The following is a 102548-nucleotide window of genomic DNA, read 5'->3' on the forward strand; positions in this document are numbered from 1 at the left end:
CCCCATCTTCCTCACTCTTGACCAAGAAGCCTCCCTTTTCCATCATCCAAGCTCAATATCTTGCAGTAGCCTTTGACCTCCTCCGTCTTTCCTGTCCCGAGTTTCTTGCCTGGGTTCCCCTCTTTCCAGTCAGCCCCTCCAGCACCCCCCCACAACACTGTAGTCCAGAACCTCAGAGCAGGTGATCATCAGCTGCAGTAACTCTCTCTACCAACCCCACACCTCCCATCACCTGGGGAGGTTGTTGGCACAGGATCTTTTGTGAGGTTTTTTGGCTGTTTTTGAAGGCAGATTGTGGTATCTCATTCCTGATTAAGTTGCTTGAATTCCCACCCAAACCTCCCTTGCCAAGGCCAGGATAGCTCTACAGGAAGGGAACAGGCATGGCCCTTCTCCCCAGGCCCCAGCCACGCTCTAAGCCACTCCTCAGCCAGGCAAGACTTTAGACTCATTTCCTCCCCCGTGAGCACTTAGAATAAACTTCCTCCTTCCTGTGAGATTAACAGGGCAGAGAGAGTTGATGGCAAACTTCCTCAAAGGAGGGGCAGAGCCTGCGCAGGGCAGGAGCAGCTGGCCCACTGGCGGCCCACAACACTCCATCTCACCCTCTGGGCCCGCTGCATCTAGAGAAGGGCCGCCTGTGAGGCCACTACCCCTCCAGCAACTGGGAGGCGAGACTGTCAGAAGCTGGCCCAGGGTGGCAGTCAGCTTGGTCAGGGACCCACGACACCTGCTGGACCACCTCGCCTTCTCCATCGAAGCAGGGAAGTGGGAGCCTCGAGCCCTCGGGTACGTCCCCCCAAGAATGGAAAGGGCTATGGTTCCAGGTACACATGATTGACAGAGGGGAAAATGGAGGTGGGGAGGGTGGGAAATAGGAGTGAAAGAGCTTGAGATGGAATGATGAAAGGAAAGAAAGAAGGGAACCACATAATCGAAGAGATTCCTGAGATCAGACTCAGGAAGGCAAATAGATTTCATCTGAGGCACCAAGCCTGATCAATGAAATTAGACTGTAATAAGAAGGATTCTGGGGCTGGGTTTGGGCTCAGGCTAAAGCATGCTATGATTGATTAGCTATGTCTGCCATGGGCACAAGAAGGAGCTGTAGGGCATGCCAGCTAGGGATTTGATAACCCACACTGCAGGGTTTTTTCCTTAACCACAGGGGCCCCTCAACATTTATTCTTTCATTCACTCATCTATTGATTCAAAAAACACATTCTGGTGATCAACAATGAGCCACACAAATATTTGAAAAATGAATAAAAAAGAAAGGAATGTTGTTCTTTGGCCCCAAATCTCATTTTTCTCATAAGGTAATGATCTGAAAAGTTATGACAAAGGTGCATGAACTTGAGAGATTTTCTAGCTATGTAATATTGAGCTAGTCCCTTTCACTAAGCCTCAGTTTCCTCATCTGTAAAATGGGAGAGTCTGAATATCCCTTATCAATCGCTGAACTTCTCATTGTCTATGCAACTATGATAATCATCACTGAAGTACATAAAATAACATGTATGATGTGCTAAGTGCTCTCCATATAATAATACATTTAATCTTCCTATCACCTCTACAAGGAAAGCACCATGATTATTCCCACTCTGCAGATGGGGAGCCAAGGCACTGAGAGAGATTTAATAACTTGCCCAGGCAATCTGACTGCAAAGCTTTTGCTCCTGCCCACTATGCCACACTGACTCTATGCTGCAGTGGATTCTAAGTCCATGGCTGGAAGTGGGCTGCATGGGTACAAGAGTGTCCTTCTAGATGATTCATCCAGTGAGCATTAATTGGGCAGTTCCTGCGTGTCAGGTAAACAACACACAATGATTAACAAGATGAGGTATCATACATGGTTCTAACCAGAAAGGGAAAACTTGCACAGATAGTCATTTTCAAAACAGTTTGACATACACCATGGGGATAGCCTGGGAGTCAGGGCAGACTTCTCCCAAGAGAATGCCGGGCCCTTCAGGAGTGAAGGGCAGGGGAGGAAAAGATTGAGTCAGTGGAGAATCTCTGAGAAGGGGGAACAGGAGGAAAGAAAGAGGAGGGCAGAGCAGCTCAGGCAGGAGAGGGGTAGTAGCTGGTGGTGGAAGGTGAAGTCAGTGAGGTGGTCATGCCCAGGTCTGCACAGGCTAGGGAGGAGTTTGCCATTGCTCAGCATCTGCCCAAATCTGCGCATCTGCCTGTCTGCCCTTGGGCACCTGGAGGTTTAGGGGCTTCTGTCTTATGGCCATCGTGTGCACACCTCTTCCTGAGCTCAACTCCATCTTTACACACAGACCCTGCTGCTTCCCATAGGAATGTTGAAGCCTCCAGAACCCAGGGGCCTAACTTCCTCATTGGCACTTCCTTGGGGTGGGGGATGCTCGAAGTCACCATTTGCCAACATTTCTGGTGCTGGGGCAGCTGCTCCCCCTTGGAGGAGACCTACCTGTCTACTACTGGCAGGCCTGGTGAGACTTCAAGTGGGCAGCCGACAAGACTGCCTGGGGGACTGGCAGCCCCCCCCCAGCCTGCAGTCCCAGAGGGCAGGTGCCCTGGAGCAGGGCAGACATTTCCTACAGTTGATGCCAATCCCTTGCTTCTGGAGGCTCAAAGGTTTGCTTCGCCAAGGGTGTGGTCTGCGGAGACAAAGACATAGAGGTTGTGGGGAGAGCAACCCTGCCTTTGGCATTTGAATCCCAGTTCTGCCCTTTTTCCAACCATGTGACCTTAGGCAAGTTGCCTATCTTACTGGCTTGTCTGACCCTCCCTTATCTCAAAAGAATGAGGATGGTAATAAATTCCTTGGGATTTGACAGTGTGCATTTTGAAAAAGACAATGTGTGCAAAGCACCTACCATGATGCTTGCCACGTAGTAGGTGCACAATATAGGACAGTGCTGTTGTCCAAGCTGTGCACCTCCTATGCTCCAGGCAGTCTGCATGGAACTGGGCATTCAGAAATGATTAGACACTGTCTCAGGAAGTTCACAGCCTATCAGATAAATTGAGAGTAGAAGGAGTCAGGGACCGCACTGTACAAGAGATATGAACAAGTTCTACGTGATCAGTACAAACAGCAGTCCCAAAATTGGGCAATGCATATGGAGGGTTGACTGTATAGAATGGTGCCAAGTACTGTACATGGATTAGCTGGCTTAAATACAATAACTTTGCGTGGGAGGTCTTATCATCCCCATTTTGCAGTGAACTACTGAGGCCTAAGGAGGTGAGGTAACCTGCCCAAGGTGGCAAGGCTATGAACAGTAGAGAGAAGCTTTATGGCCAGGCAGTCCAGCTCCAGGATCCATGCTGTTGGCCATCACACTCCTCTCCCTCGGACATGCACACACATCGCAGAGGGAGTGATCTAGGCCTGCACAGCCCACAGAAGGGGGACCTCACAAAGGAGGCCACATTCCACAAAGTATGGGATTCCTCTGGCGAGGAGAGATGAGGGCAGCCCTGGTGGAGAAAGCCCCGTGAGCAGAGGCATGGAGCTGGGAGCTGGGAGTCACCCAGCAGGGCCAGGGAGATGCTGGGAGCCAGGCACAAAACCAAGGCCTTGGACCTTTCTGCAGGTACAACTGGTTCTGTGCTGGAGGAATGTTCTGGTGAAAATGTCAGGAGCAGCGTGGCTTCTGGTATGGAAGCCATCAGGAAGGAGGTTGTTGCTGAAGACACAGAGAAAAAGCCAAGAGTCGGCCTGATTCTTTAGGTCCCATGAGGACTGAAGTGTTCAAACCTCGGGAGGGAAGGTGTAGGGTGGGAGTGTAATCCGAGTCTTTCTTGCAGATGTAACTGTAGTTTGAAATGGGAAAATCATGTATTAGGTAGGACTTTTCTGGGTGCAAGTGACAGAAACCAACTCAAACCAGCCCAACAAGTAAAGGATGGGTATTGACATACACAACAGAAAAGTCCGGAGATAATTCTGACTTCAAGAAGGCAGATCTGGGGACTCAAATGACACCCCCAGCACTCTGTGTCCATCTCTGGGAGCCTTTTCTCCATGTTGTTCTATGCTCAGACAGCCTGTGCTCATGTGGTGGCAAAGATATACATAACATCTCCAGTTCAGAGTCATCTCAACTTAGCCACTCCAACAGAAAGGCAGCTCCTCTCTCCTGGAAAGTCCTTTGAAAGTGGTAGGAGGAGACCAGGCATGGTGGCCCATGCCTGTAATCCCAACACTTCAGGAGGCCGAGGCAGGTGGATCACTTGAGGTCAGGAGTTTGAGACCAGCCTGGCCAACATTAGCTGGGCATGGGGGCAGATGCCTGTAGTCCCAGCTACTGGGGAGGCTGAGGCAGGAGAATCGCTTGAAATCGGGAGGCGGAGGTTGCAGTGAGCTGAGATCGCCACTGCACTCCAGCCTGGGCAACAGAGCAAGATTCCATTTCAAAAACAAACAAAAAGTGCTAGGAAGGCTCTGGTCTTCTTGGCTTGGGCCACCTGCCCGTGTCTGACCCCATCTCTGCAACCCAGAGATAGATCATACTCATCTGCTAAGCCAGGACCACAGAGTCACCCCTGGAGCCAGAGAAAGGAGTAACCCCCACCAACTGCCTCGGAGGGAGGGGTTGATTCCCAAAGGAAAATTAGGGTGGTCAGCAGAAGAAGGGGGAACAGATATCCACCACCCCAACTCCAGCTGCCCCTACTTTATTAAACTACTGTTAGCAAAGTCACAGATGGCAGTACTACATAAGTCATTCTACTTATGTGACTCTGGACCAGCCACTTATTCTCTCTAAAGCTCTTTCCTCAATGGTAAATGCAGTTAAGAAAAAGAATCTGCCAATAAGATTGTTGGGAAAATTAAATGAAAAGACACAGGGCTTAATGTTGGCAGAATACTAATAATACTTATTAGAATTATTATTGTGATTGTTATTAAGATTATTACTTCTTCAGTGAGATCTCCTGATCCAGTGCCTTCCTAGGCAAGACTTATCTCCTAATGGCTTCCCAAGTCACCGTCAACTTCGTTGTGGAGGCTGCCACATTGGTTAATTAAAGAGGTCAAGACCCAGCCGTCTCAGACGGAAAAGAATAAATTACCCACTGGGCGGGAGGTGAATCTCTTCATGCTTCTTGCTTGGCCTGCTGAAGTGATTCGGATAGGCCAGCAGCAGGCCTGCAGGGCCAGAGGGTTAACCCAGATACTCCACGCAGCCCCACCCTCATCCAGTTAGTCCTCTCTGGGGATACACGCCCAGCTCTCAGCAAAGAGAAATTCTGGGGCACAAACTGGCCTCTGGGGCTAATGGACCTGAAGATGTCCAGTATCCTGATATTTCTCCCATCCCCTCAGACACTGGAGGGAAGGGAAAGGGCTGTATGTCTGTCCAGATGGCTTCCTCTCTCTCAAGCTGTCCTGCTGGGACCTGGAGGAACCCATTTTCCATGTGGAGCACACCCTCTTCTTCAGCCTATTTCTGCCTCCTTGAGAAAGGGGATGGAGGGTGCGAGGAGCATCTCCAAGGGAGAGGGCAAGAAGGCCTGCTTGATTCACAACTGTTACTTGCAGAGCACTTCTTCTGTACCAGGTGCTGGGTTTTGGGTGCATTCTTGCCTTTAATCTTCACTAAATTAGAGATCGTGATGGCCATGTGAAAGGAAGCTAAGGCCGAGAGAGGACTGTGTCCACACTCCCATGGCAGGACATAGATGGGCACCAAAGCCCCCACTCTTAGCCACCATATTACACAGACTCCCAATTCCCAGGCCACACGAGGCCTCTGCAAAGTCGAAAGGTGCAAATATGACTGGAGCTGCCACTTACTGAGGATGACCTGGGTGCCAGGTACTGAGCGTGGCACCTTCAGAGGATGATCTGTCAGGTGAATGGGAGGAAAGTCGCCCTAAAACCTATCTGAGGAGAGGGGAGAGGTGGCTGACCCCTGCCAAGTAAGCAAAGCTCGTGGAGCCACCCCCCGAGGAGGGTACTGGCTGGTGAGGGACATGGGGGTGGAAGAACAGAATCTTAGAAACTCACTCTTATCCCATGGGAGCCTCCTTTCTCCCTCACCTTGGCTGAGCCAAAGCCAGGCAGGCTGAAGCTCAGCAAAAGGAACACCTGAGGCTCAGGTCCACCTGGAGCTAAAAGAGGCCACACCTAGGGCAGAGGTGGGCAAACAACAGCCTGCAGGTCAAATGCAGCGGCTACATGCTTTTATAAATAAAGTTTTATTGGAACACAGTCACATGTATTCATTTATACATTGCCTGTGGCTGCTTTCCTCCTACAAAGGCAGAGTTGAGTAGTTGTAACAGAACATATGGCCTGCCAAGCCCAAAATATTTGCTATGTGATCCTTTACAACTTGTGCTTGAGTTGGGCAAAGTGGTTAAGAATGTGTGGTCTCCTGACACACATCGCCTGGGTTTACTTCTGGGATCTTTTCTATCTTTGACTCTCACCAGCTATGTGACTTGACCCCCATGCCTGAGTTTCCCTTACTTCTTCATTGAGCTGTTGTAAGATTAAATTAGTTACAATAAGTCAGAGTCTCAGGGTAGTATCTGGCATGTGGCGTTTGTTGTCTTATTCTGGGAAGCACCCCAGGAACTTGAGGAGTAAAAACCCTCAGAATCCTGCACCTTTTCATGTCTTCTTGCATTTCCTGCCATGCAGCTCTGACTGGCCCAATAATTCTACCATTGGCCAGAGCTGGAGAAAACCATTAACACCAATAAATAAAATTAAAACAGGGCATAATGGGAATAATGGGCTTATTTCCTTCCAAAATAAATGTCACTGGAACAAATTGTTCAAACCACCAGTCTTAGTGTTTATGGATTTATTCGCTGTTTATCTCCCCCTCTGTATTGGTGACATGATCAATAATTGCCCATAAATATTGGGCGTTTATAAAAAGGACCATTCAGAGGATGAAAGGGGGCCTCTGGTTATTTTGATTCCTTCACACAGGCCTGGGCCACAATTGCGGGTGTTCAGGACTGCTTTTGGGGGTGATGGGAGACTCATAGCAAGGGGCAACTGGGTCTAGGCAGGGTTGCTCACCCCCTGGTTCAGGGCAGGACCCATGGCAGTGCCCTGACTCACGTGCATATATGCCTATAGGTGTGCCTGTGTGTCTGTTAATATGCCAGCCACTTCCAGTCTCTGAGTGTCTCTGTTTCTTTTTCATTCTGTTTGTCTCTCTACCTCAGTCTTGTCTCTTTCTTTTGGAGTCTGTCTCCCTCAGCCCTGTCACTATCTCTGTAGAGTTTCCATCTCCCACACTCATGCACACAGAATTCACCCCCTGCAATGAATCCTTGCCCAAGCAGCATTGCTGGTAGAGACAAGTGGAGCAGAAAGAAGCCTGAAGAGGAAGAACTGATAGAACCCCTCTGCCCCTGGTGACCACACTCTGTCTGCAGAATTTCCCAGGATAATGAGGAAAATAGCTGGACGTGGATTTCCAGAAGAGACTAGTTAGGTTCTAGAGTCTAAGCATGTCTTCTGGGCAGACTTCCTTCGGAGAAAAATGTTAGGAATGAGATGAAAAAAAAAAAAAGGAAGTTATTTAGATGGAGGGAGCAGCTCCTAGCTTTTTACCTCCCAGTTTCTTTTCCCAAACGGAAACCCACTTCCTTCCTTCCAACAACATTTACCGCACACCTACTGTGTGCCTCGGTGCTAGCATCAGGCCGAGGATGAAGAAGGCCTTAGAGAGCCACTCCCTGGAGGGGAAGCTGGCCTGAAAATCAGGGCTGACTGTGAAGGCTGACAAGGTGCCTTCACGGAGAGATTCACAGAATGCCGGGGAAGGGTCAGAAGCCAGGATTTAAGGAGGGAAAATAGCCACTTATTTCTCCACCGGGGTGCACTGCTCCACCTTCTCAGCCTGCAGAGACAGCATCTCTTTCTCTGTCCATCTTGGCTCTGGGACAGGTCATGGTTGAGATTAAAGGCCCTGTGTACAGAAGGCCGCAGGCAACAGGAAGTGCTGACATCCTGGCTCCTGTAGGGCCTTTAAGAAATGTCACAGACCGGCAGGCAGAAAGAAGCTGTGATGGCATTTTGGGTCTGCAGAAAGAACAAACATCCGTATAGGAATCGTGACCTGGAGGTGCACTAGAGAGAGGCAGCAGAGTGAAGGGGGCCTGTCAACAGGGAAGAGACGAGTGGACCCTGCCAGGCCGGCGGACCCCTTCCAGACAGGTGGCCTCACTGCCCAACATCCCTTCCAGAACAGGTAGATAGCATCACCTTCTTTTCACAAAGGAAGAAATCAAAGCCTGGAGAGATGTGCGGAAAAATACACAACTAGTAAGTGGCAAACCCAGGTCTGTCTGATCCAAAAATTCGTCCTCTTTTCCCAGTATCACAGGCTTTCACTGCCTGATTCTTTTAAGACCAAGATCACATGCACTGCCCCAGCTGCTCTGCCCCTGTATTTGCATCTGCTGGCAGGACACGTCTACCACAGGAGGGATGCACCGTAGTGATTGAGGATGGGACCTCAGTAGTCCCAGACTTATCACATCTAGCTTAGCATCTCCAGGGAGAAGAGAGCCTCTCTCTCCCCAGTTTCCCATACATCAATCGCAGGGCAAAGTCTGGTTGGCCTTGCTTGGGTCACATGCTCACTCCTGAACCAATCACAGGGAAATCGTAAAGCTCTGATTGGCCAGACCCTTATGACAGGGCAGGCTGCCATGATGGATGTGCTGACATCTAGGACCACACGTAGGTGTTGAACCTTGACTCAGAGAGTCAGGGAAGGCTCCTCAGAAGTGATTTCTCCACTGAGACCTGAAGGATGAGTAGGAGTATTCCAGACAAAGAAACAGGCGAACTGTATTCAGACAGAGGGACTCACAAGTGCAAGGGCCTGAGGATGCTCCAGAACTTGTCTTGCTCACAGCCCTATCTCCGCCAGTCTTCCCAGGGATGCTCAGAGAATGCTTTGGAAATGAGCTCCACAACTGACTGTGTGACCTTAGACAAGTGACTTGCCCTTTCTGAACTTCAACTTCCTTCTCTATCTGGTGGTTTAATCATTCTAACCTTCCAGGACGATGCAAGAATTCAATTAATTCAGTTTCCAAATATTCATCCAGCACTTCCTCAATGCCCCGCATCCTAGGCCCGCCATTGAAAAGAGAGGCTTGGGGCTTACACACACGGCTGACCTGCAGCCAGAAATGAGAAGGGAGCTATGGGGAAGGGCAGGACAGAGGAAGAGGTCCAAGGACAGTGAGGACAGATAATGGGAGGAATGGGATGGCTTGTGGTGATTCATGCCTTCACCAACCCCACCTTGTCCCCAGCCCTGCCCGCTCCCCTTCCACTGCCACTTGCACACACACCACCTCGAAACTAACTTAGCCATGCTAGGCTGGTTAGGTAAGCATCCAGGGCAATAGAACTTTTCTCCTCGTTCCCTTGCCGGGCAACTTTGTAACCTGAATAACAGGTTGGGACAATCTCCAACAGGAAGAAGGAGAAAACACACTCTTGGGTTTGGGTGGCTACAGAGGGATTCTTGCTCCACCCTGTGTACCTGCTCCGAGTGTCTTTCCCCCTCCCCACCCCAGCAGGCCAGTCCTGGGCCCCAGCTCCAGAGCACTCACTGGCTGCCAGGGTGAGCAGGCTAGAAACTCACGACACCAGGTAGCCCTGCAGGTGTTGGGAGGGCAATTCAGCCCAGAGGAAAAGCAGGCTGGGGAGCCCTCACCACCCAATGGGGACTGGCCCCTGGCCCCTGCCCCTCTCCACCCCACTGCCCTGAAGCCAGATTTCCTGCTCAGCATGGACAGGACAGCAAGAGGCTAGCCCTCTGCCCAGGTGTGTGTCCCCTACCTCTGTCTCTGTCCCTATCTCTCTTGTCTGTCTCTGAGTGTTTCTCTTTGAATCTGTGTGTGTGCATATTAAAAGTACTTGTTGTGTCTCCCTCTTCTCATTCTCTCTCTCTCTCTCTCCCTCTCTTTCCCACCCTCCCCTTCTCTCCCTCTCCCCCTTCAACTCTGTCCCAGACTGGAATGTCTGTACACACCCTCTGTGAATATTCATGTCTGTCTGTCTGTCCATCCAACCCCATCTCTCTGACCCTGTCCCTGTCCTTCCATCCTGTCTAGCCACCAACTCTCCTGGCTCCTCTAACGTGGGGTTCCTCCAAATGTCTTTTGAGTCTCATCCAGGAACCTAGGTTCCTGGACTGTAGGTCGCATCCAAAGTGTAGTCGTGATCATAATATATTTTTTATCTGGAAAAAAAAAAGCTGGTAATCTGAATTTCAGGAAGTTAAAGTTCCACAATTTTTCTGTGGGTAGAGCCAGGTGACAGCTTGGTTTTCTAACCTGGAAGGCCCTAGAGGAGTAGGATCAGGGTGGTCGGAGGACTGTTACAATTCACAAGAGGAAGCGTGGTTTTGCAGTTGCTGTTGCTGTTATTGTTGCTTAAATATTAAGAACTGGTTCAGCCCGAGCACCTCTCAGTGCACATATGGAAGGCCAAGGAGGCGAATAGACTTGCTCAAGGTTGAAGAGGGTGGTGGGGGCTGTGCCAGGCATGAGCCCAGTCTCCTGTCTCAGGTCTGAGCCTTTGGCAGTTGAACTTTGGAGACCATGTCTGTTGAGATGGATTTTTAGGATAAAGACTCTGGGGTGGGGGGGGGGCAGGAAGAGTTGTGGGAGAGGTCATCACAATCAGAGAAGGTTACCTGCTGCCTTGGAGCTGGTGTGGGAAGTCTGGGACCAAAGACCTCCTGTCCTCTAAGTCTCCGCAGACCTCCTGGGGGTTTCAAAGCTGCAAATCACTGGTAACTGCCCAGCACCTGGGGGGTGACACAGGGAGAGGTGGAAAGAAAGATGACCCTTCCCTGCTCAGAACTGAATAAGGGAGAAAACTTTGGTTTCAACCCTCCTCTGAGATAAAAATTCTTGGCAGTGAGACCCCAGTAGGGTGAAGGAAGAGGGGTGTCAGGGACTGTTCAGCAGCCAGAAACCTGCATCCGAATTCTGGCTCTCACCCTTGCAAGCTGAATAATCCTGGGCTTAGCCATGGTGGGTCTTGCTTACTCATCCCTAACATGGGGGTTGTGAGGATTAAAGAGATAATGCGTAGATGGCACCTGGCACAAAGTCACCTGTAATATGTGAGTTGTGATTACTGTTTATCTTGGTACAATAAACAAAGATTGCTTGGGCTTCTGCTCCCTGATGGTTTCACTGCAGCTAGCTAGCTCAACTTCCCTGGCTGGCTGGTAGGAAGGAAGGAAGGGAAGGAGGGCCAAATAGAAAGCTGAAAGGATGGATGGACAGATAGAGGATAGAGAGATGGATGAAAACATGAATGGATAGAGGATGGATGGATGGATGGATGGATGGATGAATCAACTGATGGGTTGATGGATGGATGGGTGAACAGATGGATGAACAAGTGGATAGATGGATAAGTGAATAAATCAAATCTCCCAAAAGACAGTGGCTTACCAGACTACATCTTCCTCTACTTTCTAATCTCTGCACTTCAAAAAAACATGGAGAATTGAATATAAAACTCCAGGGGCAAGAGTGAAGGAGAGGTGGAAGCAGACAGGAAAGGAGGAAAATTGCCCTCTTGTTCATATGGCAGGTGGTGAGGAACCCAACTGAAAGAATTATGATCTCCGCAGTTAGAGGTCCCTGTCCCTCATCTTCAGGCTTGGTCACTTGCAGACCTGATGCCAGTTTCCAACTGGATTTTCTTCTCTCCATAGGTGGAAGCTGACCCCAAGCCACCCTTCACCTGGACAGGATGAGAGTGTCAGGTAGGCTCTGAAATTGGTTTTGGAGTCATTTTTCTGTCAGCTCTGTCCACCCATCCTGGGCTCACAGTGATTTGGCTGTATCTGTTCTCAAATGGTCAGGCCCGAATTCCAGGAGAAAAGCAATCCAGGAGAGGCTGGAAGAGTGGAAGAGGCAACTTCCTGTCTCTAGGCTGAAAGGCAGAAGGAACTTTTGCACAGAAGCCCCACCTGGCTGGGATCATTGAGAGTGCCCATCTTGGAAACACTTGGCCTGGTTGGAAATTAGAGGCAAAAATATTTACCTCGAGGCGGGCTATTCTAGAATTTTTATACCATAAGTCTGGGCGCGAGGGAGGCAAAGGCCTTCTAGTCCACACCCTCATACTGTACCCCCTTTGTACAGATAGGGAAACTGAGGCAGCAAACAGGAAATGCACCTGCCTTATTTACATTCCAGAACAGCTGTAAGGAGTCAGGGGCACAGGGTTTTGAAGTCAGCTTACTTCTCTGGGTTTAAACCCCACTTTTGACACTTACTAGCTAAGTGACAGTGGGGAAGTGACCGCCTCTCAGTTTCCTCATATGTAAAATGGGAATAATCAATAGTATCCAGCACATAGCGTTACTCAGAGAATGAACTGAGATAATGTATTCAAAAGCTGCTCACACAAAATTGAGTGCTGTGTGAACATGAGCTGATACCCAAGAGGAATTCTGGGTGCCTAGATCCATGCTGTGCTGTTGAAGACCAGGGATCCCCACAGACCTGCATCCCACCCCACAGGACCCGGTGGGCCTTCTCCCCAACCGGAGTAGTCAGAGACTAGTTCAAGGCTCTAGAGCTGAATTCGGGGCTGAGGAGCAGGGGAGATGCCAACAGGGAGGTCAGAGGGAGGGGTGCCACAGCTGGGCCTGCGCCTCGAGACTCAGAGCAGAATGGGTGGGTCTGATTCAGAAGGTAGCAGGGATGTGAAATGGAGCCTGCTTTCTGATCCCTGTAAAGCAAGGGAACTCCAGGTGGCTCATCCCCATGTGTGGGGTTGTTCCCCAATCAGATGGGGAATCAGAAAGCAATCTGGCCATGAGACGGGCCAGGGAGCTGTGGCTTTTCTGGAAGCTGCATAGCAAGTCCACTGTGCGGTTATTTGTGGAGGCCTTGAGGGAGAATTGATGGAAACTGTGGCTTGGGCAGCCCCAAGCCACCTGGAGGCTGCCTACTTTCGACAACTGCAATATCCCTGCCAACAAGCTCAGGGGCAAGGGTGTTACCATGTCTGCTCTGTGCCTGAAGGACTCCAGCTCAGAGAGGCTGAGCTCCTGCTCAGAGTCACACAGCACTGCTGGCTGCCCTGAGCACTGGCCACAGCCTTCCTGACCCCTGTTCCAGGGCTCCCCTTCCAGAGTCCTGCCCTCCCACTGCAGTTCTCAGGCCTCCCCTTAAGTTGCTACAGAAAGGTCCAGAATGCTGGCCTCATTGCTAGAGATTCTCTCTCTCTGGAGGGCTAAGTGGAGCCCAGGCAGGTACATTTTTAACTTTCTCTCCCAGGGGACCCACTTGGGGGAATGTTGCCACATGACCTGGCAGCACAATCTCACCATCTGGCCACTGGAAAAATTCACACATGTCTTACCACATGGTCCCGTGGTCTGGTCCCCAGCGTGGATGTGGTCTGAACCTATAGCATGGGGTCTGTGGGATTTGGGAAGAACTCACACGTGGTCTTGCGATGTGGTCTCGGCTCTGTGGTCTCCTGGCAGCATCCCCTTGCTCAGCAGGTGTGCTTCGCCTCCTGGCCCTCATCTTTGCCATAGTCACGACATGGATGTTTATTCGAAGCTACATGAGCTTCAGCATGAAAACCATCCGTCTGCCACGCTGGCTGGGTGAGTGGGGCTCACTACTGGGGGCAGGAACTGCAGACCAGGCCTGGGGGCCGAAGACATATTCTTCCCTCCATCCCTAGGTGACCCAGGAGACATGACAAGCTGTGCTGCCTTTGGGACCCCAGCCATTGCAGGGAGAGGGGGCACCCCCAGACTACCAGGAAGGGTGGAGTCCATGGGGAACAGAGGTGCATTGCAAGGGCCTGGGCAACACGTGTGCCCACATCAAGGACCACTTTGAAAAGGTGACCCGAAGAAGGAAGGAAAGAAAGGGGGAAGGACAGAGGGAGGAAGAACAGAAGGAAGGGAGGTGGGAGGAAAGGAAGAAGGAAAATCATGTATTGAGTGTCTTCACCTGCACCTGCTGCTCCCCCTTCCTGTATCTCTTCATGCAGATCCCCTCCACCTGCCCTCCCATCTGGCTCATTCTCAGCCTTCGAGTTTCAGCTAAGGTTGCCCTGCTAAGGTTGCACCCCTTCCTCCTAGTTTAGCTTCTCTCATGTCAGGCTTTTTCCTTCAGAACACCATCATTTTCTGTCATTATGGTTTTTATGTTTCATTGTTTGTTGCCTGTCTCCACACCCTAGAATGTAAGCTTCCTGAAGACAAGGATTTTATTTTGTGTGCATCCACCTCTCTAGTGCCTGGCACAGAGCAGATGCCTAGTAAACATTTGATGAGTGAAAGAAAAAAACAGATGGATGGATGGATGGATGGATGGATAAATGGGTGGGTGGATGGATGGGTAGTTGGAAGGATGCTGGATGCTAGCTGCTTTACATGCATAGTCTCATTTAACCTGCACAAATGTCCCACAGAGTGATCTATGGTGTGGTTGTGGAATGGACTCAAGCACAGTCCTTGATGTGGTTTCACATGTGTTCTGAGAAAACAGAAGCTCAAGGAGATTTAAAAACTCACCCAAGTTCCTCTCGGAGATATTAGAACAAGAATGGGAACCCAGGTCTCCCAGATTCAAATCCTTTCTGAACAAAGGAAGAAGTGAAGGGAAGGGATTTGTATGTCTGGATTCATCCCGCTGAAGACCAAGAACCACGTACATTGACATCATCACAAACATCAGTGACCTGAGCCTCTCCCAGCTTCCTAAGGCAGCAAGTAAACCAGTCACTCCTTCTTGACCATGACCCCACAGTGGAGTGTCTGCGATCCCTTACCTTGTTTGCTTCTTGTCAAGCATGTTCCACAGCCCATGTTGAGATGATTTATAAGTTTATATAGATGCTTAGTGGCCATCGTGTCCCCACCTCCGTGCCCCCCCGCCCAGGATCGCTGCTTTTACAAACTAGACAGTGATGTGGCTGCACTAATGGTCTCAAAGGTGAGAGGCCCAGGTCAGTGTAGGAGGCTCAGGGGTGTCCTCTAGAGGAGAGTGCCCCAGTCCGAGGTGGGAGAGCAGCAGTAATTGAAAAGTGACCCAGTAATTATTTCTCTCTCAGTACTCAACTGCCTGGGCTTTGACAAGTCAACACCTCCAACCAACCATCATCAAGTGACTGCTGGGTTTTGAACTCTGTGTTTGGCCCCAGGGATCCTCAATGAGGAACACGTGGCCCTGCTCATGGTCTGAGTCAGAGAAAGAAACAGACTTGATTACAGCGTGTGGAAAAATGAAAGTGCATTAACATGACGCAGAGTCTCAAGAAATGTTTACAGCGGCAGGAAATGTAACCAGTGGGAAAGACCACCAGTAAAAACCATTTGTGTTTCAGCACTGAAGGGGGTAATTTTCATTTACTTCAGAGGTTCCTAACCTCATTTTATTATTTAATGCACTGATATAGAAGCACATATATGACTAGAGCACAAATTTGGTTTTTGTTTTTACTATTATATTGATATATAATTGGTTTCCAATCTATTTTACTTTATGCATTTAATAACACAGTCTGTTGGAGTATAAAGTGATAAGTATCTCAAGGGAAGTAAGAATAATTTTATTCTGAGGGGAGTTCATGGGCTTTTCCAAACCACCAAAGGGAATCATGGCACAGAAACCAGATTAAGAACCCCTGTGCCTAGAAAGTTAGGCAGAGTTCTTTCAGATGAGAGTGACCAACTCAACTTTAACTGGTTTCAACAAAACATGATGTCTTGATCGTCCACTATGGGCATCTTGTGGCTTCAGGTGTGGCTGAATCCAGGAGTCTCCCATGCAGGCCCCAGAGCTGGTCTCTCTTCTTTCTACATCCCTGGGCTCTGCTTGTTGCTACTTGACCTCAACAGATTAGGGCCTCATTCCATGGGCAGGTTTCTCTCTAAGGCAGGCATGATGGCTCCTGTCCTGATGCTTATCTTCTCACTTAGCTGAAAAAGCACTTTCTCTCTCTCTCTCTCTCTCTCTCCCCCTCTCCCCCCACCCCCACCCCCACCCACTATATATCAACATAGGGAAGTAGGAAAGGGCTCTGTCTCCAGAGGAATGTAATAATATGATTGACCCAGCTTGGGTCTCATGCCACTTCTGGGACCTTGGAGGCAAGGGGTAGGGACATTTCCAGATGGACAGCCCCTGAGAACCAAATGGAAAGTGTGTAAGTGTTGGGGGGGTTCCCCCAAAAAAGGAGAGTTTCTTCCCCTAGCATTTCTGCTTCCTCTGGAGGCCCTGTCCTCCAGGCGTCACTGCTGGCATGGTGGGAGATACGATGTAGAACCACAGAAACAACTAGGACATGGTATAAGATGTCAGGAAGTGGCCAAGGGCCCTAGAGCCAGTGCAGACAATATGCACTGCGGGCAGTCAGGAAAGAGACACCCCAATATGGGCCAAACACCCACAGCAGCACAACTCTACCCTTCACTGGGGCCCAGGGGCCAGGCACTGGGCTTGGCCCTCACAGAGTGATCTCACTGGGTCCCCTCCACGGCCCTGTGAGGGTGGCTGTCATCACATGTGCCATCTCCATGTGCTGTCAAGGAAACTGAGGCCCAGGGAGGTTAAACGTCTCATGCGGTCATATACCAGGAACTAGGGCACAAACTCCAATGGGTCTCAAACAGCCCAGCTTCTTTTGAACCAAGGGAGAGTCGTGTGTGTGTCTTGTACAAGTGTATGTGTGTATATGCACACACGTGTATGTATGTCTGCGTGTGTGTACACATGTCTGTGTGTGCACACATGTGTGTCTGTATATGTGACCATACTTGTGTGTCTGTATGCATACATGAGTGTCACATATATCTGCATGCATGTGTGTGTGCATGTGTATATGTGTGTGCGTGTGTGTACACACGTGTATCTGTGTATATGTGTGCTGTGTGTGTATGTATGTGTGTGAAGAGGTGACAGTGGCAAGGGATTTTTAGTTCATTTCAATGGCGCCAATTTAAAGCCCCTTCTTCCCACTCCCCAGCCCCCAGCCCCCAACCTCCATTCTGCAGGAGGGTCCGAAGTGCTTTTCCTCTAACCAGATTCTGTCTTCTCTCCAGCAGCCTCGCGCACCAAGGAGATCCGTGAGTATCTGTGCAGCTCCACACCTCCCCCCACCTCTTTCACTCACCCCCTGCTCCCATTTGCCCTAGGGCAACAAGGCCCAGGGCCCCTGCTCTGAGCCCTGCAGGTCCCAGAGAAACCTGGGCTTCCTGATTCTTCCCAGTCCTCTCCTCCCATGGCCCAATGGTGCCTTCTGAAGCCCCTAAGCCCTGTGGCAGGGGTGACCCCCTCTCAGTCATTCAGACTGTAGAGACACAGTTCAACTCTGCCCCTTCTCCAGTACCCCTACTGCAGTCTGAGCCGAACCCTGCCCCTGCCCCCTGTCTCTGACAACCCCACACAGCTGGGAGCCCGAGGACCAGGGCTGTGCTCCTTAACCCCATTGCAGTGACCCCAGGCTTGGCTCAGGGTTCCTGCTGCAAAGTGCCAGAAACCATGTCAGGCACTACAGGGGCCCCAGAGACAAACAGAAGTGGGTGCTGATTGTCTGTTGGGGTGGAAATGCCAGACCTGCCTAAGAGAAGTGGAGAAAGTGCTCTGGGTTCCAGGAGGGGCACCCCCTGGAAGGCCTCAGGGAGGAGGTATCCTCTCTGCAAAGGCCTAGAGGCAAGAATGCTCCAGTGGAGGCCTTGGCTAGAGAGTCAGGACAAGGAAGGGGAGGGAGAGCTGTGATGATGGCACTGGTAACGATGATTGAGTGTCTATTATGTGCCAGACACTGGATTCAGAACTTCACAGGCATCTCATGCAATCCTACATACAAACCTATGTTGGTGCTATAAGTAGCCCCTTTTATAGGTAAGGGAACTAAGGCACCGAGAAGTGAAATCTTTTGGCCAGAGTCACACAGCTGTAAGTGGTGAGGCAGAAGTCAAACCCCCTCCACCACCTAGTGTAGAGCCCACCCCCTCAACCCCTCTTTGCAAGAGGCAGCACTTCCAGGCCGTCTCCATTTCCTTCTCAACATGGTGGTGACTGTGAAGAGGGCTGTGGCTCCCAAACTAGGATTTTACCTGGCTAAGAAGGACATGGGTGCCCCAGTACAGTGTGAGATTACAGAAGGCAAAGACAATATGAAACAACACAAATCATTCACCCCACACCCTTAACCCTAGCTCCCTGAAGTCTCCTCAGTCATATTCTGAAGTGGACACAGAGTGTCACAGCATCTTGTTGCTATCAAACACGTAGACATCACCTGCTGGGGGGATAGCAAATTCAAGCACACATGCTGCTTTCCACCCTGCCTGTTCCCATGGCAGGCATCACCAATCAATCCCAGCATTCTTTCCCTCCAAACCCATAGGCAGCCTTGAGAGATTTATCATTAAGCCTTTAACAGGAGGTCCACACTGACATTTAAGAGGAAACCTGTTTGACAACCCTGATCTAAACCAACTCCCTGATTTCACAGTTGGCAAAGATAAAGGGAGCAATTTCTGGCAAGCCACAGAGCAGATTAATGAAAGAGCAGCCTATTTCCTGAATGAACCCGTGCCCCAGTGCTCTTGGTGGCACACCAGTTCCATGCCCTGAGCAACAGCACAAGGGTTCCCAGGGGGGTTGGGCCTCAGGGATTGAGGCAGCTGATGGGAGCAGCCTTCTATGCCAGAACAGAGGGAGCAAATCTCCTGCCTCCCAGAGGCTGAGGCCCCCTTGGCCTCATCTCCCTTCATCCAGCAGCATGACTGTGAAGGCTGGATGGTCAGAAAATCAATGCTGGAAAAGTCTGCTTAAGCCAGCCTGTTGACATCAGGTTTATCAGACTTAGCTGCAATTGATTAGGCTCTGGGCAAACCCCAGAAGTGGTCCCCAGGGCTGGGAATGATCTCCCTGCATAGGTGAGATCTCTGGATGAGGGGTGCACGTGGCTGGAGGTGGAGCCTCAAGGCTGTAGGAGACCAGGAGCCATGCCCTGGCTTCCCTCCCCAGCATCACTCCTCAGCCAATCCCATAGGTGGGGGCTGGGCCCCTTCATAGGGATCCTGCCCAGAAGGAGGAGAAGGGGAGTTGGTCCACCCCCAGCCCGGCCCTCTCTCCCCTAAGCCACAGGCTTGGATACCCACTCTCTCCTGAACAGCCCTTCACAGATGCCTCTGCCCCCTGCCCACTCTCTGGGTGACAATGTCATGGTTTGAGTTCAGTCCCACCCATCACGTGTGTGTGCTGAAACCAGGAGAGGGGGAGCCCCGGACAGGCATTTCCTCTCAGATTCCCAGGGTTGCCTGCTCAGTGGAGGGAAACCAAGCCAGCAGGGTTCCCTGGTGTGGGCTGCATTTGCTCCTAGAAGGGGCACCTTTACCTACTCAAAGGTGCTCGCCAAGCCTGGCACCAGTGGGTTGTGCCCCTCCAGAGGGGTGCATTTTCCTGATTCACCTAAAAGGTCCCTATAGACCAGGGAAGGCCCTGGAAACCACATGGTCACTTCCAGCCTCAGGTGTAGCCTGGCCCAAATGTTGTACATGTTCTGCAACGAAGACTATCCAGTGCCTACTATGTGCCAGGCACAGGAGTTTTCAGGGTGAGTCAATAAGATAATAAACATAAAGTCCTGGCCCCAGTGCCTTGCATGCAGCAAGATCTTGGCATGTGCAAGCTTCCTTAAGGAGCCTGCAGCTTTGCTCCAAAGCACACACTGGCAGACCTTGGCCAGACGCCTGGCACAGGGGCTGGGGAGGGAAAGGCTGCCCAACCCCCGTTTTCCCTTTGCAGATGAGCATTCTCCAAATCCATGTTTACCCAATCCTCCTTAATGCTGCCTTCCAAACTGTCAGCTGGTGCTAAAAAGCACACATTAGGATGAATTAGAACATGCTAGGCTGCAAGGGCGGATGTCATCCCAGAACTCAAAGAGCACGTTGAGGGCTCAGCTGCTCAGCCACATCTTTAGGTCCCACCAGCATCTCTCCCCAGGCATGGTCCTCCCCAATTTACCCTGTGAAGGCTGCATGGAGAAGATGCAGGTCTTAGGAACAGCCAACATCAGCAGAGGTGCCACTTAGTGAGTACCCAGTGGGCTCCCAACTCCGTGCTGAGCTCCCAGTGGGAGAACCGGAACCGTCTGCCTGTTCTCTGTTGTATTCCAGCGTCAGGCACTTAGTAGATGCTCAGTAAATGAGTGATAAATGAATGAATGATGAGAAGAATAGCCAGTGTGTACTGAGCATTAAACCACACTCATGTATTCCTCACAAGAACCCAGTGGGGGAGGCACCACAGATACCCCATTTTGCAGATAAGATGAGGTGCAAAGAGGTTGAGGATTTGCCCAAGGGAACCTGGCTAGAGAGAAGTGCTCCCACTCATCCCGCCAGGGTCCCTGGGAGTTCTCAACAGGGGCCTCTGGGGACTCAGAAGGCTGCCATGGCCCGAATGAGAGGTTCTCAGGACAGTCCCTTCGACATGGTGACTCAGGTTTACTCTGGCTACATTTACCAAGGGTGCCCTGCTGTGGCTGGAGCTGTGATGGGAAGCCCCAAAATTAATTCTGGGCTGGTCCTGTGTGCTCTGGTGGAGGCTGTTGGAGGCACCGTGGAGCCCAGAAGGGCACATCTCCCAGACTTTGTGGTCAGCGAAGTCTCCCCCAGAAAGAGGCTCTGAGCTTCGTCCCAAGCTGCACCCTGGCTCTAGCCCTGGCCCTCCCCTCCTTCTCTCCCAAGTACCTCCTGAGCTGCTGCCCACCAAGGCTGGTCTCTTTCCTCCCCAGAGATTAAAAAGTACAAGTGTGGCCTCATCAAGCCCTGCCCAGCCAACCACTTTGCGTTTAAAATCTGCAGTGGGGCCGCCAACGTCCTGGGCCCCACTATGTGCTTTGAAGACCACATGTAAGTACCTAAGATGCAACTATGTTTATTTTATTTTATTTCATTCATTCATTAAAAAATTCAGAGGCTGCAGGGGCTGGCCTGTGAGACCAGCCCACAGCTTCCCTTTCACTCTGGGTGTGTGAGGCACAAATAACAATAATTGAAACAGCTCCCACATCCACCAGCACCTTGCCTGGTGCTTCACAGCATCTCTCATTCATTCCCCCGACATCCTGGGAGGTGGGGCTATTACCCCTATTGTAAAGATGAGGATAGTGGGGTGCAGACAGGGTCACCTGCCCAGTGGCAGGGCCAGGATTTGACCTCAAGTCTAACAGCCAAGTTGCTGGGCTTCCCATGAAAGGAAATGCCTGCAGAGAAGTTTCAACATCCTGACCCAGGCATCAAAGCCCAGATATAGCAGGCACCAGGGCTTCCACCCCAGTACAGGAGAAAGGCTGTGTACCCATCATCCAACCTAGACAGTAAAGGCCACGAGACAGCAAGTGCAACCTATGAAAGAACTCAGGGACAGGTGTTTAAACCAGGATTCTGAACCTAACCACAGTTTGTTTAAGCAAAACAAGGAACTGATGGGTTCAAATAACTAAAAGACCAGGGGTGGTAGGCAGGCTTCAGGACCACCTGGATCCGGGGATTCAAACAATGTCATCAGGGCTGTCTCTCACCCCATCTTCAGCTCTACCCTCCTCTGTCTAATAGCTTTGCTTTTATTTTTTCTACTTGCAAGGAATTTCTCCATATGGTTAAAGAGAGAGACCGCCAGCTGGTTTGACATATTAGCCCAGCCTAGCACCCTAATGGGAAAAGAGCCTTCCTGTCTAAATTATCCCTGCAAAAGTCCCAAGCCTGTGTTTCATTGACTGGCCTGGGTCACATGACCAAGCCTAGCCCAGAGTATTAGTCCGTTTTCACGCTGCTGATAAAGACATACTCAAGACTGGGTAATTTATCCAGGAAAAAGAGTTTAATGGACTCACAGTTCCATGTGGCAGGAGAAGCCTCATAATCATGGCGGAAGGCAAAGGAGGAGCAAGTCACATCTTAAATGGATGGCAGCAGGCAGAGAAAGAGCTTGTGCAGCCTCTTTATAAAACCATCAGATCTTGTGAGATTTACTCACTATCATGAGAACAGCATGGGAAAGACCTGCCCCCATGATTCAATTACCTCCCACTGGGTCCCTCCCACAACACGTGGGAATTCAAGATGAGATTTGGGTGGGGACACAGCCAAACCATATCAGCCAGTCACTGTAGCTGGGGACGTAGGATGCTCTGCTTGTCCACGCCTGGGAGAGAGAGGTCAATCCCAGGAACCACCTGGCCTGTTCGTGGAGAAAGACAATTCTCCCATCGCACATCCGGAGACAAGGGTGTGGATGCCAGGCCAGCAGGAACACAGCTGGGCCATGTGGGGACTCAGACACCCCAGGATGGCAGCAACCTTCTGGGTTCTGCCTCCCCCCAGCAGGCAGGCCTCACGGCCTGGGGGTGGGCTGGCCCCGCCTCCAACACCTCAGAGGCCCAGGCAGGGACCTCGCCTCTTCTCTGAGCCGGTTGTTCTGGTCCAACATGCCTTGAGAAACTCTTCAGAGAATCCAGCCCACCACTAGTTTTCAGGAGAAAACAGATGGCCCCAGTTATTCCATGTTTTTCCCAACACGTCCACATTGCTTATGTGGGCCCTCGCAGAGTTCCCCAGGTGGGAGAGCAGAGTGTTCATTACACGCTCGGGACCGACTGTCATATTTCTTCTTCATTGTCTTCAGGATCATGAGTCCTGTGAAAAACAACGTGGGCAGAGGCCTAAACATCGCCCTGGTGAATGGTGAGTTGCAGATTCCTCCCCCAGACAGTTCCCACCCTGCACCAGGGAGGGTAGGGGGTAGCGGCATATTCATTCAACCAACATTGGCTCAGCTCCTACCTCATGGCAGGAATGCCCATAGAGCTCAGGAGGGGAAGCGTGGCTGGCCTGGGGGAACAGAAGGTCTCAAAGACCCGCAGAGCTGTAGAACCGCAGAGCTAGCCAGGCCCCTGCCACATGCTCCTATCTCAGGAGGACACACTTCTCCTATGGAACATGAGTGAAACATGACCCCAACCTCAAAGCCACTCTGCTTAAACCAACACGAATGAGGATGTGGGGACAACCAACGACAGTGCAGGATCACGTGCTGAGTATACACCTTCATTCATTCATTCAACAAATACAGGCAGCAGCTACTGTGGGCCAGGCTCTGTACAGGACACTGGGGGTCAGCCAAGAACTAGAAAGGCCCTGGCTTCACAGCCTCCGTAGGTATCTGTGAAGCTCACAAACAATCTCCATGTGGTGAGCCTCTCTGGAGGGGCAGGAAGCACAGCTATGGGAGCTGAGATGCAGAGCTGGGATGTAGAACAGGGGACAGACCCAGGGTGGTTCAGGGGAGGCTTCCAGGAGGAGGTGATGGCCAGCTGAGGCCTGAAGGACTGTGGGCGCTGGCCAGGAGAAAATTGGGGAAGGCTCTTTCCAGGCAGAGGCAACACAGTGCAGGGAGGAGAAGGGAAAGGGAGGGAGAGAGGCTTGCAGGGCAACATGAAGAGGCAAGGCTGGAGAGAGCAGCAAGACCAGAAGGTGAGGAGCTAGCAAGCCTGCTAAGAAGTGTGATTGGAAGCCGAGAGCAGTAGGGAGCCATGAAAAGGATTTGAGCAGGGTGTGAGGGGCCAGGCCTGCATTCCAGAAACCTCCCTCCAGCTTGGAATAGGGGGACTGGAGGCAGGGAGACCACAAGGGAATCCATGGCCTTGATAACCCATCTCCTGCAGGACACACACTTAAACAGGAGGCCAGAGGGCCACCAAGCCTGAAGTAGGGACATGTTTCAGGAGGGAGTGGACTTACAGGGTCAGGTAAGGACCAGGTGGTCTAGCCCCAGCCCAGACCTCCTCTCTGCCTCTGTTCTTAGAAAACAAGGGCCATTCCCTGGCTGTAAGGGCCACTTCTGGGACAAAGGTCAGGGCAGGCATGGAGAAAGCTGTAAGGGATGCTCAGGAAGGAACCTGTCGAGCTTGTGTATGGCAGGAACACATGAGCACACTTAGGAAGGAACAGGGTAGGATGCGAGCCCCGGCCTTGCCGCTTCAAGCCCACTCCACTCCAGAGAAAGCCTTTTCTCGCTCTGCCAAGAAACCCTGCTGGGTCAGGGGAGAAGGTGAGGCCTGGAGCAGTGATGGGGCTGTTCCTGGACAGACGGGAGTCAGAGGACAGCCCTGGCCAACTTCCTAGGAGCCCAGGAAGGGCCAGGGCAGGGAGAGACAGGAGACTGAGTGGAGCCATTCCTCTGCAGGTTTGAGGGGGGCCCAGGCCTGTTCCACTCCAGCCTCAGTGAAGTGGCTGCAGAGATGGTGGCTCCCTCCTGCAGGGAGGGAGTGCCCAGGCTGATCTCAGAGCGCTCTTTTGTGCACGCCAGACTCCAGAAGACTGTAGGAGCCTCAGCTTACATCAACACTCCCATCCATCTGCCCTCACCCCACAGTGAGGGCAGACAGGAAATGGCGCAGGGGGCAGCTGACCTGGCTGAAACCTGCTGACTTTCTCCCCTGAATGGGTCCCACCTGAGAAAAACTTTTTGAATATTCTCCAATGAGATGGCCCTAGACTAGGCCTCTTTCCTTGCCTCTCACAAAGCCAAAAGGATGAAAACAACCATCAATGGCAATAAGAACTAGCATTTATTGGGCACTTACTGTGCCTTTTCATTTAACCCCATCACTGCTAGGATGGAGCTATGCTCAATATCCCCATTTCCCAGGTAAGCAACTGAGGCTCAAAGAGGTTAAGCAGGCTGGGTGCAGTGGCTCATGCCTGTAATCCCAGCACTTTGAGAGGCTGAGGTGGGCGGATCGCTTGAGCTCAGGAGTTCAAGAACAGCCTGAGTAACAGTGAACCACCCCCCGAATCCGCCCCATCTCTACAAAAAGTAAAAAAATTAGCTGGGTGTGGTGGTGCACACCTGTAGTCCCAGCTAAGGCTGAGGTGGGAGGATTGCTTGAGCCTGGGAGGTCGAGGTTGCAGTCAGCCAAGCTCACACCACTGCACTCCAGCCTGGGCAGCAGAGAGAGACCCTGTCAAAAAAAAAAAAAAAAAAAAAAAAAAAGAGGTTAAACAACTTGCCCAAGGTCACACAGCCTGTAAAACCACCTACATTTGAACCTGGATCAAGTTAACTCCAGGTCTTAATCATTCACCTGAACTACCTCCCTAGACTAGAAATGTCTCAACCATGTATACGGCACCTACTGTATACATGTGTGCTTTGTGTGCCAGATGTGGGGAAGCCCAACAAATCATGTAAGGGGCTCAGCGTCCTCATCTGTATGACCAAGAACAACACAAGGATTGCTAAGGATCTGGTAGTCTTTAACCTTTAGTGGGGCAGAGAGTCCTCAGGATCTTCCAGCTATGCTGGCCGCCACCCCCACCCCACCACTCTCCAATTGCAGAAACATTCACGAGCGCACGCAATCACAAAAGCAGCTCCATGGGTTCATAGACTCCTTCCAAGTGCCCCAGGTGAAGCATTCCGTTCACGCTACGTGGCTCCCGAGAATCCTGGAGGGGCTGCTAAGCGAGCCTGCTCGCGCCACCTGGACAGCCTAGGCCTCGTCCCCACGCTCCTCCGTAAGCCTCGGAGCTGCCATCTCCTCTGCAACACCGCCATCTAGCGGCGGAGAGCGCGAACTGTAACGTTCCTCCGTAAGACCCGGTTCCCTGGAGGGCTGGGCCTTCGGCCACCTCCTCCCACAAAAGCTACAAACACAATCCAGGTTACTGGACCCTGGGAAACTGAGTACCACTTAGCCCAACACAAATCCCTTTGCCTTCAAGAGGTGGAGGACTCCAGTTGTAGGTTTTCTATTTAGGTGGGAATGATGATGACAACTGTCATTTTGATTTTGATTTTGCAGCTAAAATTCATCTTGTATGACTACTATTAGTATTTTAAATGTATATCCTTTAGTTCCCACAACCCATTGTATAGATGCAAAATTGAGGTCAAAATGCTAAGTCCTGCGTTAGAAACTGGTAGGACAGAACACAGACTCAGACTGAGTAGACTCAGTTCAATTCCAGAGATCTCCTCAGCCATTACGTTCTTGAACCTCTCAGACGAGCCCAGCCATTCCTGGACACCTGCTTTAGTCCTGCGTGCTCTTTATAGGACCTGATTTCATTAGATTCTTATTCTGTTTTTAGACCTTAGACTACAGGTTAGCCATTTTCAGCAGAAACGACAGGCAGAACAACACGTGTTACAGGGGATAATCCTTCTCCTTTTAACCCCTAGGAACCACGGGAGCTGTGCTGGGACAGAGGGCATTTGACATGTACTCTGGAGGTAGGTGCCTCTGCTGACACTGAAGTCACAGTGGGGGGTGTGGTGTAGAGGGCTGAGCCTCTTCATGTGGCAAGGGACCTGGTGGCTCGAGGTGCCTGGTGCTTCTTTTCACAGGAGGCACCCAGGAAGAGGTGCGGTGGGGGGTTGAGGGTGTCCTGCTGCTTTCAAAACTCCTTCTGGCCATCTCAGTTGGAATCTCCCAAACTCAGATCCTGAGACAGGGATTCCAGTGCAATGCTTTATTTAAGAAGTGAGCTCAGGAAACGTCGGATGGGCAGCTGGAACCCTGTCCTGGGCCCAGGGCTTCATAAGACCCCACCCGGCCCTCCTCCATCTCCATCCCAACTCATGGGTGAGGAGTCCGCAGAGCTAGGGGTGTGCTGACCTGGAGTCTGCATCAGGGCCCACACAGGTCTCTTACCAGGTGTGCCCCACCCCCAGGCTTCAGACACTCCCCCAGGATGGAGGGTGACCAGAGGCTGGCTGTTGCTTGACGGGAGGGTAGTGTGGATGGAGTTTGGATAGGCACACTGAAGTGCCCACATGCAGTGTGCAAGGTCCCTCCTGGTACAGGATAGAGCTGAGGACAGGGGCAACAGGAGATGGGGACAGGCCAGGGGCTGAGGACCAGACATCCTGCCTGGAGTCCTACTGATGTTCAGCGTGGCCTGGGGCCAGGTTTATGGAAAAGGTCCAGTCTCCGGAGTCGGAGACTACTGGCAGCATGACCTGAAGCAAGTGGCGCCTCTCGAGCCTCGGTTTCTTCATCTATAACATAGAGGCAGCTATAGTTTCCACTCCATAAAATTGATGTGAGGATTAGATGATAACCTGAAATAATTGGTGGAAGGGTGTCCAGCCTGACTGGTGGAGGGGTCCAGGCAAGCTATGTTAGTCTTCTCCCTTCCTCCTCTTCCCCTTCCCTCCCCTCTTCCCTCATTCCATCCAGATGACCCAGAAGCAAGGAAATCATCTGTCACAATGAAAAGGAAAAAAAGTGTAAAGATGAAACTAAGCTTTAAAATGCCTTATTATAAACTTGAATGTAGCCGTGGCTGATGGGGACCCAGAAACAGAAGCATTGTGAGCAAGTAGCCCTTCCCTTCAGGAAACAAAAGGGGATGATGGCTTCTTAAAGTGAGGTGATCATTAGCAGAAGGCATGCTTTATTTTTTCCAAATACCCACCGTCCATCCAGACAAGCACCAGACCATAATATCTGCTAACAACACAAATTAATGGTGCTTTAAGAGCTTCCTGCTTTTGTCATAAAAGTTCAAGGGCCATTTCTTTAGAAGAGCGACTGTGGTGGTTGACCGGAAACCTCTGTCACTGAGCTGGCTGGCAGCTGGCCTTAGTTGGGAGAATGGCTTCTTCCCCAAGGTCCTAGTGGTCCGCACTGGAATACTAATAATCAAGGCCAGCTTTGTGGGCCTATGACCGGGGGACAGGGCAGTCACATGGGGCCCATGCTTGGAAGAATCTCACACTTGGCTTGATGCTCTGCCATTGTGGTCTTGAAATACTTAATAATTTTTTATTAAAAGGCCCTGCATTTTCATTCTGCACTGGGTCCTGCAAATTATGCAGCCAATCCTGCTAATAATTTTTGGTTCCATTAGAGTACACTTACTGTATGCTCAAAGTTATTGTCACATTTGCACTTTATAAAGATGCTATGAGCAGGGCTATTACTCATCCTCATTTGACAGATATAGTCTCTGCTTCAACCACTAGTCTGCTTGTTCACAAACTTGAGCCCACTCGAGTTGCACCATTTCTAGAATAACATCTGCATTATTAGTATTTTCCTTTAAATTGGATCACTTTTTTTCTTACCTAAGTAAATATATCTTAAAAGGAAACTATATTACTGCCTTAAGTGGAAAGCTATTATCATTTGTAATGCAGGGAAGGTGAGCATAGAAGTAATCACAATGGAGGGCCCTGGGACAGTGGCTTACGCCTGTAATCCCAGCGCTCTGGGAGGCCGAGATGGGCGGATCACCTGAGGTTGGGAGTTTGAGACCAGCCCGACCAACCTAGAGAAACTCCAATCCTACTAAAAACACAAAATTAGCCGGGCGTGGTGGTGCACGCCTGTAATTCCAGCTACTCAGGAGGCTGAGGCAGGAGAATCGCTTGAACCTAGGAGGTGGAGGTTGCGGTGAGCGGAGATCACGCCATTGCACTCCAGCCTGGGCAACAAAAGCGAAACTCTGTGTCAAAATGATGATAATAATAATAATAATAATAATAATCACAATGGAAACAAATCAGCCTCTTCACAGTGAGCTGGATGCTGATGCTTCTCCCAGGAGCTAAGCCTAGAGCTGTTCTCTGTTAAATAGAGAGCTTGGCAAGTTAGGGAGGCGTTAAAGACACATGCAGAGCCTTGCTCCTTGACACAGCAAGAGAGTTGTATTCATAGGAGACTCGAGTTCTCTCCCAGGGATCTCAGTTGTCTGAGGCCACGTGCTATACCATCTAAAGTCAGCACAGATAATCTGGCCATTCTCCAGTGCAGAATGGGGTCTGGGGTATGCAAAGGGCCCAGAGCACCTGAGAGATGATGGCACTTGGTCCCCAGAGGGGTAGGCACCCAAGGGCCCTTCTGCCAGTGGTGCTCACCCTCAGGTGCAAATCAGAGTCACGTGGGGAATTTCTAAATTCCAGTGTCCAGCAGCCACCCCACATCACCTGGATGAGTCCCCCTCACTCTGCTCACTCTGCCCTCCCCTAGGACAAGGGCTACAGGGAGCTCCACCCGGGATGCTCCTCCTCCTGGCTTCTGAGCTCAGCCCAGTGTCCACCGGGCCTAGCTGACTCCTGCATCATGGGGCAGTAGACAAGCATGAGAATGACCAGGGCTCATTTCCCCTAAATCACCAGCACCTTTTCCTTCCTCCCCCAGATATTACGCACCTAGTGAAATTCCTTAAAGAAATTCCGGGGGGTGCACTGGTGCTGGTGGCCTCCTACGACGACCCAGGGACCAAGTAAGTACAAAATTCTACCTGTCGGGCCACACAATGATGCAAACTGAATACCTTCAAACCCTGCACACCCTTTCCTGCTCTTTTGCCAGCTCCATTTTCTGGCAACTTACCTCGAGGAAATTATCAGACAAGTATGCAAAGAAATGTTCTAGGAGATTCATCACAGCCTTCATTACCACAGTGAAAAACTGGAAACCCTCTCCCTGTCCAATAATAACAGCTGACTGGCTACAGAAACTATGACATACAGTGACATAGGATATGATATATACACAAATGAAGATAGACTGCATCAAAAATGATGTTGCAGAAAGTATTTAAGGGCGTGAAAAATCGCTCACCCTCTAGTGCTGAGGGGAAAAAACACACTATATGGAAATATGTACACTGATCATGCCAAGGGGAGGAGGGGTGAAACTGTATTTCTTAGTTACTTCTTTGTGATCTTCCATATTTTCCAAATGAATGTGTATTATATTTGTAAACAGAGCAGTACTGTTTTAACACATCTCCAGCCCCATCTGAGGCCCTTTTGGAGAGGAAGTCTCGAAGCCCTTTACCCTGTCCTTCCTGAGTGCAGTCACGTTCTCTGGGCACCCCCAGGGCAGATGCTGAATGGGGAGAAGGGTGGGAACCTCACCCCATGGGAATCCCACCACCTGATGCCCCTGCGACCCACCCCCGCATCCTGACCATCCTCTCTGGTCCTCTGCAGAATGAATGATGAAAGCAGGAAACTCTTCTCTGACTTGGGGAGTTCCTACGCAAAACAACTGGGCTTCCGGGACAGCTGGGTCTTCATAGGCACCAAAGATCTCAGGAGTAAAAGCCCCTTTGAGCAGGTGGGTTCTGGGCCACAACCCGGCCCTATGAAGGATGGACGAGGAGCTGGGTGGTGGTAGGAAGGACAGTCACCCAGTCACCTCCCAAGGGTTTTAAAATTGAGAAGATTGTCTGCGGAGAGGCCCCTGGTTTTCATTCACTCCAAAGGCCAGGGTGGTCTGATTGGCCAGGAAGCTGCCTTGGCCATTTCGCAAAAGCTGGGTCATATATAAATACGCAGGTATACAGATAATTATCAGAAAAGGAAGAGGGAAAAGGAGAAAAGAAGGATGATGGGCAAGTGAGGCATGAAGGAACGAGAAAGAAATTGAGACATGGAGCTGTGTGACGGGGAAGGGGAGCCCGGGGAAAGGAGCAGGATGCCTGTCCCCATCCCTTCAGCCTCCCTGGCTAGGCATGGAGAATACGGGGAGGGAAGTCAGAAGGCAGGGAGGAGGCCAATGCCATCATCAGACAAGAGGTGCTGGAGCAGGCAGGTGCAGGGAACCGTGTGCTGAGCTCTAGGAAGGGCACCATGATTGGGATGGGAGGATTTTTTTCCTAAGCTAGAAAATGTGGTCTTGGTCTGTATGTGTGTGTTTCTAAGAGGATGTATTCGGGTAACTAGAAATGACCTGAATGCAGTGAAGAACGCAGGAGGCCGGTGGGCAGGGGCGGTCGGGTGTGGTTCCCGAATGTCCTGTGGGGGTGCTGCAGCAGGGCCCTAGCAAGAGGCCTGAGGCTGCATGGGCAGGTGGCGCTGTTCTGCCCCGAAGCGTGGGCTCCAGACCCAGGGGAACTGGCAAGACAGAGGAAGTGCAGGAGTACAGGAAGCCCAGCACCACCTTCACCCATCTGCAACCAGCTGGCCGGGATCCAACACACAAAAATGAACCCGGCACCCTGATGGGACTAAGCTGGTCTGTTCTTAGTCCCCACACTTGGGAAACCGGGTTTTAGACAGGTAGCATCTAGAATCTCTTTTTTAATTCCTGGGAGTCAGCCACAATGTTTCCAACGGCAGATTTTGCCATTTACGTTTTTTTCTTTTATAAACTAAACCTGAGCATTTTAGAAACAATCCTAAGTGATTTTATTCTTCTTACATACTTATTACTAGTATATATATTTTTTGAGATAGGGTCTCGCTCTGTCACCCAGGCTGGAGTGCAGTGGCACAATCTCGGCTCACTGCAGCCTCGACCTCCTGGGCTCAAGCGATCCTCCCGCCTCCACCTCCTGAGTAGCTGGGACCACAGGCATGCGCCACCACACCCAGCTAATTTTTTTATGTTTTCTAGAGACAGGGTCTCCCATGTTGCCCAGGCTGGTCTTGAACTCCTGGCCTCAAGTGACCCTCCTTCCTTACCCTCCCAAAGTGCTGGGATGATAGGTGTGAGCCACTGAGCCCCATCCCTTATTATTAGTACTAATTAATATTAATTATGTGGTGGTTCTGCCACTTACCAGCCAGTGACTATGGGCAGTGACCCTCTGTGCCTCAGCTTCCCCATCTGTAGAATGGGATGTAAACAGTGCACACTCCCTAGGGCCACTGTGCAGATTAAATACAGAAGGCACTGCAGAACAGCACCTGGCATACAAGCGCTCAAGATGTGGTCGGAGTCTTCTTTCTATTTTTGCTATCATTATTGTTATTTGAGGTATCCTAGAGGGACACAGAGAATTTGTGGGGAGGGGCTAGATCTCTCCAACAACTGGTTACCCTTCAGGGCGTGAAAGCAGTAACTGGACTCTGATCCTATCTCTGAGACCTTGAGCAAGTTGCATCCCCTCTCTGAGCCGCAGTTTCCCCATCTGTGAAGTGGGTTAATAACATCCCTCACCCCCATTTAGGTTAGAGCACAGTGCCCATGTGGGCGTGAGTTCTAAACAGCCTCACCCACTGCCTGTATTTCTCTGTCTTCTCTCTCTCTAGTTCTTAAAGAACAGCCCAGACACAAACAAATACGAGGGATGGCCAGAGCTGCTGGAGATGGAGGGCTGCGTGCCCCCGAAGCCATTTTAGGGTGGCTGTGGCTCTTCCTGATCGAGGGGCCTGAAGAAGCTCCTGCCTGACTTAGGAGTCAGAGCCTGGCAGGGGCTGAGGAGGAGGAGCGGGGGGTGCCGCCTGGAAGGTGCTTCAGGTCCTGGCACGCTGTGTCACGCCTCTCCTCCTCGGAAACAGAACCCTCCCACAGTGCATCCTACCTGGAAGAGCAGCCTCAGAGGGTCCTTCTGGAACCAGCTGTCTGTGGAGAGAACGGGGTGCTTTCGTCGGGGACTGCTGATGGCCGGTCCTGAGGAAGGACCAACTGCCCAGACTTGAGCCCAATTAAATTTTATTTTTGCTGGTTTTGAATGAACTTTCTGACCACTCCAGTGGCCATGTTTCTCCCTGGGATTGAACTGCTCCAGACTCAGCATGGGCCATGGGTTCAGACAGGTCGGTGACAGCTTCAGGCTCCCCCTTAGGCAGCTGGGAGGGAGCTGTGTTTCTGGGATTTCCCGTGGGCCTGAGAGAATCCTCGGTTCCTGCATAACGTGTGGGATGGATGGGAACAGAGGGAGCTGGGGACAGGATGCAAGAACTACTGTCATCACCCTCTGTCTCAAGGACAGCTGGAGCAAGTCCAGAGCAGGAGAGGGAGAGGAGGGGCAGATCTGAACCTGGCTGGAAGGAGCCGCCAGGCTGTGCTGCAGGCTTCAGGGAAGACAGCCGGGCTGTCTCCGCCCCAGGAGTGGACCCTGAGACAAGGACTCAAGGGCAGCCAGTATATTTGGGAGGTGATTGTGGGAAACACCAATAGAGAAGTAGGGAAGTGAGATGGCGAAGGGAAGGAGTGGAAGGCAGCCAGTGAAGGGTGTGGTTTCAACCCAGCTACCCCTGTGGGGACTGGAGCTGACTCCTACCCGAAGCTCTAGGAATCGGGGTAGAACATGCACCTTGGAGATACTCCACCCGGGAGTGAGGGAGCTGGGGTATTTACACACTGACTCCCACCAGTGGTTTGTTGAGGGCTTCTGGTGTTGGGGATGATATTAATTCCTAGGTGCTTCTTGTCTGCCCTGCCTAGGGAAGAGTGGCCCTCTGTGGCTTCACAGCAAGCCCCCAGCCAAGAGATGGCAATGCCAGCTGCTGGCAGGCCGCAGGAGCACACTGAAATGGGAAGGCCCAAGGAATACGGTGTCAAGACCTGCCTGAGGTTTCTGAGAAGGGCCCAGTTCCCAGGCTCTAGACTAAGTCTTGAAAGGAGGTCGTGGGGGCAGAAAGCATTGCTACTCAGCCTCCCGGAGCATGTGCTGGGGACACTACACCTCACGGAGAAGAAACCCTCTGCCCAAGCACAGATGCCCACCAGTGGGCTGAGACTCACAGCTCCCAAGTCCTGGGGCCAGGGAGCACTTCAAATGTGCCAAGATAGCCTGGGGTAGAGACAATAGTGTGTGTGAACCTTCCACCAGGGGCCACAGCAGGTGGGACATGGGCTACAATTGCAGTGATATCAAAATCAGGTCCAGGCCAGGTGCGGTGGCTCACGCCTATAATCCCAGCACTTTGGGAGGCCGAGGTGGGCGGATCACCTGAGGCCGGGAGTTTAAGACCAGCCTGGCCAACATATAAAAGCTAGCCAGGTATAGTGGCACTGACCTGTAATCCCAGCTACTTGGGAGGCTGAGGCAGGAGAATCACTTGAACCTGGGAGGCGGTGATTGCAGTGAGCCGAGATTGCACCACTGCACTCCAGCCTGGGTGACAGAGCGAGACTCCATCTAAAAAAAAAAATTCAAAGAGCCTGGGGGGAGCCGTGCTCAGGGTTGGCTGAGGACATCGGAAGGTACCCATCCAGACATCCTGTCAATTCCGTCACTCCCTGCCCAACCCACCCCAGCTCACCCTCAGGGATGAAATCAGGAACATGCTGGCAGGCCTGAATAACCACTTCCAACCACATCAGTAAACTACCTGGAAAAATATCTGCCCAGAAACCTGCTCTGGGAATGAAGGTGGCAGGAAATTTTCATGATGACCATAAACGCCTTTGAGAGCTTGGAAATTTCACTTTACAACAAGCAGGAGTACCTTGTAACATTTTTAAAGAACATATAAAGACCTCTAAAGTGAGCTCATGAGCAGGGACAGGGCTAGACAGAGGGCTCTTGGCAGTGGCCACTATTTTAAGACATGGGGTAGCTGCCTTGTTGAAGAAAAGACACATGGACTTTTCCAGAAACTGCACTGCACAACGCTTCAAAGAAGACTGATAACATGTCAACTGGCTCAATCAGAGAATGCAGGGAAGAGTCCCAGGTGCCCGTTCCCAGATTTTGTTGCTAATGGTCAGTCTGAACTCTTCTTTGGGGAATTGCCCTTGGGCTACTCATACATTCTTTGAGCAAAAGTGCAAAGAAGACAGACCAGGAAGCTTGGGGAGTATACACCACCCCAGGATAGTCCTTAGCTAATGACTGGCGGGTGTGAGAACGTGAAAGGCCAGCTCCTTATCTTGGGGCATGACGACCACGAGGTGCAATTTACACTCCAGGATTCCCAGAGGGATCAGGCAGGATCTGGGACTTTGCCTGAAAGTGTCCCTTCGCTTACCTCCTTCCCCTTTCCCATCCTGCTCCTCCACTCACTTACCAGTGTCCCCAGGGGCCAGTCCTTAACAAATCACCTACATGACAATCCCTATCCCAAAGTGGGATCCTGGGGGACCCATCCTAAGAGAGGCGGTGGGCATGGCCAACTGGATGGGACTGAGCCCGAGCCTGGGCTGGGAGATAAGACCTCCAGGTCTGCAGGAATTGTTGTTATAAAAGGGATCAGTTCTCAGGAGAAAGAGCTCAGAGTTGGGGAGCTGCACTTGCCACTGCCACGTGGAGCCCATGGAAGAGGCAACGTGCTGTTCCACACCAGGGAACACAAGGCAGAGATTAGGGATCATGCCCCCCTCCAGCCTCCCACTCCTTGACAAGGTGTAGGCCTCAGGGGACACATCCTCAGATGCCCAGAATAAGTCAGAAGATAAGCCCAAGTAGCCATCGCTGTACCCCCATAACCCACCAAGGAGACTGCATTCTCGAGCCAGCCACACTAGGCCCCCCTTGGGTGGGTGTCACAAAAGTGGCAAACACCTGTCAGACTCTCAACGTCATTTTCAGGACATTGTGGCCACTATAGGGACCCCCAGGGCAGCTCGAGCTGTAGAGAGTTGGGTCTTTATCGCCAAGATTTTCATCACTTAGCAAACCTGATATGCATCAAGAGTCTGGTAGGCTTGGGGATGCTGCAGTGAAGAAAACCCAGCACCGTTCCCACTCAGTCTAGCAGGGGATACAAATCCAGAGGCGACATGGCTTGGTAAGGGGAAAGACTGCAGGACCCCTGCCCCAGCCTTGGGGGATCCAGGAAGGCATCCTGGAGGAAGCAGCCCCCATGCTGAGCCCTCAGGAGTGTGTAGGTGCGCACCAGGCAAAGAAGGGAGGGAAGAACATGTCAGGCCAGGGAACAGCACCAACAAGGCCTGGAAGGGGCAGAGGATGGGTGACAGGGCTGAGTGGGAGGTGAGAGCCCGAGAGGTCTTGTGAGCTGGGCAGAGGGTTTGGACTTTGTCCCAGGGCAGGGGACAAACTGGGAGATTTAAGCTGGGGGCAAGGTGACCAGATCTGTATATTTTAAAAATTCCTTGCTGCTGTGGGAAGGAGTGGAGGAAGGGAGGCCAGTGAGGAGGCTGCCGTATCATCCAGGAATAGAGGGTGTTGGCCCAGACCAGGGGCCTGTCCCAGGGATCATCAGAAAGTGAAATGGATAAGACTTGGGACACATTTTCTCACTGGGGTCGACAAGCCTTCAGGAATCTCTGCAAGCTAACCGTGGCCTCAGAACTGGGGGCTTGGATTTGCCTCCCCACTCCCTGCCAATGTGCCTCCCACCCATCCCAGGAGTGAGGATGGAGCTGTGAGGGGTGGGGTCATGGGGAGAGCTTTCCAGAAGCTGTAATTCTGGTCCTCACCAGTAGGTGGCAGCACAAGCTAGAAAGGGAAGGGTAGCAAGGTCTCCCCACACACCCAACTCTTGGGAAAGGCTGTTGCGCCTAATGAACTCGTTATCTGGGACTTCCCAATGGGCACTGGACTTATCTTCAGCCTTGCTGATAGTGTAACAATTGCAGCACCTCACTTCTACAAAGAACTGCAGTTTTCCAGACGTTCTGCTCAGAGCTTTACATGAATTACCTCATTTCATCCTCATAGCCCCCTCGTCCACGGGGTGGGAACCATTGTTATCCTGTTTTACACAGGAGGAAGATGAGGCTCAGAGAGGTCAAGTGACTTGTCCGAAGTCACATAGATAAGGAGTCTCAGAATAAGGGCTGGAATTCCAGGCTGTCTCCAACATTACATGAAACAGATATGTTTGCCCTAAACCTACTCTCAGGTAAACAGTGTTTCTCCCATCCTCCTTCTCCTCCTCTCTTCCTCCCTTCCACTTTTTCTCCTCCCCCTCCTGCCTTGCTCCTGAATGCCTCTGAAGACTTTTGAAGATTGCACAGAACCTCAGAGTTAGCATTCTCAACACCTGCCTTCATTGCTTTGGAAGAGATGGAGAGGAAGTGGGTTCAAGGGATTTAGAACTCCTCTTTTTAAAACCCAAAGCCCCCCTCACACTTTGTAAGCCTTACTTCCTTCTATAAGGTTGTGGGTCAAGAAGGAACAGATGTTTACTCTCATGTTTTAGATGGAGAAAGAGAGTCTAAGGGATGTGCCCAGCCCACAGAGTGAGATAGGGCAAAGATGGATCTGGAACACCTGCTCCTTGGTCCTGCACCACCAGCTGTCACTTCATAAATCATCTATTCACATATTCCAAGTACATCCTCTGTGCTAGGCATGGTGCTGGGCTCTGGGGCCTCCACCTCCATTCCTCCTGCCCGTGCCATGTGACCTGAATGTTGCATTTTGGGCCGTTATCCTGCCAGGGGCTGGACTTCAGAGCCCAATCACAGGTTCTGTCAACCAGGCTTTCACTGCAGCACTAAGCCACATTTCAGCAGGGCTCCAAACAGATGGAAAAAATTAATAAATGCGTAAAATTCATTTTCTTTCCTCCCACCCCACCAAGAGTCAAGCTGGTGGATAATTATGTGATGGCTGCCAAAGGAGTTTGATCGTCAGCGTTGACTTTCAGCAATTTTACTGCTCCATCTGATGGCCAATTTAGTCATTTCCCTTTACAATTTTGTGGACTCTCCTTTCTGCAGGAAATCCGAAATTGTAATCAGGCCACTACTGGAACAGGGAGAAAAGGAGTGGGGAGCAGCCGAGGAAGGCAGGGGCTGAACCCAAGGGAAGGGGCAGAAGGAAGAAGCCACATGTTTGCTTGGCTGGAGGGGTCATGGGTATTGGAGGAAATACAGTAACAACAATAACAACAGTATTAAGCAGTGCCATGCAGCGAGCACTTTCGATGAGTCAGGACTGTGTTAAGCACTCGACCTACTTAGACTATTTCGTTTAATCCTCCATCATGGATTCTTCCACTAACATTGCTCCAGACTCAGGGTAAACTGAGGAGCAGGACAGACCAGGCCCTGGCCTTTGTGGAACTGCCATTCCAGGCAGAGGAGACAGACAATAAACACAGAAGTCATATCATTTCAGTTGCTGATGAGTGCTACGACAAAGTAATAAACAGAGAGCCTGGGAACTGCTTTGCAGAAGGCATCAGAGAAAGCTTCTCTGAGGAGCCTGAAGGACAAAAAGGATAGACTCATGCAAAGATCAAAATATGGGGAGTGGAGGGGAAGTGGAGGAGGGAACATTCCATGCAGACAGAATAGCAAGTGCAAAGGCCCTGCGAAGGGGGGAAACGTGCTGTGACCCAGAAACTACCAGAGAGAGGGAGGAGAGGGAAATGAGGTCCTAAAAAGACTGTCCATCAGACTTGCAGACTATGGGGGATTTCATTCTGTTGGCAAAGGCTGGATCTAGAATGCCTAATTCTTGACCCTCCACCAGCTGCCATTCCGTAAGTCATCTGTGTATGTGTTGCAGGCACCTACTGTGTGCCAGGCACCATGCTAGAGGAAAGGAAAGGGTGGCAAGGTCTCCCCGACCCCCCCACCTCTTGGGAAAGGGTGTTGTGCTTAGTGAACTGGTTATTCGGGACTTTCCAGTGGGCAGTGGATATCATTTGTGTTCTTAGCAGCATGATAGCAGCAGCACCTAACTTCTCTGAGGAACTGTTGTTCACCAGATGCTCTGCGCATCCCCACAGCCCCATGCAGTGGGGGCAACTGTTACCCCACCTTTGGTGAAGTGACAGATAAAATGGAGTGACACGCTCTGATTTATGCTTTCACAAAACAATGGCTTCAGCTGTACACACACACCTTACCCCATTTAGCTCTGCAGTATGAGTGCTTCACAAACACACACACACACACACACACACACACACACACACACACGACATCGTGCCCCCAAGGCCACACAACTATCAGAGACAGAGCTACAGTTCAAGCCCAAGGTCTCTTTAGCCTTAACCTCTGCCACAAGCTGGCATCACGGAGAAGGAAGGGGCTGGCAAATGAGGAGGAGAGTAACTGCCGGGGGCACTTTGAGAACTTGGCCCCAGGCCTGGAATCCGGCCTTCAGATATTTTCTTGGCCTGAGCCCAGACCAGCCGCCCTCCAGCCCTCCCAGGCAGCCTGCTGCCCAGTTGAATGAAGGAGTCTGCTCTCAGAGTTTCTGCTGTGGGAGAGCCCCGGACCCCAAGCATCTTCAAAGGTCTATTATTAATGGGGCTGTCCAGCTGAAGCTGACATCCCCACACAGCCCTCCCAGAGCTCTGCACCTCAGCCAGCCCACGGCCTCCACTGTCTGGCCCTGTCTGCTGAGCGGTGCCCAGCAAGGCGAGAAGGCCAAGTCCTGCCCGCTGGGCCAGCCAGAGGTCACCCGCCGTGCCTGAGCTACCGGTGTGTGATGAGAGGACTGACCCACGTCTTCCCTCAGTTCCCAGCTGCCTCAGTTTCCCTTCCTGAAAGAGGCAGGGTTCTGGGAGGTGAGGAGCTGCGGGGACCCAAGAAGGGCATGGAAGCCGCCTGGGGACACTGGCCCCTCTGTCAGGATCAATCGCCCTAAGCCTGTCTGAGGCGCTCCGGGCTTAGGAGCAGCTGTGAAAGCCGCCTTTGTGCCCGGGAGAATGAGCCGCAAGAGGACAGGGGGCCCTGGCCCCGGGAGCCCCTTGGGTCCTGGCTCCTGAGATCAACGCCAGCAGGGAGGACCCCAGCCTGGCCCCTGCAGCCCACCCAGGCCTGGTGCCCACTTCGTGCCATGGGAGCAGCCCAGGGGAAGAAGGTAGGAACCCCTAAGTGTCTTGTTGGGGCCCTGGACATGGGAAGGGAGACTGGACTTAGCAAGTGGGAGCCCCGACTCACCTACCCTGGAGCTTCAGCTGGCACTGCCCACCAGCCCTCCTCCTGGAACTCACAGCCAAGACTTGCATCTAGAAAGCAGGCAAGGGCTCAGGGAAGAACCAGTGTCCTATCCCTCCATCTCCAGGACAGACTTGGGGGCAGCCAAATCTCTCTGGCTCCCTGGTCTTAGCCACACACATCTATACTTCCCTGAGTAAAAGCTCCCTGGGGACCCCTTCCCCATACCCCAGGAGAGTGCCTGACACAGGTGGATACAGGGGAAAGATCTTAAAATTATTATTATTATAAAGTTGGCTAACCAGCTGTTACCAGTTGTAGGGCAATGTGCAAGTTATTTAAGCTTTCTGTACCTTATTTCCTCACCTGTAAAACAGGGCCAATAATAATCACTACCTTGGAAAATCATTGTGAAAATTAAATGAGTGAAAGTGTTTAGAATACTGCCTGGCACTGTGTAGAGGCTTTGCTCCATTATTATGAGAATTCTATTCATGTTATTATCCCTCACCTTCTAAGCCTGAGCTCTCAGCTGGGGGTTTGTAGACAGCACTGCCTGAGCAGCGTTTCTGGAAATGTGCTCTGTGGACCCCTGCATCGGTATCGTGGGGTGGGGAGTAGGAGGAAGCTTGTGAAACAGTCACTTTCTCATGGCCCATCAGACCTCCTGGATCAGCCTCTTAGGGGCAAAGAGGGGCCTGCATTTACTCACCAGCTCTCGGGATTGTCCTACGTGCTCACTGCTCTCCGCCCACAACGACCCGGCACTGCCATCCCAGTGGCATAGACAGGCTGCCGTGTCCCAGCTCCACCACCCACCTACTGTGGCGATGACTTGAACCCCTCTGGACCTCAGCTTCTTGTTTATAAAAGGGGCCTGGTACCTGCTTCGTGATAGGTTCAACAAGATGATGCCTGTGAAGTGCTTAGTGCGCTACCCCAAGCCCAGAGGCTCCCCGATAAACAGGGGACTCTAATCCTCAGACAACCAGTGATGACCTGTTCCATCAAGGTTGAGAAACTCAAGGAAGAAGTAATTTCTTAGCCAGGGTCATGCAGCTAGTGGGGGAAAGAGCAGGGTACTGTTGTTGTTGTTAATTTGGAAAGAGGAGCTTTGTTTCTCATAAAGGGTTGCAGCCTGCAGGGTGGCCATTCCGAGAGGCTGGGAAGCATGGCCTCTGGCCAGAATCCAGAAACTGACACTTTGAGGAAGAGGCAAAGGGAATAGAAATGTATGCTGAGCAGCATGGCCAAATATACATATTCAATAAGCTGTGGGAGGAGTCATGAATATTTATGAAAGGAGAAACATCTGCATGCACAGTTGAGCTTCATGCCTCTTATGGGCCCCAGGTACAAAAAAATGTTGGCTTTAGTGTGATCTGAGGGTGGAGTTTTCAGCCCTCTGATGTCAAAGGTGAAGCGGGGGCACGAAAACCCTCACTGTGCATCCTCTGCAGACTGGCTAGAACCGCTCCATGATCAGTGGTCTCTTATCAAGAAAGAATGCTGGTTGGTTTTTGTGTTAAAACCACAAAAGGGAGGGGCAGTTGGTTGAAATCAGCATGGAGTCTTTTGAAAAGGCCTGTTTCTGTTTAGCTCTTAGGGAATTAGGATAACGGAGGTTATCAAGGGATGGAGCACTACGGGGCACGTGCGACCTCCCATCCCGTCATGGCCAGAAACCCGGTTTTCAAGATTTCTCTGGGGTCTCCTTGGCCAAGAGGGGGTCCGTTCAGTCACTTGCCAGAGTGGGGGGGGGGGGGTTGTTTAAAGTTTTATTTTTATTTCTCATTTTTATTGGGTAGGATTTTGACCCCATTCTGCTTGACTCCAAACAACCCAGCCCATCCCACCCTTCCTGGTCCATAGCTCTGTCCACAGCATCTTCCTCAGCCCCACCCCAACCTCCCACAGAAGGCTGTTGATCAGGCAGACACCTGCTGCCCTATGCCAGGGCCTATGTGGAGCTGGAGCCAAGGGTAAGGAGACACAGCCCCTGCCTTTGAGGCTGTCCCTGTCAGTTGCAGAGACTAATAGGCAGGCAAAACATAGTTGGGAGTGTTTGTGACAGTTGAAGCAGAGGTGACTGGGCACATGACCCCTGGGCCAGGAGTCAAAACACAATGTTGTTGCTTCTATTCCTCTTAGGCAAGGTCTGGACTTTGCTTTTAGGTGAAGTCACCTTTGTCCCCTGGGGAATGTCAGGGGCATAGGCTTTGCCTAGAATCCTAAACCCACACTGGCAGGGGATGGAAGGGATCACGTGGTTGGTTAAGGCCAACCAGAGCCCACCCTTGGAGCTGCAGATCTGTCTCCCAATAGCATGGCTGTTACTCAGTGGAAGGGAGGGTGGGTGCTGGATATTTCATTGTAATGGCCCCCCAGGAGGAGAGACAGTGTTCTCTCCAGCTGTGGGGTGGGCAGAGAGAATGGAAGAACACTGAAAGGGTCAAGGTTGTGACAGATAGACCACTGGGCCAGGAGTCAAAACACAGACATTGTTTCTGTTCTTCTTAGGCAGGGCCTGAACTTCCCTTGGACTTGGCATTTTTTTAAATCTGCCCCTATCAAGGGCACCAAGGTGGGTACCCTGGCCTCTATCAGGGTTTTTGCAAGAAGGTATTTTAACACACAGAAGCAATCCCTCTAACACTGTTTGGAACATTCCAGAAACTTCAACATTTGGCTCATTGGGCGTGCATTGATACTAGAGAGGTGAGTTCAACCCAGATGTCTGGATGGGAGCCATGTTTTAAGCCCTTGCATTACACAGCAAGGCCACAGGCCCTGGGGCAGCAATGGGTTCAAGAAAAGCACCCTCCATGGGCCTCACACACCAGCCAGTTCATAGACACCAACAGAGTGTGGGCACCCCGTCCTCCACCCCAATCAGCAGTGGCCATTGCCCTCGCCCAGGATACAGGACACAACCACAAGCTTCCAGAGGCTGCCCCTGCACAAGTCCAGCTCCCCAGGCTGCGATCGTAATGCCACCCTTAAAGGGGCTGCTAAATGGAAAATGTTCCTGAGCACAGCTCCCATGCACTGCCGCTTCTGCACCAATTCGCTCATTCAGTCTTCAAATAGCTCTTGGATGTGGAGAGTTTTATCACCCAGAAACCCAGAGACATGGAGAGGTTAAGCCAGAGGCTCAGGGTCACCCAGCTAGTAAGGGTGGAGGTAACATTTGACACAGGCTGCCCTAAGAGCCTGGCCTCTCAAACAGCAAACCCCACTGCCAGTGCTTCTGAAGGTGGAAACACAACAGTGCTCACATCCCACCGGGAGCCCCTGTCGGGGCATCTCATTTAACCCCTCTGAGCCTCAGTTTCCTCAGCTGTCAAGCAGCATGATGATTTACCTTCCACAGCAGGCTGGGGCGAGGTGCCCGGCACTCAGTGGGTGCTCAGGGAATGGCACGTGGTCCTGTTGCTGCTGCTCTAGAGACTGCAGGTGGAGCTTCTGCAGGGCAGGAGGCGGCAGCATAGCCCCCTGGAGGTTTGGACACTTGGCTTTCGTTCTCTAAAACATTTCTCCAAACCCAACACCACCCAGGTTTTTTGTGGACCTGAAGGAGTCCTGTCCTCTGACCCTGTTGTTTACCAAGACACTCATTGCTTTGCATTCATCTCCATTAAGAGAACGTTGCCTTGACTGAAACAAAAGGGGAAAAAAATAGAAGCACTATGGCTAAATTTGATGAATGGCCTGAAAGGGTGTGTTCATTCTATCAGAGCCCAGAAGGTACACATCTGGCTGGGTACCTTCTGGCTCCCTGAACAATTTTCCCCGCCGATGATGGATGGGCCTGCCTGGTGCTCAGGGCCGCCCAGCCCAGCAGAGGATTCCAGCTCATTGCACCCAGCTCAGTGACGTGTGAGGACCTCATCAGAAGGCCCTCACAGCATGCCATCCCATCACCCTGACTCTGCCCACAGCCTCAGACAGCTTCTCTAAGGAGAAAGGGGCCTCGCACCTCACTCCTAGGTGCTATCGGGACTCCACAGCTGGGTTCCCAAAGGACTCCTGGGCCCGCAGTGGGAGGCTCGAGGACAAGAGGAGAAATGTGTCAGGAGCTCATGGGGGTGAGGAAAAAATATCCCCCCAACAAAGGCAGAGCCCCCCTCCTGCCCAGCAGCCTCCCAACTGGGCCCTGGTCTCCGGGATCATTCCAGCCTCTCCACCTTTGCTCACTCCATTTGCCTGCCTGTATTGCCCTCCTGATTTCTATCCACCGCCAACGCTTCTCTGCATTCCAGCCCCAGGGCTTGCCCCACCTGCTCTTGTAAGTCTCTGACAGCATGTGAATTGAATTCCAATTGCACTGACAGATATTCCATCCCGAGGTGTGAGGGAAGATGACGGAAAGGAAGAAGAGGAATGTCAATTGTCGAGCTCCAACCCCACCAGCAGCCACTATGCTAAATGCTTTCTTTTGGGGGGGGTGGGGGGGGTACAGGGTCTCGCCCTGTCACCCAGGTTGGAGTGCAGTGGCACAATCTCAGCTCACTACAACCCCCACCTCCCAGATTAAAGTGATTCTCCTGCCTCAGTCTCCCGAGTAACTGAGATTACAGGTGTGCATCCCCACGCCCAGCTAACTTTTTCGTATTTTTAGTAGAGATGGGGTTTTGTCATGTTGGCCAGGCTGGTCTCGAACTCCTGACCTCAAGTGATCCACCCACCTCGGCCTCCCAAAGCGCTGGGATTACTGGCGTGAGCCCAGCCCTAAATGCTTTTGCATGCTGTCCCTCCAGCACATCCACAGTCCAGCAAAGTAAAGGCTGCTGTACCCACTTCATGGATGGGCATCACTCAAAGCTGCTCTGCCCTTCATGCCAATTCCAGTCATTACTTGCCTGGGCCTCAGTGCAATTCCCAAGACCTCTCCCCCACCTGACACTGAGCTAGGCATATAATTCTCACAAATGCCCCATGAAAGGGCTAACATTCTCACGCCCATTTCACAGGTCAAGACACTCAGAGGCTCAGAGGTCACCAGTAAGGAAGTGACAGGGCTAGTGTTGCACTGAGCTGTGCCTAGCCAGGCAGCACTCTCTTGGGCAGGCCAGGCACATTGCATCCTGAGCTCAAGTTCTCCCCACCACCCTGCAACCCCCGTTATGCAGATGTTTGGAAAGCATCCAGACTCAAGGAGAAGAGGCCTGGGGCCAAGTGAAGCCTCTAGCACTCACTCTCTGGGTGATGTTTAAGTTTTGCTTTCCTCATCCCTAAAATGGGGATAAAAATAGTACCCACTTTAGTATTATCAGTGTGAGAACTAAATGAGAAAGTTCTTGAAGTGCCTGGATGCATTCTTGCCCTTGGGTCTCAGTGTCCCCATCTGGGAATGGAGAGGTTTGCATTAAATGATTCCCAGTGCCCTCCTCAACCATGGTAAAAATGAGCTTGTCACTTTGTCCATAGCAAGTCTCAGTGCAAAATGAAAATGTGGGGTCCTTTGTTCAAAAATCATTAAGAATCTCAAGAGAGCAAGAGCAGAGCATTAAACCAAGCACAGGGCCCTTCTGAGCTCAGAGCCCTGTGCAGCTGCACAGGTCACAACCCCAGAAAGCTGGCCCCAGTCCTTAGTGCCAGCCAAGGGGACATCTGTGCATGGAAGGCCACATTCCTGAGGGCTCTGGTCAGGTGCAAACACGCTTGCTGGGATTGTGAGCATGGTTTCCCAAGCGCTAAAATTTGTCATTTAGTTCCGGGTTCCCCTTTTACTCTATCTATTTACCCGCTAGATTTGAAAGTCCCTGAATGGTTTCCTCCCCAGCCTGAGCAAACTGGTAAATGCACTGTCCTCCCCTTCCCTGGGAACCATGCCGCCACCTCCTTCACTCCCACCTTCAGGATGGCCTGGGCTGAAACTCCTGAAAAAGTTAGAGTTGACATTTCTCCCCTGGGGAAGCCCAGGGGCAGAAGGTGGGTGTAGAGGAGGGGTGGGGACTGGACTGGCTGCAGCCAAAAAGGGCATTTGAAAACAGACAGAATGACCTTTGGAGGCAGGAAAGGGCACAGTTTTCCTGCTCTCCAAGGCCTCCTAATGGGGCTTTTATTTCCATCTGTCCTTGGCCTTCCCCAAGCTGGGTTCAAGGTTTGAATGCCCAGGGCTGCTTCAAACAGGTGTACAGGTTGGGCACTGCACAAAGGCAACCAGAGAACGGGTTAGTGGGACATCCGGCCCACCCTCTGCCAGTGGAGCCACATGCCCAGGTGCTGGCTGGGTCTGCCCAGGAGGAGTGCGGCTCTGTCATTCCACAGCGTCATCCCTCAGAGCTCTGGAACCGCCTCTTCCAAGACTAAAACCTTCCCCATCCAGTCTTATGGCTGGAAGCCCAGCTTAGGAGGGAGAAGGAATCAAAGGAGAAAGAAAGGAAAAAAGATATCGGCTCAGCCGAGCTTCTTCCAGGAAGCCCTCCCTGAGTGGATCTCAAATATCTATATGGGGTGAGGGGCTTAGATAAGCGGACAAGAACAGGGCAAGCTTGTCTCAGGACCACACGTGCATTACCAGGCCTACAGGTTTTGCCAAGCCCGTAGGATTACCAGGGTTGGCTGGGAAGGTCAGAGAGATGAGAAGGCAGTCAAGCTCCTCAGGGACCCCGTGACACCATCACTCTCCCCACTTCCCCGGACTAGGGCAAACCCCATCACACTCACAGAGCTCTGGTCTCTCCTCCACGCTGACCACTCTGTGATTTCATGTTTAGTTTTGTGATTTATCCATGAGGGAAGGGAGGCCATTTGATTTTTGGCTTACCATTGTGACATAGAACGTGCTCCATTAATTAATTAAGGAAGGGAGGGCAGGAGAGAGGGAGGCTGATTTCCCAAAAGTTTCCCTGAGTTGAAGGCCAATCTCATGGAAGGATCTATGCAGAATCTCAGGCTGGGGGGAGGGACATAGACTGAATCCCTCAGTTTCCCCCGCATGTCCCTCCTTCCCCTCCAATGTCTCTAAGGCTCTGATCCAACTTCTCACATTCCCCACTCTGCCTCCAGCTCCCCACCACACACACATACACACATTTACACACACTTTCCACCCGCACAATTTCCTGGCCAAATGCAAAAGCCCTCATGGCTTGTTCATCATTTATTCAACAAATGTTGACTGGGCACAGGGACCCAGGCACTGGAGATAGATGAGTGAATGGGACTTAGGCTCACCCTTGGGGTGCATGGCCCCATGGGAGAGAAATAAGCCATCCCCAGTGACAGAGCAGGTGCTGGGTACTATGATGAAGGAAGCAGATAGGACCTGGGGCACTGAAGGGGGACCCAAGAGGCCGAGAGGTAAAAGACGAAGAAGGGTTAATCAGGTCAGAAGGCGGGGAGAGGTTTCCAACAGGGAACAGCATCTGCCAAGGCCTGGAGGTATGAGAGGCTGCGGCATGTCCCAGGAACTGAAAGAACTTCTTGGTTTTCCAGCTCCTCTTCAACCTCGTAGGGGCCCCCAGATTCCTGGTTCTGGGGTTAGGGACTGCCACAGATTTAGTTTGGTGGCACCTTAACTTCTCCCACCTATCCTGCACTTACCCTGCCATGCCATCCTCTCCTCTCAAAAAACAACTATGTAAAGTTCTGGTACAGTGGCTCACGGCCTGTAATCCCAACAATTTGGGAGGCCAAGGTGGGAGGATCACTTGAGCCCAGGAATTCAGGACCAGCCTGGGCAACGTAGTAAGACCCATCACTACAAAAAAAGAAAAATTAATTAGCTGGGCATGGTGGTGCACCTGTAGTCCCAGCTACTCAGGAGGCTGAAGCAGGAGGATTCCCTGAGCCCAGGAGGTCAAGGCTGCAGTGAGCCATGAGAGCACCACTGCACTCCATCCTGGGTGACAGAATAAGATCTTGTCTCAAGGAAAAAAAAATCACAACTATGTTTCTGCCTCAGGCTCTTTGATCAAAAAGAACATTCTTTTTTTCTCTCTTCTTTCTTTTGCTCATTATTCAAAATAGAGATAACAGAGAAAGACAGAGACACAGAGACAAAGACACAAGAGGCAAAACACAAAGAGAAAATCCCCCAGAAACAGAATTGAAGAAACCCCAAACCTGTCCCCCTGACTTCGCCCCCTGCCCCAACACCACCCTCCAGGTGCCCACCAGGGCCCTTCTTCACTCCCAGATGTTCTAAGACCTCAGGAAGAGGTCACAGGGGGCCCAAGATGGCCACCTTCCCCCCATCCTCGGGCCTTGGGGCCAAATCTCATTTCCCAGACAGTAGAGAGAAGGAAATTATTTTAATTCTTTTTAAATCCACTTTAATCTTAGTCCACCTCCTCCTAATCCAATATTCCTCATTCATGAATAAGAATAAAATATTCACCTCAGAGGCCCTGAATGAGGGGCCCTGGGCAAGATGGGCTCCCTCTCTGGGCTCCCACTCCAGGCTCCATGTCGAAGCAGAGAAGGTATCTGTGCTGCCCACTGGTTTAGGGGTAAAGTGAGGCGGGGGAGAAAAAGAGAGGGCAGCAACAGTCATTCTTCGGAGGGCCAATTCTACCCCAGGTGCAGAGCCAGGGCCTCATGTGAGCAGCGTCACTGGCTTCTCTGAGCAGCCTGGCATGGGTAGTTTTCCCCATTTCACAGCCACAAAGGGCTCAGACAAGATTACACTGTGCAAAAGCAGGCTAGTGTTCAGATTCCTCCACATGCACCAAAAGCCAAGGCCTTGCAGAAACCTTGCAGAACACAGCCAACCTGGGCCTACACCCTTGAGCCTCACTCAGTCCTTCTCATCTGCAAAATGGGCACTTCCTGAAGATAAATAAGAATGCCTTCTAATAATTGAGCTTCCATGGAATCCTCACCACAAACCCAGCCACGAAGGTATCGATGTCCCCATTTCATCAAAGCAGACACTCGACTCAAAGAGGTTGAGTTCACATCTCAAGGTCACAGAGCCAACAAGTGCCAGAGCTGGGACTTGAACTTGGATACTTCTGGCTCCACAGCCCACATTCTCATCGACTTGTTTTTCAAGCATCAGGATTGAAGCTGTTCATCTCAAGCCAGAATAAATCTTCACCCTGTGCTAGGCAGAGTTAATAGTAGGTACTGGCTCCACTCCCCTGGGAGTAGCACTGAAGAGGGGCCTAAAGTTCAGGAGAATTTAATTTCTATCTTGAAAGGCTTTGGAGGTGGGGCAAGAGGGGCCAAATCAAAAGCTGGCTTTCTCGCAGGCAGAAACCCAAAAACGCAGCTCCCTCCCTGGGCCCCAGGGATCAGCTTTCAGAACACTGTGTCTCCCAAACTAACATAAACAAGGGGCTTTGTGTAAGTGAGAGATCAGATCTCAGGGCCTGGGGCGGAGAGAAAGGCAAGGAGCTGGAACTTTCTTTTTCATCTAAAATCTAAGATGACAGAGGCTGCCACAGGGAAGCTGGAAGAGCCTGGCTTGGTCTAGGTGACATCCCGCTCCTCAGGAAGCTCAGGACGGGGCCTGCGGTGTCCCATAGGGATGATGTCACACCCAGAACCTGCAGGAGCTCAGCCAGAAATGGGGCAGTGTCTGTCCTTTTGAGGGACCATCCGGGGATTTTTCTCTACCCACCTGAGCTCTGGGAACAGGTAGAGGTCATTCTGAGGTGTATGATGTGGTGCATGTTCAGGAAGAGGCCTGCCATTGAGACCTGCAGGCCCTGAACTGGCCAGCGTCTCTGAAGGTCCCATGCTGACTCTGCCATCACAAGCAGGCACTGTGAAGTGACACAGGAGTTTCCTGGGGTGGCCATAACAAACGATCAGAAACTGGGTAGCCGAGGCCAGGCGTGGTGGCTCGCACCTATAATCCCAGCACTTTGGGAGGCCGAGGCAGGTGGATCACGAGGTCAAAAGATTGAGACCATCCTGGCTAACACAGTGAAACCCTGTCTCTACAAAAATACAGAAAGTTAGCTAGGCTTGGTGGTGTGTGCCTGTAGTCACAGCTATGCGGAAGGCTGAGGCAGGAGAATCACTTGAACCCAGGAGGCGGAGCTTGCAGTGAGCCGAGATCGTGCCACTGCACTCCAGCCTGAGTAACAGCCAGACTGTCGAAAGAAAAAAAGAAAGAAGAAAGAAAGAAAGAGAAAAAGAAAGAAAGAAAGAAAGAAAGAAAGAAAGAAAGAAAGAAAGAAAGAAGAAGGAAGGAAGGAAGGAAGGAAGGAAGGAAGGAAGGAAGGAAGGGAAGGGGAAGGGGAAGGGGAAGGGGAAGGGGAAGGGGAAGGAAGGAAAGGAAAGGAAAGGAAAGGAAAGGAAAGAAACTGGGGAGCCGAAAACAACAGTTTATTCTCGCACAGTTCTGGAGGCTGAAAGCTGAAATCAGGGTGTTGGCAGGGCGTGCCCCTCAGAAGGCTCTCGGAGGATCTGTTCCATGCCCTTCTCTTAGCTTTTAGTGTTGCCTGCAATCTGTAGTGTTCTGCCCTTGTCATCACGAGGTGGTGGGGTGTGTGTGTGTGTGTGCGTGTGTGTGTGTGTGTGTGTGTGTTCTCCTCTTGTAAGGACACCAGTCAGATTCGATTAGGGCCTACCCTAATGACCTCATCTTAACTTGACTACATCCGCTTTCCAAATTACATTTGGAAATAAAGTCACATTCACAGGTAGGAGCTAGGACTTCAACATTCCTTTTGGGGGATACAGTTCAACCCATAACAGTAACACCTGGCCCCCTGGACCTCTGTACTTGGTTGGACTTCTTCTCGGGCACCTGAAGTTCTACATTCCTCTGGCTGAGACCCATCCATCCTCTGCCAGCTGCTCTCCTGGGACCTCAAGTCCAATGTCGCTCCTGTCCAGCTGCGGTGCGTTCCCATATGGCAGAGCCAGAATGGGCTACTTTAATTCTGAATATGATCCTCTCTTCTCTCCGGTAAAGTCCTTCAAGAGCAGTTGCAAGGCACTCCACAGGCCCTGGCTGATCGTGCTCTGGGCTCCCTACTCCATACACACTGGGCTCCGCAGGTATCTCTGACAGGCCAATCTCTTCCCCACCTCAGAGCTTTTGTCTCCACTGTTCCCTCCACCTGTGCACCTTTCCCTAGGTCTCCTCATGAGTGACTCCTTCTGGTTTCAGCTCAGAGACAAGTCTTTTTTTTTTTTTTTGAGACAGGGTCTGGCTCTGTCACCCAGGCTGGAGTGCAGTGGCAAAATCTTGGCTCATTGCAACCTCTGCCTTTAGGGCTCAAGTGATCCTCCTACCTCAGCCTACTGAGTGGCTGGGATTAGAGGCACACACTACCATGCCCAGCTAATTTTTGTAATTTTTGTAGAGACAGCGTCTCACCATGTTGCCCCGGTTGGTCTCCAACTTCTGGGCTCAAGGAATCCACACACCTCAGCCTCCCAAAGTGCTGGGATTACAGGCATGAGCCACTGCGCCTGGCCTTCTCTATCTTCCCTCCAGCTAAAATCCCCCCATCTTGGTCCCAAGTCCTGCAGTTCCTTCACAGAGCTTACCACCATCTGAAATTACCTTCTTTGGTTATTTCTTTAACTGTCTCAAATCTAGCTTTCCCCATCAGCATGTTGTCTCTGTAAGGGCACAAGAAAATCTTTAGAGTCAAATGACAATGAAAATACTATATATTGAAACTTGGAGGAAGCAGCTAAAATGGTCCTTAAGAAGAAGGTTATAGTTTTAAATGCACATTGAAAAGACTGAGACTTACTGAGCTAAATGTCAAAGTTACGAAGTTGGTGAAAGAACAACAGAAACAATCTAAAGAATGTAAAAGTCATGAAAAAATTAAAATAAGAACCAAAATTAAAGAATAAAAATACATGATATTGAAGATGGCCAAAAGTTGGTTCCTTTAAAAAGGCAATAGAGAATGATGTAGTTGGCTTTAAGAAACATCTAGAAAATATTGTTGAACAAAATTGGCTTGGGCCAGATGTGGTGGCTCACGCCTGTAATCTCAGCACTTTGGGAGGGCGAGGTGGGCAGATCACTTGAGGTCAGGAGCTCAAAACCAGCCTGGCCAACATAGTGAAACCCCATCTCTATTAAAAATACAAAAATTAGCCAGATGTGGTAGTGTGCACCTGTGATCCCAGCTACTCAGGAGGCTGAGGTGGTAGAATCGCTTGAACCCGGGAGGCGGAGGTTGCAGTGAGCTGAGCTCGTGCCATTGCACTCCACCAGCCTGGGCAACAGAGTGAGTTAATAACAGTTAAAGAAATTGAATCGTCCCGGTGCGGTGGCTCACGCCTGTAATCCCAGCACTTTGGGAGGCCAAGGTCGGTGGATCACTTGACATCAGGAGTTCAAGACCAGCCTGGCCAACATGGCAAAACCCCATCTCTACTAAAAATACAAAAATTAGCCAGGCATGGTGGCAGGTGCCTGTAATCCCAGATACTTGGGAGGCTGAGGCAAGAGAATCACTTGAACCCAGGAGGTGGAGTTTGCAGTGAGCCGAGATCACGCCACCACACTCCAGCCTGAGCAACAAGAGCAAAACTGCATCTCAAAAAAAAAAGAAAAGTAAAGAAAAGAAATTGAATCATGAGTTACTATCAGAACAGCAGTTTTATAGGTGAGTTCTTTTAAACTTTAGAGGAATTCATCAGTTTGGTTTCAGGTAGAGTCTTCTAGATAATAGAAAATGAGGGAAAACTTCCCACGTCATTTTATAATAATAAAATAACTGATATCAAAATTAAACAAGGACAATGAAAGAAAAGTAAATTACAGGCCAATTCACTCATGACATAGATGCAAAAAATAAAAAAAACCCTAAGCAGGGCTCCAAAATCCCACAGCCAGGACCTGGCGGCACAGAAATTCTTTTTAGCCACATCCCACTGACACCTCCTCTCTGTGAGTCTGGCCTGGGACAGCATGGCGAATGGGCTCAGCCCTGAAATGGCTACGGGCTCTCTTTCCTCTGGAGCCAGAGCCAGGCCAGAGTCAGTGGAAAGTTTCAGTGGCAGTTTTTCCAGGGATCTCTCATCCAGGCTCAGCAAAGTGAACACTAGAGAGAGACTGACCTCCCCTAGTGACTGATGCTGATCCAGTCCAGCCCACTGGCACTTCCCAGGTACAGCAGGCTGCAGGGAGTTCTGGCACCTGCAGGAGCCAGAGCCAGAAGGCTGTCTGAGGCAGATGTAACGTATAGACCTTGGACAGGCCATAAGGGCTGGACTTCCGCCTTCTGCCTCCTACCCATCAGTCTCCACCATCCCAGGGCAAGGACTTGGCAGCTGTGGGAAGCTGAGCACTTGGGAGGGTTGAGCTTCCCCAAGACTCACCTCTCCCTGGGAGATATGGCCGTAGGGTACCCAATCCTAGGGAGGGGAATATCAGGGAAGGCTTCCTGGAGGAGGTGCCATCTAAGCAGAGTCCTGAAGGAAGGAGCCGGGCAAAGAGGAGGGCAACAGTGTTCTAGGTAGAAAGATCTGCTTGCACAAAGGCCAGAGGAAAGAGGCCTTGCTGGCACTCAGGGCACTGAGAGCAACTTGGTCAGGCCAGAGCAGCAGGCAGGGGCTGGGCAGAGCAGGACAAGGGGTGAGTGTTGTAAGAGAGAGGACAAAGGGGCCAGAGGTTGATGAAGTCAGGGGAACCAGGCCAAGGATCTTGGCATGGGAGGGCTGAGGTCAGCTCACTGGAGTCAGCTCTAGCACAGCATGAGAAGCCTGGGCAGTGAAGTCAGACAACCCGCGGTTTGACTGCTGCTCCCCATCTTGCTAGCTCTGTAAACTTGGCCACCTCCTTGATCTCTCAGCCTCAGTTTCCTCATCTGTAAAACAGATCAGTAATAGAATCTACTGAGCACAGTCCTTGACACATAGTGTGAGCTCAACAAATGGCTGCTATTTTTGTCGGTGTTATCTGACAAAACAGGCAGTTGGCTCCCTTGGGCTAGATTTCAGGGCAGAGTCACGGCTGGCGATACGGAGCTGCCGACCATCAGCAGTACAGGTCCTTCCAGAGAGGTGGTAACTGAAGCCCCAGTGGAGGAGGTAATGGGGAGGACAGCAGTAGAAACTGTTCCCTGCGCGCCTCAATTCCCGCAGCGTGGGAGTGGAGAGTCAACCAGAGTTGCCTCCTAGAAGGGAAGAGACCCACATGGCTGCTGGTACAATAAAAATAAACGTGACTCCAAACTGTGCGTAAAGATGACTGATAACAGGCAAGGTGGGAGGATGATAGGTGATTGGATTTTTTCCTCTTATTTTCCAATACTTTCCACAATAACTTTATTTTTATTATTTTAAAAAGTGAACTTAGCTCTGTCATTTTTCAGACTTTTCTCATTTCTTTATTTCTCAAATAATACATTATTATTGTAGAAAAATCAGCAAGTATAACCACTGTGACAGTGTGGCGTGAGTCTGTGCAGATTTTCACCGCTCCATCTGGTTTCCTAGGTCCTTTTTTTTTTTTTTCAGGGTCTCTCTCTGTCACCCAGGCTGGAGTGCAGTGGTGTGATCATGGCTCACTTCAGCCTCGACCTCCCTGGCTCAAGTGATCCTCCCACCTCAGCCTCCCAAGTAGCTAGTACTATAGGTATGTGCCACCAGGCCTGGCTAATTTTTGTATTTTTTGTAGAGACGAGTTATCGCGATGTTGCCTAGGCTTGTCTCTAACTCCTGAGCTCAAGTGACCTGCCCCCTTCAGCCTCCCAAAGTGCTGGGATTAGAAGTGTGAGCCACTGCACCCAGCCTAAGACATTTTTCATGGATGCATAGCATTTCACTGATACCAACATGTCACAGTTTTTTTGACCAATGCCTGATTTTGGGATATTTAGGTTGTTTTCATTCCATCACATCTTAGTAGATATATTTTGGTGCACATCCTTTATTCTTTCTCTGGGATAGATTTTACTTTTAGGATCATGGGTGGGTTTCTATGAAGTTGGATGCAAAATGCTATGTGTATGTGAGGACATGTAGACTTTCCAAAGAGAGAGAGAATGTGGCCTTGTCAGATCCTTAAGGAAGCTGGTTTCCCAGAGTTAAGAACCTACTGCTACGAAAAAAAAAAACCACACACACAATCTGCAGTGTGTGACTCATCTCTTCCCTGTCTTCATTCTCACCTAAAGCAGTTTGGCAACAAACAATTTCATTTCAAAAAATAACTTACCATTTAGTTAGTAATTACTATGTGCAGAGCTCTATCCAAATACTTCACATGCACCATCCTACAACAACCCCATGAAGTCAGCACTATTGTTATCCCCATTTTATGGAAGAGAAACAGCTCAGAGAAGTCAAGTGCCTTGTGAAGGCCACACAGCAGGTCAATGGGGAACCCAGGAATCAGACCCAGGCAGCCGTCCCAGAGCTTTTTCTCTCTCTGAGCCACCCACTTGCCCAGGTGTCACTGCCCAGTGCAGTGGGTGGGGTTCCCAGAATCCAGGAAGCAATCCCTGAAGCAGCATTTCCCCAGCTGCTCTCAACCAAGTTGTCAAGGCTCCCTGGTCTGAGTTTCCATCAGGGACCTGCCCATAAACAGATGCTGCAGAACATCAACAGTACCTGCCTGATTGGAGGAGCCATCCAGGTTGGGCAAACATCACACTGGCTGGGCTGAGCCTGCTGAAGCCACACCAGTGACACCCCCACCTGCTCATAATGACACCCTCTCTGGGAATACAGGGCCAGTTGTCAAGATTCTGCTGATCTTAGACTGGGAGTGGGGAGTGAAGGGGATGGAGCTGATGTTGGGGGCCCCTGGGCAGGGCCTCCTTGCACATTGAATCTTGTATTAGTTCATTCTCATGCTGCTTTGAAGAAATACCCAAGACTGGGAAATTTATAAAGAAAAGAGGTTTAATTGACTCACAGTTCCATACGGCTGGGGAGGCCTCAGGAAACTTGCAGTCATGGCAGAAGGCAAAGGGAAAGAAAGGCACTTTCTTCACAAGGCGACGTGGAGGAGAAGTGCCGAGCAAAGGGAGAAAAGTCCCTAATAAAACCCTCAGATCTCGTGAGAACTCACTCACTATCATGAGAACAGCATAGGGGTAACCACCCCCATGATCCAATCACCTCCCGCAGGGTCCCTTCCCACGTGGATTATGGGAACTACAATTCAAGATGAGATTTGGGTGGGGACACAGCCAAATCACATCAGGGCTTATGTCTGCAGCAGCCCAGACCAGAGGCAGCATTATCTGGCGTGAAGCAGCCAAGTCCAAATGCCAGAAGAGCGGCCAGACTTTCCTTGAGGTTAACCAGCCACTGCTCTGCCCATCCACTCAGGTGGGTGAGGGTGGCCCTTGGAAATTTGAAAGTTCTTCTAGGAATATCAGTGATAAAGCTTTTAACAGATGGATTTATTGAGCACTTACTATACACCACCTATGCAAGCAGCTTCAGCTATCTCATTTCATCTTCTCAGCAACACTTTTGTTATCCCCATTTCTCAGATGAGAAACTTAGGCATGGAGAAGTTAAGGGGGTGACAGAGCTAGGAAGTGTCAGGGTACAGATCTACACCAAGGCAGAGCCCACAGCCTTCTCTCTCTATCCCTCAGCAAATCCGGGATACTCAGGGTCAAGTTCCAAATTTGGACTCTACCACTGACAGCGAGCTTCTCAGGGGCAGGGCCTTCGTCATCCCTGCAGGCTCAGCCTCATGGATGGGGGTAAGGGGTCTGGCATGAGACAAACCTAGGATGCCACTTGCCAGCCGTGTGGCCTTGGGAGAGTTACTTACCATCTCTGAGCCTCAGTTTCCTCATCTATGAAAGGCAACTAGTAACCCCCATTTAGTCTGGTGGTTGTATGTGGGTAATGAGACGACTTAGCACGATGCCTGGCCTGTGGTGCTGTATCTGGTAGATGGAAGTGGTTGTCATTGGTGCTGTTGTCATTTCTATCCTGCACGTGATTCAGCTGCTGTCTCCTCAGGTCCATTACAAATCAGTCTCCAGAAGAGAATGGCCTCACGCGGCCTATCTGCAACTGTAATGATCATGATGTGCTGGCCATCTTGTCAGTAATGTGCACTTCCTGCACACTGTATGCCAAGGGCCATTCTAAGCACTTTACATATTAACCAGCCAAGAAATAACCCCAGGAGAGAACAGCTGCCTCCTGCCCCGGCCCTCTAGGTTGGAGACAGGGGTCAAGAAGCCATACCTAGGCCAACCCATGGGTACAAGACCTGCTGTAGGAAGAGGTCACAGATGGCCTCATGGGGGGATTCTGGGCCCCAACTTTGGTCCCATATCCATGTCAGGAACCCAAAAAATGACTTTCCCTCCTCCACAACCCCCTAGGTGGCTCTGAGGACTCGGTGAAGTCGTTGCCAGAGGGCTTGAGAAACAGAAAGAGGCTGTGGGATATGTTGGGGGAAACCTTCCTCCATGCCACCCTAGGGCCTAGGGCAGTGCTCACAGTGTTTGTTGACTGACTAATATTTGTTCACTGTAAGTGATGGTTCCATTTTTAGAGCACAGCAGCTCAGGCACTAAGCTGTACCAGCTATTTTTTCGTATGTGTATAAGAAGAAGACTAGAAAAATAAATACCAAATATTAATGCTAATTATCTTAATTGAGGAAGGGGCAATGGGGTGAGGAGGGGAGATATCATGGTCACTTTTGTATTTTTTTCCACTTTCTACATTGTCTACAATGAGCATTGTCTACATCGTCCACAATTAATTTTATGGTCAGGAAAAAACAAACATTTCTATAAGTTTATGATTTACCTCGTTTTACAGAAAAAGAAACGAAGGCCCAAACGCGTTATGCCATTTACTCAAGACCACACAGCCAGAAGAGAGTGGCTGGGATGGACCTATACCTGCCATCTCTTCACCTGCATCTGCTGGGAACCCCATCTCTCAGCACTGGGGCCATTTCCAGCTCCTGCATCATGGGGCCTCGTTGTCCCCTTTCCCATGACGAGGCCCTGAAAATGCTCCCACCCCAATCCTGCCAGCTCCCCCAACTACTGAGAGAGTCCCCTCTGAGAGCCAAGGGTCCCTGCAGATCTCAGGAAGGTAGCCAGGGGAAAGAGATGCATGCAAAGCCCCATTCCAGCTCTGCTGACTCACTGCTTATTCATTAATAAAAGAATACCCAGGCTATTTTGGGCACCTGTAATTTTCTACTTGAATAACCAGGAAAGTGGCTGCCTGCCCGCTCCTCTGCCCTGCTGATGGCGCCAGAACAGGGGAAACGCGATCTCGCCTGGCGTAATGGGATCTGGGCCAGGTCTCACTGCTGATTTCCTTGCCTTTGCCTCATTCCAGAAAGCCCAGGTGTCCCCCATGCCACCTCCAAGGGGGTCTGGGGAAGGAGAATCCAGGCCAGATTTGGATGTTGTGGACTAGGTGGTTCCTTCCAGTTCCAGAAGGCAAATCCCAGCTCTGCTAACTTGCCAGCTGTGGGACTTTGGCCCCAGCTTCTCCATCTGTAAAATGGGGATAACAACACCACCTTGCAGGTTTGGTCCAGGGGAGCTGCCTGGCTCTTAGGGTAATTGTTGCTGTTGCTGTTATTGTTATTCCGTAGATAAGGAAGGAGTTGTTCTGGGAAAAGATCTGGCCTAGGAGGCTTCGGCTCTCGCATTTGGCTCTACTGCTGATTAGCTATGTGACCTTAGACAAGTCCATTGTCTTCTTGTTTTAAGCAAAATTGTTCTTTCTGTTTATCAAGGTAATTCATGATCATTATTGAAAATTTAGAAAAACGAATGAAGAAAATTAAAAATCAGGGTAACTCTTAACTACTACTTATTGAGCACCTACTCTGTGCCAGGCCCCATGTTAGGTGCTCTCTATTTATTATCTCTAATTCTCCCAAGTCTGCACCCATTTGTAGACGAAAAAACTGGAGCTCAGAGTGGTGATGTGACTCACGCAGGGTCACACAACTGGTAAGTGGAGCAGAAATCGAACCCAAGTCTTTCATTCTTCAAAGTCTGTTGGTTTGGTTTTCTATTGCTGCATAACAAGTGACCACAAAATCAGTGGCTGAAAACCACACACATATCACAGTTTCCCTTGGCAGGAGTCTGGGCACCACTTACCTGGTCCTCTTCTCAGGCTCTTACAGGCTGCAATCAAGGCATGAGTTGAACTGTGTTCTTATCCAGGGGCTCGACTGAGGAAGAGTTCACCTCCGTGCTCATTCAGGTTGTTGGCAGAATTTACTTCCTTGCAGTTGTAGAACAGAAGTCCCCAGAGGTTTGCTGCTTCCTTGTTGGAGGCTGCCCTCAGGTCCTAAGAGGCCACCCAGTTTCTTGAGGCTGCCCGCAGCGTCTTGCCATGGGGGCACCTTACCTAGCTGCTAATTTCTTTGAGCCAGCAAGGAGAATCTCTTGTTAGTGTATGCTAGCACGACAGAGTCACATGTACATGCACACATATGCACACATACAAGCACATATACAAATCCGTCTAGTATGATCATGGGAGTGACACACCCTCACCTTTGCCATATTCTATTGTTAAAATAGCTCCCACCCACCCTCCACTCTGGAGAGGTAGAGGACCACACCAAAGTGTCAGCACAGGGGTGAGAGTCATGGAGGCCACCTAGGTGTCTGTCTCCCACACCCACACTCTTCCCACCACAGCCAGCTCCCCTTTCCTCAACGGCATCCTCACTCTCACCCTCCAGGAGAAAACTCCACTCTAGGTTGGCAACTGCAAAGTTAGCTCCATGTTACAAACATCGTGGCATATCCCGGACCAAGGAAAAGGAGCCTCATGGAACAGTGGCTCAAGACATTTGACCCCCAACCCTTGGTACCATGCTGTGCAAAAACCAGAGAGGGAATAGGAATGGACAGGACATAGTGCCCAATCTCAGAAAACTTACCAGGAGGCTGGAAAGATGCCACAGTCAAGTGTTCTTTTGGTTGCAGGAGCCCTGGGTTAAGGGGGAAGAAAAGACAATTTTTTGGCTCTTGTATGTGAAAGTCTAGGAGTAATGACATCAAGCAAGGCTGGATCCTGTGTCTTAAATGAAGTCTTCAGGACCTAGTCCCTCTCTCAGGGCTCTACTTTTCTCTGGTTGACCTCATTCCTGGGCCAGTCCCCCTTCATGGAAACTCCCAGCAGCTGCAAGATTATCTCATTCTTAAACTAGAAGAGTGTGAAGGCTGGAGGGAGAAATAGGTATTGGGGGTGGGGGTTGGTTTGTTGACAAGAAGTCACAAGAAAGGAAATTGAGAGTAGACTGAAATGTAGAAGGGCTGGAATTCAGATAGAAACTTTAGCCTGTACTCTGTGGTCCAACATTTTCCAGTGTGTTCCACAAGACTTTAAGTGTTAGGTGAGCCAAGAGTTTCAGGTCCAACAGACTGGATTAAGCCCACTTAAACAGGTTTCTCTCCTGCAGGGCCTCTTGTGTTCACACATCCAGATGTGATTCTCCAAAAGGAGAGCTACAGACTATAGCATTCCCTAAGGTGCAGCTCTCAATTCTACACCTTGTGAAGTGCCACTGTGGGTCATAGGGAGCCATTGAAGGCAGCAGAGCAAGAGAGTAAGACAGCGAAAGTGTTCTGGGAAGAACACAATGGACGCTCTGTAAGAGTTGTCTGCATAGGACGGGCATGGTGGCTCACACCTGTAATCCCAGCACTTTGGGAAGCCAAGGCGGGCGGATCACTTGAGGTCAGGAGTTCAAGACCAGCCTGGCCAACATGGTCTCTACCAAAAATACAAAAATTAGCCAGGCATGGTGGCAGGCGCTTGTAATCTCAGCTACTTGGGAGGCTGAGGCAGGAGAATCACTTAAGCCTGGGAGACAGAGGTTGCAGTGAGCCGAGATTGTACCACTGCACTCTAGCCTGGGTAACAGAGTGAGACTCCGTCTCAAACAAACAAACAAAAAGAGATGACTGCATAATCATCCATGCAAAGACCAATGAACTCCCAGACCAGAGAGTCAGTGGCAGAAACAGGAATTAAGGTATACAGTGGAGATAGGATGTAGGAAAATACAGAGATTAACTCAGAAAATGCTGCTTCCTTGGTGATAGTGACAGTGACACTGATACTTAGTTTTGATTTTAGCTTTTCTACTGAAAGCAGAGGCCACACAAAAAGAAAGCATGGACTGTGAAGTTCAGCAAACCTGATTCTTGGGTCTACTACTGTGCCTTTTGGGCAAGTCACTGAACCTTGGCCCAGTGAAGCCTTAAGCATTTTCTCTCAGGGTCCTGGTGAGCATTCCAAGATTATAGAGAGGGGGTAAGGATGCCTCACTACGAGTTGGACCTCCACTTCCAGCCATGATAGAGGACCTGGTATCGCACTAGCACTACCACTAAAAACAACTTGACACTTGGCAAAATAAGAGACAATGTTCTCAGGCAGTGGACAATAGGTACTGTGATCTCTGAAGGAAGGGAAACTTACAAGGTGAGTCCTTCATCACCTGGACTCTCATCCTGGGACAATTTCCCAACTATGGCACAGGACGACGGAGCGCAAACAGAACATGACAGCCCCTCTGAGCTCAGGAGGCAGAGATCAGGGTTTGGAGCAACTAAAGCAAAAGGAATCTGCAAAACAGGGCACTGGAGAGGAGGGAGCTGCATAGATAGGGAGCCCCAAAATCTGTGTGGGGGTCGCCTATGACCCTCAGGTTCTTGCCCAAGGACTGGGATTTGCAGGCACAGGGTCGGACTATCCGAGACCTACCAGAGAGCAGCTGTTATAGGGTTGAGAGTGAACTGGGATACTATAGGTCAGCTGGGGCTGGGAAACATTGGAGAGACCTTCATCCCGGATGTCAAGCTGAGACACCAGAAGGCTGTGCCTTAGGTGTGAGGACTATACTGTGGTGTAAGGGATACTCCAGACCTGCATAACAAAACCTAAAACCAAATCCTTCAAGACCCTCAGGGGAGAAAGTTTGGAGGTGAGTCCTACCAAGTTAGAGGGACTTGGGAAAGAGCTTGGGCTTTGCAGGAGAGCAAAAACAAGCCCATGGAACTTCAAAGGGATCACCTAATAATTGTACTGCCTGCTAAAACAAAACCCAACACTCGTCAGAAAAAGATAAAATCCAGAGTCTCCACAACACATCGCACACACACAACATCCAGTACACAATCAAAATTGTTTAGAATGCAAAGAGACAGGAAAATGTGATCCTTAGCCAAGAAAAAAGCAGCCAATAGAAACTAGCTCCAAGATGGTCTGGAGGTCAGAGTTAGTAGATGAAGACCCTGAAGCACCTAGTCCAGTGTTTGGCACATAGTAGATGCCCAACAAATGCCAGCTGCTTATCTCTGTTTGAGCAAAGTAATAATTTATTCCCCAAAATCTTTGAAACACAAGAATTAATACAGGAAAGTGCATTCAGTGCACACATCCTCAGGTCCCGCTGATTGACCTTATGGGGCCCAGGGAGTGGGGGAGGCTGTCACGTGCAACAACGAGAGAAACAAGTTATGACCCTGCCACTAACTCACTGTGCGAGTCCCTCAGTGCTCTGTGCCTCAGTTTCTCCATTTATATAATGGAGGGTGTAGGCAGATCATCTCAAAGGGCCCTTTCTCTCCAGGATTCTGAGTCTGTCTGGCACAGGAACTGTTATCAGCCCAGGACACGCTCTGAGCTGGGGCCTGGAAGAACCGGTTGGAGAAGGAACTGGATCTGCGTTTAATGCTTTGGAGGGGGCACGAGTTGGGATGTCACTCTCCCAAGTATAACAATGTTGAATTGTGGGCAGAGCCTGAGCTCATTTTCCAAAGGAAACTTTCTTGAGAAATGTCTCCTAGCAACCAGCTCCACTGAGAGTACAATCTTCAGGGACATTTGCAGAAACACAAAGGCTTTTTGTGTCTCCCTCCTTCAAAAGCCCAGGTGGAAACTGCTCATCAGCCATCATGCTAGTGTGAAGCTCAGAGAGCAGGTGGAGGGGCATCTGGTGGGGCAGGGGCTATTGGAAGGGCTTCCACCCACAGCCTCAACCTCTTTCCTCTCAGTGAAAATAGATGTAGTCCAGCTTCAGGGCTCTGAGCATGGTCTTCCAACAGGAGCTCAAAACCCAGTTACTAGTTGGGGAGCCTTGAGGAAGTTACTTAACCTCTGTGAGCCCCACCTGTAAAATGGGAACACTAATATGCAGGAGGTTGGTGCTCCACCCAGATCCCTTTTATTGATCTAGCACGCCCACATGCCAGTTACGATGAGTGCTGATTGCTCACAGTTGCACCCTTCTCAGACAATCACCCATGGATGATGGGAAGTACCTCACCCAGAGATACTTTGGGGGTTGAGCCCATCTTGCAGGTTACCCTCTTCCCATTGTCCTATAGCCAATGACCAACAGAGATGGAGGTACAAAAGCCCAGCCCCCTTGCCTATGGGGGGATGATGCTGCAGTGCCATCTGCTCTCCAGACTTCCCACGGCATCCTCCTGAGGCTAGACTTCAGCTGAGCCCACATCTTGACTTAACTTCTCCTGCTCCATCCTGCTTTCCTCCCTTACACTTTTAAAGGTTTCCCATGAGAGCTATCCCTCAAGAAGTCACTTGCACCAAGTCCCCATTTCAAGCTCTCCTTCTAGAAAATCTAAAGACATGAGGGTACCTACCTCTTGGGCCACAGTGAGCATCCAACGATAGAATATGCATATGAAGTACTCAGCCAATGGCTGGCACATAGTAGGTGCTCAATATACGAAAATCATTGTCCTCCTTCTCATTATTCTCATCATAACTAAAGACAAGCCTGGGATCATAGGGGGCTTCTAATGTGCACAAGAGCTGGGGACAGTCTTGGTATGGGGAAATAATTGCATTTAGACTGCTTAATACAGCTGAGGCAGTTATCAACTTCCTTTATTTCCTAAACCAATATAACAAAGCATTTCTCTAATTATAAAAGTAACACAGGTTCATTGAAAAAACGAAACTCAAGAAATGCAGAGAACTATGAAAATGAATGAATACATTAATTAATGAATAAAATTCCCCACCACTTGTTTATAATCACTGAGGACATTTTGGTTCATATTCTTCCAAACATTATTCATGTAAATTTACATAACATAGCTACATATGGACACACACACATATACACATATCTACACCCACAAACATGTATATATTAGGTTGGTGCAAAAGTCATTGTAGTTTTGCCATTACTTTAATTGATATAAGTAATACTATATAGAGATAAATATAGATACGTAAGACTCAATACATAAAGTGACACTACATGTGTAACAAAATATATAACCAATCACGTAACCTGTTTTTTTCACTTAATTTTTATAAATAGATAGTGGACATCTTCCATGTTAGTAAAGCTAGGTCTACAACATCCTTCTTAGCCACAGATTGTTACATTGTACAGAAATAGTACAATTTAATCAATCCCCTATCACTGGACATTTACCATATTGCCAATCTTTTTATTATCTTGAACAATGCTTGTTAATGCATATTCTTGACCATATATCTTTGTGAAATGTGTTCAATTATTTTCTTAAAACAAATTCTTAGAAATGGAACAGCACAGATACCTGCCTGGTTTGTAGGGCTTTCGATGCACGTTCCCCTGCAGGACGCCTGTACTATCAGCACTCCCTCCAGTACACCAGAGTGTCTGTCCTCACACCCTCTCCAACACTGGGTATCATTATATTTTCATTTTCGCCAATCTGATAGGTGAAAGATAATACCCCATTGTTGCTTGAGTGTGCATTTTCTTTGGTTTCTGGGGAGGCAGAGCATCTTTCTTACGTTTGTGGACCGTTTGGATTTCACCTGCTGAGAACTGCCCTTGTCCAGTCGTTGGCAAAGCCTGTTGGGTGTCTTCTCTCTTCCCCCTTCCCTGCCCTCAGCCGCAGACTCAGCAGCTTCCTGGTGTGTTATTTCACAGCTCTCAAAGCCCTGCCTCATACAGGATTGGCCTCCCAGGGAGGCAGAATTTTCTCCATCTGCTCCAGCCTGCCTGAGATAGGATTAGTGGGAATCCAGTGCCTTGACCTCCAGGAGCCCCCTTGCCAAGTCCCCTCTCCCGGCCCCATCCACATTTACACCACAAAGACTTTGCAAACCAGATCTGCTTAACGAAAATGTCAGTTTTTGCCAAAATTCCAAACCCACCCAGCAAATACATTCCAGGGGTGATTATTAGCATGACTTGAAGAATCTTTTCAGAAGAAATTGTCAGAATATTCCTTTAAAATCCAGTACTCTTGAGAAGTTTAACATGAGATGGCACATATACCAAGATCCAGCACAGTGGAAAATATCCCAGCCATTGACCTGGAAATCCCAATGGTAAGAATTTACCCTCTGGGTGGGTGCGCTTGCCCATGTACAGAAAGATACATGTGGGATATTCATTGAAACCTTCCTCATAACAGCAAAATGTACAGCAACCACTTACATATCCATCAGTTAGGACCCCTAAAATAAGTTACCAATGACCTCTGCTATGAAACATTGTGCAAACAGTAGAGAATGTGGTGAGTCTGAATGTGCACGTGTGTAAGCATGTCCTCGATGTGCCATAAAGTGACAAAGCAAGGTGTAGCCTGGCACATTTAGTGTGATCCCATCTGCACTTTCTAAATGATAGATCAGAATCATTCTAGATGTTTATAGAAGCAGAGACAATTCCTGGAGAGATGCATAAGAAATTACTTACATCAGTTTTTTCTGGGAGGGGGATGTGGGGTTGGAGTATTTGGAGATTTGGGGGTTGCACTTTACACCCATCTGCATTGTTTAATAACCATGAACAATAATTTAAATGGCTTTATCATTATATAATGAAAACACTTATTTAAAAGTTTAAAAGTGAGCCTATGATCAATAACAGAATTGTGGTCACAATAATGTGATTATTAAATAGCCTACTGAGTACCAATTATGTGCCAGGCACTGTGTATTCTCTCATTCAATATTATAACGAGCCCTATTTTGATATTTATTTTATACACGAGGAACCTGAGTCTTAGGTTAAGAGGCTTGGTAAGGCTGCATCTGATTACAAAACGCTAGCTCTTTCCACAGCACATGGTTCTGGTGCCCGAAGGGAGACCTGTGAGGGTTTTGTCGGGTCCTATGGGGGTCCTTCAGTGAGTCCCTCGTGGTGGGCTGGAGGCTTCCCACCTGGTGGCAGCTCTGTTCTCTTTGCCTGCCCCCTGTGGCATTTCTTCCCCTGATCTGTCTCCTTAGAGCTGCACCATCCAAAGCAGTCCACTTAATTAATTACGATTAAATAAGACTAAAATTTCAGCTCCTCAGTTGCACTAGCCACATCTCAAGTGCTAAATAGTCACATGTCGCTAGTGGCTACCATGTTATAGGAAAGACAGCAAACATATCCATCCTCGCAGAACATTCTATCGAATTCCCTGTCCCAGCTTTGGAGCCAGGCTGACCTGGGCTCAAACCTGCTCCATCACTGGAGGAGCTGAGCAAAAGTCACTCAACTTTTTTAAGCCTCACTATTCTCATCTGTAAAATGGGATGACAATATAGCTGCCGCACTGGGCTGTTGCAGGGGTTAGTTAAGATCATGCCTGCTGCATGGGTAGCCCAAAGCCTGTCACATGAGCAGCTGTCACTTAAAAGACAGAGAGGAGGGTAGGACTCTGCAGTCAGATATTTTATGACCTCGGGCAGGTCTGCTCTGAGGCCTCACCTCCTTGTCTGTAAAATGGGGTAAACAGTACTTACCCTGAAAGGTTGCTGTGAGGATTTGAGAGCATCTATATTGTAGATGCTCAGAAAACTGTCAAGCCCCTTTTCCCCTTTCCAAAAAAGGGTTTCCCCTGTCAAGCAAAGCACTATGAAAAGACCCAGAAGAAGGAATCCAGAAGGCCAAATATCAAAAGAAGGCTCAATCTCCAAAATGAAATAATCATGGGATATTGTCCTATCACCCATTAAGTTGCAGGAGTGGGGGGTAAATTGAACTTTTTACCAAAGAATAACACGCATATTTAATACCGCGCCTGGGCTGGGCATGGTGGCTCGTGTCTGTAATCCCAGAACTTTGGGAGGCTGAAGTGGGAGGATCACTGGAGGTCAGGAGTTTGAGGCCAGCCTGACCAACATAGTGAAACCCCATTTCTACTAAAAGTACAAAAAGTTAGCTGGGTGCAGGAGAATCACTTGAATCCAGGAGGCAAATGTTGCAGTGAGCAGAGATCACATCACAGCATTCCAGCCTAGGTGACAGAGCGGGATCCCATCTCAAAAAAAAAAAAAAATAGTGCATTTGTTTTAATTATACCACTTAACACATTTTTAGAAACTGAAAATACCTGTGTAACCACCACTCAGATCAAGAAACAGAACATCAACAGCACCCTGGAAGCCCCTCCTGCCCCTTCCCATCCACTATTGCCCTCCACAGGGGCAACCACTATCCCGACTTCTAACACTAGAGATTAGTTTTCAGGAGACAAACCTAGATTCATAACATAAAGGCTTGCTGAAGGTGTGGACAATCCCATAATCTCAGGCACGGATGGCAAGTATGGAAAATGGTACAGCCATTTTGGAAGATAATTTGGCAGCATCTACTAAAACTTAAGATACATGTACTTCCTGGTCTAGCATTTCCACTTCCCAGTGTCTGCCCTAGAGAAACGTTCACCCACGTGGACAGAAAGGCAGCAAGCATAAGGGTGTTTGGAGTAGAATTATTTGTAATAGTGAAAAATTGAGGCTGGGTGCAGTGGCTCATGCCTATAATCCCAGCACTTTGGGAGGCTGAGGCAGGCGGATGATTTGAGGTCAGGAGTTTGAGACCAGCCTGGCCAACATGGTGAAACCCCATCTCTACTAAAAATACAAAAATTAGCTGGGCATGGTGGTGTGTGCCTGTAATCCCAGCTACTCGGGAGGCTGAGGCAGGAGAATCGCTTGAACCTGGGAGGCGGAGGTCACAGTGAGCCGAGATCCCAGCATTGCACTCCAGCCTGGGTGACAAGAGCAAAACTCCATCTCAAAAAAAAAGAAAAAGAAGAGAAAAATTGGAAGCAACCTAAATGTCCAACTAAAGCATAATGGTTTATAAAAAACAACTATAGGGCATCACACTGTGGTTTACACTGTAGTAGATCAGAAGAGTGAGGTGGATCTACGTGTACCAATGTAGAAATATCTCCAAGACATACCACAGAGTTTAAAAACGAAGCTGCAGAAAAAAGACCAAACCCACACATGCAGCATCAAAAAGAGTGACGACTCAGGGAAAGGGGTGAGATTGGGGCATAGCTGGGACAGTAAGGAGAAATGTTACTTTTTAAAATCTGTATGCAACTGAGTTGTTCCGAATGTTTACAGTAGCAGTGGATTTATGTATTACTTGTTTGAAATATTTTGCAAGCATTTAAGGGGAATGAAAACAACCCACCCACCAAGTCCAGGTATGGAGAAAAAGACTGCTGCTGCTGCCTGCTGTGGGGTGGGTGGCTCCCACCCAGGGCCTCAGCTTGAGTTCCAGGAAGGCAGTTTTCTGGGTCTCTGAGACCTAAGGGGCTGAATGAATGGAGGCGTGAGAAGGCCCTGGAGACCAGAATTGTAGAGGCCTCCTTTGATGGAAAACAGTGCCCTCATTACTGCACCTCGGCTGAGAACTCAACACCCATGTGATGTAAGTGGACCCCTGCAAAGGAACAAGTCTCAGGGCTGGGCGCCTGCTCCAAACAGAGCCCAGTACTTTAAAGGAAGGATTGCCGGGTCTGATTCTCTCCATCCCTGGGGATGGAAAAGAGAGGTGGCAGGCGTCACCTCACAACAGGGTGGCTTTGTGAGAGAGAAGCACTGAGGTGGAGGCTCGGGGTGAGCGTTGTGACATCCAGTGGCTGTGGGCTCCAGAGAGTGGAGGTTGTAGAGGAGGGCAGCAGCCAGGGCTCTGCATTACAAATATTCAACCTTTAAGAATAAGCCAGGTGGGGAGGCTGGACCAGCTGACTCCAGGGAGAAGGGTTCCTTAACCTCACTGAGCCTCAGTTTCCTCCTCTGTAAAATGGGTGCAGGCTCTTGCCATCTCACACACACATGAAAGCTCCTGAGTCAGACTGCCTCAAGTCTAATTGGAAAGCTGCCACTTGCCAGCTGTGTATCTTTTTTATTTTTTTATTTCCATCCAGCTGTGTATCTTAACCTGCCGAAGGCCTCAGCTTCCTTCCTCATCTGTAAAACAAGAACTTCACTCTTCCCTAATCTCAGAGTACTTTCATGAGGTTTAAATGAGACCATATCGGTAAAGTCATGTCACAGTGCCCAGCACTAGAATGTGCTCGATAGCTATTTGCTGCAATTATTAAGTTAATAATTTATTAGTTTTTATTTACAAAGCACCTATGTGCCAAGAACTGTGCTAGGCATTGCAGACACATCCCTGAATAAGTTACAATTCCTATTCTCATGGTGTTTACAGTCTAATGGAGGTGTAAATAAAGACACCTAGAGACATACCTCCAACTGATTCACTCCAGATTTCAAGGACAAATACCCTGAGGTCCAAATTCAGAATTCAGGCCCATCTGTGTTTATCAGCGATGCAATTTTTCTAACACCTCCCTCCTCCCTGCCAATCCAAAGCATTGTGTATGGGAGTGACCTCAATGTGTCCCCAAAAATCTCTGTTGTAAAGATGTCAAAAGTACAATACAAAGTGACACAATCATTGTTGGCAGTATCCACTATAGCTAAACATTCACCTACTTACGATCCCCGAAGTCCACTGCTGGATATCTGCCCAACAGAAATGAGCACTCGTTTTGACCCAAAAATTCATGGAAAGTTGCTCACAGCAGCTTTAGGAGTGATAGCCAAAAACTGGAAACCATCCAAATGTTCGTTCTCAGGAGAATGTATCAGCAAACTGCGACATAGCCACCAAATGGAATACTTAAGTCAGAAATCAAGAGGAATGAACTACTGACACAGGCAGCCACACTGATGAATCTCAAACACACGGCTGAGTAAAAAAGCCAGGCCAAAATGAGCACATTTTGTTACTCCATTGATGTGAAGTTCTAGAGCAAGAGAAACGAATCTGTAGTGACAGAGGCCAGAATGGCTCTTACCCTGGGAGAAAGTAGGTATTGACTGGGGTGCAGTCAGTCTTGATATATATTTTGTCATATATATCAAAATATAAAGCAGGCCAATCTTGTTTTATATCTTGATCTTGGAGGTGGTTATGCATGTGAACACATATGTAAAACCTCATTGAGCTGCACAATGGACTTTATGCTACACCTCAATTTTTTTTTTTTTTTTTTGAGGCGGATTCTGGCTCTGTTGCCCAGGCTGGAGTGCAGTGGCACGATCTGGGCTCACTGCAACCTCCACCTCCCAGGTTCAAGCGATTCTCCTGCCTCAGCCTCTCGAGTAGCTGGGATTACAGGCACCCACCACCAGGTCCGGCTAATTTTTTGTATTTTTAGTAGAAATGGGTTTTTTTCATGTTGACCAGGCTGGTCTCGAACTCCTGAGCTCATGCCATCCGCCCGCCTCAGCCTCCCAAAGTGCTGGAATTAGAGGGGTGAGCCACCACACCCAGCCTACACCTCAATTTTTAAATGTTTAAAAACAAATAAAGCAAGGTCCCTTAAATGCTCCTTGGTGCATGGGGAAGACTATGGCAGATGTGGACTGGGCCCATGGTTGGTCTCCTGGACACTTTCACATTGAGGCCTCAGCCTCTAGGAGAAGCAATGGGACAAACTGGGGAAGAGGAGGATTTGGGGATAGGATCATTGAGGCTGCCAGTGACCAATGCCAAGAAGTTTTTCTCAACAATCAGGACATGAAAAAGAGGCAGGCGGAGGCCACAGGAAGGACAGGAGGAATGCAGATGTCTTTGCCTCAGGGAAGATTGAGTTGTGCCCAGTTGTATTGGGGCATATTGTACATTACACAATAGTATTTCCTCTGGAACTTATGTCTGCTAACTTTCACTAACCATAATTATAATTAAGCCAGCATCTCCCGATTTGGAAACGGTGAGAACAAATGACAGTTGGCCACATTTTTCAGCATCGTCCTTGGAAAAGACTATCAGTTATCAGTAATGCATCAGCAATGATCTAGGTGGAGATTCTCTCGCTCACCAAATGCCAACCATTGAAGGGAGGGAGGCCTCTGCCTTGGTCACTGAGGTTCCACTGGATACAGGTTGGCCTTATTTTCCAACAAGTCTTGCATGGAAGGGGGCTGGCAGGTGTGCAAGTGACATTTCTTGTGTGTGTGTGTGTGTGTGTGTGCAACAAAGCTGTTTATTTCACTTGGGTGCAGGCGGGCTGAGTCTGAAAAGAGAGTCAGCAAACGGTGGTGGGATTATCATTAGTTCTTATAGGTTTGGGATAGGTGGTGGAGTTAGGAGCAATTTTTTACGGGCAGGGGGTGGATCTTCCAAAGCACATTCTCAAGGGCGGGGAGAATATTACAACGTAGCTTCTTAAAGGCAGGGGAATATACATTATCGCAAGGGCGGGGAGGGTGTATTGTCATAAGATCAACTGATCAGTTAAAGTGGGGCAGAAACAAATCACAATGGTGGAATGTCATCAGTTAAGGCAGGACCTGGCTATTTTCACTTCTTTTATGGATCTTCAGGTGCTTCAGGCCATCTGGATGTAAACATGCAGGTCACAGGGGATATGATGTGTTAGCTTGGGATCAGAGGCCTGACATTCCTGTCTTCTTATATTAATAAGAAAAACAAAACAAAATGGTGGTGAAGTGTTGGGGCGGCGAAAATTTTCGGGGGTGGTATGGAGAGATAATGGATGACGTTTCTCAGGGCTGCTTCAAGCGGGATTGGGGCGGCGTGGGAACCTAGAGTGGGAAAGATTAAACTGAAGAAAGATTTTGGAGTAAGCGGTGATATTGTGGGGTTGTTAGAGGGAGCATTTGTCATATAGAATGATTGGTGATGGCCTGGATGCAGTTTTGTATGAATTGAGAAACTAAACAGAAGACACAAGGTCCAAATAAAAGAAGGAGGAAAACGGGTATTAAAGGACTAAGAATTGGAAGGACCCAGGACATCCAATTAGAGAGTGTCCAAGGGGGTTCAGTGCAATTATCTGTTTGGTTGGCAAGTTTTAGGGCTCTATCCTTGAATTTTTTTGTGTTGTCATACACCAGGCCAGATTGATTCAGGTAAAAACAACACTCTTCATTTAAAAATATACAGAGTCCTCTTTTTTCAGCAGTGTAAGTTGAGGCCTATTCCTGTCTTCTTATATTAATAATAAGAAAAACAAAACAGTAGTGAAGTGTTGATGTCATGAGGGGAACAGGAAGCTATTCAGTCCTATTTGCAAATTGATTTTGGGGGGTAAGGAAAACTAGTGTACATGTGCCTGTCCAATTAACAGGTAGACACATGTAGGTGGAGGAGCCACCAAGGAAGAAGAGACCTTGTGTAAGGCAAAACTGGAAATGTAAAGTGAAAAGATGAGAGGGAGCACCAAAAGAAATGTCTTGCACCCAGACTCCTACGGATCCAGCGAGGGCAGCAGCTGTTAGAGGTTGTAGTGGGGATTTATGGGGCAACTGGGTAGAGGGGGAGGTTCGGTTTTCATGGTGTATGAGAAAGCGCACAGTGCCTACAAGCAATCTTTCACTGCTGTTCGTGGGGTTGGGTATAAGTAAACAAGAAGGAGGGCTGGAAGGAGAGTCCAAAGAACAAGGGGAAGGTAGCCAAGGATGGAGTGAAATGCAGGGCAAATGTCTTCCTAAGCAATAGTAACTGCTAATGATTTTACGTTTGTCAGTACTGACAGAGGGCTTATCTGTAATGTGGAGCTGAAAAGCCCCTAATGGTTTTTGGTAATGTCTGTAGTTGGGCTTTGGAGATGAAGAGGGAAGGAGCATAGGGAAGGTGAAAGTTTACCTAAGGGAATTCTGGTGGGTCTTTGCCGAGAGATGCACAAAGGACAGGCAACAGGGATAGTAGTTTGTGAGGCGTCCAAATATGGCAGAGGGCGGGGAAGTGGAATTGACATAAGGAGAAAGGTACTGTAAGTAGATGCAGATAAGTGTCGCAGCTTGTTGGTGTGAAATATCTGGGCAGTTCTCAACAAATCTGTCTAGAAAGTAAAGAAGTTCCTCAGGTGGGTAAAGATGAGGGCTATTAAAGGAGGTTCGGAGGTGCAGGGAGAGGGAGAGGTAGTCCAGTCGGCCTGTAGAGCGTGGATGGCTGTGTAAGAGCAGGAAGAAAGGGAAATGCAAAGCCAGCAATTGTTTGCTAACAAAGGATTAGAAATGGTGAGGAGGGAGTGAGTGAGACTGATAGTATGTTAGAAGTAATTAGGGAGGGGTAGAGAGTGACTGGAGAACAGGGGCAAGGATAAGAGTGAGTAGAAAAGTAAAAAAAAAAAAGGACTTCATCAGGGTAGAAGAATTGGAGTGTACCTTGCCACTGAAGATCTTCTATCCACTTCAAGAGATACTTAGGGGTGGTAGTTTGAGGTAAAACCAGGAGATATCAGTTATGATGGTTTGGAGGAAAAGTGTAAACCGTCGGTGTAAACAAGGGCAGGGCATTTACGAGTAGTTGAGAATGGTGAATAGGAGTATGACTAGGCAGAAGATAGTAGGGATGACAAGTTTTTGGGGTGCAGTCCAAGTAGTGGGGGTGACTGTGTAAAGCCGTGTTGCAAAAAGTAGGGTAAGGACGAATAGACCTAATAGAATGAAGGGATGTATTAGGCTCATAAGGGTGATTATTGCTCTTCAGAAATGTGAGTGAGTTTAAGGGAAGTAGGGGAGAGCACTTGCGACTTCCAGGAGGAAGAGGACAGATCAGGCTGGCTGTCCAATGGACACAGCTTTATTCTGGAATGGTGAACCCAATGGGGAGGGTCCTGCAGGCAGAAGGCAGCTGAGATACTATAGATGACTAAGTGGGGTCTGGTCCACCGAGGTGGTAGAGTTTGAGGGGTCAGATTCTTAAGAAATGATCGTCCAGCTAGGGTGTCTTTATATGGCTGGGAATCTGGAGTAGACAAGAAGATTAGCAGTCTGATGAATTTCCTGTCTAGCCTGCTGGAGGACTGGAAGATAGTTGCCTAGAAGGCTGGTGTCTGGGATGAGGTTGGGGCCGAGCAAGAAAGTGCGTCCATATAAAAGTTCAAATGGACTTTACCCTGTAACATCTCAAGGACAGGCTCTAATTCTGAGAAGGGCAAGAGGTAAAAGTACTGTCCAGTCCATTTTAAGTTGGAGGCTGAGCTTGGTGAGGTGTGTCTTTAAAAGACCATTAGTCCGTTCTACCTTTCCTGAAGATTGAGGACGGTAAGGGGTATGAAGTTTCCACTGAATACCAAGGGCCTGAGAAACTGCTTGGGTGATTTGACTAATAAAGGCCGGTCCGTTATCAGACTGTATAGAGGTGGGAAGGCCAAATCGAGGAATTATGTCTGACAGAAGGGAACAAATGACCGTGGTGGCTTTCTCAGACCCTGTGGGAAAGGCCTGTACCCATCCAGTGAAAGTGTCTGCCTAGACTAAGAGGTATTTTAGTTTCCTGACTCGGGGCATGTGAGTAAAGTCAATTTGCCAGTCCTAGGCAGGGGCAAATCCCTGAGGCCAGCAACATTTCTTTGAACTCCAGGTCTGGGAGCTGCTCCTTCTGAAATTCTGGCTTTGTGATGCTAATGTTGCCCTTAGGACCCAGCCCAACTTCCCAGGTCTGTGTGGAGAGAGCTGAGCAGCAGCAGCTTAGATCCCTTCTGGATTCTCTAGACTAGGTCCTTTTTCTATGTCTTGAAATTTTCTTCCACAGATGAGGTTACTTGTTCCCTTAATCCTTTCATTAAAAAACACAAAAGATACTTCAAACCACAAACACTCTCCCTCTTCTATCCCCTCCTTGGTGGTGGAGTTCAAAATTGGAACCCCCAGGGGAAACACCAGGACCCCAGGCAATTCTGTTCACCCTGATCATCCCTGAGCAGGCCACAGCTGAGGCCTCCCCTGGTTCTGGCCCTGTCTCACTCTCTGGGGAATTACCCACTTTCCCATACAGCGCAGAGGCCTTTATGTGGCTGCATTCCCTCATTCACTGATTCATTCATTCCCTCAATAAGTCTTTATTGAGCGTCCACTCCAAGCACAGCTCCAGGCTGGGCCCTGGGGAGACAGCTGTGAATAGGACCCAATCCCTCTTCAAGGCGAGTACAGTATGGTGAAGGAAGCAGGGCTGAAAGAGTCATAATTCGGTAGGAAGTATTAACATAGGGGAAGTCTGGGTGCTACGGGAGCACGTGGTTGAGGGGGACCTCCCTGAGAAAGTAGCATTTCTGCCAAGACCTAAAGGATGAGAAGGAGTGAGCCAGGCAGAACGGGGGAGCTTCCCAGGTGAAGGGAACAGTTTCTGCAGAAGCTGGCAGCTGAGAGAAGCCATGGCTTTCAGGGAACCCAGAGAGTTCTCAGTGGTTGGAGTATGGGGCATGGAGGAAGTTGGCCCCTGTCTCCTCACTGACCTTCTCTCATGTGACTGCCCCTGTGTTCCCTCCACTTCGGCCACCCTGACCTCCTTGCTGCTCCTGAATATGCCGGGCACAGCCCAGCTCGGAACCTTTGCACTAACCGCTGACGTCTGCTTGGCTAACTCCCAGTTTCTTTCAAGTCTGTGTCCATGTCTCATCTTCCCATTGAGACCCGTCTGAACTGAGCATCTATTTATGACCACAGGTGGTCCCCACTTGCCACCAGCCACCCCCTTTCCCTCCTTTACACTTCCTTTTTCCTGGAGTCTCTCTGGCCTCCTTCCACACTACCTTACTTATTCATCATGCTTATTGTCTATCTCCCACTCTAGAATGTGAACGTGAACGCTGCAAGAACAGAGGCCTTTTTTGTGTTCACTGAGGTATCCAAGCCCTTGCACAGTGGAAGGAATAAACAGATGGAATTTGAGAGGCTGACAGGGAGAAGCCAGGCTGCAGAGGCCTTGTAGGCCTGGGGAAGACATGTGGGTTTGAGTCCCCAGTGCAAAGGGAAAACACGACACAGAAGGGTTCCAAGGAGGGCAGAATCAGGGTCTGAGTTACACTTTAAAAGCTCACTCTGGAGTCTTTGTGGAGAACTACTTGAAGGAGAGTGATATGGTTTGGCTCTGTGTCCTCACCCAAATCTCATCTCAAATTGCAATTCCTACATGTCGAGGGAGGGACCTAGTGGGAGGTGATTAGATCATGGGGGCAGATTCCCCCATGCTGTTCTCGTGACAGTGAGTGAGTTCTCACAAGAGCTGATGGCTTTAAAGTGTGGCACTTCCTTGCATGCACTCTCTCTCTGTCTCTCCTGCTGCCATGTAAAATGTGCGTTGCTTCCCCTTCACTTTTCACCATAATTATAAGTTTCCTGGAGCCTCTCCAACCATTTGGAACTGTGAGCCAATTAAACATCTTTGTTTATAAATTACCCAGTCTCAGGTAGTATCTTTATAGCAGTGTGAAAACTGACTAATACAGAGAACAAGTTACTGTTGGTATCCAGGCATTCAGTGGTACCCAGGCTAGAGTGGTGGCATGGAGGCTTGTGAGAAGTGGATGAACTCCAGAAATTCATTAGAAGGTGGACTCACCAGGCCTGGGAGATCAGACAACTGTGGGGTTGCAGGAAGACAGGGCAAGGAAGACTCCCAGCCTCCTGGTCTGAGCAACAGGGTCAGAGTAGAGCCATGTGCTGAGATCCGGGAGACAGGGGAGGCACATGTTGGAGGCTTGGGGTGTCGAGAGTTCTGTTTGGGCCATGGTGAGTTTCAGGTGCCTATTAGACTTTCAAGTGGAGATGTCAGGTAGCTGATTGGACAAGGTCAAAGCTCAGAAGCACGGTCGAGATTGAAAATATATAATACATTAGGGGAATGTTGGCTTAGAGTTCTCTTTAAAGCCTTGAGAGTGTACAGAGAGAAGAGAAGATGTCCGAGAACTGGCCCTAAGGACCAAGCCCTGAGGCCTTCTGACTTGGCCCTTTAAGAATGAGGACTTTGCCAGGAAGGTAGGAAGAAGGCAGTCCAGGCCAAAGGAACAGCATGGGCATGAGCTCAACCTAAAAGAACACGGGCCTCAGGACTCTTAGAAACTGCGAGTCATCCAAAACAAAGAAAGTCTGAGAAACTGTCACAGCCAAGGCAGCCAGAGGGGACATGATGACTGAATGTGATGTAGTATTCTGGAGGGATCCTGGAACAGAGAAGGGACATTAGGTTAAAACTCAGGAAATCTGAATAAACTATGGACTTTAGTTAGTAATAATGCATCGATATGGTCTATTAATTGTAACAAATGCACCATGCAACTCACATGTACAGCTCCATACATGTAAGGTGTTAATAACAGGGAAACTGGGTGTGGAGTATAAGAGAACTCTCTGTACTATCTTCTTAACTTTTCCCTAAATCTAAAACTGTTTTTAAAAATAATAAGTTTGTTTTTTAAAAAGAGCATGAGTCTCATAAATACGCTTGTGGGCACACACACATACACACACACACACATCCATTCCAAAGACTATGGTAACTTCTTTCTCTAGAGAGGACTTTGACCCTGACCAGTCCCTTCAGTGGCCAAAAGACTCAGATACATTGTGAATATATCACCCCTTCCTCTGCCAAAGACCCAAGGGTCCTCACCTCCACCTACTTTCTTTCTGCTTACAGAAAACATACTCTCCTCAGGCCAGATTTCATAGTGAAAATGAGAAGCAGAGACGAAATGGCTCAGGTAAGTCAGACCCACCTAGAATTCCTAGGTGCGGCCAGAGTCCATCCCTTCAGCATACTCCACAAAAGCACATCCCATGGCCACAATTTCCCTGAGTCCCACTTTGCTCCACAGCTGGTTTGGTTTCTCCCCTTGCAGCAAAAGTTCTGGCACCATCTGGGTTCAAATTCTGGCTCCACTACCAACTCATTATGTGATCTCGAGCAAGTCACTTGAGCCTCGTTTCCTCAACTGCAAAAGGGGCATAACCATCACTTGAGGCTGGGTGTGGCGACTCATGCCTATAATCCCAGCACTTTGAGAGGCCGAGGCAGGTGGATCACTGGAGGTCAGGAGTTTGAGACCAACACGGCAAAACCCCGTCTCTACTAAAAATACAAAATTAGCCAGTTGTGGTTGCGTGCACCCGTAATCCCAGCTACTCAGGAGGCTGAGGCAGGAGAATTGCTTGAACCCAGGAGGTGGAGGTTGCAGTGAGCCATAAAAAAATAAAGAAAGAAAGAACCATAGCTTGATCAAAGAGCTATTGAGTGGATTAAATGAGATGAACTGTAAATTGGATATAATTTCATCCTCTGAAGAAAGGATATAATATAGTGAATGCCAAATATCTGGCATCGTGCCTGGCACTCCTGAAGGCTGGTTGTTGATGATAGACATGATCAGTCTGGTCAATCAATGAGGCCCCCGAAGATCAAGTGTCACCTTGGGCCCCTGATTGGTGTCTGAGGTATGGCAGATGGGCCTTCAGGACACTGGATGGTGTCTGGGGAGCAGAGAGGTACAGGACCCCTGAGTCAGAGCAGAAGCTGGATCTGGGCAGTGGCCATGGGCCAACCAAAGAGAGTTTGGTCAACAGTTGGCCTTGAAGGTACCAAGGCTGGTAACAGGTGGCAAAGGGAGGTGGTACTGTGTGGCCGAGACCACAACAGTCAGCTCAAGATTCCCTGGCTCTTTCAGACACAGCCTTGAATAGAGGCCATCCAGTACCCTGGACAGCTCCAGGAATCTTTAGATTTCAGGGACTTAAGTTTTATGGGCTGAGAACTGGATTGGGTCTTGGTTGTGCAAGCCACCTCACCTCCCTAAGTCTCAACGACCTCACCTGTAAACTGGAGGGAATATCCACCCTTCAGGGCTGTTGTGACGAGTGAATGAGATAACAGAGAGGCAGAGGGGCAGGTGGCCAAGGTCTGTAGTCGGACCATCTGCATTCATGTATCCCAGCCCCACACTGTGTGACTTCAGAGAAGTTGCATCACCCCTCTGAGTCTCCGTTTTTTCTCATTTGCAATGTTAATAGACCCTGCTTCATAGGATTATGAAGATTAAATGAAACAGAACATGAAGCACACAATTAACATGAGTTTTTGTTTTAGAAGAAACTTGGCACCAGACACAGAATAGATCTTCAAAATTGCCAGCTTCTTGTATCTCCTGAAGCCCCCTGGTGAGCTTGGCACCTCCCACCTTTAGACCTGATTGGCCCACTCATCTCTGATTGTTACAGACACTCCACAAAGCCAGAGAAAGCAATCTGGTGGAGTTCCATAGGCCTCCGCCCTCAACCTTCACACCCAGTGAAGACACTGCCTCTCAGTGCCACCCACCCCACGATACTTGGGACAGGTTTTAAAGTACCAGTGTATACTGTATAGTGTTTGTTCTGCACCAGCCTCTGTTCTGGGCTACACACACACACACACTCTAAGCTGATTAACCTCACAACCGTGTGAGGAAAGTACTCTGGTTATTCCCATTTTACAGAAGAGGAAACCGAGTTTCTGCGAGGTTAGGTAACTAAATCGTGGGGTCACACAGCTGTTAAATGGTGGTGGTGGGACCTGATCCCAGGTATGGCGCTTCAGAACCCCATGCTGGTAGCATCAACAAGGCCAGCGGCCAAAGAAAGGAGAAGAGTAGGCGGGAGACCGAGGCTGGAAGTCAGGACACTGTGTTCTCGCCTTGGCCCTGGAACCTCGTGGTTAGGAGTCCTCACTGCAGACGTTCACCCGCACCCTGCCTGCTACCTGGGCGCGGACACCTGCCCTGGCCCCTGCCCCCCTCCTTCCCCCGGCGGCGTCTCCTCGCCCGCCCCTCTGGCAGCCGCCGTAACCTGACCCTCGGCGGGGTTTGGGCCTTGGGGCCGCGTCACCGTCGCGGAGGCGCTTGGGCTCCGGACTACGCTCCTGCTGTGAGCTCCCGGGACCCGCAGTGAGGGCTCTGCAGTAGGAGGCGCGGGGCATGGCGCAGAGGCTGGGCGAGTGGGCCCGGGGGCCCTCCGATGCCACCGGGCTCTACCGGGCTGTGCTGCTCAGGTCGGGTAAGTGGGAGCAACGCCACCCTCGCCGCGGGAAGAGCGCGAGGAGGGCTCGGCGGTGCACGGCGCTCAGTCCCTGGCCAGTCCGCCTCTGGGCGCCTCTTCTTCATTGCTCTGCTTCTTTCCTAACCTTCCGTCATTCTTTTTGCTTGTTTGTTCGTTTGTTTGTGACAGGGTCTCATTCTTTCTCCCAGGCTGGAGTGCAGTGGTGCAATCACAGCTCACTGCAGCTTCCAACTCCTGGGCTCAAGTGATCTTCCCGATCCTCCCACCTCAGCCTCCCAGTAGCTGGGACCACAGGTGGGCACCACCACACCCGGCTAATTTTTTAAATTTTTTGTAGAGACAACGTCTCCCTAGTGCTGTCCAGGCTGATCTCTAACTCCTGGGCTCAACCGATCCTCACGTCATTCTTTTTAATTACTTTTCTTTTTTTTTTCTTCCTCCTTTCCGCCTTTCTTTCCTTCCTTTGTTCCTTCCCTCTTCCTGCATTCATCCTTGTGGGGATCTATGACATACATTGCTTTCTTCCTATGTGTGAGAACACGCTCGCACTGTTTCTTGACCACAGAAGTCCTGTGAGGTTCCACCTCCTGGCTGATCTCTTAAACAGAGACTCACACAAGTGCGTGAAGGCGGCTGTAGGCGCGGGAGGTTTGGGCCAGGAGAGAGGAAAATGGGCACGACTCGAGTAGCAGGCAATGGGGGCACAAAGAAACAGGAGACCGGCAGCGCGGGTGAAGGAGGTCTGCTGTCCAGTGAGGCATGACACAAGGTGGGGAGGGGAAGGGAAGGCAGAGCTACGAGAGCAATCGCCTTTCTATATGTGTGCATGCAACGATTTGGAAGGAAACACAGGGTGGTTTTATTTCTTAAGGTTGGGGTTTGGATGATAGGTGCTTTTTCTCTTCCATCTTTTTGTTTGCTTGTTTGCAGTAAGCACGTGTTTCTTTTCTACTCAGGAAATAGGAGGCCTTTTTATTTAGAAAAATGAAGTTAACGTAATATATGACCAGTGCCCAAATAATTCGGAGAATACAGGGATGTAGGGGGAAAAAAAAGAGAAAGCAAAGCCCCGGTAAGCATTTGGAGTATTTCCTTCCGGACTCTCCTTGGAGAGAGACGTTTGGAGGAGGTGAAACGCTAGCTCATGCTGGGGTCCTGCACGGTGGGGGTCCGTAATTACAAAGCGTCAAGGGACTTGCGCTCACGGGCCAGCTACCCTCTGCCTTGGGCAAGGAGCTCTCCCCACCCGTGGGCCTGCCTGCCGACAGCTGGAGCCAAAAGCGCGAGGCAAACCAGCTGCCGCGTCTGCAGCGGCGGTGCCTGTCCCCGCGCGGCCCGCTCTGGAACTGCTCGCCCTTCTCGCTTAGGCCCAGCCTGGGGGAGATCCCACCACCCAGTTACTGGAACCACAGTTCTCCAAGTCCCAAAGCAAGAACTGGCCCAAACTTCAGGACTGGCGGCGCCTTCCTAAAGGAGGGTCTCAAATCTGGCTCAGGCGGGGCAGGCAGAAAGGGAGGAGCTTTATCATCAGACGAATCTGATTTCCGATCCCAGCTCCGGCTATTTACCCACAAAGCACGCCACCCTAAGTGTCCCCACCCAGTTCTCGATCGTCTCTCAAAGCTGCGGAGGAGGTCTCCCTAATCTGAAGGCCTTGTGTTCCCCCTCACCTCTTAGCTATCAACCCACGCAGAAGAGCAAACACGTAGGAGTGGTTCCAGGGGCTGCACGCCTGCCGGGTAAGGAGCCAGGAAGGGAGCGAGGCCTCGGAAAAGGGACAGAGGCTGCACTAACGAGCACTTAATATCCTTGGCTCCTTCCCTCCACCACTCTACAAGTGTTACCCGTTGACAGTGTCCAGGTTCTTGGCGTCTTGAACAAAGAATTGGACAAAACGCACAAAGCAAGGAAAGAATGAAGTAACAAAAGCAAAGATGTATTGAAAATGAAAGTACACTCCACAGGGCGGGAGGGGGGCCGAGCATGGGGCCTCAAGAGCCCCGTTACAGAATTTTCTGGGGTTTAAATACCCTCTAGAGGTTTCCATCGGTTACTTGGTGTACGTCGTATGTAGATAAAGAGGATGGAGTGAAGTTATATAGTCATTTACTGGGTGCATGATCTATGTAAATGGAGAGGATATTTCCCGTCATAGCCGAAGTGTTTCCATTTGATTTCCTTCTGTTCTGGGAAGTCAGCGTGAAGCGGCCATATGTTCCCAGCCTCCAGACCCTATTCTCCTGCCTCACAAGGACACTGCCAATTGTTATCTCCATTTAAGAGACAAGGAGACCGAGGTTCAGAGAGCTTAAGCACTTTGCCCATGGTCCACTAAGGAACATTTTCTACCCCACAAAGAGGTAGAAAACACATTCAAACTGTGGTCCACCCATGCCAAAGTCTGCACACCTTCTGAGGATAGTCACAATAATGGCTGATTGTCAGTCACTCAACGGTCACCCCATCTCTGCTGTACATCTGCCATCTCATCAACTCCCTTCATTCATTTATTCATCCAGCTAATATTTATTGGCCTCTGTTTTCCAAGGTGCAGGGATGTATTTATAAATAAAGCAGATCTGCCCCTCCTCTCAGGGAGCAGAGTAACGGTAACCCCTATTGGAAACATGAGGAAACTGAGGCTCAGATGGCAACATGACTTGTCTAAGGTCATACAACTCATCGGGAGTGAAGCTGAGATTCAAACCAGGGCCATGTGCCTCTGGACCCGCTCTCTGGCTGCTCCACACAGGGAGCAGCAGGAAGTGAGAATAGGAGTAAGGAGCCAATTTGGCCATGTGGTGAAGGGGGGCACTCCTTTCTTTGAGAAGCCCCCAAGGAGGACATTACAGATTCAGACCCAAAATAGAGGCTCTTTTCATTAACAGTAGCCTCAAGTCATGCAGCAGATAATATAACACTGGGTGACTCATGCCTTGAGGCTGGGGGTTCGAGACCAGCCTGGGCAAACTAGTGAGAGCTCATCTCTATAAAAATTTTTAAAAATTAGCCCAGCATGGTGGTGCATGGCTGTGGTCCTAGCTACTCAGGAGGCTGAGGTGGGAGGATCACTTGAGCCCAGAGAGTTGAGGCTGCCATGAGCTGTGTTTGCTCCACTGCACCCCAGCCTGAGCAACAGAGCAAGACCCTGTCTCAAAAAAAAAAAAAAAAGAAAAAGAAAAATGTTTATCCCAAGGTATTTCAAAATAATTTTTTTTTTGACAGAGTTTCGCTCTTGTTGCCCAGGGTGGAGTACAATGGCATGATCTCAGTTCACTGCAACCTCTGCCTCCCAGGTTCCAGCAACTCTCCTGCCTCAGCCTCCTGAGTAACTGGAATTACAGGCGCCCACCACCATGCCCGGCTAATTTTGTATTTTAAGTAGAGACAGGGTTTCACCATGTTGGTCAGGCTGGTCTCGAACGCCTGACCTGAGGTGATCCACCCGCCTCGGCCTCCCAAAGTGCTGGGATTACAGGCATGAGCCACTGCACCTGGCTAAAATAATTTCTTAATATTAGAGTAAGATATGCTCACCATAGATATTTCGAGAAATTGAGACTAAAGAGGAGGAGGCCTAACATGTAATCCCACTAACCACAGGTGGCCACAGGTAACATTTGGAAATGTCTCCTTCCAAACCTTGCTATGCATAGTGTGTGTGTGTTTTACACTGTTGAGATTGTTCTGACTCTAGTCTTTAATTCCACTTTTTTCAGTTGGATGAAAATCTTGAATGCTTGGCCGGGCACAGTGGCTCACGCCTGTAATCCCAACACTTTGGGAGGCCAAGCCAGGCAGATCACTTGAGGTCAGGTGTTTGACACCAGCCTGGCCACATAGTGAAACCCTGTCTCTACCAAAAATACAAAAATTAGCTAGGCGTAATGACAGGTGCCTATAATGCCAGCTACTTGGGAGGCTGAGGTGGGAGAATCGCTTGAACCCGGGAGGCAGACGTCTCAGTGAGCCAAAACCGCGCCACTGCCCTCCAGCCTGGCAACAGAGCAAGACTCTGTCTCAAAAAAAAAAAAAACAAACAAACAAACTTGAATGCTCTTAAGTGAGTTATCAAAACAATAGTTGCCACTTACAGAGCCCTGACTCTGTGGCAGCCACAATGTGAAGGGCTCTCCAGAACATATCTCCTTTGTTCCTCAAAAACACGTCTGCCCCATTTTAGGAAGGAGGAAACAGAGAGTTGAAGGTCACCTAGTTGTCCAGCAGTGGAGCCAGGATTGGGGTCAGGATTGGCACCAGAGTCCATGCTCTTAATCACAGGGCTAGAAGGGTCACCTCTGTGGAATAACTCCTGTCTGGCCATGCCTGGGAGGCAATACAGTCCAGTAGTTCAAGTCCACCTGAGGGGCATTACCTGCATCCTACCTGGAGCTCAGGTCATGTTTCTGGAAGGAAGGAAAGCATCTCTCTGCACTATGGACAAAAAGGCACCTCCCCAGGTGCCTGCGGGCATCAGCAACTACACTTCTCCTCTGTAGCCAGAGAGGCAGACGCAGCCTCCACCCCTGCCTCTGCCAGTTAGGGTTGCCAGATAAAATACAGGGCACTCAGTTCCATCTGAATTTCAGAGAAACAACAAATCATATTTTAGTGTAAGCATGTTCCAGCTATGTCATGGAATATACTAAAAAGTTATTTGGTGCTCATTAGAAATTCAAATTTAACTTTGATGTGTGGCATTTGTATTTCGTACATCTAGCAACTATGCTGCCGGGAATCATGAAGTTTGCTTAGTTTGACAGCTGTGGTCTGCCCAGGTTCTCCTGCACGCATGCGCACACACACACACAGAGAAACAGACACACACACACACACACACACACACATGCTCCCTCTCACATCCTCTCACCATCCATAGATTCACTCACTGTGCTTCTTGTCTGATTACAAGGGAATTAAAATGTACTGGGGATGGGGGTACCCCAGGGTCCTTCTGCAGCTAAGAGACCAAATTAACCATGTCTAATTGCAGCTGGGTGGAGAGCCAGCTTTCAGAAACAAGACTCTAAGTTCTTCCCCACCCCCTCACACTTTCCCATTTTCACGCTTGAAATCCCTCGACTGGGTAAATTCTTCCCGGTTCAAACTTGTTGTAAAGGCGACTCTCACTCCTTTTATAATCTCTCCACGGATCCCATGACAGCTTCTTTCTGCCAGTACAGCTTCTTCTCCCCCCAACCCCTAGTCCTTTCAGCAGAGCATGTTTGAGAGGCGGGGGGCACGGTTTAATCCTAGGGCTGTTTTGTGGGTGGCTGCTCAGAAACCCCATTGAGGCCTTGAAAAGGGGCCTTGGAGATTTAGACTGAATACAGGGCTGAGAAGGAAGTTTTGAGTTGCCATGGAAACTTCTTGTTTGATGTTTGTGGGCCCAGATAAGTTGTTCTAGGTGCCCATGGGCTTGGAGAAAGGGGGCAAAAATGGAAGAAAAGCTGTTTGGGGAGGTTATTTTCTGCACACTGCAGCCCAGCCCACTATAGATGCAGGAAAATTCTCCACCTCCCCGTCAGGACTGCCTCCCCTGGTCTTCCCTGTCCCCCTTCCTTTGGGTTCCTCTGGTTCCCAAGAAATCAGAGTTAAAAAGGGACAGGAGGGAAGACAGGGAGGGGTGTGCCCAGCCCCTGGGTTTCCCCTTGGATGCCCCAGCTCACCAGGGGGCTGAGCAAGTATGCAGATCCCTAGGCCCCTGGCTTCCCAGAGTCCTTCCTTTTGGAAGAATAGGAAGACCTCCAGGGAAAGCCACACAGAAGGAGGCAGGAGACAGCGGCTGGGGCTTGAATTATGCAATTACCTGGAGTAAACGCCTCAAAGGCTTGTTTGTTCAGAGGGCCTCTGTTTTCCCATATTCAGATGGACATAACTGAGCCAGATGTGATTCCTAACTAACTACAGTTGTTTGGGAAAGGTTGCTCTTTCTCACATTTTTAATTCTTAGAGTCTTTTTCTGATAACAAATGTAATATATTCTTGGGCCTTTTTTTTTTTAATGCCGCAAACATTACAGAAATATAGTGACAAAGGAGAAGGGCCTGTAATTTTACGCTGTAGAACAATGGTCCTCAAACTCTTTAATATAATTGAACCCCCAGGGGGGTATGTTAAAAATCCAGATTCCGTGGTGGCTTAATGCCTGTGATCTTAGCACTTTGGGAGGCTGAAACGGGAGGAACACTTGAGGCCAAGAGTTCAAGACCAGCCTGGGCAACATAGTGAGATCTCATTTCTAAAAAAAATAAAAAATTAGCCGGGTGTGGTGGCATGTGTCTGTAGCCTCAACTACTTGGGAGACTGAGGTGGGAGGCTTGCTTGATCCCAGGAGGTCAAGGCTGCAGTGAGCCGTTATGGCACCACTGCACTCAGCCTGGGTAACAGAGTAACACTCTGTCACACACACAAAAAAAAATCCAGATTCCTAGGTTCCTCCCTCAGAGGTTCTGAGGATCTAGGCAAGAGCATTTTTAGCACTCATTTCAAATGACATCTAGTAATAATATTTGAGATACACTGATCTACAGTTGACCTCTGCTAACAGATTAGTGTATTCACCTCCACACCGGTTCTTTATGTATATACCAACTTTTTTATCTTGAAAAAAAAAAGGGATCCTACTACATATGATTTTTCGTTGAATATGTAGAAGACATCTTTTTCAGGTCAATACACAGACATGTTTATTGGCTGCATCTCGTCTTGGGGTGTAGCATAGTCTCTTACTGATGGAGTGTGGCCTGGGAAAGGGTGGTTGTTGGCCGCTGATCTCACGTACAGTTGCACCTGCACATGGACACACAGCAAGATGGTGCTGTAACAAGCTCAGCGCTGTCAAGGTTTTCGGTGTCTTCAGGTTAACAATAGTTATGGAGCCCCTCAATAACTGGGCCCCTCAAGTACCGGGATGGGAAGATAGGTAGGTACCTGCCCTGGGGCTAGCAGTCTGATGGGTTTGTATACAAGTTGGACTGTGAGAAGAGTTTTTGTGGGAGAAGCACAGTGACTCCCAACTGCTCAGGGAAAATGACGCCCAACATCCGAGGACTACTGCCTAGTTCTCCTTGGCTGTCAGGTGCGTGTTCCTCTGGAGTGTACCAGGTGATGGGCTTCTGTCTTCTCCGGGGATGAGCAGGAGCTGTCAGAAGTTCCCCCGCTCCAGGATCCTTCTTACTCTCCAACCGTTGGGAGGCACTGGGATTGGTTCATCTGAGCCACCAAAGACCCTAGGAAATATTCAAAATACTTCTTTGCAGAGCAGGACGATGTGTGGAAGGAACCAGGGTCAGCAAAGAGTGGTTTGACAAGAATCTAGCTGTCCTCTTCTACCAGGAGAGTTTGGGGAAGTTAAGGCAGAGCAGGGTGGGAGGCTGAGGGGGCTACCATTCAAAGTGCCTCAAGAAATGCAGAATTGGGGAAGAAGAAACAAAAAGGACCACACATTGTTTCCAGAAAATTGTTTTATATCCAAGAATTTGGGACCCTGTAAGTTTAAGTGGCTCGAGAATGGTCAGCGTGGCCAAGGCTCCCTGGACATGCCTGCCCTGTCCCTCTCACTCTACCCCTGTCTCCCACCTCCCTCACTCCCAAGATGGCACCCAGCCTGCCTTTACATCACACCAGGATCCACCCAGCCTGGGCCTTTCCACTGGCTCTTCCCACCCCATGAAGACTCTCCCATGTGTACAGACTTCACACAACTGACTCCTTGTGATTCTGCTACCCTAAAACACCACCCCCTTTCACCTCACCCAGCCTTGCATTCATCACGGCATTCCTCACTGCCTGACGTCATCCCGAATGTCTCCTTCTTTACTGTGTGTCCCCCTTGAAGGTAGGTTCCCTGACGGCAGGGATATTACCTGTGTCATTCACATGGTACCCCCAGCACTTAAAACAGTGCCAGGAACACAGTAGGAACTAAATAAATGTTTGTTAAATGAACAAATACTATAGGCCAAAGAAGACACAAGGTTGCCTTGTTAATGCCTCCATTCACCTGTGATGCATGTCCTAGGCCTCATCACCTTCTAGCCAACCAAGATTCCATGAGAAAGTAAAGTTGGGGTGGAGGCCTGGTCTAACTGGTAGACCCCAGCTTCCTCACTGGGGGACTAGGATGACACTAAACGGTAGAAAACACTTCCAGCTTTTCAAATGAAAGCTGATTCTGAAATTAGGAGAATGCCTCCATTATCTATAAGCATCCAGGCTGGCCTTAAGGATCTACGTACATTTTTTACTTTTCTTGGGTTTTTTTGTTTGTTTGTTTGTTTTTTGGGGTTTTTTTGAGACAGTCTTGCGCTGTCACCCAGGTTGGAGTGCAGTGGCCCAATCTTGGCTCACTGCAAACTCTGCCTCCCAAGTTCAAGCGATTCTCCTGCCTCAGCCTCCCAGGTAGCTGGGATTACAGGTGTGCGCCACCACCCCTGGCTAATTTTTGTATTTTTAGTAGAGACAGGGTTTTACATGTTGGCCAGGCTGGTCTCAAACTTCTGACCTCAAATGATCTGCCTGCCTCGGCCTCCCAAAGTGCTGGGATTACAGGCGTGAGCCACCGTGCCCGGCCTACTTTTATATTTTACATTCACACGTTCATTCATTGAGCCACTACTTATGGAACACATATTCTGCCAGGCAAAATGCACCATGCTGGGCTCTGGCCTCAGATCACATAGAGTCCAGGTCTGTCTTGGAGAAAAGTCCTATATGCTGAGCTTTGACTATGTGCTTCACTAATGTCATCTCATCCATGTCATCTCCCAACCACCCTGGTATGCTCCACATTTGACAAACACAGAAACCAAGACACAGAGACTCTGAGTGGCTGCTGAAGGGGCTGGTGCTGGAGCCAGGGCCAACACATGAGCCTGCTGAGACCCAGACATGGTGCATCCCCTCTCCCACGCTCTTCTGTTGTGTTGGCTCCTCTGTGAAGTTCCGATGACATTCAGGGTATCAGGAAAACGCTGTGTACGGAGTTTCTGACCCATTCGTGGATAATTAAGAACTGACCCAATGCTGAGCAGTTTCCCCTCCCTTTACACCCCACCCTTTTCCCCCCAGAGCCATTTTCTCCTGAAGAATCCACATCACTGCCTCAGGAAGCTTGGCTTCCCCTCCCATGGGGAAGTGCTGGAATCCACTCTTGCCTGACCCTCCCGTAAGAAACAAGGGAAATTCCTTTACGTGAGCCGCCTTGCTCAGAACAAAGCTTGGCGTGTTTCTTATTCCTCATCAATCTGACAAAATTGGTATTTATTTGTGCCTCTCAAGCGTGTGGCTTGGACATGATGTTCCGCATCGTGGAAGTGGCCGTGCACCAAGTGAAATATCTGTTACTATAGTAACAGTTCCTTTTTATTGATACCAGAATAAACAGGAATGCAAAGGCTGTCTCACTTGTTGGCACATTTCAGCAGCCTCCCGTTCCCAGGGGTTTAAGAACCGCCCTCTAGAGGCAGCCCTCCTTGCTAGTCTGGGACTTCCCGGTGGAGTGAGGAACCCAGCAACACGCTCCTGACTTCCCTTCCCAAGGACTCGTCCTGAGAAGTAAGACCATCTCTGTTCTGTTTCACCTGCTGTCGAGTGCGGTGCTGTTCGGGAGGAGGTGGAAGGGAAGGAGGGCAGACCCCGTGCACTGAAGTGGGCTGTCAGTGGACCTGAGTGCTTTGAGTTTAGGTACCTGGGCTCTGTCCCAGCATCCGTAAAATGATATGGGAGATGCCTCCAGGCACCCTGGGTTTCGGAAAATGGTAGGAGACAAAGAAGCGAGCCCCCAGGCATAGCCCTGCATTCCTGTTGATCTTTTTCTGCTGCATCCTCAGGTGAATCTGAATTAATGCATGATATAGCCTCACCTAAGTCAAATTATCACAAAGTATGGGGGTTTAATTCTCGGCACAACAGACAGAACACAGATTTCAGCCTCAGAGCTTGGCTCAGATTAAAGCTCTTTCTTTCACCGGCTGTGTGATTTGCGGAAATCAGATGACTTCCCTGAACTTCATTTTCCTTGACTGTAAAAAGAGGATAATGACAGTACCCACCTCTTCAGTCTGTCGTAAGAATTTCATATTTCATGAGATACGGCTGCTAGGTGCTTAGCACAGTGCATGGCACGTAGTGCGTGCAGGTTAACGTGTGAAGGGCCTGCCTTTCTGGTGAATTTGGCTTTAGGACTTTGCAATACAAGGCAAGTCTGAGATTGGGCCAGAAATCAAGAGCTGTAGGATTGGGTGTGTCACTTTTCGAAACTGCTACCAAACCCAAGTAGCTTTGAGCTTCAAGGCAGCCCCCACGCCTGCATCTCTGGGTGGCTTAGATCCTGAGTGGCCCTCTTAGTTCTGTTGGTGGTGAGTACCTGCTGGAATTTTCCCTGCAGAGGCATCTGCCAGGGAAAGTGGCTGACATCATGCCACTCATGAGCCAGCAGGGATTCCAGGTCTGCCGATGCTTGTTCCAGATCAACCGCACAATGCTGTCCACTAACCTTGCTAAGGACCCTCCATGTCTAGCCCTGGACTCTGCTATTTAATTGGTTCTAAATCCTAAATGTCCACCCAAAATTCTCCTCCCGAGGTAGGAAGTTGCAACGGACCCAAGGCAAAATGTTCAGGAAGTCAGCCTTGAGTCATTGCATCCAAATGGACAAGCAGCTCTGCTGGGGGCTTCCGAGCATCGACCAGAGGCTGCTGGGAGATCTGGAGGTGGCTCCCAGATAAACTGTTCTTTGGCTGCTGGCCAGTGAAATACAAATAGGCACTTTCCCCATGGAGAGGAAAAAAGCCAGAAGGGTCAGGAAATCCAGTGACCATGCTTGTCACTTTTACTGAATGCCTCTTTTTCCTTTGCCAGTCGTTATTTTGAAAGCCTCTCTTCTCCTCTGCCCTGCCATCCCATTAAATGCTGAACCAAGAGGCTTCTGAATGTGTTCTGAACCCAGCAGCTTGAACAGTAATGAGGAAGTGGGGGCAGAGGAGGGAAGGCCACCAGCTGGTCCTCTCCTAAACAGAGACCAGCCTGAGGCCAGACAGGCCTGTGGACTCTAGCTTAAGCCCAAAGCTGCTGGGGCCAGGCTGGGGCTCCCCAGTGAGAGTTTGCATTTCACATAGTCCCCAAGTTAGCAGGCCTCCATGTTCTTATCTATAAAATGGGCTCACACAGCCTCTTCACTGGGGTTTCTTGACTATCTAGAGAGAAAAGGGACATAACCTTGCTTTGTCAACTAAAAGACATTTTGCACCTTGAAGACAGTGGAGAGGTAGAAAGAGCACTGAATTTGGTGTCCAAGGTCCTGGCTTTGCTGCTTACTCTCTGTGTATCTTGAGACAAGTAGCTTGGCCTCTCTGAGCCTTGGTTTTCTCATCTATAAAGCAGGGTACCACTGGCTGCCTCCGAGGGTGATTTAGAGATCCAGAACAAATTCGAGTGGTGACCACAGGGTTTCTTCAGGACAGAAGTACCATAGTCTGTCTTCGGTGAGCATCACTCTGCCAGGCGCTGGGCTAAGCACATCGTGCCATTGTATCACTTCACCCTCCAAACTGCTCCATGAATAGGCTGTTATCCTTGCTGTATAGAGGCTCAGAGAGGTTAAGCTACTTGCCCAAAGTAACATAGCTGGGAACGGTTGCCACCATGAATCAAACCCAGTCTGTCTCCACTAAAACATCTGCTTTAACCATTGCTTTACTGGCTTATGTGTCATTTGTTACAACTGATGCCATCAAAGACAGAAACATGACCACCAGAACAGTGGAGAGGCAAGTGGAAGGGACATTGAAGCCTTAGACAGCCTGGGGTCCCATGGCTATTGTCAAGATGAACTGGGCCCCGAGACTCTATCAGTGCAGCTCTCCTTCTGTCTCTCCTTACTGTCTCCTGTGGCTGGGGGCACCAGCGTTTGGTTTCAGATCTGCCACCCTGCATTAGCCATGCATGCCCCAGTGGCCTGGTGCGCTCTCCCTGGGAGCAGCAGTGATCTTTGCTGAGCCTTGCCTGGTGTGGGGCCAACGTCCTGTGAAGCCGTGGCAAGGAGCTCTGGGAACTCGTGGGTCACCAACAGAACCAGGGAGGAACAAAGCAAGGGGTTCCCAATCTTTCCTCAGACCTCTTATTATCCCCACCCCAGGAAAAACAACATCAGTCCCATAGTCTGCATATTGAGAATTATTTGCCATCCTATAGTCATGCAAGACACTCAATAGCTGTCGCCTACTGGTGGCCTCCACCCCATGCCCAGCTCTTTAGCTCATCCAATCTTCACAGCATCACAATGCTACAGAGGAGCATCCCAGAGGTTAGAGACCATCCCAAGATCACACAGCTGCTAAGAACTGTGACCTTAATCAGACTTGCTAACAATAACCAGGCCAACTACAGTCACCTGAGATCCTTCAGGGCTGAAGCAAATAAGTTTGTGTTTTGGGTTTTTTAACTCCACTGTTTGCAAAGTTGGCTGACTTTAGGAACCACCTAGGGAGCTTTTAAAAATCCCCAAAGCCAAGCCGCCCCCCAAGCCAATTAAATCAGAATCCCTGTGGTGGGACTCAGGCGTTGGAATTTTTGAAACTTCCTGTGGTGACGCCAATATGCAGCCAAGGTTAAGATCCACTGATTTAACCAGTGCGGTTTCTGAGGATGAGAAGGCTCCATCTAGGACTAGGAATGGGATTTATTAATAGTGATTGTTAATAGCAGCTAACAGGGTGGTCACACTGCCATTCCAGGGGCACCATTCACAGTTTAATCTATAGGAGTTGAGGACTTGTTGTGAGGTACCCAAGCAGCCTGTTGTATGTGGCAGCCCTGGTAGCCAGCACCAAGCGCTCAACTCTGTAAGAGGCATTTGCCAAGCACCTTGCAAGTATCACCTCGTTTATGATACCACAACTTCATGGAGAAGGATTCTAATGTGATGCTCATTTTGCAGAGGAGGAAACACCAGATCAAAAGCAGCTGTCCCATCTCAACTCTGCTGTTCAGTGGGAAACAGCCATAGACAATAAGCGGGCATGGTGTGTCCCAGGGCTGTGGGATTTGGTCCAAAGGCTGTAGTTTCCAGGCTCCAGCTCCAGAGGTTAGGGAGACATGGACAGAGCTGACATTCGAATCCAAGTCTGAATGGCTTCGGCCTCCTTATGCTACTGCTTCCTCCTGCATTTCTTTAACAGCCATGAAGAATACAAACAAGCCACTTACCTTTCTTCTTCATGATTGGCCTGCTCTTCCCTCTCCCTGCTAGCTCTTCTCCTGGGTGTTCACCTTTTTCTTTCCAGAGAGGACACGTCTAACGCCCACTTCCCCTCTTAGCCCCTCCACGGCCACTCCCCGGATGGACCCCAGAGTCTTGGATCTCTCGGCACGCCCAGCAGCCTTGGGAACAACCCCACTCCTCTGCCTCAGGAGGCCCAGCTGACCGCCCAAGACAGCCTAGATTTTCTTGGCCTGGCACCTGTGCTTTGTTGAGTGGTCTCTTTCATAACAGGACCTGCATGAGGTTCTTCTGCCCAGAGACCTCTGTTAAATAAAAGGCAGAAAGGCTGGCTCAGCTTTCTAAGTCCTGGGGGTCCCCAGCAGCCCTCCTCACCCCACCCCTCATAGGTGTATACGTGGATCTCACAGGGGTTGTTTGCTGGGGTTCAGCACCCTGAGTGGCAAAGGCAGTGGTTTTTCCCCTGCAGCTCTGAGCTAAGGCACCAGCCACATCCCTCAGGGTTCCTGCCTCACCCACCACACCAGCCTGGCCTCAGGGAAACACCGTCATCCACAGCTCACTGCTGATTTAATTAATTTTTTTTAAAGGCCTGGAGCAAATCATTGAGCCAGGGCTGACCACAGATTGGACCTGGGGTGCAAGACTGGCTTCATAATTGATAGGGCCCTGTGCAAAATAAACAAGGAGGGCCACTTGTTCAAAATGCATTTGGAATTTCAAGACAGCAACAACAGAAGGTCCAACCAAACAGGGCCCCTCTTCCAAGGGCAACCCTGTGCAACTGAGTCCAACTGTCTGGCCCTAGGGCAGCCAACCCACTGGGTGGCCGGCAACTTATGTATGGGGCGAAGGTCTCAGCCAGGTCAATCACAGATTTTTCCCCTGGAATTTAACGGAAGAGAGAGACAGAGACCACCCATTGGAAGTGAAGGAAACCAAAGTCATAAAACATCCCAAGCCCTCTGACAGTTTCCCCACACAGCAGCGAGAATGACCTTTTTAAAACTGAATCAGGCGCGCCTTTCCCTGACTTGAACCCACCCATCCACCCTCACTCCAGGCACTCTCCCAGTCACTCAGCTCACACCACTCCCAGCACACTATGCCTTTTTGTTCCCTGAACAGACCCAGCTTGTTCAAGGTACATGAGTCACACATGCTGTTCCTTAGGCCCCAAATGGCCTCCTTCCTCATTCTCAACTGTCAGATCTTAACGTTGCCTCCTCAGAGAGGCCCTCGCCATACCTGGCTGGCAGCGGGTCCCTCCTTAGTCTCTATGGGAGCCTGGAGCCGTTTGTGGTCTTTCGTTTCATTGGCTTGTGTGTGTGCTGACTGTTGGCCTCCCTAGCAGAGTGTGGGTTCTGTGGGCGCCGGGACCTCACTTGTTTAGTTCTCCTCTGTGTGTCCAGTGTCTACCACAGTGCCAGGAAAATCACAGGAACTTGAACATGTGTGGAATGCATGACTATTTTTATTATTATGCACTTTCTCAGTGGTCATTCCCATTACTCAGGAGCTCTTGATTTTGTGTGCTTATTTTGCATCTGGCCACATTCTTGAACTCTCTCAGTTCCAAATGCATTTCTGTTCATCCATGTGGGAATTCTGGGTGCATGGCTTTATCTATATAAATACTAAGGCTGCCATCTCCTTTCCTAAAGTTATCCAACTTATTCTATTTCCTACCTTATCACTTTGGCAACATACAGTGAGTTCTTTTAAGGATGGTGTGGCTGATAAAAAGCAAGCAGCTCTAGAAGATTTGGGGGGCACAGAGGGACTAAGAACAGGTGAATAGCTGGGGAGCCGAAGTAGTTATTAAAGTGTGGCACGAGCTGAATAGGAGGAGAGCTGAGGTCACGGGAAGGAAAGAGCGTAGCTGAGAATTACTCAGTCAAAGGATGGGCAACACTTGACGATAGGAATAGGCAACAAAAGAGAGAAGATCTCAAAGCTCCAATTGAATCCAGGTGTTCTAATGCATAAGCACCCAGAAAGCTTGATCCCACAGAGAAGAAAATATCCACACTAAAAACAGGAAGGGGAGCTGATACAGCCAACTAGGTGTTTTGTCGAGTGCCCATTTTAAAGTAACTCTAAATACTATTATGATCACTTTTTAAGGACCAAAAATTAGGAAGGATATAACCTGAAAGCAAACAGCCTTATGAAAAAGATAAGAAAAAAAGGGAAGTTAATAAGAATTCTCATTTTAGAAATGGTTCTGAGAATATGAATTCGAGAAAAAAATTAACATGTCTATCCTCTGACACTTCACCTGGCTACATCCAAAATACCTTATAATAATTAACACTTTTTCCAGGTTACACAGCACCTTTACATATGTTGTCTTACTTGCTCCTCCTAACAGCAGCCTGTGATGGGTCATCACAGAAATGCCACTGTTGCAAAATACAGTCTCCTGTTTGATGCCTAGATTCCTGACATGTCACCTTGCAATGTGCACCCCGTCAAACCCCCCTCTCTGTATTTTCTGACCCCAACAAGCTGTTTGCCACTTTCAGGTTTTCACACATCCCTGTTCATCCATGAAACTGCATTTGGGCAGAGAATGGTTCTCATCCCCTTCCCAGTGTGGGGGAGGAAATGAGAGTCTGTCCACAGGCAACATGGTGGCCCTCAAGCGGGGGCTGAAGCCTGGTGTTTGAAGGGGGAAACACTCCCGCAATTGCCACATGAAAATCATATGCCGCCAGGCACTGGTTCCCCAAGACCAAAGAAAACTTCAAAAGTTGCATTGGCAATTACCAACAAATGTGTATTGATCGCCTACTGCATACCGGACCAGACACTGCCAACTGTCAGGGCCTGGCATATAATAGGAGCTCAACCTCTGCAAAGCTAGACTCATGAAGAGAGCAGAGCTAAAGTCTAAATTTTCACTGAAATTCCTATAAGCAGCTAATGGCCAGGCAGTGTCTATACCTTTGAGGCCTTTTTTTTTTTAAGTCAGTCTCTTTCTCTCTCTCTCTCTCTCTCTCTCTTTGCTGTACTTGCTTTCGGGCATTTCAAGGATAAGGAGCCAGTTTGTAGAAGAGGGAGGAGCCCTTGTGTCTGAATTTTAAGTAAACTGACAGATTTCAAACCTCTGTGGTAGAAGTGGGGCCATTGAGTAGCCAAACATTTGACAACCATCCCTTTGCTATTAGGGACACAGCAGTCTCTGAATTTCATACTCTCCTCTTTGATGTGAAGAAAATGAAAAGCTGAAGGGTTCCGCAACAGAATTTGGAACTGTGGATAGAGTTAGAAAATAAGGGTAATACTTTCTTTTTATCACTGCATTTATCCAAATTGTTTTTAACAAGTATGTATTACTCTTTTTAAATATATTTTCCTTTTCTGTTACGAGCTCATTGAAAAACAGAAACTCAAACATAATTCCTTTTATAGTGGGAGAAAACTGTTGTTTGCAAAGTCAGGCCAAAAAGTATGCATGTGTCAGCCCATATTTTGTGACCAATTGTCATTTTACTTCTATGCTCCAGACACATCGCAAACATCATCTCCAATTCTGACAGCCCTGTGCATGCGTTCCACTATGATTTCCATTTTATAAGTGAAGAAACTACGGCTCAGAAAGTCAGGTAGCTTGCCCAGGTGTGCGCAGTAGCAGGTTGCCAAGGTCCATCTGACGTGAAAACCTTGCCCTTCAACTGTGCCCCATGGGGCAGGGTGAGATTATAGGCTCACCTCTGAGCTACTCCTCTGCCCATCTCTACAGCCGCCATGTACTCGGAGATCCAGAGGGAGCGGGCGGACATCGGGGGCCTGATGGCCCGGCCAGAATACAGAGAGTGGAATCCGGAGCTCATCAAGCCCAAGAAGCTGCTGAACCCCGTGAAGGCCTCTCGGAGTCACCAGGAGCTCCACCGGGAGCTGCTCATGAACCACAGAAGGTAGGGATGAAGCCCTGCTGCCTGGGCCCCGCAAGCACCTGGGCCTGTGGGGGTTGGGGAAGGTGACCGTGGAGGAAAGCAGAGCTGGCTCTCATCCTGGAGCTCCCGGAGACTGAGGAAGGCTGAGAGTGCCCCACATGATCACCAGCAAAACCTGTAAAGACCCCGTCCCCAGTGGGTCCCTGGGAACCAGAGGGACCCAAAAAGCCCTGTTCTCTTGCCCAGCCACCCATTTCATGCCCACACTCCAGATACATTTACTGAGTACCTACTATGTGCTGGGCACTGAGCCCAGACCTGGGGATACGAGAATGAATGGGACCCATTTCCTGTCCTCACAGACAGGGACGGGTGCATAGCCAGGCAGTAGGATGGGTGCGTTGATGAGGGCGTAAATAGGCCCGAGACCCCAGAGGAGGAACCCGAGAGGGGTCTAAAATGACTTCACAGGAGCGGTGCTGCCTCAGCTATGACCTGAAGGGGGACTGGAGTTAGCCAGGCCGGAGGTGGGTGCTGGATGGCAGAGGGAACCTCATATGTAAATGAACAGGAAACAGGAGTCACTCACTGTGCCTGGGGCATCGATTGTGTGGTGCAGGCCAGGGCAGAAGGATGGACTAAGGAAAGGTCTACAGCAGAGGCACAGGGTGTGCTGGGCCCGTCTGGTGAGGTGGGATGGGGGAGCTCACGATACCAAAGTGGGCAGGAATGTTACAGAGGCCCAGGATGGTGGCTGGCTTTTCCGTGGAAGGCCGCGGTGTGCAATGACAGAGACGAGCCAGAGGGGCATCTGGGAGGTGGCAAGGGTGGGATGGGGCAATTGATGGGATGTGAATTGGAGAAGAGGAAGGCTGAGCCTCCCCTAGGAGGACAGGGAAATACTCCTGCTAACCAGTAACAGCATGAACGCAGCGGTGCTTTCAGAGCGCCCTCTGCTGGCCGATTCTGGTATTAGAGCCGGTTGTGATTTCTATTCTTGTTTTCAGTTGTGTGACCAATATCCTAAGAGTTATCATTTTGTACACTGAGTCGCTTTTGTTTTTGTTTTCAGTTAGTATTATAATATGAGCATTTTCTCTGAATGGTTTTTAGACTCATCCCTTTAATATCAAAAAATATCACCACAATCAAAAACAAAAGCTTAAAGACAAATCAGAGAAAGTATTTGTAATATAAATAAATTTTATTTTTAAAACTCACATATACAAAAAAATATATATTCAGATCTCTTGTTTTTTTCTTTTCTTTTTTTTTTTTTTGAGATGGAGTCTCGCTCTGTCGCCCAGGCTGGAGTGCAGTGGCGCGATCTCAGCTCACTGCAAGCTCCACCTCCTGGGTTCACGCCATTCTCCTGCCTCAGCCTCCCAAGTAGCTGGGACTACAGGTGCCTGCCACCACACCTGGCTAATTTTTTTGTATTTTTAGTAGAGACAGGGTTTCACTGTGTGTGTGTTAGCCAAGATGGTCTCGGTCTCCTGACCTCATGATCTGCCCTCCTCGGCCTCCCAAAGTGCTGGGATTACAGGCATGAGCCACCGTGCCTGGCCCAGATCTCTTAAAATCGACAAGGAAAAAATGAATAAAAAGTAATACAGTACAGCCAGACATGGTGGCTCACATCTGTAATCCCAAAACTTTGGGAGGCCGAGGCAGGAGGATCACTTGATCCCGGGAGTTCAAGGCTGCAGTGAGCTATGATTGCACCACTGCACTCCAGCCTGGGAAACAGAGCAAGTCCTTGTGTGTAAAAATAATATTGATAATACAGTTAATTCACAAAAGAAGAAATGCAAATGGCTGGTAAACATATCAAATGTTGTTCCATGTGACTAATAAAGAAACAAATGAAAAGCAGATATTATTTATTGCCTACTAGATTCTCAAATATAAAAAGATTGGCTGGTGATGGTAGAGAGAAATAGATGCTCTTGTACACTGTTCATAGGAGGATACACTGGATAAACTTTCTCTGGCACGGATAGATATATGTACCTCAAATCTTTTTAAAGAGCCTGATCCAGCAATTCTACCTTTAGGAAAGTATCCTAATAACCAGAAATAACAAAACTTGGTCTCTGCAGTCAGACAGGCCTGGGTTCAAATCCTCATGTGGCCTATCTGTAGCTATGACTTGGACTGGTATCTTCAGCCCTAGGAGCCTCAGTTTCTGTCCCTGTAAAATGGGACAGTAATGGGTCCACCTCCAAGGCTACAGGGAGGATTGCACAAGATAATAGTGGGGGTTGGTGTCACCGCAGGAAGCAGCCCTGAGGCTGGGGGAAGCGGGAAGGTGACGGTCTCCTGACAGCTCCCCCCTTCCCACCCCAGGGGCCTTGGTGTGGACAGCAAGCCAGAGCTGCAGCGTGTCCTAGAGCACCGCCGGCGGAACCAGCTCATCAAGAAGAAGAAGGAGGAGCTGGAAGCCAAGCGGCTGCAGTGCCCCTTTGAGCAGGAGCTGCTGAGACGGCAGCAGAGGCTGAACCAGGTGGGTGATGGGCACCCAGCCAGGACCACACATCCTCCAGGGCTGTCCTCCAGGGAGGAGCTCTGCTGTGGCCACAGCCAGTAAGAGGGAAGAGGATCAGCAGACAGAGCACTGGACTAAGAGTTCACTCCTGGCCTGAGTCCTCCCTCTGCCATTCACTTTGCTAGGTCCTTAGGGCGAGTGGCTTCCCTGAACCTCAGCTTCTTCACTGGCCCAGTGTACTGCACGCTGATTCTGATTTCATTCTTATAACTGTCTTGCGAGCCAGGTGGCATTCCCATTTTAGAGAGGGGGAACCTGTGGCCCAGAGGGGGTGAGTGATTTGAACCAGGCTTCACAAGGAGAACTCAGTCTCATGCTCTGTGCCCCAGCTACCAGGCTGGTAGCAAAACTCATCCCCAGGTTGGTTCTGTCTCCCCACTGAGTGGGCCTTGGTCCAAACTCCATAGGTTTTCAGAGTAGGAATCCCCCTAGCTCCACCCACTTCACCCTCTGCTTCTCCCTCCTTCAGCTGGAAAAACCACCAGAGAAGGAAGAGGATCACGCCCCTGAGTTTATTAAAGTCAGGGAAAACCTGCGGAGAATTGCCACACTGACCAGCGAAGAGAGAGCGCTGTAGGGCCAGCTGCCGGGCTCAGGCCACCGCCCACCCTGGCCTGGACAGCCTCCTCCAGCCCTTCTGCACCTGGCAGCCCTGGGCCCCAGGCCCTGGGACGTCTGTGATGTTCCCACCTGCTTCTGTAGAAATGTGTCACCCCAGAGGGCCTGGCTCTCACTGGGAGGCTGGGGCCCCTAAGCTCCTAGGCTTTTCCTTCCAAGCACCCAGCCCTCCTGCTCCAAGAGGGAAAACCTGCGCCCCTCCCCGCAGGGGGTTCAGAGTCCAGCACAGGAGGTTTCTCTGGCAGAATTGAGGAGGCAGAGGCGGCCCTCTGGCTTGACGAGCCTTCTGTTCTGCCCAGGCCTTCCCACCAGGAATCCCTGAGGCTCCCCAGGGCCCCGCTTCTCCGCACACCCCAGCTCCTAGGTCTCAGAGAACTCCCCCACCTGTGGTTTTACCTGCAGCCAGCAGAGCTTAGCTTCAAGGACACCTGCCTCCAAAGCCACTGAGGGGAGGAAGGGCAGGGCAGACTGCAGGTGGCCTTGTTGCTGGCATCCCAGCCAGGTAGGAGGGGACTAACAAAGACAGCTGTTTAGGGTCTTCTCCCCTCACCCATGCTTTCATCATCCCCTCCGCACAGCCTCCCCCGTCCAGGCCTTCTAACCACACCTAGCCAGGGCTGCCGCATTCCTGCACTCAGAAGTCTGCAGCAGTGCCTCACAAACTTGATTGTGCATAAAAATCACTGGGGATCTTGTTAATACAGCTTCTAATTCAGTAGATCTGGGAGATCCTGCATTTCTAACAAGCTCCCAGGTGAGACGGAGGCTGCTGGTGTGAGGACCATGCTGTGAGCAGCAGGGCGAGAGTGCCCAGAGCTGATGTATATTAGAAATATCACCGCTGAAGCCATCGCTGGCCCCCACCTCCCGTGGACTGATGCCCCAGGGATTCCCACCCCACCTCTGCAACCCCAGGTCTTCTTCATTATCCACCCCACCCCAGACTCCCACTCCCAGGGACTCCCCATGAAGACTTTGGCCTAGCAAATTGTGTTGGTTATGTGGGTGTTGTTTTAATCAGAGATGTATGTGATTGCCAATCTGCATTTCTTACCAGTGTGACCACACTGTTACGATGCAATTCTAGCCAAAAACAAAATTTTATTTTTTACTTTTTCCTACAGTTTTATGGAAAGCAAATATACAATGATTTTCAGTAGGCTTCTGGAATAGAAACAGTGGTTTGAAGACCCCACTGCCACCTTTATGGACTGGCCCCTTTGAGTCTGAATCCCCAGCCTCTGTCACCTGAGACCCAACCCCTAGCTGGGCCAACTCCAGTGAATTCACCCATTTTTCTTCTTCATAAGGACTTTCCTGTGTGAGACCCACATATTTTAACCTTTTGCTCCTATCCCATTTTTAAAGAACTAGAGAATAAACCAGGCCTGTTTCTTTTCCCCTGAAATCCCTACCTCTGGCTTCCTAAACCCATCATCTAAGGTGACAGAGCAGTGCTGGAATAGCATCTCCTTTCACTTCCCCAAAACTGCCACAAATAGCTGCCACTGACATGCTCTTTGATTCCTGGAAGCAAACGTGGGACTGTCGGAGGAAACGGATTGTTCTGGTCTTACTCATAACTGGGTGGTTTGAGGGTGACTGAAGTCGTGCTTTTCCTATGTGTGCTGCCAGCACAGGGCTGTAAATGCAGGTATTCCGCCTGTGTGCGTGTGTGTAAGTCAAGCTCCAAGAGGCTCCTGAATGTGACTGGTGTGCTGAGAATGTGGTTACACTGTTTAATGTGTGCCAGGTGAGGGTTACGCTGAAGATGCACAATCCCTAAAATAAAGATCACCACTTCCCCAAAGAAGCAGCTGTCGGGTCCATGTGTTGTTCAGACATGTGAAGAGAAGCAAGACAGAGGGTCTCAGATGGACGAGGGCTTTCCAAGGGAATGCCTGGGGCTTCAGCCAGTGGTCCCCAGAGGTGCTCCATGGAGCCAACAAGTCATTCCATGAAGCCCCAGAAGTAGAAGGGACCTCAAGCACCACGCCTTCCAGGGCAGCTGTGCAGACGACCTTGGTTCACTCCTCAGGGGTCGTCCCAACTCTGTACCTCCAGCCACTCCAACTGCGGAGGTTATAAATCCAGATCCTCACTGTTACAGTCTCCTTTGCAGCTTAGGATGGCTATATGTGATCAGGTGTGGCCAATGAAATTGAAGAGGAAGTCTACATGGGCTTCTGGGAAAGCTTCTGCTTTTCCAATAAAAGACACAGGCATGGCTAACACCTCCCTGGGCCTCTTCTTCCTACCTTGATTGAGGGTGTGATGCCTGGAGCCACAGCAGCCACTTTGCTACCATGAGAAAAAGGCCAAGAGAATCACAGAGTCATTGACCCTATCGTTATTTCACCAAGCCAATGCCAGCCGCCATCCTTCTCCAGAATTCTTGTAAATAAAATAAATCCCTCTTTGTTTAAACCATTGTTGGTCAGTCTCTGTTACTTGCAACTAAAATCATCCCTAACTGACACAGAAGGCCAGTCCCTGCCTGTCCAAAATTACCTGCAGGCTGTGCTAAAAATCCAGATTCAACTTTCCCATCAGAAGCCTATTGGATCAGGATCCCCAGCTGCAAGGCCTGGGATCTGTTTTTCTGCGCCTTCCCCATATAGCCTACCTAGCATGAGTCTGAAAACTGGTACTTGGACATCACTAAAGCACACATCATTCAACAAATATTTATTGAGTTCCTGCTCCATGCCAGGATGCATGCCATAG

At 49.7% G+C, this 102548-nt stretch overlaps 2 protein-coding genes across 3 annotated transcripts; both read left to right on the forward strand.

Moving 5' to 3' along the window:
- The first annotated feature begins 516 nt into the window (after positions 1–516).
- On the forward strand, positions 517–32469 carry FAM3D (family with sequence similarity 3 member D). The gene is made up of 10 exons (XM_030810166.1): positions 517–789; positions 11709–11759; positions 13515–13622; positions 17073–17096; positions 20783–20900; positions 22675–22733; positions 26236–26286; positions 29201–29285; positions 30001–30127; positions 32047–32469. Exons 2-10 carry the CDS (start codon positions 11747–11749, stop codon positions 32134–32136), a joined length of 675 nt encoding a protein of 224 aa, XP_030666026.1. The 5' UTR covers positions 517–789; positions 11709–11746; the 3' UTR covers positions 32137–32469.
- A 6266-nt stretch (positions 32470–38735) lies between these two features.
- On the forward strand, positions 38736–102249 carry FAM107A (family with sequence similarity 107 member A). 2 transcript variants are annotated; one of them, XM_030811525.1, is made up of 5 exons: positions 38736–39470; positions 77142–77205; positions 96502–96676; positions 99005–99161; positions 99673–102249. In XM_030811525.1, the coding sequence occupies exons 1-5, from the start codon at positions 39447–39449 to the stop codon at positions 99778–99780; spliced, it is 528 nt and encodes a 175-aa protein (XP_030667385.1). In that variant the 5' UTR covers positions 38736–39446; the 3' UTR covers positions 99781–102249. The 2 variants fall into 2 exon arrangements, with proteins under 2 accessions (XP_030667385.1, XP_030667386.1); XM_030811526.1 differs by lacking the exons at positions 38736–39470; positions 77142–77205 and adding an exon at positions 88633–89089 and having other exon boundaries at positions 99673–102248.
- Positions 102250–102548: the final 299 nt, after the last annotated feature.

The sequence above is a fragment of the Nomascus leucogenys genome, chromosome 4 (assembly GCF_006542625.1).
Source record: "Nomascus leucogenys isolate Asia chromosome 4, Asia_NLE_v1, whole genome shotgun sequence".
Classification (NCBI taxonomy): Eukaryota; Metazoa; Chordata; class Mammalia; order Primates; family Hylobatidae; genus Nomascus; species Nomascus leucogenys.

Bases quoted from the DNA above. Each gene is read 5' to 3' on its own strand.
- FAM3D (XM_030810166.1), top strand. The intron at 22,734-26,235 runs GTGAGTTGCAGA...TTTAACCCCTAG, and splicing joins AAACATCGCCCTGGTGAATG to GAACCACGGGAGCTGTGCTG. The intron at 26,287-29,200 runs GTAGGTGCCTCT...TTCCTCCCCCAG, and splicing joins ATTTGACATGTACTCTGGAG to ATATTACGCACCTAGTGAAA.
- FAM107A (XM_030811525.1), top strand. From the start codon at position 39,447: ATGGGAGCAGCCCAGGGGAAGAAG. The intron at 77,206-96,501 runs GTAAGTCAGACC...CCATCTCTACAG, and splicing joins GCAGAGACGAAATGGCTCAG to CCGCCATGTACTCGGAGATC. The intron at 99,162-99,672 runs GTGGGTGATGGG...TCCCTCCTTCAG, and splicing joins GGCAGCAGAGGCTGAACCAG to CTGGAAAAACCACCAGAGAA.